Source organism: Cupressus sempervirens, chromosome 8 (assembly GCF_028749045.1).
Source record: "Cupressus sempervirens isolate cs-2001-9-10 chromosome 8, ASM2874904v1, whole genome shotgun sequence".
Taxonomy (NCBI): domain Eukaryota; kingdom Viridiplantae; phylum Streptophyta; class Pinopsida; order Cupressales; family Cupressaceae; genus Cupressus; species Cupressus sempervirens.
The window spans coordinates 363,406,498-363,550,676 of NC_143125.1; positions in this window are offsets into that span (position 1 = coordinate 363,406,498).

Below are 144,179 nucleotides of genomic sequence, written 5' to 3' on the forward strand. Positions count from 1 at the left end.
AGTTGAGGAAGTACCTAAGGTTTCCAAGAAAAAGAGGAAGAAAAATAAACATGTAGTGGAGAAACCTAAGAAGATTCTGAAGTAGTCACAACAAAAGACTGTTGTATCTTTAACTACATCAAGCACTAGGGAAGCCACTACATAGGAAAAAGAAGTTGCAAAGCCTAAAGGAAAAAGAGAAAATGTCACAGTAGAGCCAAGCCAACCTGTTCAAAAGGATTTTAAGAGATTAAGGAAGAAGTACAAGCCACAAGAGAGTTTAGATGAAGAGAACACAAAGTCTGATGACTTGAGTTAATTCAAAGTGGTAATCCACAATCCCTCTTTTGACATTAATAACTTGTGTGAAAACATTAAAACCAATGCAGATTTGTTAGGTTTTACACATGTTGATTTTGATAAGCTAGGGAGTGTTGATAAAAATAAGGTTGAAGAGACCATATAAGATATGATGGCTACTTTCAGAACTACTCTACTAGAGGTTGCCAACTCTTTACCTAAAATTCTTTATGAAGAGTTGAGAAAAAGTGGCAATTTAGTTTGACCACTAAGAGCAAATAAGGGAGGATACATCAGCCCAAGTTATGCCTACATTGGATAAGTAGATGCTTGCTAAATCCATGGAAAAATATAAAAGGGAAATTTTCTTCCATGTACCAAGCATTTAATATATTGAAGAAATAAGTTGAGGATGTGGTAACCCAGAGGACATTGTTATGGGAAGTTATTTATGGGTTATCCATTAAAGAAATAATTGAGAAAGGTGAACAAGAAAAGAAAAAACCTGATAAGAATGAGGAAGAGAAAGACAAAGAGGTGAACCTAGTCAAAGAAGGTAATGTGGAGGGAACTAAAGGAACAACTGAGGAGGAAACAACTAAATAAGAGCAACAAGATACATATATGATACATAAGTGTGAAGTACTAGTCCCCCACATGATGACCAAGAGAGTCAAAAAGACTCAATGAGCATCAAGAATATTTTTGATAAAACATCACAAAATGTCAATCCTTTGACTAAAGATGATTTGAAGAAAATTCTAGGAGACTCTACCAATGCAACACTTTTATGTAGTAATCTAATATTGGTGAGAGTGGATGAGATTCAAAAGGTAGAAGTTACATTTGCAAGGGAGAAGCAATAAGATACATCAAGTATGCCCCACCAACTTTAGATATAAAGGAAAATGAATCACATGATCTAAAAAGATATCAAAGTGTAAATCTTGAACAAGTTCCAACTATTACGATATAGATGAAAGAGTAAGAAGTACAACTTATAGGTTTATCTATGACCAGCCTAAACAATGTAGGTTTACCAACTATAGAGATTTTTGCTAAGGATGGAACATAAGTTCATAAGGGTTAGGAATCAAGTCTTGTACCTATTGCACCATCATAAGTCTAGAAGAAAGGAGAGAAGTCTGAAGAGTTGAAGCTAACCATTGAACTTGAGGATAAAACTACAATACAGACTCTAGTTATATTGCCAGTTTCTACATCTCCTTTTAGTAGTCACACTCTTTAGAGGCTAAGTACACATGCCACACCATTATAGATATTAAGGCCAAGTTCAAGTACACCAAAAAATATTGAAGTTACATCATTTGGGGATGTAATCTTAGATGAGGTGATTTAGCTATGAAAGTTTAATTTAAACACAATCAAAATTGAAGGAATGAGCATTCTTCAAGATGCCCTATAAAGGAAGAAGATGCAAGAAATCTTAGGGAAGGAGCATAAGAAAATGAAATATTTGCATGAAATCAAAGACATATTCACTAATGCTTTTAGCCTCTCAAAAATTAATGAAGATAAGCCCATTATAGAGAAACTTTTCATGTCAAAGGGGGAGATTGTTAATCTTAGATTTGTTTTGACAAAGTAGTGAAAAAACACTTAGTCATTATTCAACAAAGAATAGTGCAAGTTATGTGTAGAGTGTATGCTAAGTGATTAGAGAAAGCCAAGAAATTAGTGTGAGCTAAGTGATGAAAGCATGTTGAGCATAATTATTTAGATAGTACATGTTGAGTAATATGATAGTTAGTACCAAGCACTCTAGTAGGTTTCAAGTAGTCATTCAAGTGTTGAGCTATTCAAGTGCCAAGCCAATAGAGGGAACTAAGTAAATAGTACGTGTTGAGTGATTTTTGTGACAAGAAAATAGTGTGTTGAGCTATTTAGGAGCCAAGTATCACTATTAATAGCACAGTAAAGGTCAAGCATCAGAGCCTTTGGATGCTGAGTGAATAGTTTACATCCTAGATGTTTGTAATGGCACAAACTTGTATGTAAACAAGTTTTGGGCCAACATAATCATAATTTTGATGATAAGAGATAAGTATAAGTCATATGATGAATCCCTATGCAATACATGTAACCGTTCAGATTAAGGGAAGCATTAGATAGAAATAACAATCAACCATAGCCATTGATTCTTACCTAATCCATTAGTACCAATGTCTATTTAAGAAAGGAAAACCCTAAAAGGTTTACAAATGCGTGAGGAGATGAATGCTAGGAGTCTAGAGGGAATCCATGGTGGTTTAGATGGCTATGATGGAGTTATACATTGCAGAACCAACTTGAGAAGAATAGAGTAAAGAAGTGAAGGGAGAGAGGAGACATATCTGATCAAGAAGATCATGGTTTAAATAGTAAGGAGGAAATCTAACATCAAGGAACAAGGTGCTAACTGAAGGATCATAGTGCTGAATCATTCTAACAAGTGATGAAAAGAAAATCTCTTAACTGAGTAGTCTTAATAGGCTATTGTAAATTTATTAACTGAGTGCTTAATTTATTGTAAGTTTAAACCCTCTAAAAAGGTGAGACCTAATAGTCTTTGTAAGCCTTTAATAGGGCAGACCTTTCATAGGGTATATCATAGCTTATGATCAAACACATTGTAGCCTTAATTGGCCACACTTTACAACTACAGTAGTGAAGATTTTTGGGTGTCATCCTCACCCCAATTTTACCTTCTCATTGGAGGGTTTCTAGGTAACGAAATTTATTGTTTTTGCGTTATTTACTTTATGCTATGGATGTGATGCATGTTAAACTATTCCAGTTTATATGTTAAATTATGAGATGGATATTGGTGATATATTTTAGAGACAAAAGTTTTAAGTATTGATTCACCCCCCTTCTCAAAACTTACTTTCCCATTGTTATTTCTAACATTTTCATCTTCTAATTTAGAATTGAGGATGTCAAAGAAGATGTCTTTATCCAAGCCATCTATTTTTTATGTCTTAATGAGTGTTTCTATTTTCTTAGGAATTTGGTTACAAATTGTGCTTCCTTATCTTCCTATTGCTAGTTTATAGAATGTTTTGTCAAGAGGGTTTTTTCCTACCAATTAGTGTCTGCAAAAATTTAGTAAGTTTTTTCCTTATCTATCTAGATTTCTTTGCTCTTTCCTCTATTTTTTCTAATAATTGTTCCTCTATATCTTTTGGGGGAATTGTGTCTTTCTAGTAGTTGTGTCTTTCTAGTCTATATCTATTGCACATTTTTTGAACTTGCAACTGTTATTATTTGAAGGAGGTGGTATCAATACTTCCTTTATGTTTTCTTTTGGAGCCTTATCCCCTGCATTTGGTTGAATCACCTTTCTTTTGTTTGGATGTTCTTTTTTGTTTCTTAGAGGTGTCATCTTAGTTTTATCTAAAGACAAACTCTATTCATATGATGGGCTAGGGAGTTCTACATTTTCTAAATCTGCATGATTTCCTATAGTTTTTCTTTGATGCTCTATTTTTCTAGGGGACATCTTTCTAGACTTGTATATATTTCTTACCCTTGTCAAGATTTTTTTGTTCCATACTTATAGACTTCTCATTTGTGTTTTCCTTTGTTCTTTATTTACTTAGAATTTTATTCGAGTGTTCTTTATGAACTTCCTCCCACAAAGTGATATGATCCCCCAAACTGTTATGCATCAATAGAAATTAATTAATGAGATGATAACATTTGTTCATATTTTCCTTTATATTGTCTAAAAAAAGATTTTTACTTATGCAATGCTCACATTGCTACAAAATTTTGACATCTTCCTCGAATTTATGTTTTCTTTCCAAGATACCTTCTTCCATGTTTTGTGGCATAGTTATTATCTGTGATTGTTCTTTATAATTTTCTCTTCAATATTTATATTGATGCCCATCTAAAAACCTCCATTCTCCTCAATAATCTCACCTTAATCTCTATAATATTCTTCTCTACTTATATTGTGTTGATTTTATATTTGGTTCTCTATTAAGGGTGAGTTGTTCTATCCTACCTCTTTGTACTTATAAACATCTCTTGGTTTCATGCTCAGGATCATTTTGTTAAGGTATGAATATTTGTGAATGGATTTATATCTAGAATAGTTATCCCCTATATTCTTTTTCTAAAATGGAAATATTCTTAAGATAATCATAAAATTTTGAATATTGTAATTCATATAGAGACCTATTAGTTATAACTTTGATCTTATTTTTTGACATACTTCTAGGGTTGAAATTGATTAATAGTTAAATTTATTTTAATATTTATGTTCTATGTCCATTCATATAAGTTGGCCTAAAAGAAGATTCAATCTTTTCCAAAATATGAGAATGTAATATTTCTATAGGAATGGATTTTATAACTATCCAAGTTGGAAATCTTAGATGACTAGCTGTTTGCTAATTAATGTATGGGATCCTTTGGAAATTTTTTACCATATATCCTTTATAAAAACATAATGAAATTGATAAAATTTAATTTGTCATTGTTTTATTTTTGCAATGTAAATAAACTTAACAATGAGGATACTTAGCTATTCCAGATTGAATGAATCTAGCCACTCCCCTAAGTTGGGGTTTCTTGTCTTAGGCATTTCTAGAATGCATAGATACCATACTCTTGATATTCATGCCATATTTATTTAATGATTTTTTTGAGCTTATGATAATGACATTCCCATGACCATTTTGTTGTAGATCTTGTAGCTTTTTAGTTTCTTGTCTATTTTCAGAATAAGCTCTATTATTTTCTCTAGCTTGAATGTAATGGTGGTTGTGAATTTTCTAAAGCTTCTTACACTTGTAAATGATGCTTTATTTTTTCATAGAATCATATTTTTTTTTCATCGATCTTTCAAAAGGATTTTTGTGTAGTCACTTTATTATTTCTAGGTTTTAGGAGGTCTCCTTCGCATCAAAGCTTAGTTTCTCGGGTTAGACACAAAAACTCAATTCTATTTATTTTTGGGACAAATTCATTGACTATACATTTTGTCTTTGTAAAGTGATTGCCATTATGATTCACATTTTTCACTATTTAGATAGATGTTAGTTTCCAGAAACTTTCTACCTATCCTTGTTGATGTGGATTTCATTCTTCTATGTTGTGTTGTTTGGCCATTAATCAAAATTAACTTGAGCAACACCAATATGACTTATCATCCAAAAGAAATCTATTTTATTTTTTTAAAGTAGATGTGAATGTAGACTTCCTAAAACCCTAATGCAATTTTGTAGAAGTTGTTTTACAAACCTCAAACATTGGGTTTTAATAATTCTTATCACTACCTAGTAAGATTTATATTTCTTCTTCCCACGTTTTGATTGTTTAATTGGAATAAGAAATGTAGCAATTTCAAATTTTTGTGCTCCTTTTGATCTTTGATTTTTAACTCTATTTTTCATAAAAATTTCTTCTTTTCTCCAAAAATGCTGCACTCAAAAAATTATGTTTTTCCTCTCAAGAATGAAGGATTCACTATCTAAAATATGAGTATTTGCTACCAAAATATGAGCATTCGGTGATAAGTTTGGAACACTCTCTTTTCTTGTCATGACTAAAAATTATTTGATTTTAGAATGAATTGTTGTCTTCAGATAGATTTTTATCTCCTTCCAATTGGTTGTCTATTGCTCCTTATCTTACTCTAGACCTTTGAGATAGACAAATCGTTGCCCCTTAGAAGAATTTCACTATCAATAATGAAGACTTAAGATTTGGTAACTTTTCATATCAAATTTCCTTCTTTTTTTTTGTGTCGCAAACCACTTTTTTCAAATTCTCCTCCTAATTTACTTTGCAATAATTATTTGATTTTCCCAAATTTGCTAGTCAAATTCTATTCCATTAGTACAATTGGTAGAAATTAGTTCTCTTTCAAAGAATTTCCACCTGTGGATTTAAGTTGGAAGAAATTGGATATATTGGATGATGGAGTAAGTTTTTGAACTCTACAAAACAAAGAATAGAGATATCATCCCTAACAACTAGTAGTTTAACCTTTAGAATCAGAATTTTTGTAGCTACGATACAAAAGCTTTGCCTTGAATTTTTATTTGATCCTTGGATTTTTCTCAATATTAAATTGATAGCTAAAATAAGAGGTCCTTGCATGGTGAGTCGATTCTTTACCCCTATTTTGCAAAGAAACAAAGCTCCAGATGTACAAGTCGAGTAAACAAAAGTATGAAAATATTCAAACTCTTAGAAGACTACAAGGGTTAAATCCTCCTTCTCTAAAAAAACAACCAATAAATCTAAAGGTGCCCACAAAAATAGATATCAACAACCTTTGACCATAATCTAGCAACAACTGATCTTTGTTGATAATTGACTTTATTATTGTAAAAGGCATTGGCTACTTTTTTTCTATTGTACAAATTATTCTATACCTAATTTTTTTACCAGCAAAAAAAAAATTGTATAAAATGTCTCATGGTTAGGGATTTCATAATGTATCATGAGATTGTAGCTTCTTGTGGCAGTATTGAGCTATAAGGGATTATAGATCATAATAAATTTATAATCATTTGATAATATGAATATTGGACTTGTTGTTTGGTGGATGTAGCCTAGGGATTGGGTGAGCCATTTTAAATCTTTGTGTCTTGTATTCTCCCTTGTATGATTTATTATTTTTTGATATTTGTTATATTTCCATGTAATTATTATTTCTATCTCATTAATCCTAACAATAGAAATATGTTCCTCAACAATCATAAATAACACCAACATTATATTGTTAAGTTCTACCTAACAAAACATGAAAAAGACTCATGTTTCCCACCATCATACTATACATCATTAGTTTATGGACCACTTTATATCTTAACCCAACATTTCTCTTTCAACTCTACCATGTGGTTATCCTAAAACCATCTTATCCCATAAGGATAGTTGGCACATGTATTTTCAACTTTATTTTCATTTGCATTTTTTTTCATTTCAAACCTTCTCTTATTTGGAATTTTATCTTAATTCAATTTTTCATAATATATCCTTTTACTATTAGAATAATTACTATTGATTTATTATGTAGGATGACATACTTTCATTATATATTCATCACTCATGTGTCACTATTGATTGAAAACCAACTATCAGTTGGGTAGCTCAAGGGCCATACTGACTAAGATTAGGTATTATTCCATTTGTCCAAAGTGGAGATTGATTGCAATATTGATAGAGAGTCATCACTATTGAAAAATAAAGGCAAAATGATCTGAGGAAGGTTCACTTGAGAAAAAGGCATCCAAATTAAACATTTCAAAATTAGCCAAAGGAAGTAAAAATCTTAAAGTAAAAAAAAATCCCTATCAGGAAAAGTCAAGCCGATAAGGAGAACCAAGGAGCATGTTGGTTTTTTTAAACTACTAAGAAACAAAATACTTGATACCAAGATAGTAAAGATAAAAATAACCTAAGGATTAGCTATTTCCCATGGTTAGCTATATGATATTCAGATCTAGACCGAACTTCAACAAAATAATAAAATATTTTCTACTCTTTTGGCTCTTCAAAACCAAGTTGGGTGTACCTTAAGGATATAAGATTCAAAACTTGATACTGATTTCACATTTCTCCCACTCAATTACATTATTTTACAATTATCATCCCCTACAACAAATTGGTCATAATTCTTCTTAGATCTACAAGTAATTCTAGGTAACAACAACTAACTAAAACACGAAGATTGAGTGTAAACAAGTATTGACTAGCTATGACATTCTTCATACATTTAAAGTAAGATTGACTTTAATTTTAAGATTATGCTTGATGCTTATCCATGATTTCTTCATATGAAAATATAACTAATTGATAAGTGCCTCATCCATTGGGATTCAAAGTCTATCCAATTTCTTTACCTAATTGACTGTACTGTAATCAATATCATCAACAATTCTCCCTATTACTTATTCTTACATAAATCCTTCTTATTGCCTAGAGATCTTATCATAAATTCACCGAAGCATTTACTTATTCCATTGAATCAAAAGAAATAGTGAACTGATACACAACCTATCTTAGTTGCATTCAATTGAGAAAGGCTTTACCCATAAAACCCCAAAATAACTAATCAATAAAAATGGAGACAAGATTTAGAAAGAAAAGATATGGTGATAGTTCATCCTTGTATTAATTCTCTTTGAAAATTATATAACATTGAAATAGAACTAGAAAGAACTTAAGACAAGAAACTATGATCCTAGAAAATTAATGTATTCTCTTATTAGTAGAGAAAATACATTATAAAATTTGCATCAAGGACTAGACTAAATAAAACTTAGCAAAAACAACTAAAAGTTATGCAATGACTCAGACCCCCTCTCTACCCTTTAAATCTCACTTATAATATGAGATGCAACAAGCTTTAGGTCTAGAGAGTATGAATAGTTTTCATTAAGACAAAAAGATATTTACAAAGTTACTGTCACAAAAGACAAAACTTAGTGCAACAAAAATATTTTACATCATGAATATTCTTTTCTGGGGACCACTTTTTCCTACACTTGTTGCTACTAAGAGGTGCATGATTGTCTTTATTGTTACTCAAAAAATGCTAATAAAATAAATAATTCACACTTGACATACTGCCTTTTAAAAATCACCATTAGGTTATGGAGAGCCTTTCCAAGGAAGGAATTATGTATTAGTATTTTTTTGATAAGGTGACTCAACTCTTTATTGGTACCTTGGAAGATGTAACCAATGAACTTGTTTGTCATGGACCTAATTCTAATTTTTTAGACTAACTTCAACTCAAGGCTCTCCATCCACATCATCATGTACTAACAAACTAATAGTTGTAATCGATTCTCTTGTTGCCATGTCATTAGCTTAGACTTCTATGCTTGCAGCTGATTGTTCCTCTTTGTCTTCTTCTACTTGAATTGATGTATCAGTTGCTTGCATCTTATCTTGGTCCATTTCCTCTTCATTAGTTTCTACAATCACTAACTATTTTGAGTGCATAAAATATTCCATCCATTTGTTAAAAATTGTATATTGGGCCAAACAAAACTCAAAACCTCTCATTGCTTCTTGTTCATAAAATCTCCTACCTTAATGATTTCAACAAATTCTTCTCTAATAGAATTATAACATAATTGAACTTTAACAATTTCTTCAATTGTCATTGCCCACAGTATATGCCCCTTTTCACTTATAACCCCACTTATTCTAAGGCATAATAAATCATCTAACTCTTTGGGTCATTCCTCCTTTTCTTTTAATTTATCTATTTTTTAAAGTGCATGGGGAAAAAGTTCAAATTTCTCAAAAAGATATTTTGAAAAAGAAATTGTTATCCTCTTTTGTACTACAACCCTCTTCTCATCAAAATTAGATAGATCATTAGTCATATCAAAGGTTTTTTCTATCTATTCACAATATAGACTAATAACTAAAATCAACAAAAGGGTGATATCCTTATCCCCACTACCCCATTTACTCACAATGGGCTTTAGAGCATCCTCACCACATTTTATTTCATTCCACATATCCATTACTTTTACTAGTTGTTCATAAAATGTTGGACATTCAATCTTATCTACCGGATATAAAATTGTTTTTCTGATTTTATCTTCATATAAGTCATTTAACTTTACATGTAAGGCCCATAGTTTATTCTTCTCCTCTTCAAATTCCTCAATAATGTAAAATTCTAGCCTCTTCAGGGTATCTAGTTGTTGACATTAAGTCAAGTTTGTTATTAGCGACAATAATTATTCAGATTATGTATGGCTACTTAGCTCATTGAATAGTCTACAATGTTTGCCATGTAATCTAGTAATCACTGAGCTTTATAGTTCCTACCAAGCATCCCAGTGGTTACCAAGTAAAGTTAGGTAGTGTGAAGTCCAACAATTCAACCCGAGGAGTTCAGTAGTTACCAAACTTCATAGTTCAAATTGAGCTACAGGTTCATGTGAAGTGAAGTTAGTGTTTATTGAGTGCAATCATGGTAAATGTTTCTACCAAGTTACATAGTATCTACCGAGTTGCTAGTGTAGACCAAGTTCGAGACTACTTTGAGCTAATTAGTATGGACCAAGCTTCTACTTCTACCAAATGCATGATGATACTAGGTAATGATAGTGGATGTTGTATATTAGATCTTCACCAAGTTAGTCTTCAAAACCTAAGTATCTTCATTCAAGCCAACTTTGTATTATTGGTGTTAACTTTTATATTGGCCAACTTTGTAGTTTTGTAAATTGGATTGATATATATGTGTAATGTATTGTATCATATCCAGTGAGTGTGAAGGAATGATTAGATGAATGTATGCATGCAAATGAAAATCAAAATAAAAGTATATTGTAAGGCCATATCAACAAAGGAGCAGCAAATTCATATCTATCACACAAAAGTGATTCGTACTTCAAAGAATCTCTATCAGCAAATTAGTTTTAAGTCAAAGATTAGCTATTTTATTCTAATAGGTGAACCAGTTCAAATCCTCTAACAACGTAGACTTAATAGTCTTTTTCAAATCTCTTTACCGAGTGCATACATCATAGTATGTTTGCAAATCCTCTAACAAGGTGGACCTAGCAGTCCTAATTACTCCTAACAGGGTAGATCATCACAAGTAATTATTGTAAGCTTTAACAGGCCAACTTTATGCTACAGTATTGAAGTTTTAAAGGTATCATCTCCACCCTAATTTTACTTTCTATTTGGAAGGTTTTTGGGTTACTAAATCATTATGTTCATGTGTCATGAATGGTTATGTTTTCAATTTCTCATGATTGTAGTTAGATCTAATTTAATGATTTAATGATTGTTGGATTATTGTAATTAAGATCTAAATTTGGTAAAGTTTTCAAAGTTACTGATTCACCCCTCCCCTCTCAGTAACCTAGCATAGTCTTGAATATTTCCAACAATTGGTATTAGAGAACTTGTGGTTCTTAGGATAAAAGCTTTATAGCTTGAGCAAGATCAAGGACAATGGATATATTCAGATTTGATAAGGCAATCGATAATGAAAAGCTAGATCTAGAAGTGGCCCTTGTATAACTGAAGAAAGCTAGGGAGCAACTTTCCCAATCCTTGAAAAGAAGGAAGGAACTTGTAAACCATATGAATGATCACTAGTACATTGAAGAGAAGATTGAAGACCTTTCCCCTTCAAGTAACTCAGATGAAGAAAATGATGCAATCAAAGAAATCTTAGAGAAAAATGGTTCCCTACAAGAAGAAATAAGAAAGCTCAAAAGAGAACAAGAAATTAAGTCAATAAGGCTATGTGAAATCTTGGAGCAAAGAAACAAGATGAAAGAAGAAATGGATGGAAGAAACAATGAGATCTAGAATCAATCCATTTAGCATGAAGATCTTATAGATGAAATCACCAATGCAAATGAAGAAATCATGAGTCAAAGATAGATTAATGAAAGATTAAGGAATGATCTAAATTTAGATAGACAAATCAATGAAAGATTAAGAAGTGAGCTGAGATGTGAAAAGAAAATTAGTGAAAGATTGGAGAATGACCTAAACATTAAAAAGTAAATCAATGAAAGAATGATGAAATCCCAAGTAGACATGAATTAATTGAATGAGGAAAATCTCTATAGAAAAAAGGGAAAGCAAGGAATTGGATACAAAAAAGAAGGTGAATCCTCCCAACAAGGTGCTCAAAGGAATCAAAGACCTGCTTGCAATCACTATGGTAAGATAGGTCATACATAAAACAAATATTGGAATAATGGTAAAGAAAAATTCAATGGTAAATGTTACAATTGCAATCAGCATGGTCACAAGGCTAATGAATGTAAAGAGAAACCCAAATTTGAAGGCAAATCTCACAAATGCAAGAAAGAAGGTCACAGGGCATCAAATTGCAAAACCAAGACATTCAATCCAGTAGAGAAAATTGTGAAAGTAATATTTGGTTGGGACTATAACACCTAGTGCAGATGTCATTATTGTGGAGAGTATGGACACATTGGCATGAATTGTGTTAAACATTACACAAGGAAAAGAGATAGAACCATAAGATGTTTCACTTGTACAGAACTTGGTCATCTAGCCAAGAATTGTATGAATATAGGTAGAATTGAAGATGGAAAGAAAGATAAGGTAGACAACATTAGAAAGAAAATAAGGTAGTAATGGATTCCTAAATCCACTGAAGAAGCAAGTATAAGCAATGATGGTCATGTCACTCAAGAAGTGGGTGACTCCATCATTTCTAACTAAGTTCTTTAGTGAGAACGAGAACTGAGTTAACATGATCACATCTAAACAATTCCAAAATTGAAAAGAAGCAAAGATCCAAATTAGTATTCAAGATATAAAGGAATCATAAAAAATTAGCATCATTTATCATCGAATTACTTTTTCTGCCGAGTAATGTTAGGTCATGGACTCTATCGAACAAGGTTAGGAGTAACTAGTCAGAGATGTATGGTTACCAAGTTATGAAGCATTCACCAAGCAATTTGAATAGATAGTGGATGACAAGCTGTCCCAAAATAATGCATACTATCATGCATAATGATGCTTTTTTACCAAGCATTAATAGAGAAATGTTATCAAAAGGGCAGGAGATAGAATTCATTTTTCACCAAATTTTTAAGTGTTATTATGATCAAGTGAATTGCATAGCGATCAAGAAATTTCAAACAAAAATTGCAATAATTTTTTTTGAAGTTTTCCATCACCTACCAAGTAACCATGGTAGCATCAAGTAGTACTAGCAAGGCAAAGAAAGGGTCAAAAATGTTAGTCTAAGGAGTCGAATGGAAACCACCAAATTTCAAACTTGTACCAGCAATTACAAAAACCCTTGATCCAAATGGAGTGCAATCACAAATCCCTCCTAAGGTACTACTCATTAATGATATTTGAACTCATTTTAAGTGTTCAATTCAATAAATTAGAACCCTAGAGATGGATGATGCCCTAGGTGAATTGTGTGTGAATGGTGTTCTTAAACCCAAACATAAACACTTGGAAGATAAGGGTTTAACCCACATTCCTCACCTACCCCAAAGTTTCCAAATCAAATGGATTAGATACATCCTAAGTCCAGTTCACAAAAGTTCATTATGGCTTGAACAACCAGTTTTAAGATGATTCATTGTATCACTTGTCTTTCCATGCTTTACAAAGCCATAACTACTAAAACCCTAGGTTGGGCAGAGTTGCAAAAGAAAACCTTAGCCGAGTGGGATGGAAGATGTATGAAGATTAGTTATGTAATAGATGTAGAATTGAAATTTGGCATACATGTGATAGCACACAAGATCTAAAGTTCTAGTCATCTAAATAGTGTGTTGTGTGAAGCAGTAGACTTGGCATTCAAAGTCATGAAGAACAATCTATCATTTGATCTTGTAGACTTGTTGTTGAAAGAATTTAACAAGAACATGGAAAGTATAAGGACATTCAAGAATAATCCTTATAAATTTGATTCATTTTTGACATGCTTATTATTCTATGTTCAAAATTTTTTCCCTTCTAAAGGTATAATCGTACAGAGAAAGGATGTGCCAATTTTGTATCAGATTAATGAATATCATGCAGAAATGGGTGAGAATTTTGTTAGCATAATGGATAACTACTTTGATTTATTCAAGGAGAATATGAATAATAGATTCAAGATTCCCAAGAAATAGGTTGAAGATTACAAAGATGATGTTTGCTTCATGGTAGACAGTGACAAAGTCTACATTTAGACAGTAAAACCAAGAGTTGTATGGGTAAAACCTCTTCCCTATGAGGTAAACATCAATGAAGCAAAAGACATAATTGAGGCCTTGATAAAAAAATTTGTTGAACCAAAGGCACCATACTTTGGAACATATGATGAGGCCAAAGCAAGAATAAAGCTTGAAATCAAGCTTCCACTGGTGGTTAACAAAGATAAGAGGAGAATAGAAAAACTCAAATCTAGCACACCTCTTTTGTTGACTAAGGGTAAGGGAGAAGATGATGATGATGTAGAGAATGAAGAAGAGTCAGAAAAGGAAGAAGAGAGAGTAAAGAAGAAAGGCAATGTGATCATCACCAAGCCACCCAAGCCATCCACTACAATGTTTACCAAGAGATCTAGGAAGAAAGGTAGTGAAGTTGTGTTTAGAAAGCCTCCTCTCACCTTCTAAAAAAAATTGAAACAAATGGAAGAAGGTGTAGACATAACCAACTTCAAATAATTGAAGTGTGAAACCAACACATGGGCTAAGAAGAAGCCGATTGAAGAATTGGTGCTAACCAAGATGGGCAAATAGAAGTATTCCTTGATCATATAGCCTCCCAAATTTCTAATGAACTATTAGAAAGATTGAAGCCAAGATGGGACTCAGCTATGTAAATAGAAAAAGATATCTATGAACAAACCATGAGATAGTTGTTACTTAGCATTACCAATGCTAAGGTAAAAGAGTCTATGAAGAAAAATGAAGACAAGATGACTTTGAGATTCAATATTTATTTAATTTTATTAAAATATATAGAGCATGTAGTCAAGAATGCTACAGGCGTGTGGAAAAATATTTATCACTTGCATAAATAGAGTGACTCTCCAATAGAATTCAAGGATGATGATAGTGATGATGAGGAAGAAGGAACACACTTTGAGACAATATAGTTTGACAATGAAGAAGTTGAAGAAGTTAAATAGGAAGAAGCTAGTGAGGAAGTCAAAGAATATGATGAGGAGACTGATCCTTTGAAGATAGCAGCAATTGTCATTGCCTCACTTCCTCATTCTCCAAGCAAATCAGCAACTACATCAAGTTTGGAGACTACTTCAACAAGTTTGATTGTGACCACAACAGATACATCAAATGTCCAATCGCTCTTTTCTCCCTCACAACTTAGCACATCACTAATGGAAGTGTCTACAAATTCATCTACCAAACTGTAGCCTCCCTCTTCTTCAATTTTTGAGTTAGGTTCAACAGCAATGAGTATACCATGTTCTACAATTTTCTGTTCTTTAGCAGTAAGTATAGTTTTGAGTTCTAAAATTTTGGATTCTACAATTTTATTTTCTACAACTTTAGATACTTCTATAAGTATACTAGTTTTGGATTTGGTAAGCATACCAGTTAGTATTCCAGCTGTTGATACTATATCAATTTTTACTCCTAGTCCTACTAGCTCTACTATTGTTTCCATTCTAGATTTTAAGGCATAATGTATAAAGGCAGTTGAACCTAAGGCTCAATCAAGTATGAGACTTTTGAGTGAAAAGGAGATAGAGGAGGACATTGATCTAGATGAGGAGATTGAGATTCCAAAGTGGGATTTTGATAATGCCACTATAGATCAAATGCAAATAGCTAGTAAACTCCTCCAAAATAAAGTGAAATAGAAGAAATTAAGAGAGGAAAGAGATAAAGAATATAAAATCATTGAAAGTGCTAAGAATATTTTGATTGAGGTAATAGGTGTTGAAGTTGATACTTCTCAACACATTTTTCTTCAATTGGAAGAAGCAGTCCAAAAGTTTAATGAGGACTCCAGTGGTCAAGACAAATTGATTGAGAAAGTAGAAAAGAAATTTGATAACAGAGTGCTTCAGCACATTGCTCAACAAATTTCCATTCAGCAAGTGGAACTTTCCTCAATTTTGACCAATCTTGAAAATTCTTGCACAGGTGAAACATCAATTTTCGGAAAATTATGTAATGTTACAGAGTTCAAAAAAGAAATAAAGAGAAAACTGACAAAGATTGATGAAGATCTAAAAGCTAGTGCACAAATTTGTAGGTTGATCCTAGTTCAAGCTCTACACATCATATTAAAATCAGATTGTTGTCAAATATGTAGGTAGATTTGTTGAGAGAAGAAGCAAGGATCTGGTCTTCACTAATAGACATCCAAAATATGATCCTTCCCATCATGGACATAATGTAGAAGCACATTATTTAATAAAAAATAGTGATCTAGGGGGAGAGCCAATGTGTATATATGAAAAATAGTATGTATATTGTATGGGGGAGAATCATGCAAAAGGAAAGGAAAGTATATTGTGTATACTTTCAAAGACAAATTTTGAAAAATCTCAAAAATAATACCTAGCTAGTATCACATTGTGATGTGTATAAGTTTTGGCTGATAAGTATTTTTGTCACTAATGCCAAATGGGGAGATTATTGACATTAAGTGAAGTTTTTTATTAGTGAAAAAACTTATTTAGATTATGTATTTCTATTGAGCTCATTGAATAGTTTATAGTGTTTTCCATGTAATCCTGTAATCATCGAGCTTGATAGTTCCTACCGAACATCACAATGTTTACTAAGTAAATTCAGGTAGTGTTAAGTCCAACAGTTCAACCCAAGGAGTTAAGTGGTCATTGAGCTTCATAGTTCAAACCGAGCTAGTAGTTCATGTGAAGTGAAGTTAGTGTTTACTGAGTGCAGTCATGGTAAATGTTTCTACCAAGTTACATAGTATCTATCGAGTCACTAGTGTAGATCGAGTTCAAGCCTACTCTAAGATTATTATTATGGACCAAGCTTCTACTTCTATCAAATGCGTGATGATGTAAGGTAATGATAGTGGACATCATGTATCATAACTTCACCAAGTTAGTCTTCAGAACCTGAGTATCTTCATTCAAGCTAACTTTGTATTATTGGTGTTAACTTGTATATTGGCAGACTTTGTAGTTTTGTAAATTGGATTGATATATATCTGTGTGTGTGTGTGTGTGTGTGTGTGTGTGTGTGTGTGTAATGTATTATATGATATCCAATGAGTGTGAAGGAATGATTAGATGAATGTATGCATGCAAATGCAAATAAATAGCAAAATATATTGTAAGGCCATGTCAAAAAAGGAGCAGCAAAGTCATATATATCACATAAAGGTGATCAATACTTCAAAGAATCTCTATCAACAAATTAGTTGTAAGTGAGAGATCAGCTATTTCATTCTAACATGTGAACTAGTCCAAATCCTCTAACAAGGTAGACTTAACAGTCTTTTTCAAATCTCTTTACCTGGTGCATACTTTGTTGTATGTTTGCAAATCCTCTAACAAGGTGGACCTAGTAGTCCTAATTGCTCCTAATAGGGCAGATCAACAGAAGTGATAATTTTAAGCCTTAACAAGCCAACTTTATTGTGCCGTATTGAAGTTTTGTGGGTATCATCCCCATCTAAGTTTTACTTTCTATTTGGAAGGTTTCTTGGTTACCAAACCATTGTGTTCATGTGTCATGAATGTTTATGTTTTCAGTTTCTCATGATTGCAGTTAGATTTGATTTAATGATTTAATGATTGTTGGATTATTGCAATTAAGATCTAAATTTGGTAAAGTTTTCAAGGTTACTAATTCACCCCTCCCCTCTCATTAACCTACCATATTCTTGAATATTTCCAACATTGGTAGCTCTACAATAGGATTGATTTAAATGGCTCAACTAGAGGATTAGGATAAGAAATTCTAGGTTGGCTAGATTCTCTTACCTTTCTTTTTCCAAGTTGTTTATTCATGTGGGCCACTTGAGCTTCTAGTTGATGTATCATGTTTCCCCTTTCATCATATGCTTTAAGAATTTATTCAAATTTGGCATTGAGCTCCAAGAATTTGTTTTCAGCAACCAAAAATCCAAATTCCACCATTTCCTTAGTCATTTTGGATACTTTCTCACTATCTACTTCCTTTGATCTATAAACCATGAGGCTACCTATATGCTCAACACTTGAAATTTCCTATATTTTGGTCTTGTCCCTATTTTCAATGGACCATATCACTAATGCTAAGTGATCATAACTATATTTCAATCCTTTGTGTACCTACAAGGCCTCTTCCTTAGTTTTAAACTGAGTGTCCTTTTCCTTCCTCATAACATTAAAAATCATGGCATTGGCAATGTGTCATTCAGGAAAGATCAAAATTCCTAAATCCTTTAATAATTGTCTTCCCCTTTAGGGGTTATTTTTGCAAACTCTTCCATGAAGTCAGCTTTAACTCCCCCTTTAATTTCAGAGTCATTTTTATTAGGTTTCTCTACTTTGATTATCTTACATTTATACTCAAAATTATCAATATTTTTTCTCAATATAAATTGGGAAAAAGCTCTATATTTTACAAAAATTTCATCATTAATAAATTTTTTGGTAGCTTGTACTGTTACAGGATCTATTTCCTTACCTTATAATCTCCAACAATGAGATAAGTGATGGCATAGGAGGTTCTTCAAGTACTCCTCCTTCAATATCTATAATTGTGACCACAATATCCCTTTCCCCTCCAATTTGTTTCATCTATTCTCTCGAGGATATTTCATCATCTATCTTGAGTGGAATATATACACTTGAAAGTGTCCCACTCTAAACCCTTCTATCCAAATGATTCCATGAGTTTGGAATGCTTGGATGCTGGCTTAGAGCTCCCTATCCATGGAGTGCAAGAGAGTGTATTTCAAGTTCAAGGGCTCTCAAATGAGCCTTAGAGATACTCTTCTTGCTAGTAAACCATGCAATGGGAGGTTCCAAAGACAAGATGCAAGAATGCAAATGTCCCAAAGAGTTCCTCAAGAATGCAATGCAAATGAAAATTAAGCTAGAATGAGATGCAAAGTGGAGCTATGATAAAACATGTATGAGAGTGTTACAATACCATTATTAAGCTATGTGAGATTAAGCTACATGTAAAAATGAAAGCTAAGCTAAGCTAGAATGCCATGATGCCATGGATGAGAGAATGTAGACAAGAAATAGAAGTTCTCCACAAAGCTCCAAAGAAACTTGTTAGAAAACCTGCAACATAACAATATTCAAAATGAGGATCGAATCCTTTGAGGAGGAAAGCTCTCTCCCTTTTAAAGTCGTACGGACGGTGGAGATCAAGATGAAGATAGTGGATGATCAACGGTGGAATTTGAAAAGAGGAGTGATCCATGTGCACACACAAGTCAACCAATAGAATATAAGTTGACTTGTCATATAAGGCAAAAGTCTCACAAGCCTTTTCTTTTAATTGTAAAATAGAAAAAAGACTTTATGTGTGCACTTTAAGTGGGTTAGAAGAATGGGGTCTTTTATTTAATTAAAAGGGGACATGTTATTTTAATCAAATAATGAACTTAGGATAGCATAGTCAAACCATAGGTTATAATCAAATAAATTGATTATTAGCAACTTGGTCTAGATAAATGATTAAATTAATTTAGCCAAAATGCTGAAAATGGGGCTAATAGTCTAGATGACCATTTTTAGGTGATTACATTTGCCCCTCTTTGACTAATGCGTGATCAATCTGGGAACACATTATGTCAAAGAAAATCGAAGCCAAGTAGGTGATGATAGATATAGATATCTGATTCTAAAGAATGAAATGCAAAAATAGATAGCAAGTCTTGAATGCACAGCCTGATAGTAGTAGTACTGAACATTAGGAAGATGATGTTAGGATCTGAAAAGAATTCTAACATCTAGCAAAGAAAATAGATCGAGAGCAATAGATAAGGTCAAACAAATGCTCCTAAGAAATAGATAGCTGTAACAATTAGCAATAGAGCATTTCTGCCCCCTCGGGATCAAAATTGAAATGAGGTAAGAGGAAGCAAAAAGTAGCTAGACATGAGAAAATTGAGATATACCAATGTTTGATATGATAGATAAATGATTAGAACCCAAGAATGACTGTAAGAAAGTGATTAAATGCCCCAGTTTGACCAAAGTTGACCGTGAAAGATAAATCATAAAAATTAGGTCAAATTGAGTAAAAAGAGGATTTAGATGTGAAAAGGTGAATAGAAGTAGATATGAAGCATAGAGATGATGAAGTCATGAAGAAATGAAGATGCCCTAGCGATGATTCAAAGATTTGACCTCAAACGGTTAGCTCACTGCTCAGAAGAAGGTAAAATTTTAAAATACAATTTTGACCATCAAGATGAACTTGAATTTTGATTTCGATCCCAAAAATGAATCTAGGACATCAAAATTATTTAAGAGGTCAAAAAATTATATAATGTGATGATAAGAAAGAAAAGAGATGAAGCGAAATTACGAACTTGAAAAGACATGAACAAGAAGAAAGTTAAAACATATATATATATATATATATATATATATATATATATATATATATATATATATATATATATATATATATATATATATATATATATATATATATATATATATATATATATATATATGAAAGGAGTTAGCTGATATTTCCACAAAAAGATGAAGAGAGAGCTCTCCCCATATGCTAGAATGCAAGACTAAGCTAGAAAATGAACCTAAAATGCAAGCTAATATGCAAAGTGGTGTACCAGCAAGAAGTGCATAACATTTAACTCTTAATTTCATCATTGAGCATTTATTAGGGACATCATGAGATCATACAACCATCACTAGTATAACTATGAGGATATGAATATGATCGATATTAGATAGGTATGTGGAAATCCAATCTAAGCATTAGAGACATGTAAGTCAAGATAACTACATGATTAGATTCCATTCCCTAAGTTTAATTTAGCAAGATTACACCTGTATCAAGGGATAAGTGCTAGGATAAACCCGAAGTGTGGTCTTGCGAAACAATCAAGGATGATACATTTGTAAGTTAAAATGTTGAATAGGTCAAACATAAATGCTTACAACACTATAGAAAAATAAAGTATACCCACAAGCAGAAATCAAGAAAACATGCCCCATGCCCCCAGTCTTCTAGTCAATGACATCCATGAAAGACTATTAGGGATGGAACATATAGTAAAGACATCATCATAGACATCACACAAAGTAGATAAAGATTAGCATAGCTCAATCATTTAAGTGTTAAAGTGTGTGTGTGTGTAAGTCACTTGGCCATTTTTTCAAGACTTGATTCTGATAGTGAGAAATATTGCAACATTGGAGACCGTAGGTAAACTATCTGAAAAGTGTTGAAAAACACTTGATGTCAAGGTGGGGGAAGTGTTGAGAAACACTATTTTGTGAGTTGTCAAAGAAACCCAAATGTACAAGAATACCTCAAAAAGGCTAAGTAGTTATGCCCCCAAGATGAGGACAAGAAACAATTCCAAACTAGGAAATGTGTAGCAAAGTAGGTGATTGAGACTGATAGACATAGGTGCAAGGGTTTCAAGTAGTGCTTGTTTCTAGGTTTTCACCACTCGACAGTTCTTTTTTTTTTTTTAAGGGCTTTTTTCAAATTTTTTGTATTTTTCAGTTTTTCAATTTTTTTGGTGATACATCAAAGTGGCTATTGCTAGGTTTTCACTAAGATGATCATTTTTTCAGGGCATTTTCTAATTTTTAGGATTTTTTTTCAGCATCATATATGATTTTTTTGGAATTTTTGTATTTTTGATTTTTTTGGTGATATATCAAAGTGCCTATTGCTAGGTTTTCACTAAGAAGATCTTTTTTTCAGGACATTTTCTAATTTTTAGGATTTTTTTCAGGATCATATATGATTTTTTTTGGAATTCTTTAGAAGGTTTTAGATATCACTAGTTCTCAAGCAAGATCACATTATTTTCTCCCAATGTCTAGCAAGGTATAGGATATGATGGAGTAACGAGCCAGTGGATAAGCAAAGATGGATGAAAAAAGAGTATGAAGCAAGTGAAAGTGATCCTCAAGGACTAACTCCTCAAGAGTACCCAAGCTAGGGAAAGAGGTGAAATAGTCATATGAAGCATATTTTGGATAAGCAATGGAAGTAATGAGAAAGATAGCATGTAGGATAAGCAATGAAGCCAATAAGTGAGATAGCATGAAGTGTGTAGTCCAAAAGAGTAGCCATGTCAAGAGACCTATGAGAACCATGTTTCATTTATTATGATCAAGACCAAGGGGCCAACTAGATAGTATAGCAATGGGATAGAGCAATAAGAATAAAGCTCAAGATAGAGGCTATGAGTGAATGGGAGAGCACAATAGAAAATCTGGTGGATAAGATAGCCAATATGCAAAGATAGCTCAACATTGTCAAGATCAAAGAGAGAAGAGGGGATAGTTGGATGATGGAAGAATTACACATGATGCCTGTTTGCTAGTTTTCATCATGGTAATTATCCGAGGTGCCACAAGAAGTAGTTTTCACCATAGGATAAATTTATTTCTCTTTATTTTTGCTACCAAGGTGCCACAAGAAGTGGTTTTCACCAAGGCACATTTTCATTTTTATTTTTTTTTGCTTTTTTTCTTTTTCTATTTTTTTTGAATTTTTAGAAAGAGCTCAAGCTTTTTGAATGTAGATAGTGCTCCTATAGGAAAGATAAGTCATGAGAAGCCAAGACCATAGAAAGGTATGCTCAAAGATGTTGATAGGGTGATGAAAGAGAAATGGTAGTAGGAAGAATATATTGAGGATAAGAGTTCATGTATAGAAAGTAAGTGTAAGCTTTTGAGGATTTCATGAGGGTAGCAAAAATATTAGACAAGATCAACATTGACACACACCTTGAAGGGTATTGGAACAATGGAGGAATCATGGATGAAATAGCTTGAGATTTAGATGTATGAGGTGGTAGAAGAGATTTGGAAAAAAGTGGAGTGGAAGGCTTTGGAATATTTTTAGAAAGATTTTTGGAAGAAGATGGAATGGAAGCCTTTGGAAGCTTGAATGTCAACTTTGAAGTAGTTTCAATATTCAAGCCTTTTAAAAGAGACTTGGGAATCCATATAGCTTTAGATTTTCCTTTGGATACTTCAAAACACATTTCTTCAATAATGGGTTTAGGAACCCATATTTTCTTTGATTTAGCTTTTTTAATAGTGGACCTTTGCAATCTCTTTTGTGTATTCTTCTTCTTAGAATTCACATGTCGATTAGATGGGACATAGTTATCTTAATTTTTCAATCGATTCTTATGTTTATTCTCACTTCCAAAGGACTTAGGATTTGTGGATGAATAAGGCTAATATGATTGATTTAGATGTATAGATGGGTGAAAAGTCATCAAGGATGAGTGTCTTTGTTGATCTTGAGGTATTATAGGAGAGCTAGGGAATGAGCTAGGAGTGAATGTAGGAGATGGAGTAACATAAGGCCCCAATATGGATGGAAGGTTTGAATGCTTTAGCTTAGATGGATAAAGACCAAGGATAGATTTAGAAGATGCAAAGGGATAGTGGGAAGGGATATCAACATCTTTAGAGTGAGAAACATGGTCAAAGCCATCAATAGACTCATGAGTACCTTTCATAGGAACAACATTTTTAATAGAAGCACTGGAAGCTTGAGCACAATTTTGAAGTGGATGTGGAGAAGTAGAACATGAGGGGATACTTTGATCTTGACAAGTAGTTTTGGAAAGCATATGAAGAGAACTTTTCTCATAATTTTCAGTAAGCTCAAGGGAGATAATGGAAGTGGTATCTTCATCATACTTAGGAGGTGGACAAGATATAGGATATGGAGGGGACAAATCTTGAAAGAGACTAAAGTGTGCTTGATCTTGATCTTTCTTGACATTTATAGCTTTTTCTTTTTGAGAGTCCTCTTGACATGGAGCCACTTCTAAGGACAAGGGAGAATGAAGAATTAATGGAGTACTGCTTGGATTAGGCATAGTAGTGCATGAAGGTTGAGGATGTTTAGGATTAGTAGCATGGAAAAGGTTTGCAGCCAAGTGAAGGTTAGCTCGAGTTTCTTTTAGAGATAGCCCTTGAGGATACACATAGTCAATGTGGAATTAGGTTCTTTATTTGATGGAGGCATGTTGGAAAGATTTGAAGTGTTGGGAGATGCACGAGTGTTGGAAGAAGTGGAGGTATCAAGGAAACCATCAATAGACATAGGTTCATTAATATGATCTTTCTCAAGAAAAGTATCCTCATCACATGAATCATTAGAGGTATCAATAATTCCATTATCAATAAGATCTTGGATTTTATGTTTTAGCTCAATGCAATCTAAAGTACTATGCTCATTATGTTGATGATAAGCACAATAGATATCCAAGAATGGGTTTCCATATGAGCTAGACTTTGGTAACATGATGATCTTATTGCTAAGAAGTTTTTGCAAAGTGTTATCATAAGAATCTTCCAAGGGAGCAAAAGTTCTATTAGAAGTATGTCTAGGATATTCTTGTTGTTTCTCAAGTGAATAGAATGCATTCATGTCTTCATCATTATCTTGGTCAAAGATAGGTCCATCATGAAATTTTAGCATAGGCTCAAAGGAGGTATCACTTGCTTGTTCTCTAAAGAGGTCTTTAGATATAGAAGATGAAGACATTTGATGTCTTGAAGTAGAGCATGTAGGCCTAGAAGAAGATGATGACCTCAAAGAAGGTGACTCACATGCATGTAAAGATCTTAAGGAAGATTCATGTAATGATGCAATCTTCTCCTCTAACCTTTTCTCAAGTTTAGACTTCATTTCTATGGTGCGCTTAGAGAGATGAAGGTAAGAAAGATCATTTGTCTCTTCTAGTTCTTTGTATTGCGCATATAGATCTTGAAACTCTTTAGTGACATGGAGGATATCATGATCATCTAGATTTGGTTGAATTTTGGTAGCACAAGGTTTAGATCCCATAGTTTTAGATGCAAAGCCAAGCATAAAAGAGCCTAGAAGATAACTTGATGTTGAAACTATAGGAGGTAGAGTGTTCACTTGCCAAGATAGTAGAGAGAGATTAAAGTGACTTGTCAAACAATATGTCCAAGAAACTTACGACATGAATGACTCAAGTCAATAGCTAGGCAAGATGCCCAAATAGCCAAATAAATAGAGCAAGTAGGGTGACAAGTGAACAACTTTCCCAACCCAAGAGTGTAGTCAATAAATCAAGGTAACCATTTTAGCAAAAGGATAACTAGCAAGCATGCATAGACCATGAAGATAGAAAGACCAAGAGCACCAAGACCAAAGAGTCACTTTAAGCATGTTCAAGAACTAGAGACATAGAAAATAAAAATCAAATGATGAGACTCCCCTTAGCAAGCAACACAAGAAAATGTTTGCATTTGATGTTTTGACTTGGTTGAAAAAGTTTGACAATAGTTGATAGCATAGCAAGTTTTATGTTCAAAAACAATTTCTTTCCAAGCAAGATAGTGACACATGGAGTAGTCTTCAAACAATCAAGCAAGGGACAAAGCAACCTTGCATGATACAAGCATATGTGATGTCTTAAAAGAAAGCCGTATAACTATCATCATGTGTATGTTCCAAAGATTTTCACAGGTCTAGCACATTCAAGAACACATCAAGCAATATCTACCTAAATGTCATGGTTTATTACTCAACAACTTGTCCCACACTTGATGCTCCTTTGACTCACACCAAGTGGTTTCTCACAAGAGATATTGGCTTTATCATAGAAGTGACATAAGCACAACTAAGGGAACACATATGGTGAGTGTAAAATCTTGGGGTGATCTGGGTAGTCCACTAGGATTGATCCTTGCATCAAGAAGTTGAGTGGCTAAAAAAAGTAGTTACTAACTTAGGGTGTTTGGATAGGGCTTCCATTCATAGTGTTCCTCTTGCTCCCAATTATGAGACACCTCACCTTGCGATGAGTAACTGATCTCGCAACCACAAGAGTACCTTAAGCATTCTTGCCTAGTGATCTCCCTATGGTCAAAATCCCATAAGAAATCACACTAGGTGAAGAAAAAAAATATGTCTACCAAGGTTTTGTGTCCTTGATAGCCTTGAGTTTATAGTGGATTGGAAGAGCCGGGTAATCTACTTGTCCCCACTTGGGTCGTTCCTCTCAGGTTGTCCGAGTGTAGGCCCTCTGAAGGATTCTAACTACACAAAAAGTGGATCAACTTTCAAAAGTCAAGATTTTTGATTCACCACAAGGGTGAAGAGCATACTCTCCTATTCCAATCATTTTCTCCCGAACACACTAGGAAGATTCAGTTACCCCTTGCTTTTGAGACCAAATGGCAAGTCAAGATTTCTTATTCACCACAAGGGTGAAGAGCATACTCTCCTATTACCAAAAGACTCCAATCACAAGTTTTATGTGCCTATGAAAAATGAAAAATTAGTCAATGCCACACATGAAAACAAAAAAGAAATAAATTTTGGTTTTTTATGCTTTGGGCAGCCTTGAAAACAATGTTAGTAGCCCTTGCGCATTTGAAGCTTTGACATGCGTTCTTTTTATGCAATGTTTCAATTTTTTTCATAAGGATGGAAACCTCTAATCACAACTTGTTAGCACAAAAAGTTAGTGTGAAATAACATAAAAATCTGCAATAAAAAGTGGTTAGTTTCCTCAAAAATCCAATTTATCTTCCAACCAAGTGCATGCAAAGAAAGTGCAAGTTAATCACAAATGCTCTCATTTTTACTCTTTGATTTTGACCTAGTCAACAAGATTGGACTTTTTTGCTATAATTTTGGATCCAAAAACAGAATTTAAAAGAAGAGACCCCTACTAAAAATTAGAGAGCTTTCCAAAAATGTAAGAAATTCAAAAAAATCTCTTCATTTTCTCCCTAGAGATTTATTTTGTCAAAACAAGCTAGATTTATCAAATCGAGTTTTTGATCCCTAATACAACCTCAAAAGTCAAAACACAAAGAGAGTAACCCTCTTAGAATTTAAAAATATTTCTGAAAATATAATTTTTTCCAAAAAATGTGTTGATTTACGATCAAAAACGGATTTATATGAAAAAAAAAGAAAAAATCATAACTCCCACAAATAATGTCAAAATGCTCTAAAAATAGGATTTAGACATTTTTAACACATAATTAACCTGAAAAAAAAAATTTAGACCCAAACTCTAAGTGGTTTAAAAGATATGATCAAATCTTTAAACTAACTAGATTTTTGGCCTTCAAACCAATCTACTTATGGGTTGGCCTTAAAACCAAAGTGATAATTCTACAAAAGCACTTGATTAGATAAAATATGCTACTATTAAAAAACAAAAGATAAGAAATGAAAGAAAATGGAGTTAGAAACTTGATTCATGCCCCACGGTGGGCGCCAAAAATGTACACTCGAAAGTGTTCCACTCTAAACCCTTCTATCCAAACGATTCCATGAGTTTGGAATGCTTGGATGCTGGCTTAGAGCTCCCTATCCATGGAGTGCAAGAGAGTGTATTTCAAGTTCAAGGGATCTCAAATGAGGTTTAGAGATACTCTTCTTGCTAGTAAACCATGCAATGGGAGGTTTCAAAGACAAGATGCAAGAATGCAAATGTCCCAAGGAGTTCCTCAAGAATGCAATGCAAATGAAAATTAAGCTAGAATGAGATGCAAAGTGGAGCTATGATAAAATATGTATGAGAGTGTTACAATAAAATTATTAAGCTATGTGAGATTAAGCTACATGTAAACATGAAAGCTAAGCTAAGCTAGAATGTCATGATGTCATGGATGAGAGAATGTAGACAAGAAATAGAAGTTCTCCACAAAGCTCCAAAAAAACCTGTTAGAAAACTTGCAACATAACAATATTCAAAATGAAGATTGGATCCTTTGAGGGGGAAAGCTCTCTCCCTTTTAAAGTTGTACGGATGGTGGAGATCAAGATGAAGATGGTGGATGATCAACGGTGGAATTTGAAAAGAGGAGTGATCCATGTGCACACACAAGTCAACCAATAGAATATAAGTTGAATTTTCATATAAGACAAAAGTCTCACAAGCCTTTTCTTTTAATTGTAAAATAGAAAAAGGACTTTATGTGTGCACTTTAAGTGGGTTAGAAGAATGGGGTCTTTTATTTAATTAAAAGGGGACATGTTCTTTTAATCAAATAATGAACTTAGGATAGCATAGTCAAACTATAGGTTATAATCAAATAAATTGATTATTAGCAATTTGGTCTAGATAAATGATTAAATTAATTTAGCCAAAATGCTGAAAAGGGGGCTAATAGTCTAGATGACCAATTTTTAGGTTATTACAGAATCTAGGTAGGTGAGTATTCTTTAACATCAGAAGATAATCCTAGCTCCAAATTTTGTTTCTTGGGAGCATGTGTGTCAGGTGGGCTCTTAGACCTTGTTCTTTTGTATGGAGGAGCAAATTTTACATTATTGGCCACTATATACCCGACTCTTTTCTAAAATGTATACTACCCTAGGATCATCAAAATCATTTTTCTTTCTAACCTCCTCTCTACCTTAATGGCCTTGTCTAGGTATGTTTGTGTCATAATTTATTTTTTCTCATTCAATGTTTACATAATTCTAGCAATGTTGTCCATAAGTATATCTATTTTCATACCCCAATATTTTCTATCTGCTAGGGTGATCGAGATTTGGCTCAAAATCATTTATAAAGTCTAGGAAATTTCTATAAACTATAAGTTTTTCCTTCCTAAGCTCTTGTTCTTGCAATGAGAACCTATTTCTGACTATGTCCTCAGGAAAGTATACAATTTGATTATGAACTTTAGCCTTGATCCTTTCTCTAAGTAGGTCATAAAATCCCTTTGGGTCTATAAAATGGACATGGGACTAAGCCATTTGATATCTATCTGTAAATTTCTCCAAGTTTTTCAAACCCTTTTTGACAAATAAAAAATTATGAACAATAGTAAGCTATGGAAAAAATGTACATTTAGATTTTCCTAGCAAATCTCTTTCCTCAACTGATCCAATTTTTCACAATAATTCAAAAATCCTTATTTTTAAAGGTACTTGGTATGGAAATACATGTGGTTTTTCCAAAAAACCATAAACTCTAAAATAGTGGACACTACATATGGGATGATATCTCCTCAATTATGACTCACCATTAGCCCTTTAGCATTGTCTTTAGGTCTAATCAATTCTAATAGAGGTTTTGGTATTCTAGGTTTGTCCCCTATTAACAATATTTTGAGCCTAGAAGCAAAATATCTATCAAACTTAACAAAACTAGCATCAATCACCTACACTGTCATATTAGCACTCCATAATTGAATAGGGAGCTTCTCTCCATCTCTCTCCAATTCTAATTTCATCTCCTTAGAGAAAAAGGTAACTCCCTTGTATAATCATATATACATTAGCATGGAGTACCAATAGAAGGGCTTGTCAACCTTAGCCTTTGCAACTTCTATTAGGCCATTATGAATTTCCTCTACTAAGTGAGTAGCAAAATAAAAAATTGAACTCATTCCATATTTAAAAGTTTGAGCAATAATGAAAAAAATGGAGCCTAGGATATGATTTTACTCATCCATGCCAAAGATCTTGCAATGAGAAAAATACAAGGCCTATGCCCTAGGGTTGAAATATTTTTTTGATAGAGGCTCAGGGGTGTTTTGTGTAGCCAAGGGAAATGATCCAATTTTTACAAAATGCTCCTACAATGGTCCTCCCCTTAGATATATTCTTTGTCCATCATACCTAGCTTGGAGACCTTCCATGTCTATTTTTTCATGAATTGAATGGTTAGTGTTTAGCTTAAAAACTTCTCTAATTAGTTTTGGCAAAACCTTAAAGATATTATCACCCACATGGTTCTTTACAATTCTGGTAATTGGATCATACCTTTTAGCCATCACTCCTAATAGATCATCATCAAAGAAAACTCCTAGACCAATCAATTTACCTATAATGAATTCCAATACATTGTTTACTAGAGTATCTAATTTTCTTTTAGCAAACCATTTATGGAAAAGCCCTAATCCTCCAATAGAAACTTCTTCATCCCTTAACCAATTTGGTCTATCATAAAAACCCTCATTGACCAAATACCTAGGTTTTTTCAAAATGTGCTCTCTTCCCCTAGCTAATTCATTCGTTGACTATGGTATTTGTTCCAAGAAATCATCATGTACCGCCCTCTTTAGATAATCTAATTTCCCCAAAAAATACTTTCATGGAGGCATGTTTTAAATTTACCCTAATACAATTACAACTTCTTAATTTTCCAGAAGCTCAGATGACTTACCTATTTTTCTTGCTTTTTCTTCTCTAGAAATTGCTCACCATTATGTCAAAACCCTTGGAAAATCTTGCCTTTAACTTTGGAAATCTTTGTGCTATGAGAGTTCTACAATCTTATTTCTCAATAATGAAGAATTGGAAGTTTTATTACAACATTAAACTCGCACAAAACAACATTGATCAAAATTAATTCTTTAACAATCACATTCTATATCATGCTGTGAAGTTTGAAATTCCACCATCGAACATCAAGAATTAGATGACTCAGTTTGAAATCAAAGAGATTGCATTAACCCTTTTTTGGAAATTTCCTTGTGTTAATAGGGGGCTTCCCCACTTTAGTTAAAGTACAGACACATTCATGTTGATGGAAAGCATCAATCATCAATCTTCCAAAGATCAACAATCATGAAAATCCTTATAATTTTATAAGTCTAAGTTCAAAATTTTGGGCCCATTGGTAAAATCACTTTCCAACTCAAAGAACACATAGATCACTCCACCAATCATTATGTACCATGTTAGCATTCTTTTGAACTTGGTGTGACTAGGCGATCCTTTACATGGTTGGCCTCATTTGTCCGCATGGCAAGTAGGTGCATCCCCACTTTAGTTAAGCTTCAATCACTTTTTTGAGTGGGAATGCACCTTCTATTGATCTTCCCAAGATCAATGGTGCATATATCTCATACCTTTTATGACCTAGTCATCAAGAGTAACCAATAGAATGCATTTCTTTTTCCAACATGTCTGACATTTGCCAACTATTTCAATACCTTCTAAAACTAGGATGCATGACCTCATTGAGTACACATGTCATTAGGGTGCTTTCCCACATCAATTAAACTTATCGCATCTTTTCATTGTAGTAATGCACCTTCCATTGATCTTTCAAAGTTTGATGGTGCAATATCATAATACAAAAATATAACCCCCACTACTTAGCTCAACCAATGAGATAGCTCAAAACACCCATCATGCTCTAACAACTATCTGACTATTCTAAGAATGTTCTAACACCTTTAGTTTTTTGTGACACACTAAGAAGCTAATGTTATAAAGATCTATGTGGCAATCAAGTGCTTCCCCACATTTTCTAAAGATCAAGCAAATTCATATTGTGGGAAAGTTCTTATCATTGATCCTTTTGAGATTGACAGTTAGAAAAAGTAAACCTTGTAGTGGTTAAAACACTTAGGAAAGTATTAAGGAATTAACAACGGTAAAATCATAGTTAATTTAATGATTTAGGGGGAAAGATAATTAAATTTTGAGAAAGTAATTCTAAAATAAAAATGGGAAAAGGTAAAGATAAAACTTTAGGGTAAGAATCTTCCCATGCAATTTTTATCAAACACTACGCTCTGATTTTTTTTGAAAACTAGGGCACATAATAAGGGTTTCATGAAATTTTAATAATTTCATCTATGGTTTTAACACATCTCACATTTTAAACATAGGACTATTGGTTTATTCACTATAGAGTGTAAAAAAATTACACAAGGTGAAAAACTAGGAAAACAAAGCGTACAACAAAACGAATACCGATGAGACAAGGAAAGAAAAATCACTAATATAAAATATCAGGGAAGCTTAAACTAATGGAATTGATCACCATAGAATGAACTATCATAAAATGTCATCATGGTACTTCCCAATTCTTGATGTAATTATTAGAGAAGGTTATAATAAAGTGATATACCTAAGGGTGATGTGAGATAATCATCAGAATTTTTTTATTGAGGGTATGGAATGAAGCATCAAAATTGTTACATATATAAAGCCCATTAGCAAAGCTAATACTATTAGAGAATATCATTTAATCCATACCAATCCCTAACAACTTCATCAGAGTTTCCTATGGTGATATGGAGTTCATCGACATAACTTGTGTTACTAGCAAGAGAGGTTATGAGTCTTCTTGACTTACAATGGAACTAGCATTAAACTATATGCAGATAAGGTTTAAACGAAAAAAGATCACCTAAAGTCATGCTAATGCAATAAGGTGAATGAAACCAAATAGATGGCATCACTATAGCTTACACTTATAAATAGTTCAACATCAACATGAGGTATACTGATGAACATTTCATCAACGTATCTTTATTATTGGTATAAAATGAGAATTGTCTTCGCGAGACCTAATGAAATTGATGGGAGAATACATGAAAGATGACATTGTAGAGACTTATGTTGATGAAACCATAGACATTGGGCTAAGGTATACATATAAATTTCATCTTGGTATAACATATACTATTTGGATAGAAAATATAGCTTTTCCAAAGATTGATAGACATGTAGGTATTACCTATAATGATGGAATGATAATAAAGGAAGTTTCAAATGTTTTATGTTGAGGGTACCAAAAGGTGATATTATATCATAATTCATATGCCAATAAGGAACTATTGTCATACCCATTTGAATTTTAAGGTACTTCGCAAATGTTTCACATCAAGGGTACAAAATGATATTTATAGATATTGGATCATCTTTTTGGTACTCAAATTGACTAGTTGGAAATCCTATGATCATTCATATGAAATGGTAGGATCTTCCAAATCAATTTGGCCAAAGCTGATGGTAATTATCTTTGAAGACCAAACTCCCTTTCTCTTTAGGCTCTATAGAACCTAGGCGGGTCATCTTATACCTCAAGACAAATCTATTAATGTGAGTCAAAAGCTTTTTATAGTAGATAGTACGATGTATGACAATTTATATGACTTCTCAAGTTGGCAAGTGAAATAATGAGTTTAATAAAATTTTAAATGTTGAATTACTTAGTTTTGTAATGCTATAATATTATTTTCAAAAGAATTTTTTTAATTGTAAATATGAAATTCAAGTTGGAATTGTTTGTGGTAATGTCTAATTAATATAGTATCAAATTAATACTCAAACCAATGTGTTAATACCTTTTAACTTCTTATAATCTTAATAATATGATATCATAACTGTCACTTCAAAGGCATCTAACTGAATGAAAATATGAATGTGAATTTTAGTTAGTCGTATTGATTTAAAACCTTTTGAGAAGGCCAATAAGACATAGTGAAATGTGAAAACCAATATCCCAATCTGATCTTGAAATTGAAAACTTAACTTAAAATTTGATATAATCATATAAATAAATTGAAGAAAATATTGCAAAATGATTTTTCATAGAGAACTTGATCAAAGAGAAATGAAAGACAATGTCACTGAAATGCTAAAAAAATGATCCTCATATTGCATTAAAGTAACCCAATCAACTTCTTTCATATATACGATTATTCATAGCTTGCACTTTTAGAGAAACAAAATCTAGTTGTTGTAGTATATATTATTGAAAAAATAGGTTTCTCCTAATAATTCTATATTCCTCTATAAATAGACAAAGATTTTTTTACAAAATGAAAGGTTTCAACATTTTAGAAAAAAACAAATGAAACTAAACTAAGCATAGAAGTTTGATTAAAAAGTTTGATATAAAACTAATTTAGTTACAAAGATCTTAATCCCCTATGAGTTTTTTTACTCTTAGTCACATATTGAGTGTACTAATATGAAACACAAGTGTCCACATCTTTTATGGCATTTCTGATCAAAACTTCTAATGCAACAAATTCCTCCATATGCTTTGTTGTTCCCTTTAACTTGAAACTATCACTTTGGGTAACAACAAGGGAATTATAAAGTAATTTTTGGTACTCCATGATCCATTTGCACTTGCCATAAATATATCCATCTTTTCTTGTCAATGATGGGATACCTTTCTTGATAGGTTCTCTAAATCCTTCAAATTCAATACTTTTTTTTTTCCAAAATCCTCATGAACATCAATCATTCTTTTTATCACTTTAGACTAAGCTCTTTTAGTATTCACACTATTATCTAAGTTCATTTCCAACCTTTACTTAATTCGATCATGAGAGAAATCATTATCACAATTCCTTTCATTTATCAACTTGGACTACTTTCTTTTGTCTTTTTCAATTTCTTAGTTTCTTCTTGTAACTTGTTACACTTCTTTTTGTATTTTTTGGTATCCATTGGGACTATTAGCAATGGGATAGGTTGTCCACTTTTACTTAAAACACTCCTCATACATTGTCTTATATTGATCCCTTTCTTTCACCACCTTTATGATTTGTGCTTCATTCAACTTTTACATATGAACACTAGCCCTTGTTGTGGCAATATTATCAATCTCACTAACTTTTAATCTCATCATATGGCTAAAAGCCTTGTAAAAATTGATAATTTTTGGCCTTTTATATAGGGGATACAAAGCCTACAACAACATGATATTTTCCTCCTCAACAAATACTTATTCTTAGATCTAAGCATACTGTCTAGAATAAGAGATGCATTCAAGTCCCATCCTAGAATTAGAATAACACCATCTTCCATTAAAAATTATTTCCCCCTAAATCACGAGTCATTAGCTCAATTTATGTTCTTATATTCTATTTGAACTTTGATGAAGGGAGCTCCCCTTAATACCATAAACTCATAACAAAAACATAGAAACAATAGAAAATGTGAGAACAAAATATGGACTTCTTATTTGCACTGCCAATGTAGAATTATAGCATTCATAAATACAATATGCTAACCCACATGGGTGCCTTTAGTATAATAATTTGCAAGACAAGCTACAAACTATCACCCAGGGCACCCCTAGACAATGTTCAGGGATTTTTTAAATAGGTAGTTTGATGTCACTCGGGAAGGTTCTAGATGATCAAACTTAATACCTAGGTCTGATAGACCCAAACAATACATATAGAGTCAACCAAATACATCTTTGACAAATTATTTAATAAATTTGGTAGCCCAAGTTTCGAAGGCCATAACTCATGAATCATTGCTTCAATTGGCTATTATAACCACTTTTCAAAAATTTTGGCTCCTTATCTATAGGCTCAAAATTATGCTAGCACCCTTTTGTCAAGTTTTTGGACCACATTTAGGCATTCTAAGGCCTCCAACGGTGAGCCTGAAGATTTTTCTACAAATTTTTCGACCAAAAATCAGCAATAACTTCTCTAATACTAATGCTTGAGCAATGAGATTTTTATGGTAGGCTTACAACTCTAAAATGAACCTTCCTATAAAAAATGAGAACATTTTGAGCTCATATGATAAACTTGAAAAAATTAGTAATTTCCCATAAATAGTAACAACCTTGTCTACTAGTCCTTATTAAAATGGAAAAGACTAAAAATAAAAAATATTTTTTTGGGTGATGCAAGATTGCCCTTGCACCCAAGATGCTCCTGCATTAGGCACCGAGGATAATTTTAGAAGTGACCTTGTCACATCTTAGATGTTTAGAGGAAAACCAAGATGGTTAACCTCCTCCTTTGCTAGCCATGATGAATCCTCAACTAGTCTCCCTTTCCATTTGACCAAAAATTCCTCATAAGTTTTGTTTTTGGTACTTTTTTCAACATGACTGTCTAGTATCTTCTCAATCTCATTTGTAGTAGAACTAGCTATTGGAATGCTCCACTTCACTTTTGCAACTTCATCCCCATCAGCTCCTTCATAATACTCTGTCAAATCTAAAATATTAAATGATGGTGAAATATTCAATTCAGCAGGAAACTCCACTTCATCATTTCCAAAATCATGCCTCTTCCATATCTTGCACAATCCAAATTTCTTCATCTTCAACTTATTATATGTACCCACTGGAAAATGTTCCTTTCTCAAATGAACCATGACTTCATCTTCAATTTGAAATTCCTTATATCTCCTTTTCACAGCTACCTTAGCCTTATATTATGTAGTCATCTTTATGATGTGCTTCCTCACTTCCTCATGGTTTTTCTTCAAATGTTCAACAAAATCCTCTACTTTAGCATTACTTATCTCTCCTTTATCCAACTACCTCAGTTTAGAAGCATGTCTAGGACTACTCCCATAGACAATCTAGAATGGTGATTTACCAGTACTCCTATTGATAGAATTATCATATGAAAATTCTATATGTGGTAAAATCATATCTCATCCATTTGGTTTATCTCCAACCAAGTATCTCAGTAAATTTCCCAAACTATGATTCATAGCTTCTGTCTGTCCATCAGTCTATGGATGGCTTGATGAATTGAACTTCAAATTTGTCTTCAATTTCTTCCACAATGTACACTAGAAATACCCAAAAAATTTGGTATCTTGATCTAAAACTATACTCTTTGGCAAACCATGTACCTCACCACTTCTTTGAAAAACAACTCTGCTACATTGAAAACATCACTAGTCTTCTTGCAAGGAATAAAATGTGCCATCTTTGAAAACCTATCAACCACCACAAAAATAGAATCATGCCCACACTATGTCCTTAGTAATCTAAGAACAAAATCTATGCTGATATCCTCCCACGACTTCTCTGGTATAGTTAATGGCTAATACAACCCTGTATTTTGCTTCACTCCTTTCTCCATCTAACATACTCTGCAAATTTGTACAAACTTCATCACATCTTGCTACAATTGTGGCCAATAGTAATTTTTAGCAACCAAATCTATGGTTTTATCTCTTCCAAAATGTCTAGCCAATCCTCCACTATGCTTCTCCTTAATGAGATTCTCTCTCATTGAACTTCTAGGAATGCACAACTGGCTTCCTTCAAAAAACATATTATCCTAGATCATGAAATCCAACAACTTTGTCCTATCAAGTGTAATAGGTTATATATAAGCCTTCCAAGCTTCACCAAAATTAGGATCATCTAGATATAATGTACTGAGGTCCTTGAAATCAACCACCTCTATCTATAATTCTGTTAGCAAAATTTGTCTTTTACTAAGAGCATCTACAACTTTGTTAGACTTCCCACTCCTTTGTTTCGAAGAAAATATATAACTCTACAAAAGGTCAACCCACTTTAAATGCATTTGGTTCAATTTTCCTTGACTATTCAAATATTGCAAAGCTTGATGATAATTATAGAAAATAAACTCCTCAGGAAGAAGATAGTGTCTCCACTTATTCAATGGTTGAACTATAGCATAAAATTCTTGATCATAAAAAAAATATTTTCTTTTTTCATCATTCAACTTCTCACTAAAATAAGCAACAGGTCTATCTTCCTAGCTCAAAACAACTCCTATTGTAGTACCACTAGCATCAAAGTCTACTTGAAACACCTTATTAAAATAAGGAATTGCTACAACAAGTTGGTTAGTATCTTTTTGTTTCAATAGGTTAAAACTCTTATTTACTCCTACAATCCACTTAAACTCTTTCCTATCCCCTCTCATTGTTTCATTCAAGGGTCCACAAATATTGCTAAAACTTATTATGAACTTTCTATAAAATGTAGCCAGTCCATGAAAAGGTCTTACCTTTGTTGCACTCCTTTGAGTAGGTCATTCAAGGATAACCTTCACTTTTTCTAGGTCCTTTTTCAAACCTTCTCCAAAGACTACAAATTCTAGGTACACCAACTCTTTCTTTACAAAAATGTACTTCTTTAGGTTTATCAATATATTTTCTTCCCTCAACTTATCAAAATCCCTTTGAATATGAATCAAATGCTCCTCTAATGTCTTACTAAAGATCAATATATCATCTAGGTAAATAATGACAAATATACCCAGAAACTCCTTCAGTACCTCATTCACGAGCCTCATGAAAGTTCTTGGTACATTAGTTAGCCAAAAAGGTATGACTAACCACTCATATAGTCCTTCCCTTTTCTTCAAAGTAGTCTTCCACTCATTACCTTCTCTGATATGAATATGATGGTACCCACTCTTTAGATCTATCTTTGTGAAATACTTAGCTCCACTTAAACAATCCATAATATCATCCATCCTTGGCAATGGAAATCTATAATTTTTTGTGATCTTTTTGATAGCATGAGAATCTATACACATCCTCCATTCTCCATTCTTCTTTGGTGCTAATACTACTAGTAATACACATGGACTTAGACTCTCTCAAATCAACCCCTTCCACATCAACTCATGAACTTGCATGTTCAACTCTTCACTTTCTGCTGATGTCATTTTTTGTGCTGCCTTGTTTGGAAATTTGGCTCTTGGAACCAAATCCATTTGGTGATTGATCTTCCTCATTAGGGGTAATCCATCAGGTACATTATCTACTACAATATAAAAAAACTATTCCAACATATCTGCAACTTTTTTAGGTACCTCCTCTACTTCTTATTTACTATATTGAGGAATTATAGAAAAACATATATGCTTATGTTTCATAACTTTAGGAAACTCTTTTCTATCAAAAAAACATATTTTGGCAACACTACATACCTTTTCTTCTTTATCCTTCAATGGCTTCAACTTATGTTTCACTCCATCCTTAGTTAGAGTGTAGGTATTTACTTTCCCATCATGTAAAATATGCCTATCAAACTTCCATGGCCTACCCAACAACATATGACATATGTCCATAGGTATGATATCACATAGTACCTCATCTTGGTAGCTTCTAATCTTGAACTTTACTGAGCATTGCTCATTGACCATGACCTTGTGGTCATCTTGCACCTAAGAAATATGGTATAGATGTGGGTGTTTCTGCCTCTTCAGCTTCAACTTGGTAACCATCATTTTTGACACCAAATTTTTAGCACTCCCACCATCAATGATCACATCACAAAACTTATCTTCACATCTGCATTGTGCAAAACAAGCTCCTTCTTTGCTTAGGTTTATTCTCACCACTTAGCAGGGCTATTCAGTAAACTAGGACATCTCCTCTTTCAACATCTTCAAAATGTGAGGATCTAGAATCTTCATCAACATGTGTAACTCTCACCTGACCTTCTATTCTTTGATCTATCCTTCCTTGGCACTAAGTACATTCAAATGCTCTATTCCCTTCTTCTGCATAGCGAAAACATTTTCCATGGAAGCCTCCTATTCTAGATCCTTGTCCTTTGCCTCTTCTTCTCTGATCTCTATTGTTCTGATCATGGAAATGATTGAAATTTTTTTCCCTTTGGTTTTGAATACTACTTCCAACCTCATCCTTTTTCTTTTGATCATCAATATGACCACCATAAGATCATCCACCAGATCTTCCACCGTGACCTCTTCCACTATTCTTATTGTCAAATTTCTTTCTCAGTTTCTCCTCAACTCTTAGGGAAAACTGGTATGCCTCCTCATTACTACTCATTTGAACCAAACTTAGCTCATCCTAAATGCTAGGCCTTAACCCATTAAGATAATGAGTGACTTTCTCCTTATTAGCTTTTGCATGGCTAGTTCTAATGAGAACTCGGTAGAACTTTTTGATACACTCTTGAATAGATTTTTGTGCTTGCTTCAACCCTTACATCTTCTTCAATAGATCAATCTCATAATCCATAGGAATGAATTTTTGCTTCATTTTATCTTTCATCTGATCCCATCTAGCAATTTTTTCCTTTCCCTTTCTATTTCACTTCAACAAAACCTCCTACCACCAAATCTTTGCATGTCCCTTCAGTTTTGCCTTTGCAAACTTGACCCTATTAGGATCATCAATATCTTCATACTCAAAGTACTCCTCTAGTTCATTGATCCAATCAATCAGCTCCTCTAGGTTAAGATTTTATGAAAATGTGGGAACCTCAAACTTACATCTCTTTCCAATATTGGAGATGGCCCTAAAAAGCATCTCTTCCTCTGGATTTAGAACTGCCTTTTCTTTGGCATTTTCTTCTACTTCATCCTCATCCTTACTTTCATCTCTTATGGGAAGATTAATTCCTCTATATATTTTTTCTTCAAATGCTTACATTTATCTTTGGAGGCCTCAAAAACCCTCAGGTGTAACACCTATAGCTCTTCTGCCATGCCCATTTTGTGGAGGCATTTTTGTGCTTCCACTGAAGCCCTAGTGCAAACTGCTTCACAATCAGTGATCTGTCTATATGCTCAGCCCAAACCATGGTCCTATTGTAAACTACCTCATAGTTGGTGATCTATCCACACACTCAAGAACTCTAGCTCTAATACCACTTGATGCAGGGAGCTCCTGTTAATACCATAAACTCATAATAGAAACATAGAAACAATAGAAAATGTGAGAAAAAAAAATGGACTTCTTATTTACACTGCAAATGCAGAATTATACAATTTATAAATATAATATGCTAACCTACATGGGCACCTTCAGTACAATAAATTGTAAGATAAACTATGAACTATCACCTAGAGCTCCCCTAGACAATGTTTGGGCCTTTTTAAATAGGTAGTTTTATGCCGCCCAGGAAGGTTCTAGATGCTCAAACTTAATACCTAGGTCTAACAGACCCTAACAATAGACATAGAATCAGCAAAATACATCTTTGACAAATTATTTTGGAAATTTTGGTAGCCCATCTTCTGAAGGCCATAACTCACGAACCGTTGCTCTAATTAGCTATTATAACAACTTTTTGGAAATGCCACCTCTTGATCTACAATTTCAAAATTGTGCTAGTGCCCTTCCATCGAATTTTTGGACCTCATCCAGGCACTCTAAGGCCTCCAATGGTGAGCCTAAAGATTTTTCTACAATTTTTTCCACCAAAAATCTGCAATAGCTTCTCTGATACTAATGCTTGAGCAATGAAATTTTTATGGTAAGCCTATAACTCTAAAATGAACCTTCCTATAGAAAATGAGAACATTTTGAGCTCGTATGACAAAATCACCAAAATTAGTAAGTTCTCATAAATAGTAACCACCCTGTCCACTAGTCATTATTAAAATGGAAAAGACTAAAAGTAAAAATAAAAATTTGGGTGATGCAAGATTGCCCTTGAATCTAGGATGCTCATGCATCAAGCTTCAAGAAAAATGTCTCTTCATTATCAGGGGTTATAGTTGGGATAGATTCCCTGAGCCACTTCCCTATGAAGTTATAGAAAAGTGTAGAAAATTCCTTGGACCCCTTAAATTTATCATAAAAAAGAAAAGAGTTGTATTCACCCATTCTAACATCATGGTGAATGCCCGATTTAGTGACAATTACCTCATCTTCATTAGAGTCTTTGTCTTGTCACTTTAGCTCATAATGTCTTGAAATGACATCACCTATAATGCCCTCCTCTAAATCATGGGATTCTGAAATAAATTAATCCAAGTCTTACCTCTTTTCTATTAATTTCATATTGTATTCATCAATTACCTCATGGGCTTCATCATCCTCCAAATTCCTAAACAAATCTTATGTCTCAATTGCTACATGGGGGAAATCTACTAGATGCTATGATTTTCTTTATGTATGACTATATCGTTCTAGATAATAGTTCCTTTTGGTAGTATCGTGTAGCATGTGAAATTATACCTATAAAGTCTTGTCAATCACTTCATACTCTTTTGATGAAACAATATTAAAATAATTGAAGATGAGAGTCCTTGGGAAAATATTTTTTGTGTGTGGTGCCTCTATAGTGATTGTTACTAGAAACACTCATCTGCCTAACCATTTCCAAATATGCAATTCTATCTAGGAATTTTTTTGATAATCTATATGGTGTGTGTCCAAATCCATTAACTCTGAAATAAGTAAATTAATTATATACATACTAGTCACCCTAGCTATGGCCAACAACCTCCTTTAAACAAAAGTCATTAGGTCTCAAAAAAAATTTAGTTGCTTCTCGAATGTATTAGCAAAGTAAATAATTGAACATAAGGCACATGGGTTGAAAAATCATCTTTTCAAATGTTACATCACTTAAAAGTTTATACCTTGAGTCACAAACAAAAATCCAAAGTTGTACTAGTTGATCTTCTCCATCCTTATTTTGTAAATTAAATCTAAACTGCTCTAGCCAAATCCCTTTATGTTTCCTATAGAAAAGTACCATCTGCATGAGGGATGAATAATTATTTAAAATGATTCTCACCATCCTTAAAATTGATGAAACAATCATGAATTTTCTCAACAATATATATTTCCTAGTCATAGGGATTAGGTTCAAACATTTTTAAATCTTTAACTAACACCATAGGGCCTTCATTCATCAAGTCTAGGGCTTCAATTCCTATCAAATTCCTAAATGAAATGTATGTGATTTAAAGATAACATCTAAAAAAATTGATGTTAAAAGTAGGTCCATCTTTTAGAAATGTTTAGAATAGGTGAGAGGGTGAGGCAGGGGGTGAATCGGTTACTCAAGGTCTATACCTACCACTTGAAAATTTAAACATTAAACACATCACTATTCTATTTATCCTGCTTAACCTGTTGTTGCTCAATCACTAGTGTAAAACTATCATAAACTTAAATTTCATTGCATAATGAAAACATCATCACATGTAAAACATTCATAATATATTCATCATAGTTCACAATGAGTATTTTACAACGAAACCCAATTTGGGTAAAAATAACAGCAACATGTCACTATTTTTGACTCTTTCAAAGTGAGCTCTATTAGGAGCCAACCCTGTTAAAGGCTACAATACACATTTTTAAATGTGACCTAGTTAGAGGATTTAATCACCCTACTAGGAGTAGCCTTGTAAGAGGAATTTGATCATTCTATTTAGAATGTCACCTAGTTAAAGGATTTGCTTAGACTATTAAGTCTTCAAATGAATGTTAGGTCAACCTCTATTAAAAGGACTTCAAAAAAAAATTGTTTATGATTATAAGAAAGAAAATAGTAGGTTTGGATCTGTGTGATTACAATTTACTTTTTTTGATTTAGATCTTCGTTCGGTCCTTATGTTGGTTCACTAATAAGTCTTTTAGTATCATTGTTGATCTTGATCTTCTTAGACACCCTTCAAGAAATCAGTCCACTATTCAGCAAAACTCAAGCCTTCTGCTCAAGTTCACATATCAATAACAACATCACATCTACAAGATTTTCTCTTTTAGCTTCACATCCACTAACTTCTATTTATTTGATCAACCTTTCTTTTTATGACTTCCTTCACATACAAACTTGCAAATACACTGGCTGTGGCTAGACTAGGCACCAAATGTTTGTCTTTGTGTCACCTTAAATAGGAAATATTTTCTTTACTATTTTCTACATCCACCATAGATATTAGGGTTTACGATTAGAAAATTCTCTAGAATCCTTCAATTAGGTCTTTACCTAATCACCTCCTTGAATTTAATGATTGAACTCATCAATCTTATCTTCAACACATTTTAAGTCTCCCAAGAAATCAATTGAGTTGACTTGATCTTACAATTTCTCTGAATTTGATCATTTACTATCACTGGACAATCACTAAATTTTAACACTTGGTTAATACTAAAATACTTGGTCGGTGTTTAAGATTTTTGGCTTGACATCAACTAACTTTCTTAGTCAATGCTATTGCTCAATCAACACTAAATTTTCTCGGCACTAATTGTGGCTTGGTTAACACTAGCATTACTCAACAGTCCATAGTATTTTATTCTTTTTCTCAGCTAGGCTTAGCTTCCTTGACATAAACAATTACTTTTCTTTATCAAAGTTTATCTAATCAAATGTCCATTGTAGCTTCTTTTCATAACTTCAACCTTTCCTCTAGATGCTATAGTTATGAATAAATTTCAAATTCTCTTCATTAATCAATAGATATGACATTTAGATTAGGTAGCAATATGTCTTATCCATAGATTTGACATCAATGACAAAAACAACAATTGTTCCAATTTCAAGTTTCCAACAATCTCTCTCTTTTGCATTGATGACAACATCTCAAACATCTAAAATATTAACAATAACTTAGTTACCATACAATCCAAAATATTTCACTTCCATGAGTGACCACTATCCTTAGTTTCATTTTGATTCTCGTCCATTCAAACTTTCAAAATCCCTCTTTTAGTTTTCTCTCTTTACAATAATGTCTCCCTCTTTTCTCCCTCTTTCTTCTTCAATCTTTTTCTGTATCAGTAATTTCTCCCTCTTTGACAAGAATTCCAAAGACATGTACCTATCTCAGCTTCAAATTCTTCATATATCTAAATTATGTATATTTTGCATGTTTTTTTGATACTTTTCATTTGTCTATGATTGATCTTTTATGTTGTACTAAAGTATTCTACCTTAGGCATTTCCCAAAGTAGAGTTCTACTAGACCATTATGTAGAATTTTTTATTTAGTACATGCGATGAAATGCACCTTGGCTTCTTAATTAGCATTTGTTAGGGAAACAACTCCTAATTTACCTCTAATATATTCATGAGCATGTTTGGGTAATGGTTTTGTGAATATGTCAACAATTTTTCCTTTGTATTCACATATTCTTGCTTCACTTCTTTGTATTGAACTAATTCTCTCAAGTAGTGATACTTGATAGCAATGTTCTTTGTCTTAGTGTGCATCACTAGATTCTTTAAAATGTTAATAATACTTGTGTTGTCACAATAGATAACTATTGGACCTAAAATCTCTTCTTACATGCCTTTCAATAATTGATTAATCCTTGTAGATTAGGCTACTAATTTATTAAAGACTTTATAGTTGTCATGATGTTGTCTTTTGTTGTCTTGTTGCTATCTTTTATTCTTGTTTGATGTTTTAAGGATACTTGTCATAGTTTGTATTATTTTTTGGTGTTGATGCATAGTTTCTTGAGGGATTTCTTATATTTTCTGTTTGGTACTCTATAAAAGGTTTCATGTCCTCTCAAAACCTATTTTTACTTAATAATTTATTTTTCTTAATCCACATTATATTTGAAAAATTCATTACAACTACCACATATTCAACTTCAGCTATTGATTAGGAAATATAATTCTATTTTTTTCTTGTCCATGACACCAATCTCTTTCTTGGACATAATGCACCTCCACTAATGCTTTTCCTATCATCAATATTTCATATCCAATTTGAAATAGTGAAAACCTTCAATTTAAATCTATCTCTTCTCTTGTAGTATAATTCATAGTCTTTTATACCTTTCAAATATATCATTATCCTTTTACACCCATCATGTGATTCTCTTTAAGATTTTCTAAAAATATAGAAACTATCCCAACTGCCAATGCAATATTTGGTTTGTTGTGAACAACATGTTGCAATTTTTGTATCATGGATTTGTATAGAGTCTAGTTTACATTAGTAGAATCATCATTCTTAGATAGCTTATGTCTTGTAGACATAGGTTTCTCAGTGGCCTTGAATCTTCCATACCAAAATCCTTCAATACTTTCTTGATGTATTTGGTTTGTGAAATGAAAACACCAAACTTCATTTGAAATACTTGTAATCCAACAAAGAACTTGATTTCACCAAACATAGACATTTAAAATTCCTTTTTCATTTCGCCAGCAAATGATTTACATAATGCTTCTCTTTCTCCAAATAGGATATCATCAACAAATATCTCAGATAACAATACTTCATTGTTCTTAGCATTCTTCAAATATAGATTGTTGTTATCATTTGTCCTCTCAAAATCAATTTTCACTAAATAGTTATGTAACCTTTCATATGATGCTCTTGGTGCTTGTTTCGAACCATAAAGGGATTTCTTCAGTTTATATACCATATTCCTCTTCTTTGGATCTATAAATCCTTCAAGGTATTCAATGTATACTTATTCCTCTAGTATACCATTTAAAAATGCAGATTTGACATCCATTTGATATACCTTAAAATTATTGTAAGTTGAGTATGCAAGCAGAGTTTTGAATCCTTCAAGTCTAGCCACAGGAGCAAAAATTTCTCCATAATCAACTCCTTCTTGTTGTGCATAACTCTTGCATACCAATTTTTCTTTGTTTCTTTTCACTTCACCATTTTCCTTGAGCTTGTTCCTAAAAACCCACTTTGTCCCAATGAAATTTTTTTCTTTAGGTCTTGGCACTAAGGTCCAAGTATTCTTCTTCTCAATCTAGTGAATTTCTTCATTCATATATTGTATCCAATATTCATTGTCTAAATCATCTTATATTGTTTTAAGCTCAAACTCGTATAATAAGCATGTGTCACCTTTGGGTTCTCTTCTTCTCATCACACTTGATTAAACATCTCTAGTGATTTGATCAGGAATATGATGTCTGCTTACATATTTTGCTAATATAGGTATATTTCTTCTTAGCTCTTTTTTAGGTTCATCTACAAAAAAATCTCTGGTTCATTTCCTCTTACTTGTTCTAGTTCTTTTTCATGTTCTAAATGCTCAAAATTCACTATTTGATGGTTGAAATTGACTGTCTATGACTCAACATCTTCAGTATGTTGCTCGGCACCCACTCTCTATTGTTCAACAATTTGCATTTGTATTCCATCATTTCCTATGTGATGAGAACTTGTAGCTTAACTTATCTATTCATTTTGAGTTTTGGGAGCATCATCATCCACATAGATGAATGTACTATAGCCTTCAGGTTTTTCATTACATGAAGCATGACCATTTTTGCAAATTCATCAACTCTCACATTTGTACTTTCCACAACTTTGTTAGTGTTAGAATTTAAACACTTATAAGCTTTTCTTTTTGTGGAATAACCTAAGAATATACCTTCAGTAGTCTTTCTATCAAGTTTTCCATTCCTATTATCTTTTAGTATATAGCATCTACTTCCAAAGATTTTGAAACATTTAACATTAGGAGCATAACAATAACATAGTTCAAAAGGTGTAGTATATGTACCTTTCTTGACTTGAACTCTATTCAAGATATAGACAACAATACTAACTACTTCTATCCAATATTTTTGTGTTACACTTTTCTCCATAATTAGTGTTCATGTATATTCCATTATTGATCTATTCTTTCTTTCAACTATCCCATTCCGAGGAGGGATCCTTGGTGGTGATATCTATCTTTTAATTCCTCTGTCATTGTAGAATGTATTGAACTCATGTGAGATGAATTCACCACCTCTATCAGATCTCAAACACTTTAGAATCTTCCCTATTTCTTTATCAACTCTAGCTAAATACCACTTAAATAACTCAAAAAAATCAAATTTAACTTTAAGAAACATCATAGTCATCGTTCTAGAGAAGTCATCTAAAAATAGAATGAAATATTAATCTCCATAGTAACTTTTAATTCCAATGGGTCTACATAGGTTAGTATGGACCAATTGCAAAATATCATTAGTAGTATACATCTTACTCTTAAAACTAGACTTGGTCATCTTTCCTAATTGACATTATTTACACATAACATTTTTAGGCTTATTTAGTTTAGGCAATCCTCTCACTTTCTTCATCTTACTAATATTTTCCAAATTTTCAAAATTTACATGACATAATATTTTGTGTCATAACCAAACATATTCTTCTTGTTCAAATATAAATGTTTCTCCTGATACAATAAGTTACCTCTTGTCTGCTCACCAGTTCCAATTAGCTTACCATCACTATCATGTGTCTTGGCCTTTTTGTTGTGAAATTCAACTCTGTAACCTAATTTTCTTAGATGTGAAACACTCAACAAATTTTAGTTAAGTCCTTTGACCTAGTAAACATTTTCACATGATATCTTGTCAATTGGTTGAATAGTGCCTTTACCTTTTATAACAAATGGGACATCATTACCAAATTTAACACATCCACCATTGTATCAACCAATATCTTCAAAATTTTCTTTAGCACCACTCATATGATTGTAACATCCACTGTCAATTATCCATCCATCACTTTTGGTCACATAAGAAATTAATGTAGTTTCCTCCTATTCATCAGACTCTTCTTTGATAGAAACATAGAAAACTTCATCATCATTACTCTTAGATTCATTATTAGTGTTCTCTTCAATAATATAACAATATTTCTTACATTTTTAATCTCTTCTTCTTGTGTACTTTATTTCCTTCTTTTCATCCTTGTCTTCTCTATTAGGACATCTACCAACAATACGACCAACTTTGTTGCACAAAAAACAAATGATAGGTAATTTACCTTTATATTTACCTCTTCCTCTTCCAAACCTTTTTGCAATGAGGGATTCAAGTTCATCAATCTTATCATCATAACCATCACATTCACTCTTCACATGTTTTCCTTTCTTCTTACTAAGAATTAGTTGTGAATTAAAAGAAGATACAATGGTAGCAGGTGTGTAGTTATCAAAATTAGACATCTCAAAATTAGAAAGTCTATCAACTACATATTCAAAGGTCAAATTTTTACTTGGTGTGTATCTCAATTCCTAAATTGGAGAGACTCTAATGGTATAAATAGGGAGTAGATTCCTCAATACCTTTCTTATTACTCTTTCATCTTCAATTATTTCATTTTCTCCTCAAATTGTATTAACAACCTATTTAACTCTTATGTAGTATTGTACTATGTTCTCACCTTCCATCATTCTCATATCATCAAATTTACCTCTCAGGATTTTTGTTTTGGCTCTTACTACATTTTCATCACCTACATGTATGGTCTTTAATATATTCCACATCTTATTTGCAGTATTGCAATTTTTTAGGTCATCAAACTAGGCATAGCTTAGGGCTGAGGCAATCTCCAATATTTCTTGATTGTGATCTAACTTCTATCTTAGCTCTTCAATAGTTGCAAGAGTAGTTGTTACCTCTAGATATTCATTTCTTAAAAAAATTGATAGCAACATCACTAATATTGGATTTGTGTAGCTTCATCAAGGTCTACCATGCAAGGAAGTTTTCCTTATTCATCTTGGGTACATCTCTTTTTTTTGTCATGATCTTTAGCTTTAAGTACCTTCAAAATTTTCTTTGTAAGCAATGAGATCTAATACCAATTTTTAAAAATGTTTAAAATAAATAGGAGGGTGGAAGGTTGAATCAGTTACTCAAGGTCTACATGTACCACTTGAATATTTAAACATTAAACACATCACTATTCCTCTTATCCTACATATCTTATTGTTTCTTGATCACTACCATAAAACTATCATAAACTTAACTTGAATTTCATAATAAAAGAATCACCACATTTAACACATTCATCATACATTCATTACAATTTAACACTAGGATTTTATGTGGAAACCCAATTTGGGAAAAACCACTAGCAACATGTCACTCTTTTTCACTCTTTCGAAGTGAGCTCTGTTAGGAGCCAATCCTATTAAAGTTTACAATACACACTATTAAATGTGACCTTGTTAGAGGATTTAATCACCATGTTAGAAGTGGCCTTGTAAGAGGACTTTGATCATTCCATTTAGAATTTTTTCTAGTTACAGGATTTACATAGACTACTAAGTCTTCAAATATTGTTAGGTCACCCTTTTTTAAAAGGATTTCAATACAAAATATTTACAATGATACAAAATAAAATACTAAGTTTTGATTTGTGTGATTAAAACTCACTTTTTTTTGGTTCAGATCTCTATTTAGTCCTTATGCTAGTTCATTAATAAGTCTTTCACTATCATCTCTAATCTTGATTTTCTTAGACACACTTGAAGAAATTAGTCTACTCTTCATCAACACTTAAGCCTTCTTCTCAAATTCACTTATCAACAATAAAATCACATCTACAAGATTTTCTTTTTTAGCTTTGCATCTACTCACTTCTGTACATCTGATCAACCTTTCTATATATGGCTTCCTTCACATACAAAATCACACACATAGTAGCTCAAGCTAGATTGGGCACCAAATGTTCAATTATGTATCACCTTAAATAGGCAATCCATGCTTTACCATTTTCTACATCCACCATAGATCTTGGGGTTTATGATCAGATTAAACTCAACTTAATGTATCTGTACATCTTCTTGATCATCCTTTAGAAACTTCTCTAGAATTATTCAATTAGGTCTTTACATAACCACCTCCTTCAATTTAATGATGTAACTCATCAATCTTATCTTCAACACATTCTACATCTCCCAATAAATCAACTAAGGCATCTTGATCTTATAATTTCTTTGATTTTTATCTTTTATCATCACTTGACAATCACTAAATTATGACACTCCATTAACACCGAAATACTTGGTTGTTCTTTAAGATTTTTGGTTCAACATAAACTATCTTGCTCGATTAATGATAATGCTTGATCAATACTAAATTTTCTTGGCACTAACTGTAGCTCGATTGACACTAGCATTACTTCGCAATCCTTAGTATTTTACTCCTTTGTTTGGCTAGGCTTATCTTCCTTGACATAAAAGATTACTTTGCTTTATCAAAGTCTATATAATCAAATGTCCATTGTAACTCCTTTTCATAACTTTAACCTTTCCTCTATGTGCTATAGTTATGAGTAACTCTCAAATCCTCTTCATCAATAAAAAAGATATGACATTTAGATTAGGTAGCAATATGTCTCATCTATAGATTTGATATCAATAAAAAACAACAATTGTTCCAATTGTACATTTACAACAATCTTCCTTAGTACAGGTGTATGAATCTCTATTGTGCATTGCTAGTTTCCATGTATTATGAGCTATATCAATTGTAGAATATTCATCTTTAACTTTAGTGGAAGAAATATTTTTGGTAAATCCCATATCCATAAATAAAACCTCTTCAATGGGCTCTACAAAAATTCTCATGAATACTTCGCTAGCCCCATTATAGATGAATCTTTCTTCTAGGTTATGGTTCTCAATCAATAATTCTAGCACTTTGACATTTTAAAAATCATTGGGAACAACTAGCCTACCCAAGTTAATCTCCCATGGGTTACTCAAAGGGACTTTCTTATCTCTTCACAAGTAATGGAAAAGTAAAAGATCACAACCCCTAATCCTTGTCTAGAAACCACCTACGTCTTTAAATTTATCTTATAATTTATCTCTATTAGGAAATATTAATTTTGAATGCTTTGACCTTGGTTGGGGAAGATGCATCTAATCAGTCAAATCTTGGTTTAATTTTCTAAGATGAGGTTCATCATCTATTTATTCTTCTTTCGTTCCATTTCTATACTCTTTTTGGTTTCAGTTTTTCTCAATGATGTAGATGGTTCTATTTTCTTGCAATTTCCTTTTTTCTTTATAAATTTGTTCTGTCCCAACTCTATTTTCAGCTACTTTGAATCAAAAAATGATTTTTTTTAATCCTCTCCATGGTGCATTAAATTTACTCAATGTACACATTTAATACTCATTAGTCTTAGGATTTGAAAAGACTTAACAACTATTTATTACCATTGTACATTACCCCGATGAACATTTTCCTTTTTACACCATCAATGTGTGTCATTCTAAAAATGCATTCATTGATCAACATAGGTGATACCAATGTATTGATTTGGGTCAAAGTATCTTTTCTATACTTATTTTGATCATTTTTATTATACATGATTGAATACTTATTGACATATCTCTTTCCAATGCCACTTTATACAACTTGTACTATCAATATATGTCATCTCAAATACTATCATTAGGTATCGATATAACCCAAAATCATTTTATATGATGTCATTTTATATTTATATGATCAATATAAAATACCTTGATATCTTCATGAGGGATTGGTATAACATTTTTAAAGTTTCACAAAACTCCTTAGTTGCTTCAATCACTATGTTAAGACCATATGTTGTAGTGATATCTCCATTAGAATTTGGCATAAAAAATAATTTCCTTAATCTATTATATGTACTCCTCTAATGGATCTTATCAAAAACACACATTTTTATAGGTCCATCAAGTATCATTACAACTTAAAATACTCATACTGATCACTAGTTCTTACACTAATAACATTGGTATGAATTTCCTAATAGTGTTCTTTTCTTGATAACTCTATTGAAGATTGATATAATATTTTTCTTACTATTCCAATGACATATGATACTCTGATAGATCTTATCTCTATGGGCTATTGTACTACACTCATCAGATATCAATAACCAATCTTACCTATAGAGATGACTTCATCTTCACCGATGACATTATTAATCTAACACATACTGATCGATTTCATTTCTTTTGAACTTTTTTCATTAGGCATGGTTATTTTGATAGTCTCTCAACCACTATTTTCTTCATTAGTTATCATCCAATGTTATCCGAATGATATTGATATGATTTTCCTTTAATTGGAAGATAGTGATGATGGACCAAGTGAATTACTGACTACCAAAGCTACTTGATATACCCTTTTTCCATCCATTATTGTTTCAAATGCCATTTGTTCTGTTTTACATTTGTTAGCCCTTTTACCCTGCACACAAGAATCAACAATAACTATTCCTATAGACAAAAAATTATGAAATTTTCTATAAAATTAATTTTACATGAAATTAAGTGTCAACAGTGGCTCTTTCTGGGGATGTATTCTCCTTGTGAGCATAGAAAGATTCTAGCTATCTCTAGAAAATAATACAAATAAAAAAATTAAAAATTAAAAAGCATAATATGCAGAATTCAAAATATACTCCTTAGTAATCTTAATAGAAGAATATTTTCAAATACTAACCATGCGTTGGGAATTCTTATATGTATCCTCTTGTTTCCTCCAAGAAATAGGAATTCTCACCTCTATTTTCAATAATGACATATGACTCTAGCCATAATGCTTCAAACTTTTCATGTTATTTTTGGTCCTAGCCTTTGGCAATCCACTTCTATACCTAGTCTCCTTCCTAAAAATTTATTTCTTTGGCCCTTTCATCATGCAAATGCTTCACCTATCATGACTTCTTGATTCTTCATTTTTGTGCATTCCTTCTATTTTATTCCAATTTAATAATTCCATGTATTCTATCCTCCATAGGGTCAATATATTCCAATTTCTCCCAAGTGATTTTTGATACACTTGCAATAAATTATGAGTAGGCAACTTTGGTGTCTTTCCATATATGATTTCATAAGGTGAGTATCATGTTGACTTTTTAACTATTATTCTATCTACTCATACTACCAATCCAATATTAGAGTCCCATGGTTTCTTATTATTGTCAAGAATTCTTCTGATAATTTGTAAAAACAAATTATTGCTTGACAAATTTTGTCCATTTCCTTTGGGATTGTATGATGAAAAAAGGATAATATGATTCCATACAATTTATAGAATATTGTTGATTCTTTTGATCTGAAACACATTCCATTGTCAGCTATAATCTTCATAGGTACTCCAAATTTGGTCGAGATGCTTTCTATTAAGAATTCGGTCACCACTTTAGTATTAGATTGCCTTACAGGTATGTCTTCAACACATTTTATAAAATAATAAATGGCTACAAGAGTCCACTTAAGTCCCCAACTTGAGTTTTGTAATATCTCACCAATAAAATCAACACCCCACATCTAAAAAGGTTCCTCTAACTACATATTTCTTAGTGGCAAAGCACCACTATACTTACATTTCCTTAAACATTTTAGGCATTCTTCACATTTCCTAATATATTCATAATAGTCCTTAAAAATAGATGGACAAAATTAACCTTCCCTCCATATCTTATATGTATTAGCATTAGCTAAAAAATGTCCCCCACATACACCTTTTATGCATTTCTTTAAGGATTTCTTTGGCTTGATAAGTATCTAGACATAACAAAAAGATGTCAAATTTATTTTTCCAATACAAATATCCTCAAACATGAGCATATTTATCTATTTGGATTTTGATAGTTCTCTTTTGGCTATCAAACACACTTTCCTTTAAATTCATGTTCCTTAAGTAATAAACATTGTTAGAGTACCATGGGCATCACTCAATACTTCCATATTCTCTAAACTAGTTTGGTATACCTGAGATGCTTCAAAATTTGACTCAATCATAAGATTTTCAAGGCCTTGACCCCTTACCAAATTCATTATTTGGATGTCTATATTAAACTCCTAAATTTGGTTTATGCATCTACATCTTTTCCTTGTGGTTTCTAATTGTTTGCATTAGGAACACTAGCCACTATATGTTCTCCCACTAAGTATAGTTTAAAAGATTTGAATTCTTTTACTAGATAATATGCTTTCTTTTGAATCAGATCATAATTTAACTCACAATCTTGTAAAAAATTACTTAAAAAGACTCCATGCTTCTCATATCCATCATTGTTCTTTTGTAATAGGATTGTTACTATAGTATGGTATGATCCATAAGAGAATAGTTGAAATAATTTCATGAAATTAGGGTATCTCAAGATTGGAACCTCATTAATATATTTATTTATATTTTCAAATTATTCTATAGCTTCATTAGTCCATTTTTCCTCAACCCCCTTTTTAACATCCTTTCAACAGGTTTAACAATTTATGAAATATTTGAAACAAACCTTCTGACCAAGTTGATTTGTCCAAAAAAGAACTTAATAAACTTTATTGTTTTGAGAATCTAAATTTTTATTAATGGTTTATATTATTTTATGGTCTATTCTTACTCCATCCTTAGACATAATATACCCTAATACCTTTCCTTCCTTTACCCCAAAATGACATTTTCAAGATTAAGGGAAATCCCATATTCCAAGGCCCTTAGGAATATTTCCTCCAAATGATTACAATGATCTTCAACCCTTTTTGAATATGAAGTCAAGTCATCCTAATAAAATACCTTAATGAAATCAATCAAACCCTAAAATTCCACATCCATTTCTCTTTGGAATGTTTCTCCTACATTTGTTAACCCAAGGAGAATCCTTGCATAAATATATGTTCGCCAAGGAGTAAAGGCTATTTTATGTTGTTTTGATTCCTAAACCTTAAATTGGTTGTAATCTAAAAATACATCCATCATGGAGAATAATTTATTCCTAGTGACCTTTTGTAAGAGAGTGTTCATATTTGGTAATGCATAGCTATCCATCAAAGATGATACATTTAGATTTCTATAATCTACACATAACCTTATATTTCTATTTTCTTTCTCATAGGGACCAAATTTGACACCCATGTGCAAGGAAGGATAGGGGAAACTAGGGCCAAAGGAACACCCAACAATCCAAACCAACATTGTAGAGTTAACACAACAAAAGAAAACACAAAGAATAGCAACCAAGGAGGAAGAATATTGAAATACTTTTATTGATTCATCAAAACATCTTCATACATTCCCAGCTATAAGGCCTTTTGGGTTATGGCTAGATACAAAATACATTCGTACACAAAGATTATCAGAAAATTTACACTTTCCAGTTCTACTTTGCAGTCCTCTTCCAAAACTACCTAAAAAATACTTAGCTTTAAGCCTAAACACTCTATTTATACTAGCCAAAATGGATTATAGATCATTCTAGAACATGGAGAAGCCACAAGTTGACTCTCAACAAATATTAAATGAAAATAAACCAAAGTTAAATACATGAGTCAACTTGCATCACATATAGGATTAATTATTCCATTGTCTCTTAGTTTAATAATTTCTTCTTTCATTTTTAGGGCTAACACAAGATTTATGGGATGTTTCCTTTGTCTAAATGGTTTTTCATTTGATTTAATGGGATCTCATTCTATAATGAATCCATCCTGTAAGCTTTAAGGTCAACATATGACCATGCTTAGTCATGTCTATATTTTCTAAACAATCTTATTATATGATCTCTACTTTTGAGAGTGATATTTTTTCCTATGTATACTTCCTTTGGATTAAGTTCCTTCCCCAAATTAATCTTCTCAACTTCTTCTATACTTGTAGAAATCACTTTTTCTTGAAAACTATTCTGATTGTTAAAGATTGTTTCTAATGCTACCAATCCCTTTAGGATCTTATTTGTTTTCAACTCAACCACTTATTTTCCAAACAAGGTTTCCTTTCCTTCATTATCTTGAACATATTCATTCCAATCTATGGAATGGTTCATTATTCACAACCACAAGTCAATATACTGAGAGGGTGGAGGGGGGTGGGTTTTGAATTTGTATACTCACTATGCTCTAATTCTTCTTTTAGATCACACTCCTCACTTATCTATGGCTTAGTAACAACTACAACTCAATTGGTTAGGATTAAGAAAAAACACATCCCATGAAAATAAAAATCATATAACACAATATTTATCTCATGGAGACCAAACTAGGGTAAAAACCTCAATATGTGAGTCAATCCATAGAAGTTTGTACTCTTCTGAAGTGCATCAAGTCAAGAGCTTATCCCTAATAAAAGATTACATAAAAATTATTAGGTTCCACCCTATTAGGGGAATTTGATGAGACCTATTAATGTCTTTCCCTATTAGGAGCATACTGGTTGAAGGACTTTAGAACACAAGTTAATTTGTCACCTTGTTAAGGGATTTGTACAAAGAACCTATTAGGGTATACCCTTAATGGGGTAAGTAAACAATAGAGAAATTATGTAACAAATTAGCTACTAAACTTACCTTGGTTAAGATCCCTTTTTTGCTCTCATCACTAGTCTAGAACTATGCTCTTCCTTCTCTTGGCTCTGCAATTTAGTCTCTGATCACTTTTGTGATTCCCTCTCTTTTCTTGTACACATGATACTCTTTGAATTATATAGAAACACTCCCTACTTCTAATCATCATCACTCCTCAAATATTATCTCTCTCTAATCATTCTCGTTCACTTTGTGAGATTTTTCTTTATCTCGCCTATTTTGGCTCTTTGGTTATTTACTTGGAATCTGACCTTTAACCCTTCAACTTTATTTTATTTTATATTATTCTCTTGCTTCACTTGGAAGATTTTATCTTAGAGTTCAAAATTTGAATTTCCACCACACTCACTAGCTCAACCTCCTATTGTAGTAGTGTGTTGTTCTTGTAAGGTTATGGTATGTTCATACAATATTCACAAGTGCCATATGCTCCTAGTAACTTGATATAGTTGGAAAGAATTCAAATTTGAATTCTTTTGATTGATCCTTTCTCCCATCACCATTAAATACAATATTGAGTGGACTCTTACCCTCTACATGACTAATAACTCACATATTTCTTGCTTCATGCTCATCATGCTAACATGGTTGAATCAACTCATTGTTTTGTTTTTTGTTCTTTTCACTTTTCTTCCTTCTTATGTAGACTTCACTTAGCACTTTTTTTCTAAGAAGATTATGTTTGTCATTGCCTCTACTAGGATTTTACATCCTCTCTACTATGATTATCCTTATGAGTTAGAGTTAAATATTAGCATGCCTTTCTGGTTGTGTCTCTCTACTGATCATGATTCCCTTGTATATATTGCCAGCAATGATAACACCTCTGATGACTAAGTCTATCGATCTATCTACCAGTTAGTCTTTAAGATACTAATCCCAATATGATCTTCATATTTATCTTCACAAGATAGGAATGTTAATAGATTTCTATCATCATAAAGAAACCTTCCAATGTTGAATATTATCTAGAACAACATATCTAGACTTTATCTCCACCTATACTATCTCATTAAAAGGAATAACAATCTTCCTAATTGTCAAATTAACCATGAACTCATTTTAATGTACCAATACTCCAAGCCTTTATTACTTCCAACTTATTAAATCTAAACTCATTGTGATGTACTCTATTAACCATTTAATCTCAACTTCTTCATTATCATATCCAATAAACAAATCATTAAATTCCTTCATAAATTTCACAAACCATTCAAATCATTTAATTATTCCCATTGTCTTGTGCCAATTGTTACCCTCTTTGATTCCTACCATCAAATCTTTACTCAAACCATTAGATAGAATTTTTATACTTAATTCATTATGTGACTCACTTGTATTTCTTGTGAATATGTGAAAAAAAATTTAAAACAACATGCCAAATAGTTTGAAGTCAGTATAACTGATTATTCTAAGTATGTCAATAATCTTACTATGTACTGATGCAAGGACAGAGAGAAAAGAGGGCATCTTTGAGCTACCCTTTCTTAGAGTTACATGAAAAATCCTCCAAATAGAGAAAAAAACAACAATTTTTAGAGGAATCAATGCAACAATAGATAAATAATCTTCATTCAACAGGTTAAGTATAAGGCCTACTTGGTTGCAACTATATAATTCATAGTTACAATTAATGAGCTTAAGATCTTGGGCTTGTAGACACAAATATCCATATTTTCCTTTTATCCAAATTCATTCTTACTTTCCTTATCCTAGATCTCTACTATTATATCTAGCAAGATTAGAAGACATCCTATTAGGAAATTTATTACAATTATAGATCCTGCTCTCAGTTATATAAACCATTATTCTTAAGAGTACCCATGAAATATATCATCTCAAGAGATGGCTTATAGATCTCTCTCTATGATGTGTAAAGGATATGAGATGGTGGCTCTCAAATGAACCTAACTATTCAACTCTTGTAAGATGCACCATAGAATGAGAAACTAAGAGATGGAAGAAAGAATACTAGCATCCAAGAATCACAATAAAATACAATGCAAGATGAATGATGAAAGAACTAAACTAAATGAGATGTATGCTAACAAGAGAATTATGATAACCACATAGTTAAACTATGCGAGATATTCTAAAGCATAAAGGAAAACCAACCTATGAAGAAAGCCATGAGGCTATAATGTGAGTGAACCAAGATACATGTATGAGGAAACTATTATGAGACTATAAATGTGCCAAGTCTTCGAAACTCCAAAAGCACCTAAAAATCCTCTAGAATAAAATTAGCATGAAAGACCAAAATTGAGAGAATGAGGAGAGAAACCTCCTTTTAAAAATAAATGGATTTTAGGGATTAAGAGGAAAAAGGGGCATAATCAAGGGAGGAAAATGAATATTGAGTGATCCATGTGCACAAGCATCTCCACTAACCACAATCAATAGTTAACATTTGAGAGGGAAATAAATGTGAGGAGGAGAATTGAAGTTATTTTAAAAATAGAAGATTCTCCTTATATAGAAAATTGTGCATTCATGCATAGACAAAAATTACTTTTCTTTTATTTTTAAAATGGGAATAATGCTTTATGTGTGCACACTTAGGATAGGTGGCAAGTGGGGCTTTTTATTTAATTAAAATTGAGCATGTTCTTTTAATTAAATAAGAGACTTAGGATAAAGTGGTCAAACTATAGGTTATAATCAAATAAATGGATTTTTAATGATTTTATCAAATCTAAGAAATGGATAAATTATGCAAAATTTCTAGAAATGGGGCTCATTGTCTAGATGACCATTTTTTTGGTGATTACAATCCACACTCATCTCAGCAACTGAATCCCAAGTGTACAAAATGCCAAGATTTCGTATGCCACTCCACTAAAGTCAAACCTATACATTACTTGAGTTGCCAAAAAATCACCACACCTCAAACAAAAGAAGAAATAACTTCTACAAATGATGGAATTGGGTGTTTCACTCTTAGATCAAGGATCCACGATAGGTCCACATTAAGTAGATGATTGCATGGAAAGAGAAAACAAAAATAGCAACAACCATTCTCCAAACAATAAACATTAAAAAAAAAAGAAAGGAAATATTTTTATTGATGCAAGATTGCCAAAGTACCCAAGATTCTCTTGCATCATACACCTCAGGTAACAAAAGAAATTTTATCTACATCAGGAAGCCCTAATGCTTTGAGAAGAATCATAAAGATCCAACTCAATGTCTATGATCCAAGAACTATCTTTAATGGGCTTATTCTTCCAATGAACCAAGTACTATTTGTAGTCCTTTTCTCTTGTGCTCTTACTAATTTTGGTATCCTTAATCTTTTCAATCCCTCCTATCTTTTTCTTGGGATAATTAGGTTTATTAACTAATTCTTCATTTAACTCATGATATTCAAAGATGTCTGAAATATTAAATATAAGTGACATATCCATATCCTCAAGTAGTTCCAATTCAAAAGAATGACCACTACCATGTTTCTTAAAGATCTTACAATGACAAAACTTATTCATCTTCAACAAACTATACATTCCAACTAGTAATCTATTTTTCTTCAAGCGTACCATTACCCATCTCCAACTTCAAAATTTTTATGTCTTCTCTTTTTATCTACTCTATCTTTATATCCTTGATTACTATCATGTAGATTGCATTTAATTTCTTTCTGTGATCCGTAAATTCCCCAGCTTCATCATTGTTCTTTATCTCACCATCTGATTTCTTGAATCTAATATTTCCTCTAGGGCTCATTCCATTTATAATTTCAACAAGAGTCTTCTTAATTCTTCTGTCACAATATTTTTATATGGAAACATAGCTTGTGCCAAAGTCAAATACCAATTAGCAAGCCTATCTCTAATCAAACATCACAAAAGTTTACCCAAACTTATGTTCAAAACTTCATTTTGTCTAGATGTCTATAGATGAAACTAAAAACTAAACATAAGATGATTATTAAGATTTCTCAAAAGTGTCCTCCTAAAATAACTAGTAAACTTAGAATCTCTATCTAAAAAAATAGTCTTAGGAAACCCATGATGTCTAACAATCTCTTTGAAATATATGTTTGCAATGTGTACTGAATTTGATGTATTCTTTCAAGCTATGAAATGTGCCAATTTAGAAAATATTTCAACCACTACAAAGATAGAATCATTACCTTTCTAAGCTGTAGAAAATCCCAAAACAAAGTCCTTGCTAGTATCTTCCCAAGGTCTGCAAGGAATAGGTAAAGGTGTGTACAAACCAAAATTTTGACTACTTTAGAAACTTGACATATTTTTCAACTCTTTACCATCTTCTTAACATCCTTAAATACTTGGGGCCAAAATTACCTTTCCCAAATTATCTTTACTATCCAATTCCAAAATGTGTTTCAAGTCCACCACTATGTTTGTCTTTAATTATTTTCTCTCTCATAGATCCTTTAGGTATGCATAATTAAACTCCTTTAAATAACATGTCTTCCTAAATGAAATAATAAACCTACTTTTCTAGTTTACTAGTCACAAGGTTCTTACAAACTTTCCAAGGTCCTACAAATCAAAATTTTGGTTTGTTCACATCTTTACCTATTCCTTGTAGACCTTGGGAAGATATCGTTGAAATATAATTGAAAAGATCATTATTGAAGAAGGGAGATTGTTGATAAAGAATTTTTTCAATCATTGTTTTGTCACTGATGTGAAACTTGCTATTTGCTAGGATGACAATTTCTTATAATATCTAAGTACTATCACTTAGTTGATTGATGAAGAGGATTTAATCAATCAGAATTGTTAGAAATGCTTTAGAATAACTGAGAGGGGGGGTGAATTAGTTATTTAAGATCCAAATGTCCTAATAAAACTTTTTCACTAAGTATAGTGAGCCCATTTAAACTAACCGTGTATCCAAGCTAAACATTATTCTTAGCAAGTTACTGAAAAATCAACATGCAAGAATAAGACATGAAAGATCAACACATAACATAGTGATTTACATGGAAACCCAATTTGGAAAAAACCACTAGTAACATGCTACTCCTTTCTCACTCTTCTGAAGTGATGCCCTATGAAAGGCCTACCCTGTTAAAGGCTACAAAACACACTGTTAAATGTGACCCTATTAAGGGATTTCAACCACCCTGTCAAAAGTGGGCCTGGTTAAAGGACTTTAGAACATTCACTTGGAATGTCACTCTATTAAAGGATTTACAACATGGCTATTAGACCAACCTAAGTTCATTGGATTTTCCCTAACTGATACAATTTCTAGAGAGTAACAATAAGGGCTTTTGATCTGATACAACTCACAACATAACTTGTAGATTTTAGATCTCAATTCAGCTCACAAATATGCCTAGCTTTTAGTCTTTGTAGCTCATATAACTTGTCCTCCTTTTAAGCTTTGTCTCCTCGAGTCTCCATGTTTGTTGTGCCAATGCAATCACCTCTGTGGTCACCTATCAAAGCAGAGTCTTTATACTCTACTCATCCCTCTTGATGCCTTGTGCTTGACACCACACACTCTCTCCAACCACTCTTGCTTCTTGGCATGTCACTCCTTAAATAGAAGTTTGGGATAATTTTCCCACTATAATCTTTGCACTCTTATTTTGGGTTCAAATGGATTAGGTAAGATGCAATGTATCTTCCTCTTATCTCATTTCTTCTAGAAATATCATGTAGAATCCTCTTATATTCACCTAAAAATAGTTAAGCTAAAATTTTGTGCCACTAGCTCATCATCCTTATCTTCTATCTGGTTCACAAAATTCAAGGTCATAAACTTGTTAGCTTAGATTTGGTGAATCTTTGACTTTTCAAATAATGCAATAACTCAGCACTATTGACTTTTTGACTGTAATGCCTCGCCAAGGGATCCAAAGAATTTTACTAAGTTTGCCAAACAAATTTTTTTTTTAAACATGAAAGATAAAACCATTCATAACATTTGCGAAAGCAATTGGAACAATTCAAATGAAAATAAATATAACATATATACATAACAGGCTACATTCTTTAAAGATCTCTTAATGTTGTATCACATCTAAATTAACTATTCATCTAACATCCCATCCTTATGAAATAACAATGATACATCCAATGTACTTAAACAATATATAAGTGTCTTTTTGTAATTCTATTTTAGTTTAGCTCAATCATCCACTGTACATATCATAGGGTATGAAAAGCTTAAAAGAATAAACACCCAAGTAAATAAAGTACATCATCATCATCTAATATTAATCCATGATGCAATAACATAAATGAAACCACATATCATACATGATACATCATCACAAAAGATACAAACATCCATCACAAAAGATAACCATATATCACAAACATAAATAACTAAGTGCATGGTTCCTCCCAACCAGAAATAGCATCATTAGACCATCGTGGATCTTAGCCATCCTTCCGTGCGTAACATTCCAAAGCACCGAAGAGATCATCAGTATCAACTTAGTAGGAATGTCACTCCTAAAACATCCTACTAACATGCAAAGTAAAGCATAATAAATCATCAACTAACATATGCAAAGTAAAGTAAATCATCAATATAAGAAACATACTAGTAAATACATCCATCATAAGGTATATTATTTATCATAATGCTCCAAGAACATAATGAAGAATAAATACCAACCAAGGATACTCCAGCCACAGTGTCTTGGATGGATCTCAAATGATAAGAGTGAAAATACACTACCACCCGATCGCGTGGAACCTAAGTGGTCCACTCCCACCGTGCTGAGGAGATAATCTCAAGTCCCAAATAGGAAATCAATTCACGAAGCACAAATATTTATAAGTCCAAGAATCCTAAAAGTATACTAACTCAAAGGTTCCATCACACAAAATCAACATCTAATTCCCAGAGGCACACAAATATATGTAGGAAACCTACTCTGCAAGCGGAAAAGTGTCATCACATATATCACGTACAAGTTACCCTGGCAGTTAGCTAAACTCCACGGGTCCATACTGATCTCATGTGACCACTAGTATCCTCTCATACTGACAAGGCATACTACCAAATGCACGGTCGCAACCATGCGTTCTCACTACTCCCATCCTAGCCTGTACAAGCACTCAAGGCATGGGCGAGAACATCAAAACAATTATCTTTTTAGGTTCATTTAATCCCCCATTTAGTGTGAAAATGTTATCACTTATTAACCAAACTTACAATGAGTTACCCTAGTAGCCAGTTAGGGCCCCGACCCCCATTGCAAGCCACTTCTTGACACTACAAGTAGATTACCTACCCTAAGCTCATGGAATCATAAATTTCAAAATCATAAAAGATAATCCATAATAAAATCATCAAATATGCATAAAAGCATCAAATATCCATAATAAGAATCATCAAATCTCCAAGATAAGAATCATCAAATCTCCATGAGCATCTGAAAAAGCATCCATCGAAAATCATTACCACAACAGTTTTTTATTGGCAACTGAAGGCATCACTGATAATCATAAGTATCAATTGGTTCTCAATAACCAAAATATATCTCAAAAAAAATGGTTCTCAACAAGCAACCAAGAATATCTCAAAATCATACTAATCAAAGACTCCAAAATGGTTGAGTCAAACATGTCACAGCATGACATCATCAAGAAATAAATCCACATTTCAGTCCCATCATGGTGACTAGAAAATAATCCAAGGATAACTGATCGGTGACTCAAAAATGATTAGCTCAAGTATCTCAGATACATATACATCTTAGCTTCACACATGAAGGCTGAAGAACAAATACAAATATTTCAAAGAGCATACAATCACATAACCATGTTTGGGCTTATAAAGATCAAGACCAAATAAGATCAACATGCCATCACATCTCATAACCGCTGAGCCTCTGGTAATAACCTAAGACTAATCAACACTAGTCAACCCAAAACTCAAAACAAGAAGCATATAGAATACATGATGCAAACACATGTTTTGGTTTACTAAATTCACATAGTTGAATAATGTGTAGGGGTTTCCAGTTTTTTGTTTGCAAGTATACGTCAAGTGTTTTAAGTTTCATCATTTGACCTACAAGTCAACCCAATTGTTCCCCGATAGCATTACCCTTCCATTATTAAGAATTACATTCTAAGAATAACTTAAGGATAAATATTCACTAAACTGATCATCATTGACCTTAATTAAATTGTCCTTTATATTTAACCATGATCCATATTCTAATTGATTAACCTTTCAACTCTTTTAGGATCATTATTCGTTATATTATAAGATGACCAATTATCATTCTTCGAATAAGAGATTATAACTTTATTAAAATGATCAATTACATCAATCAATTAACATAGGTCCATATTTTAATAGTCCTCAATTAAATATTACTAAGTCTTCACCATTAAATATCTAAGGTCATCATTCAAGTCATAAGAATAAGACCTATCAACTTGATATCAATATTTCTACAATCTTATTAAAAGAATAATATCAATTATATCTTCACTACTTAACTTAATTGTTAATTAAATCTAATTAACTCTCATTGATTGATTTAATTAACAATTACATAATCATAGCAATGTTCCAATTAATATCAGTTGACTAATAACTAACTATAATTCTATATGATAAAAGTCAACTATAATTCAATACTCAAAAGATCATATTAATAATTCAATAATAATTATTGAAAATCTTAAATGACCATATTCGTCATCTTTCAAAGAATACCAATATTCCCTTAACAAATTCGTATTATCATTAATCTTTTCAAATACGTCTCTATCGCACAACTTAATTATTAATATCATAGTTATAATATCAACTCAATGAATATCAATTGATTAAAAATCAATTATAATCCAACTCCAAAAATTATTATTTTTTACCAAACTTCAATCAATAAATAATCTCCACTAGATTAACTCTAATCAAATTTGTTGATATCTATTTAAACTATTATTTATTAATAGTTTGCTAGTCCTTACAAACATTAATAAATAATAAACTCCTCAAACTATACATACTCGATCTATAGAATCCTTCCATAAACTCATTAGTTAATATTTGGCTAACTCTTAACTCCATTAAGGTATTCAAACGTATTAACCAATAACATAATAATTCGGTCGTAATCCAATATCATTCAGAGTTTCTAAATTTAAATCAACATAATATAAATTATCATCTTACAAATATTTAATCAATATTAAAATCAATCATTAGACTCCATTTTCTAATTGTTTTAATAATATTTTGTCTATATAAACGTTGTTTGAAAGAGATCCCTATCACAAACCAATAAGACTCATTGTAGATTTTAACATGAATAATCTCCAAATTCTTAACATTATCATCTTCATTAAACAACTCTAAATTTTTTTAATATATATTAAATAGTATTCAATATACATTATAAAAAGTCCACTATATAAACTATATTAAAATCTCTTTTCTTTTAATTTTCTCTCATCCATTTATTTAGATTGACTAATAATTAATTACACTTCTTCTACTATTAATTAATCTTAATTAAATTTGATTTAATTAGATTAGATAATAAATCATATAAAACTAATGCATATTAATAAGATTCTAATAAGGGAAGATTTTAATAATATCTTTAATTCATTCCATGCTTTGATATATTATTTTTGTGAAGTTTAAGCATAAAGAACTCTTGGTTATGGGAAATGGAGAAATATATATCTTTGAATAAAACAGTCTCAGTATGATGGCCATATCTCCCTAATGAACTGTTGGATCAGGCTAAAATTGAAATATATTAGAGAGGGCCAAGTTGCGCCACTTCTGACTGGAGCGATCAAATAAATTTGATCACGATAAAAAATTATGAATGATTGAGTTTGGGTCTATCCAAGGGGTAGTGACAAAACAATTAAAAATTTCTTCTTAAAAGGTAATTGTTCTCTAAATTTATCCAATAATTTCACTAATGGATTTGGTCATAAATTTTGAAACCATTTTCAAATCTATTTCAATTTGATTCTAATTCGAACCCAAACCCGTTTTCTCTTTTTTTTTTAAATCCATGCATATAAAATTCTCAAATAAATTTAATTGCTCAAATTGAAAATGCATACAATAAAAATATAAAATTCTTCAAAAGACATATGGAAGACACGAAGAAGACATGAATGCATGATGCAGAAATAGCATAAGAAAAATCACGAGAATCTACCCGGATTCTGATGCTAATTCGCTCTTCCTCAGAAAACCAGCAGAGCAAGCTCCCTTCTTCAGAGTTCTTGAGTCCTCCAATGCTCCAATTGCTCTCCACCCCCTCCCTAAGCTTCTATGACTGCCTGAATATAAAGAGCTCTCAAGAAACCTTTGGATTGCTTCTTGAAACCGCTGAAAGGCACCAACTAAGCATGGGTCTTTTCCAACCTTTTTGACGAGTCATAGAGTTGTACACACCTTGTGCTTAATTGATGCACTAACCTCCGTGTTGTTGACACATGTTAATTCTCATGCAAGCTTATAACTCCAATTTACTTTTTAAATAATCTCTATTTAAATTTTATAACTTTCATTTTAATTTTTATAACTTATATTATTATTATTTTATTTATTATTTTATTATTATTTTATAATTATTATTAATTTTAATTTTTAGTTTTTTTTAATTTAATTCCTTTTTTCTAATAATTCACATTTAATTAATTATAATCAAAATATCAAAGATCATGATATTTTATTAATTTTCTCAAATAAATAATTTATTAATTAAATCTATTTATTAAGACTTAATTAATGAAAAATTCACCATAGACCTCCAAGATAAAATATGAAAATCCATCATAGAACAAATCATACAAAATAAATCTAAAGGGTTAAAAATCACGAAATATGTCATCCGACACATTCGGTGGGTATTCAACTCAGATACTTGTCCTAATTTTCCAATTAGGACAAATGGCTCAAAGGGTTAGGATTTGGACTTGAGAATTTATCTCTCCTCTCTTATCATTTAGATAATGTGATAGGGTATGCTCATCTTGACAATTCAGGGAAGTCGATACTCGGTACCTGCAACCTGCATAAAAACTATGCATGTACAAACAAATATATGCTAAACTAAACAGACAATGGTAGGAAGTAGTGCATCATGTAGATCCCGACTAGCAGGTAACTATGACTCCCTTCCTTAACCACATCAGACACTTCATACAAAAGCAAACACACAAGGCAAACAGGCACACCAGACACATGCAAGTATGGGGTAAGTATCCATAAGAAAGCACATATGATAATAAATCATCTTACTAATCATCATTAATAATTGAAAGCAATGTAATAATCATCATCAATAATTGTGAACACTAAAAATAATCATCATACATACATGAAATGTAGAGTCTAAGTAATCTTATCACATAATAAACTGAATCCATAGCACAATGTCTGATAATCTCAAAAGAATGTTGCTAACCAACAACATAAAACTAGTTCTAAAAAAGTTCAGCAATGATAACAAAATGTGAACCAGGGGTAGGCACTACATCCACCCCCCCTGGGATTAGGCTTACTCCTGGAAGCTTACAAGAATGAAAAACTAAGATACTCACTATGTGGGTCCCATTGAACTCTTTCCCTCTATAGGGAAACATGTTTCCATTGAGGATATTACAACAACTTTAGAGCAATATAATTTTGGTTTAATGGTAAATTGAAAACCATATCGATCCAACATTCATTCTTATAACAACTACTAAAATAAATCCCTTAATTTATTCTAAACAAGAGCAACTTAATGATTGCAAAGATAAACAGAGATTTACTACCTTACAACATAGATAAAAGATACATGTTTTGCAACTAGAATGAGTTTCAATTTTTAGTTTTGCCTTCATTTAAATTTTTAGTAAAATTTTTAGTTTTGAAAGCTAAGTGTTGAAATATAAAAAATATGCAAGAAACAGTTTTAAGTTCTGTTTTAGTTCACCTAGTTTCAAGTTTTCAATTTGAAAGAGATACACATGATAGTTTTAAGTTTTCGTTTTATTCAACTAGTTAATAACTAGTAGCATTCCAATATACCCAGAGCTCTCAGTGTTGAAACTCGGGCTCTGATACCAAATGTAATGCCCCACTAAGGGATCCAAAGAATTTTACTAAGTTTGCCAAACAATTTTTTTTTAAACATGAAAGATAAAACCATTCATAACATTTACGGAAGCAATAGCAACAATTCAAATGAAAATAAACATAACATATATACATAACATGCTACATTTTTTAAAGATCCCTTAACGTTGTATCACATCTAAATTAACTATTCATCTAACATCCCATTCTTATGAAATAACAATGATACATCCAATGTACTTAAAAAATATACAAGTGTCCTTTTGTAATTATATTTTAGTTTAGCTCAATCATCCACTGTACATATCACAGGGTATGAAAAGCTTAAAAGAATAAATATCCAAGTAAATAAAGTACATCATCATCATCTAATATTAATCCATGATGCAATAACATAAATGAAACCACATATCATACATGATACATCATCACAAAAGATATAAACATCCATCACAAAAGATAACAATATATCACAAACATAAATAACTAAGTGCACGGTTCCTCCCAACCGTAAATAGCATCATTAGACCATTGTGGATCCTAGCCATCCCTCCATGTGTAACATTCCAAAGTACCAAAGAGATCATCGGTATTAACATAGTAGGAATGTCACTCCTAAAACATCTTACTAACATGCAAAGTAAAGCATAATAAATCATCAACTAACATATGCAAAGTAAAGCAAATCATCAATATAAGAAACATACCAGTAAATACATCCATCATAAGGTATATTATCTATCATAATGCTCCAAGAAGATAATGAAGAATAAATACCAACCAAGGATACTCCAGCCACGGTGTCTCGGACGGATCTCAAATGATAAGAGTGAAAATACACTACCACCCGACCTCGTGGAACCTAAGTGGTCCACTCCCACCGTGCTGAGGAGATAATCTCAAATCCCAAATAGGATATCAATTCATGAAGCAAAAATCTCTATAAGTCCAAGAATCCTAAAAGTATACTAACTCAAAGTTTCTATCACACCGACATCTAATTTCCAGAGGCACACAAAGATATGTAAGAAACCTACTCTGCAAGCAAAAAAGTGTCATCTCATTTATCACGTACAAGTTACCCTGGAAGTTAGCTAAACTCCATGGGTCCATACTGATCTCATACGACCACTAGTATCCTCTCATACTGACAAGGCATACTACAGAATGTACGATCACAACCATGCGTTCTCACTACTCCCATCCTAGCCTGTACAAGCACTCAAGGCATGGTTGAGAACATCAAAATAATTATCTTTTTAGGTTCATTTAATCCCCATTTAGTGTGTAAATGTTATCACTTATTAACCAAACTTACAATGAGTTACCTTGGCAGCCACTTAGGGCCTCGGCCCCCATTCCAAGCCACTTCTCGACACTACAAGTAGATTACCTACCCTAGGCTCATGGAATCATAAATCTCAAAATCATAAAAGATAATCCATAATAAAATCATCAAATATGCATAAAAGCATCAAATATCCATAATAAGAATCATCAAATCTCCAAGATAAGAATCATCAAATCTCCATGAGCATCTGAAAAAGCATCCATAGAAAATCATGACCACAACAGTTCTCTATTGGCAACTGAAGGCATCACTGATAATCATAAGTATCAATTGGTTCTCAATAACCAAAATATATCTCAAGAAAAATGGTTCTCAACAAGCAACCAAGAATATCTCAAAATCATACTGATCGAAGACTCCAAAATGGTTGAGTCAAACATGTCACAACATGATATCATCAAGAAATAAATTCACATTTCAGTCCCATCATGGCAACTAGAAAGTAATCCAAGGATAACTGATTGATGACTCAAAAATGATTAGCTCAAGCATCTCAGATATATATACATCTTAGCTTCACACATGAAGGCTGAAGAACAAATACAAATATTTCATAGAGCATATGACTACATAACCATGGTTGGACTTATAAAGATCAAGACCAAATAAGATCAACATGCCATCACATCTCATAACCTCCGAGCCTCTGGTAATAACCTAGGACTGGTCAACACTTGTCAACCCAAAACCCAAAACAAGAAGCATATAGAATACATGATGCAAACACATGTTTTGGTTTACTAAATTCACATAGTTGAATAATGTGTAGAGGTTTCTAGTTTTCTGTTTGCAAGTATACTTCAAGTGTTTTAAGTTTCATCATTTGACCTACAAGTCAATCCAATTGTTCCACGATAGCATTACCCTTCCACTATTAAGAATTACATTCTAAAAATAACGTAAGGATAAATATTCACTAAACTAATCATCATTGACCTTAATTAAATTGTCCTTTATATTTAACCATGATTCATATTCTAATTGATTAAGCTTTCAACTTTTTTAGAATCATTATTCGTTATATTAGAAGAGGACCAATTATCATTCTTCGAATAAGAGATTATAACTTTATTAAAATGATCAATTACATCAATCAATTAACATAGGTCCATATTTTAATAGTCCTCAATTAAATATTACTAAGTCTTCACCATTAAATATCTAATGTCATTATTCAAGTCATAAGAATAAGACCTATCAACTTGATATCAATATTTCTACAATGTTATTAAAAGAATTATATTAATTAAATCTTCATTACTTAACTTAATTGTTAATTAAATCTAATTAACTCTCATGATTGATTTAATTAATAATTGCATAATCATAGCAACGTTCCAATTAATATCAGTTGACTAATAACTAACTATAATTCTGTATGATAAGTCAACTATAATTCAATACTCAAAAGATCATATTAATAATTCAATAATAATTATTGAAAATCTTAAATGACCATATTCGTCATCTTTCAAAGAATACCAACATTCTCTTAACAAATTCGTATATCATTAATCTTTTCAAATACGACTCTATCGCACAACTTAATTACTAATATCATAGTTATAATATCAACTCAATGAATATCAATTGATTAAAAATCAATTATAATCCAATTCCAAGAATTATTATCTTTTACCAAACTTCAATCAATAAATAATCTCCACTAGATTAACTCTAATCAAATTTGTTGATATCTATTTAAACCATTATTTATTAATAATTTGCTAGTCTTTACTAATATTAATAAATAATAAACTCCTCAAACTATACATACTCAATCTATAGAATCCTTCCATAAACTCATTAGTTAATATTTGGCTAAGTCTTAACTCTATTAAGGTATTCAAACGTATTAACCAATAACATAATAATTCGGTCTTAATCCAATATCATTCAGAGTTTCTAAATTTAAATAACATAATATAAATTATCACCTTACAATTATTTAATTAATATTAAAATCAACCATTAGACTTTATTTTCTAATTGTTCTAATAATATTTTGTCTATATAAGCGTTGTTTGAAAGGGATCCCTATCACAAACCAATAAGACTCATTGTAGATTTTAACATGAATAATCTCCAAATTCTTAACATTATCATCTTCATTAAACAACTCTAAATTTTTTTCATATATATTAAATAGTATTCAATATACATTATAAAAAGTCCACTATATAAACTATATTAAAATCTCTTTTCTTTTAATTTTCTCTCATCCATTTACTTAGATTGACTAATAATTAATTACACTTCTTCTACTATTAATTAATCTAAATTAAATTTGATTTAATTAGATTAGATAATAAACCATATAAAACTAATGCATATTAATAAGATTCTAATAAGGGAAGATTTCAATAATATCTTTAATTCATTCCATGCTTTGATATATTATTTTTGTGAAGTTTAAGCATAAAGAACTCTTGGTTATGGGAAATGGAGAAATATTTATCTTTGAATAAAAAAATCTCAGTACGACGGCCATATCTCCTTAATGAACCGTTGGATCGGGCTAAAATTGAAATATGTTGGAGAGGGCCAAGTTGCGCCACTTCTGACTGTAGCGATCAAATAAATTCGATCACGATAAAAAGTTATGAATGGCTGAGTTAGGGTCTATCCAAGGGGCAGCGATAGAATAATTAGAAACTTCTTCTTGAAAGGTAATTGTTCTTTAAATTTATCCAATAATTTCACTAATAGATTTGGCCATAGATCTTGAAACCATTTTCAAATCTATTTCAATTTGATTCTAATTCGAACCCAAACCCGTTTTCTCTTTTTTTTTTTATATCAATGCATATAAAATTATCAAATAAATTTAATTGCCCAAATTGAAAATGCATACAATAAAAATATAAAATTCTTCAGAAGACATATGGAAGACATGAAGAAGACAGGAATGAATGATGCGAAAATAGCATAAGAAAAATCACAAGAATCTACCCAAATTCTGATGCTAATTCGCTCTTCCTTAGAAAACCCACAGAGCAAGCTCCCTTCTTCAGAGTTTTTGAATCCTCCAATGCTCCAATTGCTCTCCACCCCCTCCCTAAGCTTCTATGAATGCCTGAATATAAAGAGCTCTCAAGAAACCTTTGGATTGCTTCTTGAAACTGCTGAAAGGTGTCACCAACTAAGCATGGGTCTTTTCCAACCTTTTTGATGAGTCATAGAGTTGTAGACACCTTGTGCTTAATTGATGCACTAACCCCCATGTTGTTGAGACATGTTAATTCCCATGCAAGCTTATAACTCCAATTTTCTTTTTAAATAATCTCTATTTAAATTTTATAATTTTCATTTTAATTTTTATAACTTTTATTATTATTATTTTATTTATTACTTTATTATTATTTTATAATTATTATTAATTTTAATTTCTAGTTTTCTTTTATTTAATTCTTTTTTCTCAATAATTCACATTTAATTAATTACAATCAAAATATCAAAGATCATGATATTTTATTAATTTTCTCAAATAAATAATTTATTAATTAAATCTATTTATTAAGACTTAATTAATGAAAAATTCACCATAGACCTCCAAGATAAAATATGAAAACCCATCATAGAACAAATCATACAAAATAAATCTTAAGGGTTAAAAATCATGAAATATGTCATCCGACACATTCGGTGGGTATTCAACTCAAATACTTGTCCTAATTTTTCAATTAGGACAAATGGCTCAAAGGGTTGGGATTTGGATTTGAGAATTTATCTCCCCTCTCTTATTATTGAAATAATGTGATAGGGTACACTCATCCTAGCAATTCAAGGAAGTCGATACCCGGTACCTGCAACCTGCATAAAAATCATGCATGTACAAACACAATATATACTAAACTAAACAGTCAATGGTAGGAAGTGGTGCATCGTGTAGATCTCGACTAGCAGGTGACTACAACTCCCTTCCTTAACCACATCAGACAGGACATAAAAAAGCAAACACGCACACCATACACATGCAAGTATGTGGTAAGTATCCATAAGAAAGCACATATGATAATAAATCATCTTACTAATCATCATTAATAATTGAAAGCAATGTAATAATCATCATCAATAATTGTGAACACTAAAAATAATCATCATACATACATGAAATGTAGAGTCTAAGTAATCTCATCACATAATAAACTGAATCCATAGCACAATATCTAATAATCTCAAAAGAATGCTGCTAACCAACAACATAAAACTAGTTCTAAAAGAGTTCAGCAACGATAACAAAATGTGAACCAAAGGCAGGCACTACATTGATCTTTCGCACATACTGTATTACTCGACACCTACTATGGATTCACTTGGCATCAACTAATTTTTACTGATGCTTAACACCTATTGCATTTTGTCTAGCTCAGCAGCTGAACTTGCTCAGCACCTTCTATTTCACTCAGTAGACACTAGATTTTACATTTTTTCAGAACTTACTGATAATTTTCTTGACATGAACTAACTTTCTTGGCACCCACTAATGAATTTAGTCAAGTTTTGCAAATAGTTTTGTTACAACTTATTTTTCCAGAGTTCTAAGTGTGGCCAACCTTTGTATCTTCAAGTGTATTATCAATACATCATTTTACCATTGTCTTAATTGATCCTTGTATATCATTACAAAACCATAACTCAACCTTTCCCCTAGGTATTTTTGTTACATCTTATTGATTAAATCCTCTTCATCAATCAACTAAGTGATAGTATTTGGATCTTATAAGCAATTGTCATCCCAACAAATAGTAGGTTTGACATCAGTGACAAAACAATGATTGAAAACATTCTTTATCAACAATTTCCCTTCTTTAATAATGATCTTTTCAATTAGGTTTCAACAATCTCCCTCTTTGGCATTGATAGCAAACCAAACTAATCAACCAAGTTACCAAAATGCTAACTAGGTTAATATAGTAAGTCAAATGCCAAAAAGAAAACTTTGTATCCAAAATTAGTCATTTTATCAGCAATTTTTAATTTCTTATGACTCCCTTTGAATTTTGTAAGCAACTCCCTCTTTCAAAGTATTAGAGATATCTATTTTGTTGATACATTGTCTTTTCCTTTTTGTTCTACTCCCTCTCTGATCTTGTCATCTTGATTGATTCTTTTGTTTTTTCTTCTCCCTCTTAGTTGGTGTTTCCTTTTTCCTTCCTTTCTGTTATTTCTCCCTCTATACATTTGATCCTATAGATTTAATAAGTTTATGTTGTTTCTCCCTCTTTGACAACAATGCCAAAGACATGTTGTTTCAACATCTTATCATGCAATTGTAGCATTTGTAGAAACTCTAGTTTCTCCCTCTTTCACCTTGCCTATGACTAATTTGGAATTTTAGTATTTTAATTACTTCAGGCAAAACTTAAAGTAAGAGTCCTCTACATCAATTTATATCATTTTAGCAAGCAACTTATTTGATGCACGGTAGTCTTGTTGTTACTCAAATAGCATTGGATAGGGGTATCATCCCTAACTTACCTCTAAGATACTCAAATTCATCTTTAGGTAATGATTTTTTGAAGATGTCAACAATTTGTTCCTTTGAGTTGACATATTCCATCTTCACTTGTTTGTCTTCCATCAGTTCTCTTATATAGTGATATTTAGTTGCAATGTGCTTTGTTTTGGCATGCATTACAGGATTTTTTAATATGTTGATGGCACTTGTGTTATCACAATAGAGTATCATTGATTTAGTTATCTCTTCCTTCATACCTTTCAATAGGTTCTTGATCCATACAATATTGGTGTAGTTCATTGCAGTAGCAACATACTTAGCTTCAACAATGGACTGTGAGGTACAACTTTTCTTTTTGCTAGTCCAAGTGACTAATCTTTTACCTAAGAAAAGTGCTTCTCCACTGGTTCTTTTTCTATCATCTATATTATCTCCCCAATATATATTAGTGTAGGCATTCAACTCAAACTTTTTAGTCTTCTTGTAGTATAAGCCAAATTCATCTATTCCTTTTAGATACCTCATTATTATTTTTACTGCCATAAGATGATTTTTTCTTGGGTTTGCAAATTTTTTTGCCACTATTCCAATAGATAATGCGATGTCTAGTCTACTGTGTATAACATACTATAACTTTCCAATCATTGACCTATACATTGTTTGATTTAATTCAATTGACTCATCATTCTTGGATAACTTATGTCCTGTTACCATTGGTGTACTGACTAGTTTTGAATCCTCTAAGCCAAATGTTTTGAGTATCTCCTTGATATATTTTGATTGGGTCACAAATATGCCATGGTTCAATTGATGTACTTGCAATCCAACAAAGAATTTGATTTCTCAAAAAACTAACATCTCAAACTCATGTTTCATCTGATTAGAAAAATCTTTGCTTACTGTATCTTTTCCTCCAAATATTATATCATCAAAAAAGATTTTAGATATTAGAATGTCTTTATCTTTTTCTATCTTGATATACAGGTTGCTATTTTCATTTGTTCTCTCAAATCCTATCTTTACAAGATATTTATGAAGTCTCTCATACCAAGTTCTAGGCACTTGTTTCAAGCCATAAAGTGTTTTATGCAGTTTGAAAACCATATCCTTGTTGTTGTCATCAAAAAATCCCTCTGGTTGTTCAATGTAGACTTCCTCTTCTAGTATACCATTTAGAAAAGTAGACTTTACATCCATTTGGTAGACTTTAAAACCTTTGTACGCAACATATGCAAGTAGGGTTCTTACTCCTTTCATCCTTGCAATAGGGCCAAATATTTCCCCATAGTCTAGTCCTTCTTCTTGTCCATAACCTTTGTAGACTAGTCTTTCTTTATTTCTTGTGATCTCACAATTTTCATCTAGCTTGTTCCTAAATACCCACTTGGTACCAATAACATTCTTGTCAGCAGGTGTTGGAACTAAAGTTCAGGTTTTGTTCTTCTCTATCTGCTCAATTTCTTCTTCCATAGCTTTATACCAACCATCATCTTGTAATGCATCTTTCACTGTTTTGGGTTCAATCTTTCTTAGCAGACATGATTCATTCCTTAACTGGCTTCCTTGTCACCAATGATTTTTTTAGTAGGGTGGTATCTTCTCACATACTTGGATAGCCTTGGTTTCATCCTTGTTTCCATGTTTGGTCTCTCAGCTTCAGAGTCACTGAGCACTTCTTTTTCAAGTAGTTTACCATCTCTCTCATGTGTATTGATTTTAGAATTAGAATGTGCATTATCTTCATTCGACAACTCAGCTTTTGAATGCAAGTCAACATTCACTAGTTGTGACTTGGCTGATACTGAAATTTTTTGTTGATTCCCAAATTGATTGGTAGCTTGTTCTTCAGCAGGCATTCCTTCATAGAAGTATACAAAGGATTTGTACTCTTTTAATTTATTGATGGTTTCATCAACTTGAACTTCTATATGCTCATCAAAGTTTACATTTTCACTCTCCATAATTTTGTTAGTGTTAGTATTTAAACACTTATTATAGTGTCTACCCCTAGGTCTCTGTTTTGCTATCATTGTCGAACTCTTTTAGGGCTAGTTTTATGTTGATGATTAATAGTGGCATTGTTTTGAGATTATCAGATATTGTTTTACATTTAGTTTATTATATGATGAGATTACTTGGTACTTTATAGTTCATGTATGTATGATGATTATTTTAGTGTTTGTAGTTGTTGATGATAATTAGTTAGATGATTTATTATCATATGTGTTTTCTTATGGATACTTACCCCATACTTGCATGTGTATGGTGTGTGTGTTTTTTTCTTTCTATATGGCATTTCTGATGTGGTTAAGGAAGGAAGTCGTAGTCACTTGCTAGTCGAGATTTACACGATACACCACTTCCTGCCATTGCCTATTTAGCTTAATATATATTATGCTTGTACATGCGTGAATTTTATGCAGGTTGTAGGTATTAGGTATCAACTTCCCTGAATTGCTAGGATGAGCGTACCCTATCACATTATCTCAATGGTAAGAGAAGGGAGATAAATTTTCAAGTCCAAATCCCAACCCTTTAAGCCATTTGTTCTAATTGAAAATTAGGACAAGTATCTGAGTTGAGTACCCTCCAAATACATCAGATGATGTAATTTGTGATATTAACCCTTTTGGTTTGATTTTGTATGTGTTTTGCTATGATGGGTTTTTGTGTTTTATTTTATGAGTCTTTGGTGTATTTTATATTAAGTAAGCCTAATTAAAAGATTTAATTAATGGTTTAATTTAATAAAAAATTAATATGATATTTTAATATTTATTTTTATTTAATTAATTGGGAGATTAATTAAATAAAAAGAATTAAATTTGAAGATAAAATTTATAAGCTTAGATTTGGAATGTCATAATATTTATTTAATTCAATACTAATACATTTAAAGTATATTTTTAAATAAATGCTAAATAATATTATTATTTAAGTTGATAAATATTTTATCAATTAAGTTTCAAAAATGCATTTAAAAGTGGAAAAGATATTAAAATATATTAAGATAAAACAAGTGGATTTAATAAAGTGAGTGCATGAGATTTAAAATTAATAAATTAATTTAAAAAAGGAGTAAAGTGAATATTGAATAAATTAATGTGCATTATTTAAATATTTATTCACATAGGAGTATGCAAGCTCTTGGGAGTTGTCATGATGACAACACAAGAGTTTGCACTCTAATTATGCACATGTTGTCTCCACTTAGGAGTTAACAAATTATTTGAGCACATGGTGTCTACAACATTTTAGACACCTCATCATGTTTATCTTCTTATTGTGAAAGTTATATGCTTAGTTTTCATGCTTATCTCCTAGTTCTTTCTAGACACATTCTAGATGCATCTTAGAGGGCTTTAAATAGAGGCTCTTCTAATGTGTATGGACAAGCTTACATGCATTTGAGAAGCTCATATGCTTCTACATGCTCATATGCTTCTTCAAGCACTTCTAGTCACTTGGGGGTTTCGGTTGGTTTGATTCTTGGAGGAATGAAAAATGTTGGAGAAATAAGGGATTTTTTTATGGACTTCTAAGGTATAGCAAATTAGCATCAGTATCTAGGTGCACTCGTGATTTTCACATATTCCATTTGCACTCTTTCTCTTCCTATCTTCATCGTGTCTATTATATGTGTCTGAATATACTCCATGAATGAATCTTCAATCTTAAAATTAGAATCTAGATATGTATGTTAATTTTTATTTGGTTGCAAAGAAAAATTAGGAAACCCTAGTTTTATTTATGAAGGAAATTCATCACAAATTGCCCTGTCGCTGCCCCTTACATAGACCCAAACTCAGACATTCATAACTTTTTATCTAGACCAAATTTATTCAATTGCTCTAGTTATATTTGACACAACTTGGCCCTCTCTAACATATTTGAAATTCAGCTCGATCCAACAGTTCATTAGGGAGATATGGCCCCCGTACTAGGACTATTTTATTCAATGACAATCATTCCTCCATTTTCCATAACCAGGAGTTCTTTGTGCTTAAACTTAAAAAAATAATCTATCAAGTATGGAATGAATTAAAAACTAATTATTTGAAAGTTGATAAGTATTATTCTAATGTTTTGAATAATGTGAATGATTTTATCTAAAAGTCAATGGGAACTAGTTCAATGATTTTAATAAGCAAATAATTATTCTTCAGTTATTTTTAGAAAATTGTTTTAAATTAATGGAGGGATAATTCTATGTTTTATTCGAAAAGATAAATGCGTGGACTTGGAGACTAAATGTAGAATCTTATACACTTGAATGAAAAATGAAACCTCATATTTGGCTTAACCATGTGATTGTGAAAGAAAATTAAAATATGTGTTTCTATCTTGTTCTTTATGCTATCCATGTTTGGAGTTTTGGTGGTCCTAGAGTGTTGACCAATTAGGATGTCTACCAAAGGCTTGAGAGTTATGAGATGTGATGGCATGTTGATGTAGATCTTGTTTTTTTTAAAAACTCAACCATGATAATGTGATGGCATGTTCTATGAGATGTTTGTATTTACTAATTGTTATTGCTTTCCAGTCTTCTTGTGTGAAGCTGAGGTGTATGTATTTGAGACACTTGACTTAACCATTTCTGATTCATCGATCAGTTATACTTGGGTTACTTTCCAATTGCCTTAATGGGACTAAAGTGTTTGTTTTGATCTTGATGATGTCATGTTATGACATGTTTTGACTCGACCATTTTTGGAGTCTTCGATCAGTATTACTTTGAGATACTTTTTGGTTGCTTGTTGAGAACCAATGGATATTGTGATTATTAGTGATACCTTCAGTTGCCAATAGAGAACTGTTGTGGTCATGATTATTAATAGATGCTTTTTAGTTTCTCATGGAGATTTGATGCTTTTATTGTGGATTATCTTTTGGTATTTTTCCAGTCGCTTGAATAGGACTGTGGTGATTTTGAGATTTATGATTCCATGAGCTTAGGGTAGGTTATCTACTTGTAGTGTCAGGAAGTGGCTTGCAATGGGGGCTAGGGCCCTAAGTGGCTGCCAGGGTAACTCATTGTAAGTTATTTAATAAGTGAAAATATTTACACTAAATAGGAATTAAATGAACCTAATAAGATAATTGTATGTTCTCGCCCGTGCCTCGAGTGCTAGTACAAACTAGGATGGGAGTAGAGAGAATGCTTGGTTGTGACCTTGCATTTTGTAGTATGCCTCGTCAATATGAGAGGATACTAGTGGCCGGATAGGGATCACTAGGGGGCCAAGGTCTATTGAGAGACTACCAAGGTAACTCTAGCGTGATCCGTGCGATGACATTTTTTCGCTTGCATAGTAAGTTTTCTACATGTCTTTGTTGTGCCTTTGGGATTAGATGTCAATTTGTGTTGGAACCCTTGAGTTAGTATACTTTTAGGATTCTTGGACTTATAGAGTTTTTGTGCTATGTGATTTGATAACTTGTTTGGGACTTGAGACTATTTCCTTAGCATGGTGGGAGTGGACCATTTAGGTTCCACGTAGTCAGGTGGTAGTTCATTTTCACTCTTACCATTTGAGTTCTGTCCACGACACCATGGCTGCAGTATTCTTTGTTGACATTTACTTTCATTCAATTCTTAGATCTTATGATAGATGTTATTTACTAGCATGTTTCTTTATCTTGATGATTAGCATGTGATAGATGATGTTATCTATTTGGTAGGATCATTAGGATCATCTTATGCTTTATTCTTGCATGTTAGATTTATTTATGCATATATTGTAGCATGTTTTAGGAGTGACATCCCTACTACTATAGTACCCATGATCTCTTCAGTGGCTTGGGATGTTATACGTGGGGGATGGCTAGGGCCCATGATGGTCTAATGATGCTATTGACGGTTGGGAGGAATCGTGCACTTAGTTAGTTGTGTTTTATGATGGATGGATGTATCATGTATGTTAATTTTTTTATTTACTTTATTGCACTTGTATCATGGATTCAATGAGGATGATGTATCTTTATTTTTACATGTGTATATTCTTTTAAGCCTTTCATGCCCTGTAACATGTACAGTGGATGATTGAGCATTCTGAATTTAGTTTCCAAAAGGCATTCAGAACAAATGTGTAATATGGACATTGGACTTTCTATTTATTCTTTCATGTGGATGTGGTAGTAGTTAGACTTAGTATTAATTAGATAAAATATGACTCAACATCTTGGGATCCTTAAGGAATGTAACCTGTTATGTATGCTTACAGTTGATTTTATGTTATTGTTTCCACTACTTTGTGTTTGATGTGAATGGTTTATCTTTCATGTTTAAAAAAAAAATTGTTTGGCAAACTTAGTAAAATTTTAGGTTAATTCTTTTGGATCCCTTTGGTGGGGCATTACACTTATATGCTTTACTTCTAGTGGAGTATCCAAGGAATATGCCTTCATCACTCTTTGCATCAAACTTTCCATTTCTAGAATCTTTGAGAATATAGCACTTACAACCAAATACTTTGAAATGTTTTACGCGGGGTGAGTGACCATACCATAATTCAAAAGGTGTTGCATTTGTACCTTTCTTGATTTGTACTCAATTTAGGGTGTAAGCAGTTGTACTTACAACTTCTCTCTAGCACTTTAGAGAAATGTTCTTCTCCATCATTAATGTTGTGGCAGTCAATCATTGATCTATTCCTTCTCTCTGCAATTCCATTCTATGGGGGAGTTCTAGGTGCTGATGTTTTTCTCTTAATTCCTTTATCATTGCAAAATGTTTCAATTTCTTTTAATGTGAACTCTCCTCCTCTATCTGATCTTAGGCACTTCACAATCTTTCTTGTTTCTTTCTCAACCTTGGCCAAAAACCACTTAAATATTTGAAATATATCATATTTTTTCTTCAAGAACATGATAGTCATCATTCTAGCACAGTCATCAACAAATAGCATTATATATTTGTCTCCTTTGTAGCTTTGCACTTCTATTGGGCCACATAAGTTAGTATGGACTATACTCCTTGGAAGTGTAGGTTTTGCTTTTGAAAATTTACTTGGTCATCTTTCCTAGCTAACACTATTTGCACACTGTATTGTCAAGAATGTTCTGTTTAGCCAAACCTCTGACTTTCTTCATTTTTCTAATGCTAATTAGATTATCAAAGTTGAAATTACAAAGCCTTTTGTGCAGAAGCCACACATCCTAAAATCTTACAATTAGATAGGTTGCATCCTTCATATCTAGGTAAAATAGATTACTCCTAGTTTGGTGTCCTTTTCCTATTAGATTTCTATCAGTGTCATAGATTTTGGTAGTTTTGTTTCCAAATTCTACTTTGCATCCTACATTGCTTATCTGTGACACACTCAGTAGATTGTAATTTAAACCTTCAACATAATATGCATTATCACATGAAATTTTCTCAGTAAGCTTAATGGAACCTTTTCCTTTGATTAGACATGGAGCATCATTTCCAAGTCTAACACTATTTCCATCATTCTATGTTAAGGTAACAAACTTACTTTTGTCTCCTATCATGTGATGTGAGCACCCACTATCTATGATCCATTTGTCATTCATTTTTACACAAGTTACTAGTGTTGTTGCCTCATCTTTATTTGACTCATCCTTCATACCTACATAGATTACCTCATCATCATTTTCATCAGAATTCTCTTCTTCGACAATGTAGCACTTTTTTCCTTTGTCTTTGTAATCCCTTCCATCATCTTCTCTTATATTCTTGTACTTGTTTCCTTCTCTGTATTTCTTCTTTTGCATACACCTTGTAGCAATATGTCCTACTTCATTACAATTAAAACAAATGATAGGCAGCTAACCCTTGAATTTAATTTTGCCTCTATGAAATCTTCTAGCCAACAATGCTTCCAATTGTTCCACATCTTCTTCATTTGTGTTGCTACCACTAAATGCATATTTTATCTTTCTTTTCTTCTTCTTTGGTTTCACCTCTTTAGTGCCTTTCAATAAAAACTTGGCCTTGAAAGTAGATTCAAGATATTCAATTTTGTAGTTATCAAAGTTGGATATCTCAAATGTAGTCTTCCCACTATACCTTCAAGAGTTAGATTGTTTCTTGGTATGCATCTCAACTCTTGGATGGCTGATACTCTAATTGCATAGATGGGAAGCAAGGTTCTTAAGACTTTTCTAATCATAGTCTCATCATCTAAATGACCACTTGAACTTCTTATTGCACTTACTACTTCCTTTATTCTAGAGGCATAGTGGGCAATATTCTCACCTTCCTCCATTCTCATATCATCAAACTTTCCTCTAAGGATTTCTCTTTTTTCTCTTTGGAAATTTTGATCTCCATAAATATTTGTCAAGGCTTCCCACATTTTGAATGCAGAGGTACATCCCTTAATGACATCAAATTCAGCATAGTTGAGAGTAGAGGCAATCTCCAACATTGCCTGATTATGCTCCTTCTTTTTCTTCATATCTTCTGCAGTAGGAACACTAGCTTGATCAACATGTTCCACTTTGATTGAGGTTTTTACATAATCACCTATTGATCCAAGGTGTAGCTTCAATAAAATTTTCCATGTAGCAAAGTTATCTTTGTTGAGATTAGGAACTTCTTTTTTAGACATCTTGATTTTTTTTGCTTCTAGTACCTTTAAACCAAATCAGCAGATGGCTCTGATACCAATTGTTAGAAATTCTTTAGAATAACTAAGAAGAGGGAGAGGGGGGGTGTGAATCAGTTATTCAAGGTCCAAATGTGCTGATAAAATTTTTTCACTAGTATAGTGAGCCCATTTAAACTAACCATGCATCCAAGCTAAACATTCTTCTTAGCAAGTTACTAAAAAATCAACATGCAGGAATAAGACATGAAAGATCAACACGTAACATAGTGATTTATGTGGAAACCCAATTTGGGAAAAACCACCAGTAACATGCTACTCCTTTCTCACTCTTCTGAAGTAATGCTCTATTAAAGGCTACAAAATAGACTTTTAAATGTGACCCTGTTAAGGGATTTCAACTACCCTATCAAAAGTGGGCTTAGTTAAAGGACTTTAGAACATTCACTTGGAATGTCACCCTATTAAAGGATTTACAACGTGGTTGTTAAACCAACCTAAGTTCATAGGATTTTTCATAACTAATACAATCATAACACAGTGATTTATGTGGAAACCCAATTTGGAAAAACCCACCAGTAACATGCTACTCATTTCTCACTCTTCTAAAGTGATGCCCTATTAAAGGCTACAAAATAGACTTTTAAATGTGACCCTGTTAAGGGATTTCAACCACCCTATCAAAAGTGGTCCTAGTTAAAGGACTTTAGAACATTCACTTGGAATGTCACCCTGTTAAAGAATTTACAACATGGTTGTTAAACCAACCTAAGTTCATAGGATTTTCCATAACTAATACAATTGCTAGAAAGTAACAATAACTAATACTCTTTCTTAGGACCAGGTGAATCAAAAGGCAAAACAAATGGAAGTGGAGGAGAATCAACAGGCCTTTGAGGCTGCTCAGGTGATGCATGATTTGGAGCGAAAGAACGAGGAATAACTCTTGCCTGTTCTTTTGTTTATCGTTGTCCTTTGGCTTTTTGTTCTAGCTTTTGGCCGTGGCTTTGTTTGTTTCCTTTTCCTGGTCTTTTCTCAGTACTCTTTCCTTTAGCTGGGCTTAATGCTTATTATCAGCCTTTGAACTTTTACTTTTTTGGCTGGGCTGTTAGCTCATTATTAGCCTTCTTATGTACTAACCTTCAGGTTTCAGGTTCTTTGTAAAACCTGTTTACCTAATCAAAAACAATAAGGGCTTTTGATCTGATACAACTCAGAACATAAATTGCAGATTTTATATCTCAATTCAGCTCACAACTTTTTCTAGCTTTCAGTCTCTATAGCTTTGACAACTTGTCCTCCATTCAAGCTTTGTCTCCTCGAGTCTCCATGCTCGTTGTGCCAATGCAGTCACCTCTATGGTCACCTATCAAAGTAGAGTCTATGTACTCTTTTCTTCCCTCTTGATGTCTTCTTCTTGACACCACACACTCTCTCCAAACACTCTTGCTTCTTGACCTATCACTCCTTAAATAGAAGTTTTGAATACTTTTCACACTTTAATCTTCCCGCTCTTATTTTGAGTTTGAATGGATTAGATAAGATGAAATGTATCTTCCCCTTGTCTTGTTTCTTCTAAAAACATCATGTAGAATCCTCTTGTATTCACCTAAAAATAGTTAACCTAGAATTTTGTGCCACCAGCTCATCATCCTTATCTTCTATCCAGTTCACAAAATTCAAGGTAACAAACTTGTCAACTCAAATCTAGAAAATCTTTGACTTTTCAAATAATGCATCAGCTCAGCACTATTAACTTTCTGATTCTTAGCACATACTATGTTACTCAACACCTACTATGGATTCACTCAGCATCAACTAAGTTTTATTGATGCTCGACACCTATTGCATTTTGTCTAGCTCAGAACCTAAACTTGCTTGGCACCTTCTATTTCACTCAACACACACTAGATTTTGTATTTTCTTGGCACTTACTAGTAATCTACTTAGCATGAACTAACTTTCTTGGCACCCATTGATGAATTTAGTCAAGCTTTGTCGATAGTTTTCTAGAGTTTCTAAGTGTGGCCAACCTCTGTATCTTCAAATGTATTATCAATACATCATTTTACCATTGTCTTAACTGATCCTTGTAATTCATTACAAAACCATAACTCAACCTTTCCCTTAGGTAATTTTGTTACATCTTATTGAATAAATCCTCTTCATCAATCAACTAAGTGATAGTACTTGGATATTATAAGCAATTTTCATCCTAGCAAATAGTAGGTTTGACATCAGTGACAAAACAATGATTGAAAACATTCTTTATCAACAATCTCCTTTCTTCAATAATGATCTTTTCAATCAAATTTCAATAGTATCTTCCCAACATGTGAAAGGAATAGGTAAAGGTGTGTACAAACCAAAATTCTGACTACTTTAGCAGCTTGACATATTTTGCAACTCTTTACCATCTTCTTAACATCCTTAAATACTTGGGGCCAAAAGTACCTTTCTCAAATTATCTTTACTATCCAATTCCAAAATGTGTTTCAAGTCCACCACTATGTTTGTCTTTGATAATTTTCTCTCTCATAGATCCTTTAGATATGCATAACTAAACTCCTTTAAATAACATGTCTTCCTAAATGAAATAATAAACCCACTTTTCTTGTTCACTAGTAACAAGGTTCTTACAAACTTTCCAAGGTTCTACAAATCTAGGGTCAGATTCATACAAGTTCTTTTCTTCAAAGTGAAACTCTTAACTCTCATCTTAGTTAGTAAACATCTTCTTCAACTCAAAATATCCACCACCTTATTATATTTTCTACTCTTATGTTTCAACAACAAAGTAAAATTATGCATATACTCAACCCGTTTCATGTGTCTCTAATTAAAATTGTTCTAACTTCGCAAATATTGTAGAGCTTTATGATCAGTGTATAGCACAAATTCTCTAGGAATCAAGTAATGTCTCCACTTCTATAATGCTTGGATTATTTCATAAAATTATTGATCATGGATATAATATTTCCCTTTAATATCATTCATTTTCTCATTGAGAAAGATAAAGACTTACCTTCTTAATTCAAAACAATGCCAATGATATTACCACTTGTGTGCATAGAATGTGTCACACTTCTCTAAGTCATTCTATCCAAGGGACATAATGGATTAGGAATGTTGAATGGTGAATTAGATCTCTCTATTTATTATGTGAAAGAGATATGAGATTGTGCCTCTCAAATAAACCTAGTTTAAGAATTTCTTGCAAGGTACACTATAAAATTGAAGATTCAAAGAGTAGAAGCAAGAATGCCAATATAAAAGGATCAAGAATGAAATGCAATGAAAATGCAAGTAGACTAGAATGAGATGCAATATGTACAATAAATCTAACAAGGATGAAGAATTAAAAATCCACCTAGTTAGTCTATGTGAGCTTAGCTATGTATAAAAGGAAACTAAAATAAATACAAACAAGAGAATGAACATGCAAGATGAGTGAAAAATGAGTTCTCCAAGTACTCCAAAATCACCAAAAAAATATAACACATGAAAATATAATAAGTGTTTAAGAGATGAGAGAGTGAGGAGAGAGAGCCTCCTTTTAAATAAAATGGATGGTAGAGATTAAGAGGAAAAACCAAGGGTGGAGATTGAGCCTTGAGTGGTCCATTTGTACAAGAATATTACCTAAGAAAGATCAATGATGATGTTTAAGAGGCAAAAGATGTGTGGAGGAGAACAAAGATTCCACCACCATAGAAAGTATACCCCTCATGTAAGACAAAAATTCCTTTTATTTTATTTTTAAAATAGGAATAATTATTTTAATGTGCATGCCTAGGATAAGTGGTATTTTAGGGATTTTATTTAATTAAAAAGGAGAAGGTTATTTCAATTAAATAAAAGACTTAGGATAAAGTGGTAAAACTATAGGTTATAGTTGAATAAAAGGACAAGTGATGATTTGATCAAAGAAAAGAAATACATAAATTAAGAAAAAATTCTATAAAGTGGGCTCATAGTCTAGATGACCATTTTTGGGTTATTACATTTTTCCCCCTTTGACTAATGTGTGAGTGATCTGGGAACACATTAATCCAAAGAATGAAGAAGCCAAACTAATAGAGAAATATGACATCAAAGAATGAAGTACAAATAAATATTTTATCCTAAATGCATAGTAAATAAGCATTAGGACTCAACATTAGGAGAGATGAATCCAGAGAAAATAGAAAGGTTAAGCATATGGCCTAGAGAGACAGATAGATCAAGAGAAAATGGAAAGGTCAAGAATATGATCCCAAGAAATAGCTATATCAATAGAAAATGATAGAGTATTCCCACCCCCTTAGGATTAAAATTGAAATGAGGTAGAGGAGATGTAGAAATAAGATATATTTGATCAAATAAAGATAAGGTAAACTCCAAGATGGTAGATAAGAGATTAAGACCCAAGGTTGACCACCAAGTGATGAAAGCATGCCCCTATTTGACTAAGTTTAACTAGAAAGATAAAGCATAAAAATGAGGTCAAAAAGAAGAAGAAAAATGAAATAAGGATGATTAAAGGAAGTGCAAATGAATTAAAAGGGGTGGAAAGAGTAGAAATGATGAATAAATGAAGAGATGATGAATGCTTCAGAAAGATCAAATGATTAAACCTAAAAAAGTCAGTCAACTATTGAAAAAAAGGAAGAATTTTAAAACACAATTTTAAAAATCAAGATGAACCTAGATTTTAATGTCAATCCTGAAAATAGATCTAGTATGTCAAAATTAGGTAAAAGTGCATTTTTTTGTAAAAATCCAAGACTTAGAAAAATTAGGTCAAAATGCTATATAAAGGATCCAAAAGGGTAGATAGATGTGATGATAAGATTAATCCTTTTGATGAAAAGAAAAGAAAAGATGATGAGATGAAAAGATAAGAATAACATGAAGACATGATCAAGAAGAATCAAGAAGATGAATGTAGTTAATTGACAAGTCCATGAAAGATGAAGGAGACTCTCTCAAAACTCAAGTACATATCTAAGCTAAAATGAAACCTTAGAATACAAACTAGAATGCAAAGTGTAATTGTAAGGGTCAAATAAATGGGTCCTAGTTTTTATCATTGATCCTTATTAGGGATATTAAAAGATCATACAATCACCACAAGTATAAACTATAAGGATATGAATATGATCTATATCAAATAGTAATGTGGGAACCCAACCTATGCATCAAGGACATAAAGGTCAACATGACAGTGCAATTAGATTCCCTAAATTGAGTATATAAATATTATGCTCACATTAAGACACAAAAAGTTTTGATTAAGTAAAAATAGGTTTTGAAAGGACCCAAAACCTTTCCCAATGAAATGGGAAAATAATAAGAGAAACTGTGCATGGACACTAAAAAAATAAACAAGCCATAATAGAAAGCCCTAAAATAATAGTTAGAAATAAAGACAATAGAAAGACAACAACAAGATAGCTATAAGGTCATCAATAGGTTAGTAGCTTGATCAAGACACAAAATGTTGAGATGGTCATAAGCATGCACTTTCAAAAAAAAAACAAGGACATAGCTTTGAAGATCTTAAGTGTCAAGTGGATCAAGAAAGCTTCTCAAGATACCGAAGACCTAAATAAGTACACCCATGGACAAAAATAAAAGGAATGCATGCTTGATGGCCCCAACCCTCTTCATGACATACTTGAGAGACTATTAGGGATGAAACACTCAGAAAAGAATTCATCCTAGACTATGGACAAAGTATTTGATAAGTATTAAGAAATACTTGATGTTAATGGGAATGTTAAAAAGGAATATTTAGAGATCTATTAAAAAGAAGATTGATGAAACCTATCATGGAACAATCATTTATTTTTTCATTGATGTCAAACTTGCTACTTTTTGGTGAGACATTTTCTTACTTTGGTCTAAATGCTATCATTTTATGTATTATGAAGATGATTTGAAAAGAATGAATAACAAGAGAACCTAGAGAAATGTTGAGTTATATGGTGTATAAAAGGAGCACTAAGACCAAGCAAGACATTTATGATATAGTGTATTGTTTATCTACTTAGGGATATAATGAAAGGATACTTGAGCAAAGACTACAAGAATGCTAAGTAAATAAATATATCTGCCAAGTCTGACCAAGTAAACAATGGAAGCTAGGAAAGTTAGTGCAGGCCGAGCAGAAAGATAGTTCAAGCATAGCAAGTAATTTTAGTAGGTACCAAGTGAATAAATCTTAGTATGTGCCAAGTGTTAGAAGATGGTAGTACAAACCAAGAAAAATTTAGTATATATTGAGAAATCTAATGTTGACCAAGCATCAGAAGAGAGTGTTTACCAAGAACACAACATGTTATTGCCAAGTGCCAATAAAATGAGTTTGATGGAAGATTTGAAAAATCTAAGCTGATAAAATTAATTTCTTAAATTTTGTGAAGTGTGTGGAAGATAACTATAAAGAGCCGATGGTATATAATTCAAGATAAACCATTTTGATATGAATTCAAAGAGAGTTGTAAAGGAAATTTATAGAAGGGAATAACATGGAAAGATGGATAGATTAAATAAATCTAACCTAACCCTAAAATGGATGATTGTCATTAAGTGACAAAATATTTAAATTATCTATATAAAGAGATATGATGCCAAAAGAAATAGGTTAAGTGTGCAAACCTAAGAAATACAAGAATTCTAGGATGTTGTTTCATATGGTGGCCAAATGAAAGAGTTTATAGTTGGAAAACTAAGCAAGAAGGCTTGAGGAGATGAAGGCTTGAAGGATGAAAAAGCTATTAGAGATAAAGAGGATGAATGCCAAGTAGTATGGAGGACTAAACAAGTGATCTATAATCTGCAAGTGACTTACTTTTTTTGGTATGGAAGATAAAAAACCAATTAGTACTCCTATGGTGACAATACACAAACTATCCAAAACTGATGATTCTACTAAAGTAAATCAAACATATTACATGTCTATGATTGGAAAATTGCAATATGTAAGTGATATAAAACCTAAAATTGTACTAGTTTTTGGGATTGTTGCAAGGTTTTCTACAAATCCTAAGTAAAATCACTTAATGGTTGTTAAAAGGATTATGAGATACTTGAAAAAACATAAGACTATGGTCTATACTACAAGAAGAATGATAAGTTTCAATTGAGAGCCTATAAAGATGCTGATTGGGCTAGAAATATTGATGTTAAAAAAAGTAAAAGTGGAGGATAATTTTTCCTTAGGAAAAAGATCAGTCTCTTGGACTAGAAAGAAACAAAATTGTATTTCACAGTCTACTGCTAAAGCTGAATATGTGGTTGTTATAATGAATTGAAAAAATGTGGTATGGATCAAACAATTAATTAAAGGAATGAAGGAAGAAATCATTGAACCTGTGGTACTCTACTGTGACAATACAAGTGCTATAAACATAGCTAAGAATCATGTGATTCACACAAAGACAAAGCACATTACAATTAAGTATGATTACTTGAGAGAGTTTGTTCAAGATAAAGAAGTGAGAATGGAATATGTGAATACAAAAGAACATATAGCTAATATATTCACAAAGGCTTTACCTAAGGATGCACATGAATATCTTAGAGGTAAACTAGGGGTGATACCCCTATTTAAATCTTCTTAATAAGTAAGAGTAGTGCCCTACATCGACTATGTTGAATGACATATTTTACAACTAGATGTAGTTGATCTTACTTAAGGACTTTCATGAAGTAAGGAAGGAGCTGAAAATAGAAGATTAATAGTCACATGCAAGGTGACAGAGGGAGAACCTAATTTAATTATATCTACATGTATAGATGAAAAGTATTTGGCATTGTTTTCGAAGAGGGAGATATCAAAATTAGGGAGATATAAGAGAAATTGGGGAGATATTAGAGAGATCAAAGAAGGAAAGAGAAAGATTGTCAAAGAGGGACAAGACTAGATGAGGGAGAAATATAAGGAAGAGATTAGAGCATATAGAGGAAGCACAAATATTGATAGAGGGAGAGATTTCAATAAGAGGTTATAAGTTTTTTTTTGGTATTGTTGTTGGTATTGGTTTCCATGAATGCCAAAGAGGGAGATTGTTGTAAAGATGATTGTTGAAATGAAGAAGATTGATGAAACCTATCACGGAATAATCATTATTTTGTTACTAATGGAAAAACTACTACTTTTTGGTGAGACAATTTCTTAATTTAGTTTGAATTATATTATTTGATTGATTGAATAAGATGATTTGAAAAGAAAGGATAACAACATAACCTAGAGAAAGGTTGAGTTATGTGGTGTATACAAGGAACATTAAACCCAAGCAAGACATTCATGATATAGTATATTGTTTATCAACTTAAGGCTATAATGAAAGGATACTTGAGAAAAGACTAGAAGAAGTCTAAGTAAAGAAATATGTGTGCCAAGCCTGACTGGGTAAACAATGGAAGCCAAGAAAGTCAATGTAGGCCAAGCAGAAAGTTAGTTGAAGTCGAGAAAAGTAAGTTTAGTAGTTGCCAAGTGAAGAAATCTTAGTATGTGTTGAGCATCAGAAGATGACAATAGTGACTGAGTGAAACTTAGTATATCCTGAGTGACCCAATGTTGACTGAGCATCAAAAGATAGTGTTTACCAACCAAACAACATGTTATTTTCGAGTGCCAATAAAATGATTTCGATAAAAAAATTGACAAATATGAGTTGACAAAGTTGATTTCTTGAATTTTGTGAAGTGTATAGAAGATAAATATGATGACCTAGTGGCATAAAATTCAAGATAAACCATTTTGAGATGAATTTAAAGAGGATTTTAAGGAATTTTCTACAAGGGGATAAAATGAAAAGATGTGTAGATTCAATGAATCTAACCTAACACTAAAATTGATGATGTTGGTTAAACAAACAAAGATCTAAGTTCTCTATATAAAGAGATAACATGCTAGAAGTAATAGGTCAAGTATGTGAACCTAAGAAAGACAAGAAGTCGAGGGTGTTATTCATATGGTGGCTGAATCAAAGAGTTTGCAGTTGGCATACTAAGAAAGAAGGCTTAAGGAGATGAAGGGTTGAAGGGTGAACAAGTTATTAGAGACAAATAGGATGAATGACAAGTAGTATAGAGGACTAAACAAGTGATCTGCAATCTAAAATTGAGTTGTTTTTGTTATCAAATCAAGTCCTATTGTTACGTTCTAACAACTTTATCAGTCTGGATAAATCCTTTGGATTAAGGTTGACGTAATAGTCATGAGTAAATTCTTTAACAAAGTGACATTCTAACAAATTTTTCTAAAGTCCTCTAACAAGGATCACTCCTAATAGGGTGATTGAAATCCTTTAACCATGTCACATTTAATAGTGTGCATTGTAACCTTTAATAGTGTTGGCTCCTTACAGGGCTCACTTTAGAAGAGTGAAAATTGGTAGCATTTTACTGGTGGTTTTTCCCAAATTGGGTTGTCATTTAAAATCCTTGTGTCAAAATGTGTGATTGATTTTTTGGTATTTCATTTTTACATTTTTGCAAAGTTATTTTGACCTAGCACAACTATATGCAAAATTTTAAGATATTGAATTATCAATGCATGCATAAGTATAAGTTGAAGTACTAAGAAGTTTTATCTATACATTTGGACCTTGGATAACTTATTAACAACCCCCCCTCCCCCCACCCCCCACCCCCCTTCCTAGTTATTCTAAAGTATTGCAAAAAGATTCTCCAAAGAAATACCAACATAACAAGCATATCCAATAAGCAATACAATTCATGCTTCCTAGACATAGGCAAGTGTTACTTCCAAGATAGGAAAGAAAAAGCACTATGAATGGATGGCTCAAAGTGCAAAGCAAGATGTTGATAGACACAAGTGAAAGTGTCTCAAGTAGCACATATTTATAGGTTTTCAAAACTTGGCAAGATTTACTACATACTAAGAAAGATCACATCATTTTGTCCTAGTGTTTAGTAAGGTATAGAACATGATGGATTAGAAAGGTGATAAGATGGATAAGAAAGGATGAAATCAGAAAGATGAATTTGATTGTTAAGGATTAAATCCTTAAGAGTACCCAAGCTAGGGAAAGATAGATATATGAATTATGTTTTGGATTAGTAATGGAAGCCAATACAAGAAAGATAACATATAAGTAATGGCATGATGTCATGAAAGTGTATAGCCCAAAAGAGTAGATATGTCAAGAGGCTTCTATGAACCATGTTATCATGTTCATATTGATCAAGACCACGAGATCAATTGTACATGATAGAAAAAAGGTAGACCAATAAGAATAAAGCTAGATATGAAGGCTATGAGTGAATTAGCAAGATCATGATAGGGATGTTGATGGATAAGATAACCAATACTCAAGGATAGCTCAACATTGTCAAGATAAAAGAGGAAATATGGAATGTATATGGATTATGGAAGAATTATGCAAAATGCATGTTTTCTAGGTTTTCATCATGGTACTCATCGAAGGTTCCATAAGTAGTTTTCACCATAGGAAAAATTTATTTCTATTTACATTTGTTACCCATGTACATGTTTACCATGTTTTCAAAAAGGCACTTTCTCTCGCTCTCCATTTTCCTTTTTAAAAAACATTTTTCTATTCAAATTATTGGAAAGTATTCAAGCCATTTTCTATTTAAATAATTATCCTCTTAATGGATATGTCATGATAGGCCAACGCCACTGAAATGTATGCTCAAATATGTCAATATGGTGATGGAAGGGAGATGGTGGAAAAGGTAAATGGAGGATACGATTTATGCTTTGGAGGAATTGAAGAAGGATGGCTAGTAGGTAAGTGTAGGCTTGAAAGGATTTCATAAGTGTAGGCAAGAAAGTGGGAAAGATCAAAATTGAAACAACCTTGAGGGTTGTGGGATGATGGAGGAATAATGGACAAAATAGTTTGAGGTTTTTATTTAATAGATGGTAGGAGACTTTTGGAAGAAGATGGAATGGAAGGCTCTGGAAGCTTTTGAGGAAGATGTTTGGAATAAAATGAAGTACAAGCCTTAGGAACATTGAATGTCAACCTTGATTTATTTTCAAGATTCAAGTATTTCAAAAGAGACTTGGGAATCCATATATATTTTTATTTTTTATTTCCTTTGGATGCTTTAGAACACATTTCTTCAATGATGGATTAAGGAACCCATATTTTCTTTGATTTCAATCTTTGTTTGGTCGAACTTTGTGGTCTCTTAAATATTTTTTTCTTTCTTTTCATTTGCATGTCTGTTAGATAGGATATGTTGATCTTTATTTTACAATGGATACTTGTATTTATTCTAATGTTGTACATCCAAATTTCTTCCAAAAGACTTGGGATTTGTGGATGAATAAGGCTGATATGACTGGTTTAAATAGAAAATTTTAAGAGGATTTTTAAGGATGAGTGCTTATGTTGATCTTGAGTTATGATGAAAGAAGTAGAATATGAGCTAGGAGTGGAAGTAGGATATGGATTCAAGAATAATGCCCCAATATGGAAGGAAGGTTTTAAGGATTTATCTTAGATAGATAAGGACCAACGATAGATTTAGAAAATACAAAGGGATAGTGAGTAGGGATATCAACATCTTTGAAGTAAGTAACATGACCAAGGTGATCAATAGACTCATGAGTAAGTTTTATGGGAGAAACATATTTAGAAGGAGTATTTGAATCTTAATCATGATTTTGAAGTGGATCTAAAGAAGTAGAACAAGAGTAGATACTTTTATATTGAAATTATTTTTTAGATAACATAGGCATAATGAGTTCCTCACAATTTTCAATAATATTAATGGAAACAATGGAAGTGGTATCATCATCATACTTGGGAGATAGGAAAGACATAGGATATCAAAAGGTGGCAGCTTGAAAGAGATGAAAAGGTACTTGATATTGATCTTCCTTGAGATTTATAGCTCTCACATTATAAGAATCCTCTTGACATGGAGCCACCTCTATGGGCAAGGGATAATGTGAGGTTTTCATGATGGTTCATGAATAGATAATGGGGGAGAGTAGGTATAGTAGGCATAGAATCACAAAAATGTTGAGGATATTTAGGCTTAGTAGCATAGAAAAGGTTCACAACCAAGTGAATATTAGCTTGATTTTTTTAAAGAAGTAGCCCTTGAGACTGGTATGCATAGTCAATATGGAAAGCATTAGGTTCTTTGTTCGATGGAGTCATTTTGGGAATCTTTGATGTTGTAGGAGGTTCATGAGTGTTAGAAGAACTAGAGGCTATAAGAGGACCATAACTAGACATAGGTTCAACAATTTTATCCTTCTCAAGAGAAGTATCCTCACCACATGAGTCATTAAAGATTCCAACATCAGCAATCCCATCATGAATATGATCTTCGACTTCATGTTTCAACTCCATGTAATCTAAAGTAGTATGATCATTATGTTGGTTCAAAAATGGGTTTCTATGCGAGCTATACTTAGACAATGTGATGAGATTAGTGTCAATAAGTGTTTACAATATGATATCATAAGAATATTCCAAAAGAATAAAAATCCTTTCAAAAGTATTCCTAGGATCTTTGTGTTGACGCAGGAGCATCTTAGGTTTGCTTGGTGACTACTTTGGAGTTCATGGGAGGAGGCTCGATAGTTACTTTGGAGGGTGCTTATTTGGAGCTTGACATGGTCTTGGTTTCTCAGTGTGGCCTATGGTTACTCGACGTGGTCTTTGGTTGCTTGGCATGGTCTGGGAGGAGTTTGGCCTTGCTTAGGAATTTGGTTCTTGTTATAGGCTGAATAACTAATTTTCTATAATGAATTAAAGGATGAAAATTTTAAGGACTGAAGAGGGCCTAGATTTTTTACTATGGTTTAAAGTGTGAGTTCTAATTCATTGAGAACTAGGACATATCACAATTTTACTAAGACATTGATTTTGGGAATTTAATTGTTGTATGAGGCTGACTTTGGAATTTAATTTATGTATTTTCATTTAATTTATGTTCTAGGATGACTTGTGGTTTAGATTGGTATAAGTAGGGTTTGGGGAGGAAATCTTTAGGTATTATTCATTCACTCAAAAGAGGAGTGAGGGTGGGAAGTAGATGGAGAGTGAGTTTTCCTGTGTCTATGAATAGAGTGCCAAATGTGAGGTAGTTTATAGCAAGATCTTGGATGAAGTTGGAGCAGAGCTAGTAGCTATGGCTTGGAAAATGAGGAGATTGCTTGGTTGAATTGTGAGCACAATTTGAGATCTTCCTTGGAGGTTTCTACCAGAGTGTGGATCTGGACTAGCTAGGGTTTGGGATTAGATCTTGAGGGATCTTGTAGAACTATTACTTGCTTTGTATTTGGCCATAATCAGGAAGGCCTTACAGCCTAGTACATTGCATGTAATAGTTATTTTATAAATAAAGAGTTGTGATTTGGTATCAGATCTTGTATTATTGCTTCTTATTATTGTGTTTCCACTGCATGGTTGTATAGCTTGGGGCTAGGACATCTCCTTTGGGGATACTCTTGCATTTCATTGCATTAGGTGGTATTAGAGCAAAGGTTGTTCCTGATCATGTAGGTAGATCGCTGAAGTTGAGGTAGTTTACACCAGGACTTGGGTTAGAGAAAAGGATCTAAGTTGATCTTGATTTGATGGTGGATTTTCTGTCTAGAGTCCTAGATCTTTTGGTTGTGAGGTGGTAGATCATGGTTCTAACCTATAATTGCAGAGGGCTTGTAGATGGATCAATGGATGCAAAAATGGAAGACTAATATTGTTGAGGCATGATCGTAGAGAGTTGTGGATTGTAGATCCATGGTCCTAGACTTGTGATGAGTTTCTTAATTGCTTATGCAAGGTGGTAGGTTACAATATAACTTGCAAAAAATTCAAGGTTGTCACAAGGAGCATAGGAAGGATTTTTTGTAGAGGGTTTGTGAAGATCTTGGGAGATGGCCCTAAGAGGATTGGACCTTGAGATGACTGTGAATCTTTATGATGTGGTGGAGAGCAGGTTTTCTAAGGTGACTACTTGATTTGAAGCTAGCTTGACTGATCATGTTAAGGATGAGGTGAGGAAGGAATTTCATAGCTATTTGTTGAGTTGGAGTCTACTAATTTGGAAGAGAGTTGTTTAACCAATTAAGGGACTTGTTTGTGAGAGAAGATGGCATGACAAGGTCGAGGTGGAAAAGGTTGGTTTTGTTGATTAGATTATTGATTCTAATACAAAACTTGTAGAGCAGCTAGAGGTTGTTTCTGAAGATATTCCTAACCTTGTTGATGTTGGGACAGAGGTTGGTTTTCATGACTAGTTGGCTGAGTCTGACATGGAAATTGCAGAGCACTTGGTCGTGGATGATCCAATTACTGTTGGTGGTAAGTTGTGTGTTGCAAATTATCTTGTTGTAAGTAATGAGATGGTTGGTATTGAGAGTTTGTAGTTACATATTGTTTTTGATGTGGAGTTGGTTGTTGATGGTGTGGATTCACTAGTTGCTAATGTGGATGAGAGTTTTTTGTTGAAGCATTATGTTCAGTTTGTTCCTAAGAGTGAGCATGCTGATTGGATGGTTAACATTCTAGTGTTTGAAAAAATGATGTGGATGTGGATGATGTGTAGATTGGTTTTCTTGTCCCTATTGGAGTGGAAACCTTTGGTGAAGATGAAGGTGGTTGTTACTCTTTCTTTGGGCATCAAAGTGTGGGACACACTTTTCTATTTACATGGGGAGTCTAATGCAGGAGCATCTTGGGTTTTCTTGGTAACTACTTTGCAATTCATGGGAGGAGGCTCAGTAGTTACTTTTGAGGGTGCTTATTTGGAGCTCAACATGGTCTTGGTTGCTCGGTGTGGCCTATGGTTACTCGATATGGTCTTTGGTTGCTTAGCATGGTCTAGAAGGAGTTTGGCCTTGCTTAGAAATTTTGTATTTGTTGCAAGCCGAATAACTAATTTTCTATAATGAATTAAAGGATGAAAATTTTAGGAATTGGTGGGCCTAGATTTTCAACTATGGTTTGATGCATGATTTCTTATTCATTCAGAGCTAGGAGATATCATAATTTTACTAAAACATCAATTTTGGGAATTTAATTGTTATAGGAGGCTGACTTTGGCATTTAATTTATGTATTTGCATTTAATTTGTGTTTTGGGATGACTTGTGGCTTAGATTGGTATAAGTAGGGGTTGGGGGGAAGTCTTTAGGTATTATTCACTCACTCAAAAGAGGAGTGAGGGTGGGAAGTAGCTAGAGAGTGAGTTTTCCTGAGTCTGTGAATAGAGCGCCAAATGTAAGGTAGTTTATAGCAGGATCTTGGATGAAGTTGGAGTAGAGCTAGCAGCTGCAACTTGGAAAACAAGGAGATTGCTTAGTGGGCTTGGAAGCACAAGTTGAGATCTTCCTTGGAGTTTTCTAAGAGAGTGTGGATCTAGACTAGCTAGGGTTTGGGATTGGATCAGGGATCTTGCAGAACTATTACTTGCTTTGTATTTGGCTATAACTGGGAAGGCCTGCATGTAATAGTTATTTTATAAATAAAAAGTTATGATTTGGTATCAGATCTTGTATTATTTCTTCTTGTTATTGTGTTTCCACTACATGGTTGTATAGCTGGGGGCTAGGACATCTCCTTTGGGGATACTCTTGCCTTGCACTATGTCATGTGTTGTCCATCAAGTGAATATGATGTTTCCATATCTTCATCAATGTCTTGATCAAAGATAGGTCCATCATAAGATCTTGGTATAGGCTCAAATGAGGTATCACTTTCTTGTTCTCTAGAGAGGTCTTTCTAGCCAATAGAAGAAGACAATTGATGTCTTAGAGTAGAATATGTAGACCTTGAAGAAGATAATGACTTTGAAGAAGAGGACTCACATGCATGTAAAGGCATTAATTAAGATTCATCTAATCATTTTATCTTCTCCTCTATCATTTTTTCAAATTTAGAGTGCATTCCCATTATATGCTTAGTTAGATGAAGGTAAGTAGGATCATTTTTCTCTTCTAGCTCTTTGTATTCAACATATAGTTCTAAAAACTATTTAGCTACATGTAGGAACTCACAATAATCTAGACTTAATTGAGGTTTTGAAGAAAAAGGATTGAGTCTCATAGTAGTAGATAGAAAGTCAACCATGAAGGAGACTAGAGGAATCTAATAAGGTGACACAAGATAACTTGATGTCCAAAATAGAGAGGTAAAGTGTTCACTTGCCAAGATAGTAGAGAGAGATTAAATTGACTTGTTAATTAAAGTGTTCAAGTATCTTATAACACTTGCAACTTGACCCAAGATTTAGGAAAGAAGCCAAATAGACAAGTAGATAGATAAGAAAAACCAAACAAACAAATCTCCCATTCAAGTAGTATAGTCAAGAGGTCAAGATCATCATTAAAGGAAAAGGAAGGTCCTGATATGCTAACATAGACCAAGAATATAGACAAGACCAAGAGTGGTAAGACCAAAGAGCCATTTTGAACAAGTTCAAACACTGGAGACATAGAAAAGAAAAGTCAAATCATGAAACTCCCCCTAGAAAGAAACACAAACAAAAATTTTAGACTTTATGTTTTGAATTCAAGGAAAACATTTTGGAATTTTTTTGGACCTTTTTTATTTGTTTTGAAGTTTTATGGTTTTCCTAATAAAAACAAACAATGAAAGCACGAAAAGAAAAAAAATCCTAAGGCTTAATTTGATGGGTGTGTCCTCTTTTGTTCTAAATGGGGAAGGTTTTGAAAACTCAAGTACATCAAACATACCAACAACATATGCATGTTTCTACCAGGATGCACAAGATCAACTATGGGATGCCCTTAATATACACAAGGTATGCGAGGCTGAAATTCATAGATAAAAGAGAATACTACCTTATAGTCAAGAGGAAATGTCAATGAAATCTCCACCTTCACTTCTCAAAGTTATAAAGTTCTTTGGAGCTTATCCAAGAATGATAATATTGATACTTCCAAGAAGTTTTTCTTTAGATTCAAGCCTTGCTATTTATACTCCATTTGAACATGAGAGTTGAGGTCCTAGAGTGATTACTTCTCTAGGTAGACCTCCTAAAAATAAAAAGTAATATCCCTTATTTATGTTACCCTGAAACTCCTTAACAAGGATTCAAGAAAAAAATATAAATAAGAAAACCTTGGGGATTAAAAGATAAAGGGGATCATTTTAAGTCCAAATCAAAATGTGAATGGTTGATTTTAAGCCCCTTTTTAAATGTTTGGAAGAAACATTAAACAAGATGACCAAAAGAAGGAAATAATTTTATAATTGAAGAGAAGATAACAATAAACATTTACAATAAAATTAAGGAGGCTTAGAACATATGCATCATGATTTCATGCTTCCCAAATTTTCCTATTTTTTACTCCTTTGATCTCCAAGTTGGCTAAACAAACTTCAATCAAGTTCATGAAATCATGAAAAATGTGATAATTGAAATAAAATGCATTGAAATAGTTGATTCCATATAAAATGATAACTTGTATCATGAATTGAACTATGTCCAAATAAAGTGCAAGCTAATCACCAAATGCTCTCCTTTTGGTTTTTTAGCTTTTGAGCTTGTCAATAAGATTGGATCTTTGTGCCATGATTTTGGCCCTAAAAATTAAAATGCAAAGAAGAGACCTATAGTAAAAATCAATTAGATTTCCAAAAATAAAAGAATTTAAGGGATGTCTCTTAATTTTTTCCTTAGGGACCCATTTTACAAAAATAGACTAGTTTTTATAAATTGACTAAATGGGCCATGATGTGACAGCTAAATTAAAAAAACTCAAAGAAGCAACCCCATGTAGAATTCAAAGACCTTTTCAAAACTATAAATCATGGAAAAAATTCATTGATTTATGCCTAGAAATGATTTTTCATGTAAAATAAAGAAAAAAATTATAACTCATAGAAATAAGATTAAAAAAATCTGAATTTTTGCTTGAATTAACTTGGATCCATCCCCAACCTATTTTTATTCAGATTTGAATACCAATCTATTTGGAAGATATGATCAAATTTTTCAAAACCTAGGGTTTTTTCATTCAAGACAATTTGCTCAAATTAAGAACCCTATATAACCACTTGATTAGATCAGATAAGCTATTGGAAAAACCATAAAGGGGAAATGCAACTAAAATGCAAGCAAATTAAACTAATAAAATAAAAAAATACAAGAAAGTAGAACTAGAAACTTCGTTCGAGCCCCATGATGGGCACCAAAAATATGTGCATAAATAGAGTCACACTTATCTAAGATATTCTATCCAAGGGATCCGGTGATTACTAACCTTGAATGGTGACTTAGAGCTTCCTATCTATGACATGCAAGAGCTATGAGATTGTGGCTCTCAAATGAACCAATTTAAGAAACCCTTTCAAGGTGCACCATAGAATGGAAGATTTAAATAGTAGAGGCAAGAATATCAATATCAAAGAATAAAGAATGAAATGAAAAGGAAAGTAGACTAGAATGAGATGAGAGATGTAAGATTAATATAACAAGGATTAAGAGTTACAAATCCACCTAGTTAATCTATGTGAGCTAAGATATGCATAAAATGAAACTAAGATAAATGCAAACAAAGAGAATGAAGATGCAAGATGAGTTAAAAGTGAGCTCTCCAAGTGCTCCAAAATCACCAAGAAAACATGAAGGATAATAATAGCATAAGTGTGTAAGAGATGAGAGAGTGAGGATAGAGCATCCTTTTAAATAAAAAGGGATGGTAGAGAATAAGAGGCAAAATCAAGGGTGGAAATGCACCTCAAGTGATCCATTTGCACAATTATATCACCTCATAAAGGTCAATAGTAATTGTTAAGAGGAAAAATATGTGTGGAGGAGAATAAAGATTCCACCCACCTTGGAGAGTGTGCACCTTATGTGAGACAAGCAATTCCTTTCCTTTTATTTTTAAAATAGGAATAATGATTTTCATGTGCACACTTAGGATAAGTGAGACTTTGGCTGGGATATTATTTGATTAAAAGGGAGAAAGTTCATTCAATTAAATAAAAGACTTAAGATATAGTGTTAAATCCATAGGTCATAATCAAATAAATTGGAAAGTGGTAATTTTATCAAACATAAGTAATTGATAAATTAAGAAAAAATTCTAGAAGGATGCTCATAGTCTACATCGCCATTTTTGGGTTATTACACCAGTAGTATCACAATCAACTTGAATTTTTTTTGTTAAAATTAGGTAAAGAAAGAATAGAAATTGTGTGACCTTTTCCTTGAATTTTTCAAAGCTTTTATTTTTTCCATGTGACTACTTGAAATCCTTTTTGATCTCCTCTCATTGTTTTAGTCACACCATTAGAAAGAAAACTAAAATTTTTGATAAACTTTCTATAAAAACATGTCAATCCAAGAAATCGTCTAACTTCCCCAACACTCTTAGGTGTATGCCAACCAATGATATCTCTTACCTTCTTTGGATCAATCTTCAAACCTTAGAAAAATATCATGAAGCCAAGATATGTAAGATCCTCCTTCATATAAGTACATTTCTTCATATTTATGACCAACTTCTCTTCTTTCAGTCTATGTAAAACTTGTCTAATATTCTTAAGGTGTTCCTCTTTAGTATTTTTGTAGATTAGTATATCATCAAGTTATACGATTAAAATTTTACCCAATAATTTCTTCAATACTTCATTCGTCAACCTCATGAAAGTACTAGGTGCATTAGTTAAACCAAAAGGCTTAACTAACCACTCATACAAACCTTTATTAGTCTTAAAAATAGTCTTCTACTCATTACCTTGTTTGATTCTAATATGAAGATATCCACTTTTCAAATAAATATTTGTAAAATCTATCCATAATATCATCCAACCTAGGAAAAAGAAACCTATACTTCATTTTTTATCTTGTTTATAACTCTAAAATTTACTCACATTCTCAATTCTCCATTTTTCTTATGTGCTAATACAATAAGTACTACACAAGGGCTCAAACTTTCTCTAATCATTACTTTCTCTATAAATTATTGCACTTGTCTATTCAATTTTTCATTTTTCTATAGGTGTAAGTCTATGTGGTGCTTTGATAGGAAAACTTTCTCTAGGTATCAAATCCATAAAATGACTTATACTTCTCACAAGGAGTAATCCATCAAAAACATTATTAGAAATAATATCTTGAAATTCAGTCAACAAAGATCTAACCTCAGGTGCATGCTCAAGTTTGTCTTTCTTTTTAGTCTTTCTAGGGATCAAAGAAAGAAAACATTCTATTTCATCATATCTTTCACAAATAGATTTCCATCTTTAATACCCTAAAATTGGTCTACTAAACCAATTTTCTCTAAAACCCCTAAATAAATCCCAAAGTCCTAAAATTTCTAGGCATTTCTAGTCCCACTTAATGGTACCTAATTTGAATATAAATTTTATTAAATCCATAAATTACAAAAATTATTCAACTTTAATAAATCCCTACGTAGTTAATTAAAATTGGCTAGCTAAACCTCTTCAATTGATTAGTTAAATATAAAGTTGTAACACTTTCTATTAAATTTATACTTTAGTAAATAATACACAGCATTGGGATTTATTAATTCATTTCAAATTAAGTGTATCCACATATTCATTTATGTGAATTTAAATACTCAAATATGAGACACCCTTTTGGAATATTACAAAATACCACTTCTCAAATATGAACTTCAAAATAAGACAAGTGGCAAGTGGGAAGACCTATCATATTGCCACTCTTGTAGAATCTCCTATTTTGGGAATATTCTCTCCACTCCCTTACTTTTACTTTTGACAAGCTTTATCTACACTATCAAATTGAGGACTCACTCTTTGCATGCAAGCTTTTTGGATAGTGCTCTCATTGCTAGTTGCATATTTGCATACATTGTTAGCTTAGATTGTTAATTATTTTCATAGCATAGATCAAATTCTTATTGCATTTAAAAATCACTAAAAATATAGATTAGTCTTGCACTCGTCTTAGTTAGATATCTTTTCTACTTGTTCTTAGATTAAATCTTCATTCCCATATAGCTTAGTTCATCTATTTGCATAGAAAATACAAAAAGATCTCATCTTGAATTTGCATAAATCTCATGCTTTCAAATCTATCATCCTACCTAGGTGCATAGTGACTAAAGCTCTTAGTCTTAAGAGCATGTACTCAAACCCCTACTAGATAGAAGGCAATAGGTTGATTTGCTTGATTCTTTTACGATGAACAAACTCATGTTCATTCTTGCTTGAATATGAGATGTAATGAATATGTTGAAGTGTGTGTTGTACCAAATTTGACACATGCATCTCTAGTGCCCATTATGGGGCATGAAAAATTAATTTTATAGCCTTTATCTTCTTTAAAAATACATTTTCTTATGTTCCTATTCTTGCATTCTAGTATGAAGAATTGTACAAGTCTTTTGTTTAGTCATACCAAGTTTGGTTCTAAGTTGTACAAGTTTCTAGAGACTTTATTCCTCATCCAGGTCAAATTATGGACCACACAAGCATTATGGAGCCTCTTAAGAGGATTTTTTGTATCATACAAGAGTTTGTATTAGGCTATTTACTCATAGAGATTCCAGAGTTAATTTTCTACATATTTTTATGATGAATTATTGCATATTTCTGACACTCATCTTGTCTTGATTTGTTCTTTATTTTTTTTTTGGATTTCATACAACCTAATATTTCCTGCAAGACAATTGTCAAAGATACCTTGAAATACCTATATTTACTTATGTCTTTCTTGTAGGACACTTGTCAAAGATTGATTGTCAAAGACACATTTAAAACCCATTCAAACATTTTTTTTTCATTGTATTCTCAAAACTTTGTGTAATTAGGCCTTGTGAACTTCTCTAAGACTCTAAACAAAGAGATAGAGGATTATGCTTTTTACACTTGGAAGTGATTCCCAAGAGTAAATATGAAACTGATATTCCTTTGGATGGTGATGCCCTTTGAAGGAAAGGAAAGGTGAATCTCTTAGCAAATCTTTTAGTGAGTAGAGTATACTATTTTCCCTTTTGGGAGAATAAAAAACCTAAAAGCATCTAGATGCATTAGGAGACAATCTAGATTAGTGATGAACATGTCTAGTGTGTTTGGGTAAGGTTAAAAGGTAGAGGAATATGCTCTTTTCCCTTCTAGAATAATAAAATATTTAGACCCTTGAATTCGAGCCAAGTACTTGGGTCACCTTTAACGGGCTTGCCAGAGTACTCAACCTCTAGGAAAAACCCAAGTGAGTACACACCATTCACTGGTGATTACAACTCACTATAATAAAGATGATTTGTAGAGAGAAAGACTCCAAAGCCATGGTAATTTCTCTCTTGATCACTTCCCATGTTTCTTAAGATAACCTTTGCTATTGTACTAAGTGACACCACTCCTAACCTTGCTTGCTAAGGTTGTAAACTTCTAGGTGTTGGTGTAGATGAGAAGCCTAAATCTTGCTTGAAAGACCACTAGGGGTTATCATGAATGAAAGCCTATTAAACACATCTTAGAGTAAAAGCTTACCTAGTTGACCTCCGAGAGTGGGCATAATCTTTGTGTAAGGAGGGGGAAGAATATCTCCTATAAATCCTCACCATAGGTATACACTTGAATGCTTGAAGGTGGTATGTAACATTGGCCCCTCTTTCAAGGGTTAGCTTTGAACATATACTATTGAGTCCTTGGAAACATCAACAACACATGAACCCTCTAAGAGGTGACACTACTATGTAAGGTGCACATATACACATAAGATGTGAGACAAAGGATGTATCTAATTTACCAATTTCTTTTTAGGGCTAAAGTGTGTTATTTGAGTCAAACTCATCCAAACTTTTCAAAACCTCCCTCATCCTTCCAATTTTCCTTGTCATAGGTTGGATTTTTTGCAACTACTCTATGTGCCACAATCTATTTGTTGTCTACATATTGTCTGAAAACCAATAGCAACAACTCAAAATGGACAAAACTAGTCTTGAAAACTTAGAAAAATAGGAAACTAGTCCACAAAAATTGTATATCACTATTCAAAAACTTGAACAAGACAAAGCATAAAGATTTTTTGTCCTCCATTACTTGTACAGAGTCAAATTATCACTTGTATGTGCCCAGTCCTTTCTCATATGAGACTTTGCTAGAAATTGCTAAAAACATTTTGAAAATTTGAAGACATGCCACAATCCTTGTATGGATATATATTTGCTCATATAATTTAGATATGTAATTGTAGGTCTATGTATTTCCTCATAAAAATCTATCTTTAAACTATTCCTAGAGCTTGGAAACTTTTTTTTGAGTCCTCTAGTCTATTTTGGTCTTTGTCTAGTCATCCTTTGTACACATCTATAGCTGCAAATATTTTGAATTTGAATCTATGTCCTTAGGTTGAACACTTGGTCCATGTGAAAAATAGTCTCTTTTCTCACTTTCTATTAGTTTTCTATGATGTCACACCTCTCTATCATGATAGTCAAACATATCGATTATTCTAGCCACTACTCTAATGATTCATACCCCCTAGTGTACCTCACCCTTTCTTTTGTTCTTTCTCATAGTTTGAGACAAAGTTTAAGTGTGGTCCTAGTTTAGACCTACCACACTTGTATTTTTTATCCCTATTTCCACCCAATGTGGAAGATTCTTTTCTTTATATAGACCTAGAAGATTCCAAGGCCAAGGAAAAAGAGAAGGTTGAGGTAGAGGTCGAGGTAGACATAGTAAAAAGTTCATAGGACACTCTAATTCTAGTGAGGAATCTTCATGAACCCTACCCCTTGCCACATGTTCTCTTACATCCAATACAAATTCATCATAGTCTCCCTCTCATATAGATAGACCCTATGTTAGATGAGTCTTTGCACTCAATTTGAGTCAAATTTGAAATCAATTATTCTAAGAACATCCTAGTGATCATACCTCTGATAGGTAATCTTCTGAAACTAATTTTTCTACCAAGAACAAGACCACATTACTTGCAACTTCAAACATAAAACCTGTTACTACTCAACCTATGCATTCTTGAAATGTTCACAAAGAAAAAATGGATGATCAAAGATCAAAATCAAAGTGAGATAGTAGAAGCAAAAATAGAGGAGAAAATGAAAAGCAACAATACCAATGCTAGTACACCACAAATGATAAAGATGATGAAATACCTCTAGAAGAGAGTGAAAATTACTAAACCATAAAAACTTTAGGAAAATCATGGAAATCTTGATGAAAGAGGAAAAAGAGAAGTGCCTTCTTGAACTTGTTGAGAAGGATTCAAGCTACCTCCAAAGTATAAATTAGAAACCCTTGTAATTGAAGAAGAAGAAACTAAAACATCCATAATCCAAAAAGAAATCCAAGCTATGTAAGCTCAATTGCAAAAAGTGATGCAAGCAAAAGACAAACCAGTTGAATATTACACTCTAGACACTATTTTTCCTTTCTCATTTGACAAAAATCTACACATGCCTCCTTTTTCTAAGGGAGTTGAACTACCTAAATATGATAAATACATGGGCACTTTTGATCCACAAGATCACCTAAGAGTGTTTGGTGCTTGTTGTCACAAAAGATTGCACCCTTATCCAAAGTCTTACCTAAGGATAGCCTCGTGAAACTTGGAAGAAACCTCTAAGCTATGGGACTTGAACTATGAGGTTGAATCTCTAGAGAAGGCCAACTTCCTCTACTATTAGGATGCATTTAAGCTATTCTTAAAGAGAAAAAGGAGAAGGAATGCATAAAAACAACTACCTAGTCTATTTGAAAGAGGCGATGCACCAAAATAGGATGTCTAGATTAGTCTCTACCCATACATGCATAGTCCTATTATTATGACAATCTAAAGATATAAAAATTCAAACCCTAATTTAATATTTAAAAAACACATAGATTAGGTAACCATATGATTGACATAAGGAAGATACTTCACTTTTATCATTCATGAGTTAAAAAGATTATTAAAAATATAGATTATAGATATTTGTAGTGCATCAAAGAGAAGTAAGCGAATTTATACAGTACAATGATGGTCAAAAGAGATAAGGCAAGAAGTTATATAGCTCAAAGGCAATAGGAAATTTATAGTAGCATGCCAAAGTAGTACAAAAGAAATAGAGAAAATTTGACCTTGAGAAAGAGTACAATGTTTGCCTTTATAGTGCTAGTATAACTTGGATGACTTCCCTCATAAGACAAAACTCAACCACTACAATTAAATCTCTAGAGAGAAAATCACTAGAAAAGACCCAAAAGATCTGATCTTTGCATTAATCTATGCATGATAGGATCAATTCTTCACCAAAAAAATATTTGAGAGGTTAGGAATGATGGTTATTTAATCTTTGACTGAATGAATGGATCTAAAAATAGTGGTGGAGTATTTTTTTTCCACTTATCGAGCCTAGGGATCAATAAAAGTGGTTGCGGAGAATTAGAAAGATCTCTCAAGGAACTACTCCCACTACTACTGACATCCAACTTGATCATGATCTTTGATCAACTAAGGTTTAGTTATTAAGTTCTACTATGTGGACCAAACATTTCTCATTGTTATGCCAACTTGTCAGCATTCAATCTTTATGTCTTACATTCAATTATCCATGATCACATCCTCATCAACACCTTCCCCTACTATCCCTACATGCAAAACCAAAATTTTTTGGTCATTGCTACTTCACCACCTTGAACTAGCATTAATGTCCAACCTTTGCAACCAAGTGAAACAAGAGAATCATTTGATCACAACTCAAAGCTTAGCCACCTTTCAATCCATGATGATCATGTGCTGACTATAGATTTGAATGATCTAACAGTGTAGGATATAATTTGGACATCAAAATTTTTCTTTGCCACACCATCACAACTCAAACCATAGCATTTCAACATGACATTTTATTAGGCAAAATTATAGCAGGGTGCACTTTCACAACCTTAAATTTAGTCAGTGCTCAACTGCCTGTGATCGTGCAAATCACATGATTACAACATAAAATATTAAGATGCAACACAAAATGGAAAGAATGACTTAGTGTTGTTACATTGTTTCATGTGCATCCTAGGTGACTGTTGAAACTAATCTTTGTTTTAATTTGATTTTCTGGCAGGAGGCAATTCCATATTAATATTTTTGGTGACTTAGGGGGGTTGCAAGCCTACTTAGCATATGATTATTAACCAAAAAGTACATTGGGCTACAAAGTCTCTGAAACCATAACTCATTTTTTTATCATCTCTATTTCACTTTGTGTCATAAAAAATCCTCTTTCTTTGCACCTTGCAAAATAACTTGTAGAACCAAACCCTTCTTTTACAAAACATGTGCTCATGCACTTCTTGAAAATAGAAAAGAACAAGAAAGAAAACCTACTCTAACTATGTACATGAGATAATGAAAAGCATTAGAAATAGGGTTTAAGGTATGTCCTATTAATAGGGATAAGTAAGAATTTACCATCAGTCTTGCTCAACTAAAAGGAATTATATTATTTTACAATTGACAATCACATAGGGGCCACTCCATAAGGTATTGAACTTTGAGTGTCTCCCAACCTTCACTCTATCTACATCCCATTTCAACACAAGATCACCTTCCCTAAAATTTCTGACCTTATCCTTTTTATTAAAACTCCTCTTCATCTATTTTTGATGTATCTCTAAGTTTTGGATCACTTGAGTTCTTTTCTCCTCTAACTCCATTAGACCTGCCATTCTTATAGACATAGCATAGTCTTCAATTAATTCCAACTTATGAGCCAACTCAAGAGTAGGAAACTCCAGTGAAACAAGAAGCCTACCTTCACTGCAATAGACTAACATGAAGAGAGAATTTCCTATGGCTCTCTTGGGTGTGATTTTATCATCCCAAAGGGTAGTCCTCAACTTCTGATGCCAACACCTTGGTTATCTTCCACTATCCTCTTAATGATTATGATCAAATTCTTATTAGATGCCTTAGCCAATCCATTACCTTGACAGTAATAGTTAGAGGAGTTGCTCAAGTAAATAACATGATTGAGTGCCCATGTACAAATCTAAGATCCTATGAATTATTTAGCATTATCTGAAATAATAGTCGAAGGTGATGGTTTGATAACCCTATATGTATCCTACAAATTAGGGTTTGTTCTTTTAAAAGTTTTTTAACCCTAAGAAAAACCCTATTAAAAACAAAATTTGTGCCTTATGTGAGCCTTTTAGGTCATATATGTTTTCATTTTTTTTAAATCAAGTGGGAAAAGTCATTTTGAAAAGGGTTTATGTTTTTAGGAACTTTTATAAAGATTCTTCTTTTGGTCTCATATTTGCCCAAAAAATTCATCACCATTGGATCTTCCCAGATCAATGGTGGTTGTTATGTCGTGAGATAGCAACATGGTGACCTCCTATAAAAGGAAAACACATTGGGCCAAAAGGTGGACACATTGCCAGATTTTTCTTCGTTTATAGTTAAACTTTTCTAGCATGATGGGTTAGTAGATGTGTTAGGCATAGTAAAGGAGGTATCGAAGAAAGAATGTGTTGTTTCCTTTTCATGATGCCACTTTTTTTCAAGATCGTGGTGGCCACAATGTCATTATTGGAAAATTTAGGATTTTTTCCAGTAATAACATAGTGCCTTCCCATAAAAGTGAAAAATAGTGGCATTAACACATAAGATGGCCTCCATAAAGTTTTTCATCATCTATGAGCTGTGTGATCATTACAAAATGTCAGAACCAATGAATGCAGTAACAAGAGTGAGAACATGCATATTTTATGTGTCAGATTCTTTCAAAGAATGTGGTGGTCACTATGTTGTGATTAAGAAATGTGAGATTTATGTCGGTAATGACATAGCACCTTCTCATTAAAACAAAGCATGGTGAGCCCTAAATTCAAAACATAGTGCCAAAATTTTATCCATCATGCCTCCAAAGAAAATATTATTGGGACAAGTAGATTACGCTAACAGAAACATATATGATGACCTTCTTGAATTATTGCCTAATACTACAAATGAGTTTTCCTAGATGACAAAGTTGATTTCTATAAATCCCAGGCCCAAGATTGTAGATGGTTTATATCATAGAGGGAATTGGATTAGGGATGCTACTACTACTAAATCGAGGCTGTTTCTTTTTAAGAAGTGGTTTTCAAAGAAGAAATTATTTTCTCCCCATGGAAATATTTTGAATTTGGATTTGGGAAAACTAGTGGTCCTTGGTGTGTTCATTGATGTTGACCTACTCATGGCCATTTCCCAAAACTAACCCTGTAGCTAGGGTAGTGAGAATATTAGGTGGGGAGTGCTTGATAAGTATAAATGCTGAAGTAATTTGAAAGGTCTTTGGTTTGGAGCCATTTTTAGATTACCTTGTAACCATTGACCTACAAGGACTACAGAGGGAATACTTATCAAAGAAGGATAAGGTTAGGCAAGGTGCACTGAGGGAACGTTTGGCCTCAATTAAGAATCTACCATTGGTCACAACATCTACAAAAAAGCCTTTTAAGAAGGATTTTTTTACCTCTAGAGAACTAGAAATATATAACCCTATGTAGGGTTTTAAATGAGGATGAATAGAGTTTTATGCTAGTAAAATTTATGTATTTGATCACTCATATTTCTTCTTTTGTTGTGGACATTGTTTTTGATTTTTCATCTTATATAGGACAAGAAATCCATATAGGGTTAATTGGCATTGGAAAGAGCAAGGCAGAAAAAACTTTTGGCCATTACTCATTGTTGATGCATATGTTCTTGTTTGAGGGGGTAACATATTTTGAGAAGGAGATGCTTTTGAACAAAGAACATGAAGGAGAAGCTCTGCCAGTCTAGTTATGGAGTGCAGATATGACTGGGGATGTAAAAAAGGCTAGTTTTGTTAGGTTTTATCAATATTTTGCTTCTAGATTGAGAAGCCTCTTATTAAGGGACAATCCTAGAATCCATAGGTCATTAATGAATTTTATTAGACCAATGGAAAATCCATCTAATTTAAAAGTGTCACATAATTGGGATGATATCATACCAGACCCTATTTCCACAATTTTGAGGATTTATGGTTTCCAAGGGACTCCCCATGTACTGCCCTACCAAGTGCCTTTGAAAGTAGTGATAGCTGAGATATTGTGGTAGCTAGGATGATTGGAGGAAACATATCTTGTTAGAAGAGGTAGAGGCTCAATTTTATCCACTTGTACTATAGCCCACCATTTCATAATTAGAAAAGGTGGATGGTTTTTTTTGTATAAATTCCTAGACTAGTACAAGATGGCTGTGTCTCACCCCTACTTTTGTGATTTTGAGGGATTTTTTGATATATTTAGATTAAGGGCTAAAGTTGGTTTCAAAAATAATAAACCTTATTTCCTTGAGGATATAATAAGGAATGAGTTCTCCTTGCAAGAGAAAGAGATCAAGAAAGAAAAATAGAGAGATTTTTCTAGAGTTCTAGAATTCATTCATTATTTTGATAATGATTACAAGCCTTTAGGTGATGCAAAATAAGAGGTAGATAGAATAAATAAACTCATGATTACTTTTCCTGAAATCATGGAGGCCATGAATAAAAATAAATGATTTTTTCTTAATTCTTTTCTAGAAAAGGCCAAAGAGGTCATGAGAGGATTGGCATTCAGTCCTAGAGTAGGAATAGGGTAGTTGGTTATCTAGAAGAGACCTAGCTATAATGTAATTTAGAATAAAAGTGCCACTATGGATAAAGGAAAACATATAGTAGGATCAACTAGAGTTTTCCTAGAAGAAAGACCTGATGATCCCTCATCCAAGAGGTAGAGAATAATAAGGGAACAAATACCATACATTGAGAAATACTCACCTATACAATCTCCACTATAGATAGGAGATGAACAACTCACGAAGGAGCAGATAGAGCAGTTAGGGTCCCAAGGGGGAATATTAATTACAAAAGAAGAGTTAGAAGAGGGAAATTTGTAAGAACCTCCAATGACAAGCCTTGAGTTAATAGTGGTAGACTAAAAAAGAAAGGAGCTTGACCCTATGATGGAACAAGCCAGCCATGTATTCATCTCTGATGACAATTTTGTCAAATCTAGAGCCTTCTACCAATTTTCTTAGAGAACAAACATGGAAGTGTTTGAAGAAAGATGCAATAAGCTAAAGATAGAGCATCTAGATATGGACGAGGAAAATGTACAAAACCAAATAAATGAAGAAATGATGCAAGAATTTAAGAACATGACCCCTAAGGAAGGGAGACAAATGATAAAAGTATCTTGTATTTTTCTACTGCCCAATTAGGATATTGCAGATGCTTTGAATTTTAATTCTATTTTATATAAACTCAGTATAGAGGATCAAGGAAAGAAGGAAACAAAAGGTGCTAAATTTTATGAGGACTAGGCTACATTGGTCATTTAGTCAGTAAGGAAAGGATCTAGGACTAGCTCTTCTTAGTTTGATGATCCTAGATTAATAGTCAACTTGATTGTGAAGAGAGTGGAAGAAACTACTAGTGTAGAAGCTACACATCTAGGTGTTGGAGTATCCAGCTTGACTTTAGCTACTACTGAAAGAGATGAAAAGGCAAGGTTGGAATTACAAGATAACTATGAAAAGGTTCTTTTTGCATACAATAAAGAAGTTCAAAGGAGGATTTAACTAGAGAATAAAGTGATGAGATGATCCATTGGGCCAAGAATTAATTATCCTTGCTCATTAGTGGTGTTGCGTGATGCGACGCGCTCCCCTACCAAGAGGTGGTTAATTATGTGGTGTTCCATGTTCACTAACAGTCATGGCTTTTGGTGTAATGACAAATCTCCCCCTCGACGCACATACCAGGTGCTTACGTGGGTCGAGAAGGCACCGGGGAGATTTGAACCCATGACTAGGCCAAAACCAGGCTCTGATACTAATTGTTGGGCCCATTTGCCGTTACACCAAAAGCCATGACTGTTAGTGAACATGGAACACCACATAATTAACCACCTGTGGGCAGGGAAGTGCATCGCATCACCCAACAAGTGGAGCCTTCTAAATCCACTCCCTTCATTGAGATTCCTAATACTCCACAAAGGCCAAAATTTTATATTGCTAAGGAGTTTGAGGAAGAAAAGAATAAGTTGTGGGTCTTTCAAGATGAACTAAATTATAAGTATGGAGAAAAACATAGAAAAGTAATCTTATATCTAGTAGATAATATTGAGTGGCCAACATTCTATAAATAATTGGTAAACATATTGGATATGTGGAGAGAAATCAAAGGTGGTGAGCAGATTTTGAAATCTATCATAAATAAATGGGATGGAAGAGATAAGGATATCACCCTTTTATGCATTTTAGTTATTAGCTTATCTTGTCAACAGATAGAAAAAAACTTTTGATATAACTAGTAATCTATCTGATTTTGAAAATAAGAGGGTGATAGTGCAAATAATAATAATAATTTGTTTCTCAAAATATTTAGGTGATAAATTTGATCTCTTTCCCCAAGCACTCAAAAAAAATTGACATATTAAAAGAGAAAGAAGAGTAGGGAAAAGAATTAAATGATTTATTGTGGAAAAGAATAAATGAAGTCATTAATGAAGAAGGACATGTGCTATGGGCAAGGAAAAATAAAGAATTTGTTAAAGTTCAATTGTTTTACAATTCCCTCAAAGAGGAATTTGTTGAAAGAAATGAGTTAGGGGATTGGGTGGTTAAAAAGCAATGAGAAATCTTGAGATTTGATTGGCCTGATGATATAGTCTTCCACAAATGGATGGATGATTTTGTCCATTCAAAGAAAATAGAAATACCAAAAGATGATGTGGACTAGGATGAGGATGAAATTGATGACACATCAATGCATGAAGAAGAACAACCAACTCAAGTGAAAAGTACAGTGGTCCCAACAAATGGTTTGGTAGAAGAAAACCTAGATATGACTATTGTTTTTATAGTACATGATGATGAAAGTGGAGATCCTTGGGTTGAAGTAGCTTTGTAGAGATCAGATCCATACAAATCATTAGAAAACATGATGGCTACATATCATGAGGAGTCAGAATAGTAAAAGACCCAATCATGAAATTTGTAGCATTTGAAAGTGTAATAGATAATAGGCTCACCAAAAGGAATGTTTATGATGTGAAATTTTTTCTACTGCACAAAATTTTGTCTTGTATGATAGTAAAAAAATGTAAATATCTTTTGTCTTAGGGATAGCTATCATTTCTCTATACCTAAAGCTTGTTGCATCTCACCCTATAAGTGAGATCCCAAGGTCAAAAAAAGGGTTCGAGAATTTTGTATAATTTTTTCTTTGTTCAAAAAGTAAAATTAGTCCACTTATGCATAGTTTTCTTTGAGTTTACTTTCAAGCTTGGTAATTCTCTAATGTTTTCATGTCAATGATAGGATCAACAAGATATCAAATCTATAAGATTTCCACAATCCATTAACATGAGTTATAATATCTAGATTTGATTATGTGCAATTTTTTACCATCAGATCCAAAAATTATAACTCACATCAACAAGATATTCTAAGTTTTCATTGAGTTTTTATTGGTTATTGTATCAATCTTTTCAAAGGATAATACAAAAGGGCACTTACACTACATCTATGTTATCAATCTCTGTCTCCATTTTATGAGTTTGTTCACTTTGAGATCAATTAAATAAGGTTTAATTGATTGAATGCAGTCTGGATAGGTTGTATATTGATTCTATTGTTACTTTTGACTCAAGGAGTTAAGGAAGTGCTTCAATGAATTAGTAAGGTCTGAAAATTTATAAAAGGGATATTTCATAAGAATGGGAATTGGTGATTTCAATCGATATAATTCATTTAAAAGTTATTTGAATTAGTTCTCCTACTAATAGTTGACTCTATGTAGTAATGGATAAGGCACTTTTCATATAAATAAATAAAAAACTGAAGAAAATTCTGCTACATGTATTCAATTTATATTCAAATCTAAATCAATCAAATATTGTATCAAGTGTGCAAGGGTGGTCATCATCTATCTATGGGAATTTATGAGTTATTGTTAGTTATTTTAGCTCATCTTTGTTTCACATATATTAGAGAAATTGGACCATATTTTTTGTTTCTAGGGATTATGGGTAAGAGTCAAGAATTTAATTGAATCCATAAGGTATTCCCACCTTGGTTTTGCAAAACTAGAAGTGTAGGGAACATTATGCTTTGTGCAGTTGGCCTAGGGATATAGTTGTTTATACTAATCATGAGCATTGGCTACCTCTAGATATAATCAATTTTGTTGTCTACTGGTAATAATAATCACTATTAAATCAAAAGCCAACAAAATTGGTGACTCTACTGGGGAGTTGTACACCACATGCTTATGTGTAAACTTTACTGTTATTTCTTTAGTCGTGTCAGTGTTCAATTTTTCAAATTCCTTGGCATTTACTCATGGTTTTGTTGGACTTTTCTAGTGACAAACCTTGAGAATTTAAAATAAAAGAGTAAACCCTAACACCATAGGTATGTGCTAACATATACAATATTTACAAAGTGTCTTATGTATCAAGCAAGAGTTGTAGTCCCAAGATTATTGGGATTGGTTTCACTTTATGTGTTAGATATATTCATATTAAACCATGATACTTTCATTAGGTCAACAAGTTATGGCATTATATTTTTTCCCTAGGTCGGTGGTGACTCAAAAAAGGTTTTTAACTAGTGTCACATTTAAGGAGATTCTTTGATCATGGGAAGTGTGAAAAACACATGGGTGAGTATGAAGAAAAACCCAACAATAAAGTTATAGACTAATTTTCTCCTTAAGGAAGAAAAAATTGAGTTGTAAAGGGAGCTTAGATGCAAAGAGGAAACTATTCCTAGGAGCAAGTAACAAGGAGAGAGAATTTTTATCTTTCTGCTACTAAAAGGGAACCCTCCTACAAAGGTTCTAGATCTCATCTAGGTTTATTTTATAATGACTTCCATAGTATTCCTAAAGTAGTATGTCAAGAGAAGGTTGTGTAGTCACGTGCACTTAATTTGGATGCTAGAAATAGCAATGATCTTTTTCAGCATAGTAGAAACCATTTCATGTTAGACTATTCTCTTGAAAGAGTAAGACCAAAACACTTAGAGCCTAAGAGTTTTAATGATGAGAAAACTTCTAGTTCTGAGTTTACCATTCCTAATCCTGATGAGAATGAGATTTTAAGGATGCAGCTTGCTAAGCAAGAGGCCATAGATATGAAACTTCAAAAGGACAGGGAAGAGAATATTTTGGAAAATTTTGAAGAGAAGTAGACAATACTTAGGCAAATTACTACCCTGAAAAAGAAAAATGAGATAGCATCCAATGCTTGGCAGCCTAAAATTGTAAGTCAAGTTGAGTAGCTTAGGATACAAGAGAAAAAGTTGTTAGAAAGTCAAGATGTAAACCAAGAAAGTCTTGTGGTACAATAGATCAAAAGTTATAAGACCTTAGAAGCTAAAAACAATATAGCAAGAGATGTAGAGCATGCTTTTGATGCCAAAGACAAGGGAAAGCAAAAGGAAGTTGGCATTAGGATTAAGGAACCCACAAAGATTATTCAAATCCATGATTTTATGTCACCATCTAATATTGAGTTGGAGAGGAAGAGGAAGGAGAAGGATGTTTTAGCTAAGAAATTAGAAATTGCAGAGAATGAGGCAGCTATAGTTGAGATGAGTAATAAGATTAAATTCCTAGAAAATGCTAGGAAGCAATCTATAGTTATCCTTAAAGATGATGTCAATGATGGATCGAACAATGCAAATTATAATATTTCTAAGTTGTCTACTTTTTTCTTGTATTCTTCTTCATAGAAAGTAGATCTTAATCAATTAACTACTCATGCTAGTACTAGTAATACTTTGAATAATAGTAAAAGAAATGTTGCCAATAACCCTAAGATTGACTTGCAAAGGAGACCTATTCAATTCTAGGGTTATAGGAAGTTATGTTTTGATGGATTCGGGGGTTCCCTAACCCCATTGCATAAGAAATGATGAAAATATTGCCTAAGTTTGCTAGGAATAATGCTATCACTTTTGAGCATCATTTGAGGAATTTCCCTAACATGATGAATGACTATGAGGTTGAGGCTAAAGATGTTATCATGAAGTTATTTGTTTTATCATTAATTGAGGATACTAGAGAATGGTTCAAGAGGTTTCCTAAATTATCCATTGTAGATTAGAAGGATATTGAGTATTTTTCAAAGAGCAATATGGTGACAAATAGAATCCAAGCTATATCTTAAGTGAATTCAATAATATTAAGAAATTACCTAGTGAGTCTGTCATTGATTTCAATACTAGTTTCCAACAGAGGATGTACACATTGATGTAGGCCATGGGAGTTGATGACAAGATATGTATGATTACTTACTTAAATGCTTTTGATGGTAAAATTTCATACCAACTTAGGGATAAGGAACCTAGGACTTTGAGAGATGCTTTCAAAATTCTATAAATATAGAAAATAATTTGAGAATTTTAGGGAGGCTAGAAATCAAAAGAGATGATCTTAGGTTGTTTGGGAGCAAGAGAAATAGAAAGGAAGAGCACAAGCCTATAGGTGGTAAAAAGAAAGAGCCTAGTGAGATGAGTAAAATTCTAAAGGCCATAAAAGGTTTAAATCTTCCTCAGCCTAGGACTAATAAAAATCTCACTGAAAATAAGACTCCTTATCAATCAAATTTTAGTAGACAAATTAGGTTGTAGAATTTCCCTTATAATACTACTTGGAAAGATGGTTAGCCTAGTGTTCCCCCTACCAAGAATATAAATAACAAGGTCACTCCTAATCCCTTATCTATAAATTCTATAAATGTGGTAGATGATCCTAAGTTCATTGTTGAGCCTACATGGTGTATTATTTGTCAATTGCCCCATGCTCTTGAATATCATGTAGTAGCTTTGTCATTTTCTAGAAATCAGACAGAGGTAGAAGAGTAGTAGGAACATTATGATTATTTTAACTATGAGGATCATGATAGAGAAGTAAATGAGAAAAGGTAGTTTCAAAATAATATCCAATAGTAGGTATTTTCTTATGAAAGTGATGTTGAGGATAATGTGTGTAACATGGCAAATACTAGAGAAGAGGTTGATTAGATTACTACTAGCATGGTAGCTCAGGTACAAACTAGAAATATGGCTTAGAATGTTGATAGTGGTAGGGTGGCTAGTATATTTATTAAAAAGGTTGATCCTAAGAAAAGGGAAGTTGTAAATCCTAAAGAGATTCCTGCTCTAAAGGTCAAAGTTACCAGCAAGAAATGGGAACCAAAGAAGATGGATAGTCCCAAAGTTCCTAAGCTTCAAAAGATGTTCCTAAGAAGTTGGAGTAGAAGATATCAAGGGTCCTTATTGTAAATGAAAAGAATCATCAAGGTGTTGTAAGTATTCCTGATAAACATAGTGAGAAAAAGGCTATGGTTATTGATGTCATCTCTAATTCTTCTGTAGATATGCTTGTTTTATCATAGATCACTATCATAATCCCTTTGTGTGAATTGTTGAGAATCCCTAAACACCAAAATAAGGCCATAGCATGGGTAGGAGGTGATGATGAAAAAGTAAAATATGATTGTAGTAAGAGTAATACTCCTAGGTAAAGTAGTAAAGAAAACATAAAAAGAAAAGAAACTGAAGTAGTTGTGTCTCAAATTCCCCAAATGTTTCTGGATAGTTCTGTAAACTAGTGTTTAGGAAGCGTAGAACCATTTTTCTTGAGTATCCTTGTAAATGGTAAAAAATTGAAAAATTGCTTGATTGATTTTGGTGCTTCCAATACTGTTATGCCATTTGAAATAATGAAGGAATTGGGCCTAAAGTTTGATACTACTTAGGAAAGATGTTGGGCTATTGACAAAAGGGAAGTGACTATCATAGGTACTATTAATGCTTTGCCATATAAATTGACAGCTTATCCTAACAAAGAACTTACTATGAGTGTATTGGTTGTTGATTTTCCCCCTTAGTATGACATGTTGTTGTCTAGAAAGTGGAGTGCTACCATGGGTGAGAGTTTACAATGTGACTTGTCATTTGCTACCTTCCAAATTGATGGGAATTTAGTGAAAGTAAAAAAGAGAACCTAAGAGTGTGTACATGATTGAAGAAGAGATAGAGAATGATATGAAAAACTTTGTTGATACAAATGTTAATGCATTTCAAGCTTAAGTTCTAGTTTTGAAGAAAAATAAGCATAAATCACAAATGGAAGTAGAAGCTGACACAAAGACAGATAAAGGTGATTTGTGGATTCTATTATATGATGGTTCCTATTGCAAAGATGGATCTGGTGTAGGTATTTTATTGATCTCTCCTATAGGGGTAACATACAAATTTTCTTTTACATTGAGTTTCCCTTGCACTAATAATATAGCGAAGTATGAGGCCTTGCTATTAGGAGTCATATTAGCCCATGAACATGAGATAAAATGCTTACATGTCATAGGAGATTCTGAGTTTGTTGTGTCCCAAGTGAGAAACATTTATGTGTCAAAAAATAAAAGATTAAAAAAATAAAAAAAAATTGTGTGGGATATGACTGAGTATTTTGATGCATTTGGGATAGTTTGGAAAGATAGGACTAACAACAAGATGGTAGATTAGCTAGAAAATACAGCAATAAAGCTTGATGATATTACATTTTCTAGTATATCTCAAGTTGAAATCTAGACTAGGTCCTCTATTCATGATAATGTCCAAAATTGGAAAGTATCATTAGGCTTATAGAGAAGATATATTTCAGAATGAAATCCTACTCAAACATAGAGGACCTAGTTTGGATTTCAACTTGGGATATACTAGCAAATGTAATATCATCAGGTTTCATGCTAACATAAATCTTCTCTATAACCTAGAAGCTTATAGAGAAGATTTATTTCAGCACAAAATCCCACTCAAACTAGATGCTAAGCCTTTTATATAGAAATGTAGACCTATTAACCCAATTCTTGTCCCCAAAATGCAAGAGAAACTAATAAAGTTAAGAGATGTAGCGATCATAAAACCTATTAGACATTAATCTTGGGTATCCAACTTAGTCCCTGTTAGGAAGAAAAATGGAGATATAAGGTTATGTATTGACTTTAGGAGTCTTAATATATCTTCATTAAAGGATAATTATGGTTTGCCAAATATGGAGGCTATGCTGCAAAAGGTCACTGGTTTTGAGCTTATGTCCATAATGGATGGATTTTTAGGATACAATCAAGTAGTTGTTAAAGAATCATAATAGTTTAAAACTACTTTTACTACTCCTTGGGATACTTATGTGTATGTCAGGATGCCTTTTGTGCTTACTAATGCTAGGGGTACTTTTCAATGTGCAGTGGATGTATCTTTTTCTAATATTATTGATAAGTTCTTGGCTGTATATTAGGATGATTTAACTACTTATTCCAAAGATGATAATGATCACTACATGCATTTAGAAAAGGTATTTATTAGAGACCTTAAGGATGGTATTTCTTTGAATCCTAGAAAGTGTAACTTTGGTGTTATTGAAGGTCAACTACTAGGGAATCTAGTTGGTAAACATGGAGTGAGGATGGACCCTAAAAGGGTAGAAGTAATAGATAAAATTTAGAAGCCTAAAAGTGTTAAAGGAATTTAGTCATTTTTTGGGAAAATCAACTTTCTTAGAAGGTTTGCAACTAATTTTGCAAAAAAATAGTAGGCCTATACCAAAGATGTTAAAAACAAGATCTGAAATAAAGTGGGATGGATAGCCTAGCATTGCATTCCAGAAGATTAAGCAAGCTATTAAGGATGCACTTATTCTTAGGGCACCTAATTATGATAAACCAATGCATATATTTTCTTTTGATTCATTTCACACCACTGTTGTAGTGTTGCTGCAGAAAAATGAAGAAGACTATGAACAACCTATTGCATTTTTTAGCAAATCATTATAGGAAACAGAAATAGGCTTATGCACTGGTGAAAGGAGTGAAGGCCTTCAAGTGTTATCTGATGGGAGCAATTATTATTGCATTTATCCCTATTGCTGTTGTTAAGGACATCTTTTCACAACATGAGGTATCTAGTAGAAGATGTAGGTGGATTAATAGAATACATGAATTTAATATTGATATTTAGATCACCAAATTGGCTAGAGGACAAGGCTTGGCCAAACTAATGACAGAAGCTAATTTAGAAGCAAATCAAATTAAGCAGTGTGATGATGACTATAGGGATAATCTCTATGATATGTACACCTCCAATTGGTACAGAGGTGTAATTTATTATTAGAAAAATATGAAGTCTCCACCAAGATTAATAGACAACCATAAAAGATCCCTCAAATTATAGGCTACAATGTATGTCATAGTACAGGGGCAGTTGTGGTGGAGCAAAATGGAGGGGGTACTTTGAAGTGTGTAGATGAAATTGATACTAAGAATATTTTTAGAGATATACATGAAGGTGTGTGTGGAGGTCATTACATGGCTAAGACCACAGCTCATAAGGTTCTCAAATCTAGCTTTTGGTGGCCAAAACTCTTCAAAGATGCCGATTAGTTTGTTAAAATATGTGATGCTTGTCAGAGATTTAGTGGAAAGCTAAAATTCTTTAGAAATTTATCATAAGGACCTATTGAAATATAGACACCTTTTCAATAGTGGGGAATTGATCTCATTGGTGATATTCCCAACAAGTCCAATGATGGACATTCCTAGATTTTGGTAGCTACTAATTATTTTACTAAGTGGGTTAAAGCAATTCCCACTAAAAATGCAACAAGTAAAGTAGTGATTAACTTCATTTTGAATAATATTATAACTAGGATTGGATGCCCATAGAAGATTGTAACTGAAAATGCTATGTGTTTCATATCTAAAGAGTATAAAGATTTTTGCAAGAAATATGACATTATGGAGTACACATCCTCACCTTACCATCCCCAAGGGAATGGTCGAGTAGAATCAAGCAATAAGAGCATATTGAAAATTATCAAAAGGATTCTAAGAGAGAACAAGAAGGCCTAGGATTCAAAATTGCCATTAGCTTTGTGGGCTGATAGGGTTACTATGAAAAATGCCATTGGATGTGCTTCTTTTGATTTAATTTATGGCATACAGGCTAGAATTCCATAGAATAATTTGAAGGAGATGTATAGGTTTTTTCAAATTCATGAAGATGATATTATTGATGAACTGCAAATTAGGATGGATGATATCCTACAACTGGAAGAAACAAGAAGAGATTCCTCTTTTTAGAATGCAAAGTTGTAGTGACAAATGAAACATCTATATGACAAGAGGGCTATTGAGAGAAAATTTGGAATAGGTGATATGGTGTTGACGTGGAATGCTAGGATGGAAGATAAAGGCAAGCATGGTAAGTTTGACCCTATCTGGCTTGACCCATATAACATTTATGATAAAAATGACAAAGATTCATATTATCTGAAGGATTTAACTGTAGGCATTCTTAAATTTTTGGTTCATGGACAATTCTTGAAGAGGTATTTTTCTTAAAATATCTTTGTTTCCATGAACATTAGTCTAGGGTTTTCCTGTACATTTTGTAAATCCCTTGTGTCTTTTGTATAGCCCTTATACATAGTGTTTTTCTTGTGTGGTTTCTCTCTTAGAAGATTTTTTTTTCTGTATCAAGTATGTGGTCCGCTCTACCAAAGTTTCTAGATTCTTGCACAGACAAAAGTTGTCTGTCATCCCTAGATGGAGACACTAATGGTCTGATTTTCCATAGTGCAATTTTTTTCTAAAATATGTATGAAAATCAGATAGATCTATATGTATCCTGCAAATTAGGGTTTGGTATTTTAAAAGTTTTTTAACCCTAAGAAAAATCCTATTAAAAACCAAATTTTTTCCCTAAGCGAGCCTTTTAAGTCATATATGTTTTTAATCATTTTGAAAAGGGTTTATATTTTTGGGAAGTTTTTAAAAAAAAATTCTTTTGGTCTCATATTTCCCCAAAAATTTCATCACTATTGGATCTTCTTGGATCAATGGTGGTTGTTATGTTGTGATGAAAAAAATAAAGATTTTTGCTAGTAGTGGCATGGAAACCTCTTATAAAAGGAAAACATAGCAGGCCAAAAGGTGGACACATTGCCAAAAAATTAATCTGTTATAATTGAACTTTTCTAGCATGATGGGTTGTTAGATGTGTCAGGCATAGTAAAGGAGGTATCGAAGAAAGAATATGTTGTTTCCTTTTCATGACACTACTTTTTTCTATGGGATCACAGTGGCTACTATGTCCTGACCAAAAAATTCAAGATTTTTGCCAGTAATGTCATAGCACCTTCCTGTAAAAGTGAAAAATGGTGGGATTAACACGTAAGACAATCGTCATAAATTTTTTCATCATCAATGAGCCATATGATCATTGTGGAACATCAAAAGTAATGAATGGAGTAATAGGAGTGAGAACGTGCATATTTTATGTGCTAGATTCTTTCAAAGAATTTGGTGGCTGCTATGTTATGACTAAGAAATGTGATATTTACACCAGTAACAAAATAGTGACTTCCTATTAAAACAAAGCACAATGGGCCCTTAATTCAAAAAGTAGCATCAAAAGGATAATTAATATAAATACCTTGCCAACATGTCAAAGTGATGTCATGTCACATGCTACGTGGATTTGCACTTAGAGGAAACACACATGATTAGTTGGAGTCATTAGATCAAAACACATCGAAGGTGGGCACCAAGTCATTATAAGAATTTTCTTGATCTTTAGTGGTAGTGATGTGGTGACCAAAGGGAAAACATAAGGACCCACCATAGTTTAAGTAAAGACATCATATAATCCTCATCGTTTGACCATAAGTGCATCAACAATGGTTGCTATATCACATGTAGAAGTTTCTTGATATTTATGCATAGCAACATAGTGAGAGTGCTACATGTGTCTACGAGTGCTAGTGGGTATAGATCAAGTTGCCAATTGTAGGAGAAAGGCTTACATGCAGAAATTTTATTAGGTTGACTACCAACCTGGCAAGTGGAAAGTGAGTCATTCACAATTTTGTTCTTAGATCATCAAATTTTTTGGAATCGACGATGTGTTTTAAAAATAGAAGGTGATGCCAACCTATTCCTCCTTATGATTCATTTATGAAGATTGAAGGCTCCTTGTGTGAACTATAAATAGAGTATATTGCAAAGATTTCACCATTTCTTCTCTACGCAAAAAAAATTCATATTTTAGAGAGCTTAGAGCCATTTAAGAATTGTGCCTTGTGTGACAAGAGTGCAAAAGAATTTCTAGTATTCATAATGTGTCATAGAATTGTAGTGAAAGAGTAGCAAAGAGCCAAGTAAGCTTCTCAATTCACCATATATATCAATGTTTTCTAGTATTCTACAAATTTTATCCATCATGCCTCTAAAGAAAGTATTGTCGGGACAAGTAGATTATGCTAACAAAAAATACATGATGACCTTCTTGAATTATTGCCTGAGTCTACAAATGAGTTTGCCCAGATGAAAAAGTTGGTTTCTGTAAACCCTAGGCTCAAGATTGTAGATGGTTTATATGATAGAGGGAATTGGATTAGGGATGCTACTACTACTAAATTAGGTCTTTTTCTTTTCAAGAAATGGTTTTCAGAGAGAAAATTGTTTGCTTCCCATGGAAATATTTTTAATTTTATTTGGGAAGACTAGCGATCCCTAGTATATTCATGGATGTTGACCTACTCATGGCCATTGCCCAAAACTATGACCCTACAACTATGGTAGTGAGAAGATTAGATGGGGAGTGCTTGATAACTATAAATGTTGAAGAAATTTGAAAGGTCATTGGTTTGGAGCCATTTTTAGATTACCATGTAACCATTGACCTAATAGGACTAGAGAGGGAATACCTATCAAAGAAGGATAAGGTTAGGAAAGGTGCATTGATGGCACAATTGGCCTTAATTGGGAATCTTCTATTGGTCACAGCATCTACAAAAGAGCCTTTTAAGAAGGATTTTTTCACCTCTAGAGCCCTAGAAATATATGACTCTATGTAGGGTTTTTGGCGAGGATGAATAGAGTTTTATGCTAGTAAAATTTATGTATATGATGGCTCAAATTTCTTATTTTGGTGTGGATATTGTTTTTTATTTTACATCTTATATAGTAGAATAAATATATATAGGGTTAATTGTCATTGCAAAGAGTAAGGTAGAAAAATCTTTTGGCCATTACTCATTGTTGATGCATATGTTCTTGTTTAAGGGGGTAACATATTATGAGAAGGAGATGGTTTTGAATAGAGAACATGAAGGAGAAGCTCTATCAGTCTAGTTATGGAGTGGTGATATGAATAGGGATGTAGAAAAGGCTAGTTTTTAAAGGTTTGATCAATATTTCTCTTCTAGATTAAGAAGTCTCTTATTACGGGAAATCTCAGAATACCTAGGGCATTAATGAATTTTATTAGACCAATGGACAATCCATTTGATTTAAAAGTGTTTCATAATTGGGCTGATATCACACCATACCCTTTTTGAATAGTTTTTAGGGTTTATGGTTTCTAATTGATTCCCATGTACTTCCCTACCAAGTGCCTTTGAAAGTAAGGATAGCAAAGATATTGTGGTAGCTAGGAGGATTGGAGGAAACATATCTAGTTAGAAGAGGTAGAGGCTCAATTTTCCCCACTTGTACTATAGCTCACCATTTTATAATTACAAAAGGTGGATGGTTATTTTTGTATAAATTCCTAGACAAGTATAAGATGGTTGTGTCTCACCCTCGCTTTTGTTATTCTGAGGGATTTTTTGATATATTTAGATTAAGGACTAAAGTTGGTTCCAAAAAGCATAAACCTTATTTCCTTGAGGATATAATAATGAATGAGTTCTCCTTGCAAGAGTAGGAGATCAAGAAAGAAAAATAGAGAGTTTTTTCTAGATTTCTAGAATTCATTCATTGTTTTGATAATGGTTACAAGCCTCTAGGTGATGCAAAAATAGAGGCAGATAGAATAAATAAACTCATGATCACTTTTCCTGAAATCATGGAGGCCATGAATGAAAAAAAAAAAAAAAAATTATTAATTATTTTCTAGAAAAAGATAGAGAGTTCATGAGGAGATTAGCATTCACTCCTATAGTAAGAACAAGGCAGTTGGTTCTCCAAAAGAGACTTGGCTATAATGTGATTCAAAATAAAATGGCCACTATGGATAAAGTAAAATAGATAATAGGATCAACTAGTGTTGTTCTAGAAGAAAGACCTAATGATCCCTCACCCAAGAGGCAGAGAATAATAAGGGAACAAACACCTCACACTGACGAATACTCACCCACATAGTCCCCATTAAAGATAGGAGATGAACAACACACCAAGGAGTAGATGGAGTAGTTAGGGTCACAAGGGGGAATATTCATTACACAAGTAGAATTAGAAGAGGGAAATTTGTAGGAACCTCCAATGCCAAGCCTTCAGTTAATAGTGGCATACTACAAAGTAAAGGAGCTTGACCGTATTATGGAATAGGCCAACCATGCATTCATCTTTGATGATAATTTTTTCAAATCTAGAGCCATCTACCAATTTTCTTAGAGAATAAACATGGAAGTGTTTGAAGAAAGATGCAATAAGTTGAAGACAAAGAATCTAGATATGGAGGAGGTAGATGTGCAAAAAAAAAATAAAGGAAGAAATGATACAAGAAATTAAGAACATGACCCCTAAGGAAGGGAGACAAATGATAAAAGAATCTAGTGTTTTTCTATTTCCAAATTGGGATATTGTAGATGCTTTGATTTTTAATTATATTTTAGATAAACTTAGTATATAAGATCAGGGGAAGAATGAAATAAAAGGTGTTAAATTTAGTGAGGACTAGGCTAAATTGGTCATTTGGTCAATAAGGAAAGGATCCAGGATTGGCTCTTCCTAGCCTAATGATTCTAGATTAATATGTAACCCAATTGTGAAGAGAGTGGAAGAAACTACTAGTGTAGAAGCTGCACATCTAGGTGTTGGAGTATCTGGCTTGACTTTAACCATTGATGAAAGAGATGAAAAGACAAGGTTGGAATTACAAGATAAGTATGAAAAGGTTCTTGCTACATACAATAAATAAGTTCAAAGGAGGATTGACCTAGAGAATAAAGTGATGGGACAATCCACTAGGCCAAGAGTTACTTATCCCCGCTCATTAGTGGAGCCTCCTAAATCCACTCCTTTCACTGAGATTCTTGATACTCCACAAAGGCCAAAATATTATACTACTAAGGAGTTTGAGGAAGAAAAGAATAAGTTGTAGGCCTTTCTAGATGAGCTAAATTATAAGTATGAGAAAAAATTAGAAAAACAATCTTATATCTGGTAGATAAGATTGATTGGCCAACATTCTATGAACAATTAGCGAACATATTAGATATGTGAAGAGAAATCCAAGGTGGTGAGGAGGTTTTTAAACCTATCATAAATAAATTGGATGGAAGAGATAAGGATATTACCCTTTTATGCATTTTAGTTGTTAGCTTATCTTGTGAACAGATAGAAAAAACTTTTGATATCAGTAAGTGTAATGTGATTGTAATGAGATCCTATAATAATTAATTGAGAAGGTCTAATAGCCAACTTAGGGAATTATTTTATGGACTCAATATAAATAAGGAGACTTTCCTTTATCATGGGATGAGAAGATGTGATTGAAGGAATGAAATCTGAATTGATGATAAGTAGCAGAGAGTGTGGAATGCAAAGTTGATCAGAGCAGTGCAAAAGTGAAGGGAACTTCATTGTCAAGGTTTTGCTCAGTGATCTAAGGTTTGGTATTTGGGTCCAAGGTTTGCAACCTAGTATAAAAGCTTTGATAGTGATTTCTCTAGTTGAAAAGATAGAGGACAGAACAAAGGAAAGAATATGATAACAATAAATTACTTGTTTGAGCAGTGATCTCTTCTTGTAGTTGAAATTGCATGTTTGGGTAGTGGGCTCTTCTTGCATACATTATCCCACAAATCCTAATAGGGACTTAAGGTCTCCTAGTAGGGATTAATTGTGCTAAATGTGTTAGTAGACTCCTAACAAGGTCCATCCTCTAACAAGGAATATTTATATTAGTACATCATCTTGTGGGCATCATTCCCACCAGGATTTTCCCTCTGATCAAGGGTTTCCCTAGTCAACATATCTATTGTAATTTTCTATATGCACTTTATTATGGTTCTTGTTTACTTTGGTTGAATGGTTAAGTTTATTTAATGAAGATAAATGTTTTAATTTTTGGATAACTAATTCAACCCCTCAACCCCCCCAGGTTAGTTAGCTTGGTGGACTATTGTTTCTAACAATTAGTATCAAAGCTTCAAGTCCTTGAAGAAAAAGTTTAACAACTTTGGGAGATCTATGGTGAACATGGTTAGGAAAGATAGTTTGATGTTTGATGGAACAGACTATGATAGTTGGAAATAAAAGATGAAGACACATTTTTTGTGTATGGGTCTAGGATATTGGATCTTGACAAAATTAGAAAATCCAATCATTAAGGAAAAGGGTTTAGAAATTTGCACTAAGGTATAAAGAGATCTTTTCACATGTGACATCAGAGCTGGGGAAGAACTATTGACTGCACTTCCTAAAATTGAGTACAGTCAGATAAAATCACTTGATACTTGACATTTTATTTGGAAAGCTTTTGAAAATAGTTTTGAAGGTGATGCACATTCTAAGAAGTTGAGGCTAAAAAGTTGAATTTGTGCATTCAAGATGTTAAAATGATGGAAGATGAATCTATAAGAACATATGTAGGTAGGATAATAGAAAGTACTATAGGTATTAAAGCTCAAGGAGGAACCAAAGAAGATAATGAGGTTATATGGAAGATATTGAAGACCCTAACACCACCATTTAAGTTAGTATTTCAGATGATATAATTGTTGATATTATGTACCAAAGATTTCACAAAGGAGACATTGCTTGGAAGACTTTAATTTGTTGAGAATGAACTTCAATAGTCTAGAGAATTGACCAAAATAGAGACAACTTTTAGTGCCTTGGATATTCAACCTAACTTATCAAGAAGCATAAGTGCTAGAGGAGATTTTTCGAGTAATATCAGATCTAAATAAGGCAGAAAGATTGAAGAAGGAGTAGCCCTTCTAGTAAGAAAAGAGAAAGGAGGTAAGAAATGTTTTAAGTGTTATACTTGTGATGAATATGGTCATTATGCACCTAAGTTTCCTAAAAGGGAGAAAAAGTATAAGGGAAATGATAAGCCTAGAAAAGATAAAGAATGTTTTTGCATGCAAATAAAGATAATGATTCTGATGAACAAGCATTAAGTGGTAGTGATGATGAAATTGGATTTGTGGAAATCAAATAAGAAAGTCCAAAGAAGGTAACTTTGGTATCACAGGATGAGAAGAAATCTAATTAGATAGTTGACAGTGGTTGTTTACATCATATGACTAGTGATATGAAAATGTTTGTTGACTTCAAAAGTCAGATGGAGGAATTGTCAGAGTTGGAAATAATGCAACATATCAAGTAAAAGGTATTGGATTTATAACTCTTGATGGTAAAACTAATACTGAGGATGTATACTTTGTTGATGGTTTAAAGCACAATCTTTTGAGAAATTTGAGGCATTTGACAAGTTTAAGATATTCAAGAATAGAGTTGAGAATGAATCTAGTATGAAGATTAAATGTTTAAGATCAGATAGAGGAGGAGAATTTACTTTGAATGAGTTTAACATGTTTTGTGAAGAAAATGGTTTCAAAAGATAACTATCAACTCTACGAACCCTTGAATATAATGGTATTCTAGAGGGAAGGAATAAATCTATTATAGAAGCTGCAAGAGCTATGTTAACATAAAATGATATATCTAAGACATTTTGGAGAGAAGTTATGAATATAGTAGTCTACACTATGAATAGAGTGCAAGTCAAGAAGGATACTAACAAGACACCTTATGAATTGTGGTTTGGTCACTCACCTACAGTTAAGTATTTTAGAATATTTGGATGTAAGTGTTACACAAAGAGAGATGACGACATTGGTAAGTTTGATGCTAGAAGTGATGAAGGTATATTTCTTAGTTATTCATTGAAAAGAAAGGTTTATAGATGTTATAATCAGAGAGCTAGGACTATTATGGAAAGTGCAAATGTGGGAATTGATGAGAAATTCAGAATACAAGAGAGCATAGTTGATTACAATTCAGATGATGATGTTGTTACTAAGCCAAGGAATGATGAGGTATTTCTTGAGACTAAAAAATGATTTTTAGAATGAAGGAGATCCAAGGGAGGAACAAAGCTCAGAACCTTTAGTAGAGCCAAGAGTTGAGATAGCAAATCCTACTTTAGGAAAGAACATGATAAAGAATCACCCATCTGAATAGATCATTAAAAGAAAAGATAAAGGTGTGATGACAAGAAGCAGAATAAATGAGGAATTATGCTTAATATTTCAAGTTGAGCCTAAGAATATAGATGAAGCCTATAAATATGACTATTGGAAGCAAGCTATGAAAGAGGAAATGGATCAGATAGAAAAGAATGAGACATGGGAATTGGTTTGTAGACCAGCAGTCGAGAATGTGATAGGAACTAAATGGGTATTCAGAAACAAGATGAATGAGCAAGGAGAAGTGGTAAGAAACAAAGAAAGATTGGTATGTTAACATTACTCATAGCAAGAAGGAATAGATTATGAGGAGAATTATGCTCTAGTGGCTAGAATAGAAGTACTAAGATTATTTTTAGCCTATGTAGCACAATTTTTTTTTAAGGTATATCAGATGGATGTCAAGTCAAAATTTCTAAATGGAGAACTCGAAGAAGAGGTATAAATTAAGAATCTTGAAGGATTTCCTTTGACAGATGGCAAGGACATAGTATGCAGATTAAGTAAAGCATTGTATTGATTAAAGCAAGCACCCAAAACCTTCTATGCAAGGTTGGACAAGCATTTGACAAAGCTTGGATATAGCGAAGGTATGGTAGATAGTAATCTATATTGGAAAGAAATTGATGATGGTTTGATAATATTGGTAATACTTGTTGATGACATTATATTTGGAAGAAATGATGAAGAAAGTGAGAAGTTTGTAGAAGAAATGAAGAAAGAATTTGAAATGAGTATGATAGGAGAAATAAAATATTTCCTAAGATTGTAGATTGTATAAAATAAAGAAGGAATCTTTATTTCTTAGACTAAGTACTTGAAGGATTTACTAAAAAGGCTGGGTTTGGAAACATGTAAACCCATTGGAACACCTATGGTAACTGGACACAAGTTATCTATAAAGGATGAAATGCCTATTGTTGAGTAGAAGAAGTACAAATCTATGATCCAAGGATTGCAATATTTGACTCACACAAGGCTGGATATAGAAAATGTAGTTAGAATTGTTGCAAGATTCCAAGATGATCCTAGAGAAGCAGATTATGTAGCAATGAAAAGGATATTTGGTTATTTGAAGGGAACATCTGAGTTCAGATTATGGTATGAAAGATCTAATGATTTTACTCTAAGTGTTTATATTGATGTAGATTGGGCAGGTAGTATGGATGACAAAAAGAGCATTAGTGGAGGAGCTTTATTTCTTGGAGGAAGATTGGTTTCTTGGTTAAACAAAAAGCAAGATTATACATCTCAAAGTACAAAAAATGTTGTAGTAGAAAATAATTGCAATCAAGCTATTTGGATGAAGGAGTTACTGAAGGATATAAAGATAGAAATTAGTGAACCTATTGTTATACATTGTGACAACACAAGCACAGTAAATATTTCTAAAAATCCAGTATTGCATTCAAGGAATAAGCATATTTCTATTAATTATCATATCTTGAGAGAAAATGTTGCAAAAAAGGAAATCCCACTAAAGAGCAGATTGTAGATATACTCACTAAGCCTCTTCCTAAAGAGAATTTTGAGTATTTGTGAGGTATGCTTGGGGTTATGCCCCTTCCTACATCAAAGTAGAAGATGCAAGAGTGCATCAGTCCAATGTAACAGAGCACCATTGTTTGTCCAGACTGAATGCTAATGCTTCCTATATGGGGGAGTATCTATGATGGACAAAGTCATCTAGGATTCTTATTAATATTGTTCTAAATAGTGTCTTTTGACACTCAAGATAGTAATTTTTTGTTGAGTTTGATATAGAGATGTTGGTTGTAGAAAATTTTGACATTGATGTCAATGGGGGTGAAGTTTGGCATGAAAAATATTACACTAAGGGGAGAAGATTGGTAGTTTACTAAGGGAGAAGTTTCAAATAAGCAAAGTATGTGGAATAATAGTTTGATATAGAGCACATTGAGGTATATCAATGGGGGAGTATGATTGATGAAGAGGATTTGAAGTTGGACAGTCTTTTGTTGGTATTCCTAGAACTAGATGTTTTTCATCTATGTTACCATCGATGTCAAAGGGGGAGATTGTTAAAAGATTGGTTAGAAGCAAGAAGTTTGATGATATTTCTATGGGGAAGTACTACTATGATGATATGTTACATTCATGACTGAGTTTGACATTGATGTCAACATAGCATGATTGATGTCTACATACCAAGTTTTTTGTGGTATCTAACAAAAGAACAATGAAAAGATCAAGTTGGTATGGATGACTAGTTGAGCATTATAACCACCCAAGCTTATGGGAGATACTTTTAAGTATCTAGTATATGTAGTTAATGTTGAAAGTAGAAAGGACAAGCCTAGAAGAATTTATGTAAGTTTTGGTGATGTCTATTCTAAGATAGAGTTTACAGAGGCATGTTCTAGTAAGCTTGTTATATCTCTTCACAAATTTAATATCTTTAGGACCTAGGTTGGGGAAATGAATAAGACATGTTGAGGATGATGTAGCTAAGCTTGCTCATCATAATATTTTCTATAAAAAAAATTATTCAAGTTGCAAGGTGGATGATTAAGATTATCGTTAAGTGTAATGTGTTCATAATGAGGTACTATAATAATTAACTAAGAAGGTCTAATAGTTGACTAATATTTTTATGGACTTGATATAAAGGAAGGACACTTTCATTTATCATAGGATGAGAAGATGTGATTGAAGGAATGAAATGTGAATTGATGATAAGAAACAGAGAGTGTGGAATGCAAAGTTGAGCAGAGCAATGTGGAAGTCAAGGAAACTTCATCGTTGAGGTTTTACTAAGTGTTTTGAGGTTTCGTATTTGGATCTGAGGTTCATGACCTAGTATACAAGGTCTAACAGTGATTGGTTCAATTGGAAAGACAAAGGAAAGAAGAAGATGACAGTAAACTATAACGTGTTCTTAATGTGGTCCTATAATAGTTAATTGAGAAGGTCTAATAGCCGACTCAGGGAATTTTTTTGAGAACTGGGTATAAAGGAAGGACGTTTTCCTTTATCATGTTATGGAATGATATGGTTTTATGATTGATAATAAGTAGTAGAGAGTGTGGAATGTGAAGTTGAATAGAGCAGTGTGGAAGTGAAGGAAACTTCATTACCAAGGTTTTGCTGAGTGATTCGAGGTTTGGTATTTGGATCCAAGGTTCATGACTTGGTCTACAAGGTTTGAGAGTGATTGGTTTTCTTAATAGGAAAAAGGAAAGAGGAATATAAAAGAAAATTACTTGTTTGAGTAGTGAGCTCTTCTTGTAGTTGAAATTGCATGTTTGGGTAGTTCCCTCATCTTGCATATATTGTAACTACAAGAAGAGCTCACTACTCAAACATGGTTGGAATCTCCTATTAGGGATTCAAAGTCTCCTAACAGGGTCTCTATGCACTAAATGTTGTAATATACTCCTAATAGGGTCCATCTTCTAACAAGGAATATTTATATTAGTGCATCATCTTATCGGCATCGTTTCCACTATTGTTTTCCCTCTAATCAAGGGTTTCCCTAGTCAACATATTCGATGTAATTGTCTATGTGCATTTTATTATGGTTGTTGTTTACTTTGGTTGAATGATTAAGTTTGTTTAATGAAGATACATGTTTTAATTGTTGGATTATTGATTCACCCACCCCAACCCACCCCACCCCCCCACCCGCCCCCCTCGCCCCTCTCAGTTATCTATGTAAACTATTGTTTCTAACATAGGAAGGATGCTTTTCCTTTCTTGATACCTGTAGAGCTTGCCATACTATTTTTTGAACATGATGAATTTGTTCCACGAGCCAATACTATTGATATTGATAGCAATTTTAATGCAATTGTCTTTGTCTCTCCTTTGGTACAACATGAAAAGGACATTCTAGTTGAGGTTCTACCACTGAAGAAATATAACAAGATATGGAAGACAACACTAATTTCCATGAGTACAAGATTGATTCTTTATTTAATGCTACTGTTGACATAGATATAGATATGGTGCATACATATGAAAACCATTTTGACATAGTTGAGAGGTCTAGTGTCAAGTTTGAGGAGTCTGATTCTACCAATATCAACTTGTCCTCTTCTAATGACATTAGGGATCAAAGGGATTCATAGACTTATTAGTTTGTGATTTTGATAACTATGTCATGAATGCATTAGAACCACTCAACTCTCTTTCACTCATCCATCTCAAGATAATATATTGGAACAAAAATTCTACATCTAGTAAAGTCCCTACATTCCAAAATGACTATTCTCTTGCATGTTACCTCAACTATCTCAAACCTTTATTGTCTTCCACTAGTGAACAAAGTGTGATATGACCAAAGATGACATCAAATATCTTAGTCAAACAATCAAAAATAAAAATAAAATACACTTTGAAGACGAAAAATACATTGTGGTAGTATTAAATCCTTAAGTAGTAAAAACAAAAGACATATCTAAGGGTGAAAATATTTCTAAGGTTCCCAAAGATGGGATATTTGATGCACTTCCAAGTCACTTCTAGGAAAGATGATTAGTTCTTATAGAGCCAATGTAACTTGTGAACTTGGGTACAAAGAAAGATCCATAGATCATACATCTTGCATAATAACTGTCAACTGAAGAGAAAGAGAAGTTGATTTCTTTTTTCCAAGAAAATAAAATCAATTTGCATGGTCATACTCCGATATGCCAAGTTTGGATCCTAATCTCATAATGCATCATCTATCCATTGCACCAAGAATGCAACCTATGAAGAAAAAACTTAGGAAGATGCATCCAAATGTAGTACTTCTAATAAAATTTGAATTAGAGAAACTACTGAAAGTTGGATTTGTCTGAGCTATTGAATATTAAACAAATCTCCAACATTGTGTTAGTTGCTAAGCATGACAAATCTATGCAGATTTGTACTAATTTCTGAGACTTAAACAAAGCATGTCTAAAAGATGACTTTCCTCTACCCAACATTGAAATGATAGTAGATATGATAGCTATATATGAAATGTACTCATTGATTGATGAATTTTTTGGGTATAATCAAATCAAATTTTCTCAAAAGATCAAGATAAAATTGCCTTCACATGTTCTTGGGGTACCTTCTATTGGAATGTGATATCATTTGGCTTGAAAAATGTTGGATTTACATAACAATGAGTTGTAACTAAAATCTTCAATGATATGATGCATAAAAAAATGAAAGATTATGTTGATGATACATTTGCTAAAAGTATGCAAAGAAATTCTCATTTTAAAGACTTGGGCCCAATCTTGGATGGCATGGAAAAGTTCACTCTTCAGATCAATCCTAAGAAATGTGCATTTGTGGTCACATTAGGAAAACTACTAGGATACATTATTTTAGTTAAAGAAATTGATGTGGATCCTAAGAAAGTTAAAGCTATCATGTAAATGCCTCCACATCATAATATTAGTCAAATACAAGGATTATAAGAAAGACTTTAGTCCATTCATTAGTTCATCTCATAACTCACAGATAAATCACAACCATTCACCAACAATTTGTATAAAGGAGTGACATATCAATGGAATGAGGAATGTAGAAAGAGATTAACTTAGATAAAGTGGTATCTTGATAATCCACCTATCTTGATGCCTCCTATTTAGAGGAAGCCTCTTATTTTGTACGTTTCAATGATAAACACATCCTTGGGTGTCCTATTGGCTTAAGAAGATCACAACAAGAAAGAGAGAGAAATGTACTACATTAGTCACATATTGGTATGATATCAAATAAACTATAGCATCATTTAGAAATCTTTCTTGGAAGTTATATTTTCTTCCCAAAAGCTTAGGTACTATATGCTTGCCCACTCTACAAAGCTAGTGGAAAATATTGATCCATTGAATTATTTTTTAGTAAAGCAATTTTAATGGGAAGAATAGAAAAATGGATAACAATACAAAGTGAGTTCAACATAAAATATGTGGAAAGGAAAGCCATCAAAGGGAAAGCTATTTCTGATCAGTTAGCTAATGTGCCATTGTAATCTTAAAACCCTATGAACATCATGTTTCTTGATGAATCTATACTACAAATGACACAAAAAATGTGGAAAATATTCTTTGATGGTTCATTCACTCAACAAGGGTCTAGTACTGGGACATTATTCATCACACCATAGAAGGGTTAGCATGAATGATTATGGTATTCCTTTAGGGGAATATCCTAAGAATTTCTAGAATAGTTAGAGAGGTTGTTAGCATGATTGACATGTTGTAGTCATGACTCTATTTTTTACTGATGTCAACATAGTATTTTCTATAAAAATTGGTAGAGTAGTAGATAGAGAATGAGTTTGTATAGACTGTATGTGGACAAGTGCATGTTCTAAGAGTTGAATACATGTAAGAGCTATTCAATATTTATAGAAGATAGTATGTAAACAAAGTACTTGAGAAGTGGTTTCTGATGTTTGGATTATATCTCTTAAAGGGATATAATTGTGGTAAGAAAATTGGGACAATGATAGTAGATAACCTAATAATGACCTCAATGAGTGCACAAGGTCAAAGGTCACACACGTGATAAGTTGTATTTACTATGAGCCAATAGTGTTTTGTAGTTGCAAAAAAGATGTAATGAATTGTAATATCTTAATGAGGCCCTATTATAATTAATAAGAAAAGTTTGAAGGCTAATTTAGAGAATTATTCTAAGCATATGGTATAAAGGAAGGTTATTTTCCTTATGATGAAGATGTGAGTGAATGTGCAAGTGTGAATTGCATAAGTGATATGCAAAGTTTTTAAATGCAAGTAATCGATCAAAGGGATAAGTGTGATGTGAATTTGAAGATTCGGTATTGAGATATGAGAAAGTGTTTGGTGTGGAATTGGTATAGTAATAGGAAAGAAAAAGGGAAAGAGTTGTGGAGATTAGTTTCATTTCTATTATTCTACAATGAATAATATAGAGACTAGTTGGAAAGTGAGCTTGGTGGTCCTTCCCCTAAAGGTATGTGGACATTGAGTCCTTCTTCCTTCTACACATCCTACCAGTGTTGGAACAACTCCAAATAGGGTTAGAATCTCCTAACATGGATTAAGAGTATCCTAATAGGAACTAATATGTACAAAATTGATTTCATTGGCTCCTAAAAAAGTCCATCCTTTTACAAGTAACATATATATTAGTACACCATTTTGTGGATACCATCCCCACCGTGGTTTTCACTCTGATCAAGGATTTCCCTAGTTAACATATCTAGTGTTATTGTGTATGTGTATTGATGGGCCTCCAGAAGGCCATCATTCTAAGTTCTTTTTATCTTACTTTTAAATAGTTATCATGCAAATAGTTATGACTTTATAGTTTCAAGCATATGAACTTTTAGTTTTTAATGGATATGTTATATATATGTGAAAACATGAAGTAGGAATATGGATAGTTTAAAGATGTATTTTCTTGAATCCATGGACATAAATGGTATAATGAAGTAGTATTACATGCTAATAAATGTTTCCCCATCTATGCTATGTTTTGTGTAGTTTTCCTCCCGTAGCCATAGGATTCGCAAGAGTGATAATTTGAACTTTACAACTTTTCTCTAATATTAATGATGAAAATATGTATATGGAGGTTATGTGGCATTGATTATTTTGTATGTATTTTCTATGCATATTCAAGAGTCAATATTCTAGCACTAGAGTAGTCAAAGAAAACTAGATTGCTAGACCTTTGCATGGAAAGAAAATCATTTATTTCTTTTTGTTGTTGTAGCACAAGAATGTAGTTTCGACAACTTGTATTCCTAGAGGATTTATTCATGGTTAATTTTGTTTCTATTTCAAACTTTATGAGTCTATAATTGATCCTAATTAATGGAGTGATCTTAGATTTAGGAAGAAATTGTAGTTTCCTTCTAAAATAATGATTTTTGTAGCTTTGATCATGTTGGTGTTTTAAAACATTGTGTTTCAAAAATCCCAATGAGAAATAATACATCTAGGGGCAGCTACTTTCCATCCACAACATACCTATTTAAACACCAGGTCCAACTATAAGGCTATACCCTTCTTCTACTTCAGGCTCTACAAAACATAGGTGGGTGTACCTCAGATTCACTTATATGGTACCAATGTTAAAGAATACATTTGAATCTAACAAAGTAGATAATAGCCTTAATCTTCTAACACTTCTGTAGACAACATAAACATGCAATAGCTAGAATCATGGCATATGAATTGGATAAGCTAAGTGAAGGGAACACTTTTCAACTCTTCAACATGAAAGGAAAAAGATTTTGATTAATGATGTTGAATATCAACACAACCCAAGATATGAACAACAGAGACATGCAATCTCCTAGTTGATCAATCCCTTACCCATTGAGCATTAACTAAGTCAAAAAATACACATGGATACCTGAGATATACTCATATATTTATATATCTGATCTATTCATTCACCTTGTAAACATCCATCTATCTTCAAAATTAAATTCATACTTATAAGATCCTCCCATGATCCCTACAATTCTATCAATGCATATTAAGCAATTTACTCAAGCCCTTGACCCAACAACAAAACATGTAATGGCATACAACTTCAAAGCCAACCTGCAATTGGATAATATGTACCTTATACATATATCAATAGAAACTTACAAACCCATGAAGATGGAGACAGAGTTTAGATTGAAAATTTCAATAAATCTTTCTATTAATCTCCTTGAAATCAATACATCAAATGTATGCCAGACTCATAGTATACACAAAAAATGACTATATAATCTATTTTATTATAAAAAATTATAGCTATTATTCATTACATGAGAAAAATGATAAAGAAAAGGTTGAATCATAGTCATGACAAAAATTTAACCCTATCTGGAACCATCCTTGTGGTATCATAGTAGTGAAAAACATCTAAGAATTGGAACCAACCCTTACAATGAGAGAGAAAGAGAAAGATATAGGAAAGGAAGAAGAATTTGGATCTAATCTAGAAGTGACACATGTCCACTTGAATCTCCAACCCCTGCTACTGCAAAGAATCTCTCTTCTCTCTACAACCAAAATCTAAAAGGGATCTCATCATTGAGTGTAAAAAACTTGAAATATCTCTTCCTAATGATGAGAAACTCTTGCTTTGATAAAATATTAGATATGCATATGAAATGATTATAAAATATTCTACTAAACCATTGTGAGATTGAAAAAACCATCACTAACTACATCCTTACTACCTTTTGCACACATCCAACTCACCATTTTGCCAAAAATCAAATCTGAACTGAACTAATAGAATGTAGTTGAAAAATAAGAACATATGAAACTCTAAATAACTCAAATACACTACCTCTTGTGTAGAATCCAACCAAAAATCTTGAAATTTCACTCTGAGAGCTTTCCAACCATATATGATAGTCCTATGTTGGCTTATCAGAGATGCCCAAAATGTCCATTTGAAGGTCAGGTTCCAAAACTGGCTTTGTATTTTGCAAATATTTAAATCTTTCTAAAGTCCAAACTTCGTGTTATAACATTCTATTGATTTAAAATTTATGCACATACTTATCAAAAAAGATATAAAAAATAATAATATTTTTGAACCCTGGTTTTTTCCTCTATATTTCCATCCAGGTCAAACCTGTTTGACTTTCCTAGTGACATGTGTCATGATATGATTGGTTGGCTACTACTTTGTCATTTCCACCTGGGTGCCACATGGTGCCCTCTAATTGGTCTACTAATTCTGCCAAATATCTCTTGACACTTCTCATTTGATCTTCTGGTGTATGGTCATCGCCACGTGACCTGTCTATTAGGTGCCCTACCACATCACTACCATTTGTTACTTCCTAATTGGATTGATTTGTCATACACTAACAAGTGGGCCCACCACCACATGTCAACATATTGTTAGTCACTTTGGTTAACTTCCTTGCAACTTTTCTTGGTGACATAGTGACAACCGTCAATCTTGTGCCACATGGAAAAATCTTGTGTCTATCTAGAAATTGACATCTCAACCTGCCTACCACATGGTGACCTGTTGCTATGTTGCATGAAACTTCAACACCTTGTCACATCATTAAAACATAACAACATCATGACACATGTCCTACCAATCCACATCACCACCCTATGAGTAATGCCACATCACCAAATCCATGTTAGTGGCCTCCACCACATGGCAGCCTATTGCTATGTCACCATCCTTAATTTCTATTATCATTCAAAATCTCCTTATCATCTCATCTGGCTAGCTATGGAGCCCATGTACAACTTGGCTCCTTCTTGTCAAAAGCTCGTGTCTCAAAGAAAAGACTCTCCTTCTATCTAGAGTGTGCAACTAGTTCTAACAAATCTAAAACCATTCAAAACTACCATTAATCATCCATGGTGTTCCTCATATCATAGTCATTCTTCTTACTATATGCAAAGTTGGAGACCATGTGCCTAAACTTGGCTTTAAAATCACACTCTCACATGGCACTCTATAGTTCTCCACATTTTTCTGGCTTGACCAAATCACATGATCTTACTTGAGCAATTTGAAATCATTTCTAGGCCTCATAACACAATAGCTCCCAAGCTCCTCCAACATGAACACGAGCTTAATGTAGTTGGTAGTGTCTCCACCTTTACACTAGACTGTAAATGATTTCTTTCTCTAGGCTAATAACACATTGACTTGTGCATTCAATTTCCTCCATCCACTTGATGCTTGTGCATTATTGAATGCTTCTTTTTTGAATGGTAGAGTTTGTTGGAAGAACAAACAATCACCCTTGTTCAACCTTCAAACAAAAATTGATATTGAGCAATAGATCAATAGCTCCTAATGTGGACTTGCAGGCATAATGGGGAGGAGTGTGGATAGAATGGATGTATGATGCTTCATTCATAGGTAAAGGAAGCATCTCCCTCCTTTTGCGTGATATATGGCATGGTTCTTACTTTGTCTAAATATTTCTTTTCCAATTCAAATTTCCTCCTCAACCTCCTCCACTTCTTACACTTTAGCCTTGCTGACTACATTGACTACCCAAGTAAGTTTGTAGACTTTGAACTTGGTGAAAAAGATAGGTTTCATAAAGGTCTTTCAAATGAGTGATAGTTTAATTGTGATGGAGCACCTCAAACCACCATTTTGATCTTCCTTTGTTTAATAGGTACCCTACTTGGTATCATAGTTTGCCTTCTCTGCACCACATGGCTGCCATCTATTCTTCTACATAATAAGTCAACAAGCTACAACATAGTATTCTCACATTTTCATGCCATGCATCTTCATCAGTGTGAAGTCTTCACTAACTCTATGCAGTTGAATATGGTTTAATTAGTCATGTGAATGCTTGCTAGCTTAATGAACTTCCAATCTATTGGTTTATACGGTGATTGTATGTATGAGGTAAGGACTACATCTAATCCCAAAAAATAAATCCATCATTGGCATGAAGTATTTGAGTAAGCTCAAGGAGAAATCCCAAATGTTGTCTTTCAATATTGGCACTTGTAGTTGTTGTCAAAACCCATGAAAAGGTTTCATATAGCCGATGACATATTTAGTCTATGGTGAGGTTATGATGGGAAAAGCAATACTAAATAGGTTCAACACAATTTGTACTCCACACCATAGTCCAGGCGAAAACAATGTCCTCTTCAACAAGAAGTCATATTACAGTCACACTCCACAAGTTAAAATTCTAGAAAAAAGTCTTAACCAAAGTCTTTCCATCTTGTTAAAATATTCACCTTTCTTTTAAAATATATTTGAAACTCACACTATTTCATCAAGCCAATGAATTTAGTTAGACCCTAAAGTGGGTACGGCTAAAATAAAAACACTCGATATATAAAAATGGCCTATTGAATTTATCATACTAATTTGAATCAATTCACAATACTAATTCAACCTTTAAAACTCATATTTTTACCTCTCTTGCAAACAACCAATTTCATGCCAAGGTGTCCTCTTTTTTGCCTTAAAAATTTTCTGAAACACTTGATCGAGCCCAAAAATCATACATGCTAATTCTTTGTTCCACATTCTCACACCCTATCAAGTCTTGTGTCATGTTGAAATATGGGGCAAAAGATATTGACCATCAAAGTTGCCTTCATAAAACTACTTGCAAGAAAACATGTTAGAAAACAATAAATCACATTCAGTTTTGGCTTTGAAAATGGATCAAACTGACACTTGGGGATAGGAAAAAGGGGGCATTAGTTAACTGTTATGAGGAGAGTACAAATCTATGATTTGGTCTCATGAAAAATAACAAGGTGCATTTGCGAAATGTGCAAAGTCAGGTATTCAGATTTGCAAGACTAA